Genomic DNA, 144,179 nt, shown 5'->3' on the forward strand with positions numbered 1-144,179 from the left:
ATATAAATATAAATTTTGGATCAGGGTATAAGCTGCTCTGAAAAAGTATGAAATAGGAACAAATATTAGTAGTCTGAGGATAATTCATAAATTGAATACTTAAATTTAAAGGCTCCTGAAAGTTGTAATTACTAAAGATTTAGGACAATCCAGGTCAAGACTCTGTGGGGAAGTAAGTAAGCCCCTGGGCTAGGAGTAGAGCAAGTGAAAGCACCAGAGTGCCATGGTCCCAAGGCCATGAAGGTGATTCAGGTGCTAGACTAAGCATGTGTGCCCTCACCTGTGAAACTTTTCCTACTTTCTCGAGGCTGTGTTCCCTCCTGTACCTAACCATGGCTTGTTAAATGGTGCACACTGCCTGGATCCTCCCCTAACTTCTTGTATATGCTCTCCTCAGTTGTGTTTTCGACGTCTGCTTAGTTACCTGACCCAAATGATGATTGCTTGCTTTATTTGGTGGGTTTACTTTGGATTATACTTTAAGCCCATGAAATCTTTAGTGATGACTCAAGAGGACAGGTTAATTCCTTCCCTGGGTGGTCCAAAGATTGCAGAATTTTTTATTTTGTCATTGAGGATAAAAGGGGTAATTTGAATAAATATGGAATAAGAACAGAGCTATATTCTCTGGGGAAAATTTAGCCAGATAAAATACAATACTTCTTTTTGAGTTACTTAAATTCTCAGTTATATAGAATTTGATTTCTTCTAGGGCTCTGATTGTTGAGCTGTGAAAATTGATGGAAATAAGGTTGTTTTATAACTTTCAGTTTCCTAACAGTGAAAAACAACAGAATATCCTGCCTTCATATTCCTGACACTTCCCAGGATTGGCCTCCTTTCTTGCTTTCCATGATACTTCATGTTCTTAATCTCCCTTTCCCACTCTTCCCTGTCTCTTTCAGGATCCTACTGCCCTCCAAATCTGGTCATTACCCATGGTTCCATTCCCTGTTCTTTCTCTCTGGTTTGTTACCCTTGCTCTCCTTACCTACTCTTTTAGCTTCTACCATCACCCCACTAGTGATGGCTCAAATTTATACTTCCAACTCCTCCATAATTCCAGGCACTTATTTCCACTGCCTGTTGAATATCCTTATGTCTATATCCATCTGTATTTAAAATTCAGCATTTCTTTACAAACTCAACATTGTCTCGCTAAAATAGTCACTATCTTTTCCAGTCATCTTTGACCACACTCTCTCCTTTAGCCCTTCTATCTAAGTAGTTTCTACTAATTTTCATCTCCATAATAATTCATGTATGTCTTCTAATTTTTAAAATCATCATTGTCCTCATTTACTATTTGGTTACTCCTAGTCCAGTTCATATAGGGCACATGTGATAAATGCTTGCTCCTTTACCATTATTTATCACCTTCATTGCCTCTTACCTGGATTATTCTAGTAGAATTCTAACTGACCTTCCTGCTACCTTTCTTTTGCTCCTCTAATTTATACTATATATAGCTGCCAGGTTACTCTTCTTCTTTTTGTTTTGTTTTTGTTTTTGGCCTTGCTGCGCGGCTTGTGGCATCTTAGTTCCCTGGCCAGGTACTGAACCCGGGCCCTTGGCAGTGACAGTGCAGAGTTCTAACCACTGGACCACCAGGGAATTCCCCAGATTACTCTTCTTAATGCACAGGTCTGACCAATTGCTATTACCCAATTATACCAAAGCAGGCAAGGCTTTAACCAAATGTGATCTTACCTTTCAGCTAAAATTCCAAAGTACTTTTAAAATACATTTTCAAAGGCAATTTAAAAATTTTTCCTTCAATTTTTTTTTGATATAAATGATGATAAATAGATGAGTGTACCATATCTTACAATTAAAGCCAAACTCCTAGTGCCCACAGATTGCAAAACCAGTTAACTCCCCTTCTAGAATTAAACCTTAACAAGGCTTCTTTCTTTCTGGGCGTACCATGGATATAATTTATACTGGGTAAGAATGCAAGTTGTTAATTACTGAATGCACTCAAGCATTTTAACAGTCTAGATAATAAATTTTTATTCAGATGGTATTACTTTGCTAGAGTTACTAGCAACAAAAACAACAGTAACGTGATTAAATCAAACAAAATACATCATTGAGTTTTTGGTAGAAAAACTTGTTTTGCTAATAGCTTTTTTTTTTTCTTCTCTTACAGAAGTAATGCTTACTGTAAAAGTTCTAATAATATAGAAGTGTGGAAAGTAAAATGTGAAAGTTTCCTTTCTTCAACCTCACAGCCCACAGTTAATAATTGGACTTTTATCTGTTAACATTTTTTTTCTAAGTACATACAAGCATTTGAAATAAGCATTTATATTATTTCTGGTACAGAACTAGGAACACCCTAGTAAACATACTGCCTGTGCTCCACCCAGATCCCTTTGGAGCCTGTTTGCCAGTTCTGGCCATCCTCTTGCCCTGTGTGTTTGCTGGAGGCTGCCCTTGGGCTACTGGAGGGGCTTTGTGGCACACAGGGATGGAAGTGCTTGGGAGTTGATGACCCACTAGATCAGGGTGTAGCCAAGGACTGACTGGTGAATGAATAATTTACCTCCAGAGCTCCTTCTGGGATCAGACTGAGGTTGAGACTTTGCCTAAAATAACACCCTATTTACCCATTCCAGGACTTGCTTGCTCTACTCCCTGTAAGTTTCTGCTGGAGCCCTTCCTTAATATGTCATTTGTGTGTAAATCCTTGTCTCAGGCACTGTTGTTGAGAACCCAGCCTAAGACAATCAGATACATCAAACCAATCTTTCTGCTTTGTCAATCATGAGTATTAAGCACTTTTTCTTTCAGTAATCTTTCCTAGGCTCTCTGCTAAATGTCTTCATGTAGTTTATGTACTCACTTTCAAATGGGAGAAAAATGCTACTGACCTAGCACCGCTTTCCTTTGTTTTTAGAGAAGCGGTGATAAAATTGCAAATGTGCATCAGCATTCTCTCTCACACATTAACTAAATACTGAGCCAGGAACAGGGGTAAAGTAAACAGAGAACTGAACAAAACTGACCTATGTGAGGGAGAATTTGTGACTCTGTCTCCATGTGCTTCTCTAACCAAATGATCTTAAGCCTTATGTGGGGCAATGAAATTTCACGCTCAGAAATGAGGTTAAAGACTTCTAAGACCCTTAACATTTAAAAAAGAGATTTTAAATTATGATAATTAAGACTACCTCAAACCTAATGTATAGTCTTGTAACTGTTTTGTTCTCTGACTTTTACTAGAGAAACAACTAAACAAACAAAACCACTTCTTGTCAAGGTCCTTCAACTGCTTGCAATCCAGGAGGAGGCAAGTTTATAAAATAAGACAGCTAAAAAAACAACACATGGTGGCCTATAATCAGATTCACATGGTCCACGTTGTAGACATTTAGAGAAGCACATAACTATTCTGTAGAGAAGTTATCAGGAAAAGCTTTACTAAAAAGTTGACATTGGAATTGGGTCTTGAAAGTTGTAGCACTTAGGTAATGAAAGGTCACGCATTCCAAGTAGAAGTTCATGGATAAGTGCTAAGCTTAGAATGAGCATACTTGGTGTGCTTTGAGGAGAGAAGGAAGCATTAAGGGGATCTCTGACCAAAGCAGAAGGTATAGACTCAGGAATCATGTTCAAATTGGGTTTTATATAGTTGGATAGGCAAGGTGAGGTCAGATAATGGAAAATCTCAAATGCTGGGCTGAGGAGTTTCGACTTGATTAGAAAGGCCACAATGATGGAGTATAGATTTTTAAGCAAGTAAATGGCATGATATTAGAGGTTTTATAAAGATTAACTTAGCTTTGGTATATCAGAGAGTTTATTGTAGGGTGTAGTTTATCAGAAAGTTTATTACTAAAAATTTGTTGGAGACTGCAATTTTGTATGAAGATAAAGGCCTAGATTTGAAGAAATGACAAGGTAGGGATAAACACTAGAGACCATAAAAGAAAAAGATGCCAGAACTTGGTAACTGACTATTAGGGGTGGGGTATAGAAAAGATTAGAAGATGAGTCTAAGGTTTAAGCTTTTGAGTACTTTGGAAAACGTGTGTGTGTATGGGGGGTGGGGTGGAGAATGGAGCTGCGCATAAAGAAAGCTTATTAAGGTGGGAGTGTGCCTTAATTGATTTTTAGACACTTGGGGTTAAAGCAGAATGTTCTGGCAGAATGTCTGGCAGAAGGCATTTTATTTCCTGGAAATAAATATGAAACTAAAGCTTGACTGAAAAATTAGTGTTGGAGATATAAAATTTGTGTTCATTAGGGTAAACATGAGAATTTAAGCTTCGGCTAGAACTGGATACATTCCTAACAATGGGAATACATAGAGAAAATAGCTGAAGACGGAAAACTGAAGCCTATTAACCGCCCACTTAAGTTCTGCTTAGAGATATCATTACATCTGAATGGTCATTGGAGGTTATATGCTAATTTAGCAAAAGACATAGCCTATTTTGTTAGCTTAACACTACATGAAGCCAGGAAATATAACCTCCTTCTCCACAGTTCCCTCGTTCTGCTTTCGCTCTTTAGAATTCCCTCATTCCTCCTTTGGGGAATATGGACTAGGAAAGGCAGAGGGGAGAAGGGTAGGGGACATCTGTATTTACTCCTTCTCCCACGTCATCGTCATACTCTGTTCTCTAAACTATTGGATCTGGAATGAATTCTCATTGTAGTCGTATATTAAGAACTGAGGTCCCTCTATATTGGGTTAATACGTGACTTCAGTGCACATACTCGCCAACTTTTGTTTTTTGCTTTCTGTTTTTTTAATCTGATGACTGAAGATAGTGCCCCTGCTTCTGCTTCACAGGGACCTAGTAAGGATTAAGGAGAAAAACTCGGGAGCGCCCAGGGGATGCATATCTATGGATATTTCACAGTATACTCAGTTTATTGTCTTTAGTTCCAGTAAAAATAGACTATTGGGGATAAGTTCAAAGTCTATGGAATCTGGTGTTAATACAACGTGACTCAATGTTGCAAAGGAATATGCTTTTGAAAACCTCTCTAGAACTCAGATGTTTAATGAATATGGTAATGATAATAAAGCTAATAATTATAAATAATATTTCTGTGTTAAAAATGTATCTCCGGGACTTCCCTGGTGGCATAGTGGTTAAGAATCTGCCTGCCAATTCAGGGAACACAGGTTCGATCCCTGGTGCAGGAAGATCCCACATGCTGCGGAGCAACTAAGCCCGTGCACCACAACTACTGAGCCTGCGCTCTAGAGCCCGCAAGTCACAATTACTGAAGCCCGCACACCTAGAGCCCGTGCTCCACTGCAAGAGAAGCCACCGCAGTGAGAAGCTCATGCACCGCAACGAAGAATAGGCCCTGCTCGCCGCAACTAGAGAAAGCCCGCGTGCAGCAATGAAGACCCAACACAGCCAAAAATAAATAAATAAATAAATAAATAAACAAAAATGTATCTCCCTGATGATACAATTGTTCCCATGTTATTCCCCTGAATTTTAATTAGAACATGCTACTTCTTTAAATTGGATAGAGGCAATAGTGTGATAAGACAACATGTATCTAAACTGTCTTCATTTCACACTCTTTTGGTTACAACCACTATGGCATTGACTTTCTTCTGTTCTTGTTCCAAACCAGATTGATTTTCAAGAGAGAAATTTCCCACGTAGCTCTTGGACCCAAAGAGAAACTGACAACTGATCAGACTCCTGTTGCAACTTCCACTGTAATTTCAACACAACCCTCTGAGAAAGGTTTTACCATATGTGAGAATACAGTGACCCACAGGGAAATTTCAAAAAATTAGACCACTCTGATATAACAAGCCTTTTCAATCCTATAGTCAGTGGCTATTTAAAAAGAACAAGTGCACAATTTAGATTGTCACTCAAGGACTAAAATACCAAGAAGGTGATTTTAGATCTGTAATGTTTCCCCATAAATTATATAATAATAATTTTTTAAAATCTGATGCAGAATATATTTTTTACTTCTCTAGAGCAAGAATATAGTGAATCAAGAATTACAGTTGTTAATAAGGTACAGATAAAAACTTACCATATAGAGTAACATTTGTGTTTTGGCTTTTTTATTCAAATATTCTCTATTGACAAAAATATTTTTCATTATGAAGGAGGTACTATGGGAAATTAGAAAGAACCTGAGCTTACAAGTTAGTCCTGGATTCAAATTCCCACTTGGCCACTTTCTGGTTTTGTGGCCTTAAATGAAATATTTAACCTTATTTTCATTCTTGTTATTTCTTAATCTATAAAATGAGGAATAATAATGACTACTTAACAAGACTTATTCCAACTAACTAAATGTGCTTGACACATAGTAGGTGCTTAGTAAAAAAAGAAAGTATTCCTTTGCTTGGATATATGAAAGTTCATACAATATTGTTGTGTGATTTCTTCTCTTAATAACTCCCCATTTTAGAAGGTCAACTAGTAAAACCAACCAAGGATAAAAGAGCTAGGTAGAAAGTCAGTGTTTGTTTTATTTGAATAGCTGTAACATCACACAGCAAATACACTTTTAGTGATTTTTGGTGAGCTGATCTTTAAAAAAAGATAATGAAAAAATACGAACTGCCAAAAAGTCTCACCATATATGGCTATTTAGTTTCCAAGCTGGGTTCTGAGTTATCTAAGTTATCATAAGAAACATTCTGACATTCAGGACTTTTGTAAGAGCCGCACAAATCCCTGGTCAATTTATAGGTAGATACCTGCCCACACTGAGCATACTCAACAGAAGGTTTTCTTCCTCCATAGCCCCTTGCCCCTCCTTTGCATCCTCTCAAACTAATTACAGTTTATGTTCAGGAAAGAACATTCCTCTTTGCAACCCTTCCTTTCTGTTATTACTTAGGTCATATACAGCAAGACATCCAGATGCTCTGTTACTAGTTAAGTAACTGAACTTTACCTCTTTGGGCCTAAATTGCCTCATTGGTATTAGGTCAGTGACTCTCAAGTTCTGGTCCCGGAACTAAGACTTCGTTAGAATCACCTGAGATATATGTTCAAAATACACATTCCTGAACGTAGCCTCAGACTTCTGAATTTCTGGGGGTGGGGTCAAGAGTTAACAAGTTCCACAGGTCATTCTATGTATAGTTGGGTTTAGGAACCAGTATAGACTTTCCCGCTTGCAGACTCCAAGTCCATCCAATTCTTGATTTTCCAACTAGGCTTTAAGTATTACGGGTGTGTTTATTCTCCTCACCTCTGAGAGAGGCTGAGAGGCCTGGTGGACCTCTTCTAGGGGTTGTTTAGGAAAATCTGGGCCACAGGAGAAAACTTTGTGAATCAAGCTGGCATTGCATTCTCTCTGGGTGCCCTCCAACTTTTTCATATATCAATTTTTCCTCAGTTCTTAAGAGAGATGAATTAGCTTTAAAGAATTATGGCTTGAGATTTTCCTGAATACGTAAGTATTGACAGTACATGGAAGTCTTCACACTGACTACATCATTTCTATTAATGATATAGGAACTTTACTTGATTTAGTCCTTGTTCCAGCTATATATACGTATGAAAAATTGCTTTTCAACTGCAATTGGTTGGAAATAAAAGTGTTTATTTGGGGAATAGATTCTGCCCTGTGAACCTTTGATATGCTATGGTATTAATTTTTTCAGTTCTCAATATGAAAGGAACACAGATGCATCGTAGGATATTCAGAAAGTATAGAAAATTATAAGGAGAAAGATTGAAATTACACATAATCCTACTATACAGAAACAACACTCAAGACTTTGATGCAATTTTTCCAGTTGTGTTTGCACACAGACTATGCAAAAATAAATATTTAGGATTTTTGCCAAATACGTAATTTTAATCCTTCTCTTCCTGCTTAATATTTTATATTGAACATTTTCTCCTATTTAATGTTCTTCAAAAACAAACATAATTTAATGGCTATATACTATTTCAACAATATGAAAAACCATAATTTATGCAATAACCTCATTTTTATGTGTAGATTGTTTCTAACTTACTGTTCTTATAATCATTCTACAATGAGCATTTTTTAGCCATACTTTGAATTGCTTACTATTTCCTTAGCATTTTCTCCTAGACAAGAATTACTAAAACAGTCTAAATTTTTAAAGGTTCTAGATATGTATTACAAACTACTTTTCAGAAAAATTCAAAAATCAACACCAGGACTGTATAAGAGTGTCCATTTTTCATAATATCCTTAAGTAGAGTTATTATCATTAAAAAAAAAATTTGCTAATTGAAATCCTTGTTGTTTTAACTTGCTTTTCTTTAAATATTAGCGAATTTGAATTTTTCCATAGGCGTTTTGAGCCAGTTGTTTTTCTTGTACTACAAATTGTCTTATGTTCTTTTCCCTTCTTTTTTTATTAGTGTTAATGCTTTTCTGAAATAATTTCTCTATATTAATTATATTGACTTTCAATGTCTTATTGTTTGCAAATAGTTCCTGGTTGGCTGGAAGATTTTTAATCTATTTGTGATGATGACACAATTTTTAATGGTGTTAGTAATGATGGGTTACCATACCATAAAATGAGAACTTATCCATGGTAAAAATCTAGGTGGAAAATCCAGGTAGTGCAGATCTTTGGTACAATTAAGAAATGTCTGTGTGATGCACGTGGCCTGGATTTTTACAGACATGCATCACAGAGCTAGAAGAGTCTTCAGGAACTATCTCTCCTCCTCCTCCCCATTTGTCTGGTGAGGAGATCAAAGTGAAGTAAGACCATGCCATATCTTTACATGTTAAACATTATGTTGTTTCATTTTCCAGAGGAAAAAAAAAAAGAGACATTATGTCCTTCCTCTGATTATGAGTCTAATAAAACTTCTGATACTTAGGTCCCCTCACAGACCTACTGAATCAGAATCTCTGGAGCTGGAGCTTGAAATCCTCATTTTAACAAGTTCTGCTGGTGATTTGTAAGCATTCCAGAGTCTTAAAACTACTCGCGTTAGGGAGCTCAGATGATCAGTGGCGAATTTTCTCTCATGCTAATAGCTTCTTCAATTTTCTTCCCCTCAGTGTTCAGGTACTCAATTTGCATTATGTTAGATTGTACTCGTTACATGTTGGTTTACAAAAGTTTTTAAGTGTGTGCCAGGAATCTGAAGCTAGGATTTAAACTCATACAAGGCAGGAGATGTAACTCCCCCCCAACTTTTTTCTCTTTTTAGACCACTTTGCATAATGCTGCAAAAGTTATTGACTCATAGGGATTCAAAGCGCCAAGGAAATGGAGACATTCTCATATTTAAAAAAAAAAAAACCCTCTTCTTTATATTAGGAAATGGAGGCAGAGGGTTTTAAATGTCTTCCAAAGTGTGTCAGGTTTCATGGTTTTTGATTTACTGTTTTGTGTGTGTGTGTGTGTGTTTTAGCTTGTGGATGATAAATCTTGACTTATACTACTCCAGTGATATTTTTAAAAGTGTTTTTATAAGACATTTTAGAGGCATCCTTTTGTAGCAGAGAGAGATATGAGATAATAAATTAGAATCTTGATTCTGTTTAGCTCAGCAAGACTTTATTGAGAACAGTACACTTAATCATAGAAAATTTAAAAAAAATATTTTGCTTTATTCTACAGTGTTCCCAGCTCTTTTCTTTGAACTATGGATCTATTGCTGTGGGATGGAGCACAGCCCTGTCCTCGAAGGACTTGCACTTAATTTTTGGTATTGTTTTATTGTATATAATTTCATATAATTTTATTCTCTATAATTATATATAACATAATTATATTATATTAACATAACATAATTATATTTTGGAAGCACTTGCATTGCTCTTGTTTGTTTTAATAATACCATTGCTGATTTACATTTGTATGTAATTTCATGGTCTTTTCAAAGAATATTTACACACATGGTCTTAGGAGAGCTTTAAGAATTTAGTATAATATAACAGGTAATTTTTATTGCGTGTGTACATTTATTGAGTGTATACTACATGCCTGACTCCAAGTTTCCTATGGATTCCTTCACTGGATTGTTACAAGAATGCTATGAGGTGCACTGCATTATCTCCCATTTATCAGGCATGAAAATGGAGCTGAACAAGGTTAAGTAATTTATGTGACGGGACCAGATTTTAGAAACCAGGCAGTCTGACTTAAGAGCCCACAGGCTTAACCATTAAACACACTGATTCACCAGAGCATAGGTAACTGTAAAATAATCTGACAGATAAGGACATTCTTGTCAAACTTCTTATATTGCTCTAATAGAAGGGTGTATACGGCTGAACTTGCTTGCAATGCTTAGTAGAATATTTTCTGTGGGTGAATATAAGCCCTGGATGTTGGTCAGACAGTGACCAGAACCTCTTTTGAAATCTCCAAAACCAGAAAAAATATTTTTATTCAGTTGCATTTTTTTTTTTTTTACTTGAAGGCACCAAACAGCATAGCTACTAAATAAAGCACAAACTATCAAGTAAAAGCGTGGGAGGTTTTAACATACATATTCAAAACTAAATCAAGTAAACAAAAGCAATAATGTAGAAGAAATGAGTAATATAAGTAACAAGACCTGTTAATAGTCCAATACAGAATCTTATATCCTTTAAATACTGTATAATTTTTCTAAATGTCCCTGGAATATTTACAGAAATTGATCATGTGGCTGGCCAAAAAGAAAGCTTAAAACCCAAGGTGCAGACTTTACAATTCATGTTCCCTGATAGCTATACAATAAATTTGGACATTAAGAAACATTTCTTAATAACTCTTGGATCAAAAAAAAAATAAGAACAGAAATTACGAACTATCCCCAAGGCAGTAAAAATGGGACACAGAACTCAAAATTTATGGAACATAGAAGAAGTTATACTCAGACGAAATTTATAGCTTTAAGTGGCATCATTATTAACCGATGATTAAAAACGAAGGTACCTTGTAGTTGTCCTAAGAAATTAAAATATACACAAAATAAACCAGAATATATTAATAAATATAAAATCTAAAATTTATGAAATAGAAAATAAACAAAAAAGCTAGAAAGGCTAAATAAATAAACAGGGACCGCGGCTATTTAAACAGATTAATAAAACAGATAAATCTCTTGTAAACCTGATTAAAGAAAAAAGAGAAGGAGCAAAATATGAAAGATTAGAAAGGAGAAAGGAGTCGTCATAACTACAGCTGTGGAAGAGACTAAAAGACCTAAGAAAATGTGTGGTAACACATTTGATAACTCAGAGGAAACTGATGTTATAACAAAAGTAAATCACTAAAATTGATCTGAAAGTAGACAAACTTTAGTATACTAAATGCTTTAGAAAATACTGGAAAGATGAATAAAAAGAAGCCATTAAAGAAGTTAATAGGACTAGATGCCTTTGTGGTTAAGTTTAATCAAATCCTTAGAAATCATCCATCCAAGTATTTAAACTATTCTAGATCATAGGAAAAGATGTAAATCTTCCCACAGTTCACAAAACCAGCTTAATCTTAACACCTGCTAAAGACAGTACAGATATAACAATTGCAATCCAACCATCTTATAAATACAATAGCAAAAAACCTCAAATGAAAATATAATCAAACTGAACATAGCATTGTAACAAAAAAATACAAATGATAATACACTATTACTGAGTAGAATTAATCCCAAAAATGCAAGAATGGTTCAAAATCATGAAAATTAGTCGTGTAATTTTATATGCTGAAGGAGAAAAATCATGTGATTTTTACTAATAAAGGTAAATTTTATTAGAAGGCAGTTGTTAATATTTGTCAGACATACCCATTAAAAACTCTATGTGAAATAGGAAAAGAAATTACTTACCTATAATTAAAACCTCTAAAAAGCCAACAGCAAGAAATTAAAATTGTTCATGCTAACCATTCCAAAACATAAAAACAACACAGCAATATTTACCCTCACCAAAAAAATGAAATAGTTGGTATAAATTTGTAAAAAAAGAGATAAAATTATATCTTCTTGGAGATATTATTATGTATTTAGAAAACTTAAGAAATTCCAGTAATATCAAATAGAAGTAAGAAGAAAATGTGGTAAATTGATTGGTATATCATATTTCAAAAAATCTAAAATGCCATGGATTTTAAGATATCCCATTACTTTATATACTCCCAAGAAGGAAAAAAGTTGCCACTTATAATTAAGATATTATTATAGGATACATCTCATTTTCAGAGATGTTAAAATGTGTGTTTCAGAATTGATGAGATAAGACAGATATGAAAAAAGCAATAGTTTCAGAATTTCACTTACCTAGAAATGAAAATTTTAAAAATATTACCTTTACTATAGTGACAATCTATGAAATACTTAGGAATGAATTCATCAAAAAAGATATAGGACCCATATGGTAGAAAAAACCGTAAACTGTTGTGTAAAGAGATAAAATTCTCTGAACAAATGGATCAATATGCCATATTTTTGGATGAGAAGAGTTAAAATGGTAAAAACGCCCATGCTCCCAAAATTAATATGTAAATTCAGTACAATGCCAATAAGGGTATTTTGGGGGGAGAATTTGACAAGATGATTTTAAATTCATATTAAATAATAAATATTTAGAATAGCTAATAAAATTAAGAAAACAAGAATAGTAAGGGGGGATTAAGCAGAAGAGATGATAAAGCATTCTATAAAGCTACCATAATCTAAATAAGCAGTTACTAGCATAGAAATTACAAACTGATCGGGGCAGGAAAAAATGACATTGTATTTTAATTCAATGGGAAAAGAAATAGTTTAGTTCATAAATGGTGTTGGTAAAACTGACTCTCCACCTGAGAGAAAATAAAATTTGACCCTCATTTTTTATCATATAAATTCTAGATAAATTAAATCACAACATGTAAAAAATAGAACAAGAAAATGTATGTGGTGATATGTAAAAATCAATAGTTGAAAAAATATTTGCAACACAGATGACAGTTAAAGTGCTATTATCTGAAATATAAAACAAGAGTTTGTACATTGATAACCATAAGACAAAACACACCCCAGGAAAATGGACAAAGGATTTGAATGGATAGTTCATAGAGGAACAAGTCCAGATGGGCAATAAACAAAAAGATATTTAAGTTTTTTTTTACTAGTCAGGAAAATGCTAGTAAAATTTAAAAGAAACAACATTTTACACATCAGTTTGAAAAGTTTTAAAGGAAGATTACACCTACAGTAGGTGGGAATTTGGGGAAGAGGATATTCTCATGTATGATTGGTAGAATGCACTCTTCCGAAAGCGCTCTGGCAATACTTTTTAAGTAAAAAATACACATACCGTTAGACTCAGCAATTTCATTCCTGTGATTCTGCGCCATAGAAGTAAAAGTCCTAGTCTCTAAGGATGACTATTGAAGCTCTGCTTGGAGAGGCACAATACTGAAAAACAAAGTGAATAACTATTAATAGAGGAATGAGTAAATCAACTGTGGTATATTCAAAACATAGAGTATTATAAATCTACTAAAAGAGTAAGGTAGACCTATATCACCTAATTCAAATGGATATTATGCACTGTTAAGCAAGAAAAGGAAGATGTAATTCTTGCATACAATATAATACCATTTTGGTAAAACAAAGAGTGATTCACCTCTCCCCTGTATGTGTCCAAGATATGAACATGGAGAAAGGTGAAAGGAGATGTTTAACACTGGCTATCTAGGTGGGAGGTGCAGAGAGGGAGAAGGAAAGTGGGGGAAGAAAGAGGGGAAAAAAAAGATGCAATATAGTATATAAAGAATCGACTTTGAGCAAGAACATAAGAAAAGAGAGGGAGGAAAAAAAAAAACCCCAAACAACAGGTGAACAACTCTAACAGCTCAGAATTAAATGCCCTGATAGAAGAGTGGATCATTATCTTGGCACAAATAGGGTTGGACTAAGTCTAGAGAGGGACACACAGGCGAGAATTTTGAAAACTAACAGAGCCTTCATTTAGAGATGCTAGTTAAGAGTGAAATCTCCATGAAGATGGAATTAGGGACTGATTTCAGAACCCACAACTATGATCTTTACTTTTAGTTATATGTGTAACTCTGAGTGGATGATAAAATGTTTTGGAGGTCTCAAAGATTTAATTTTACAATGTGGTAATTCCTTTGTTTACCTATACACTCAATATCTGTCTTCCTCTGGTAAAATTAAATAAATGAAAGAACATTTTTCTCTCACCATTTTCATATTTAGATCATGGTGTGTATCATTTTATTTTGGAAACTTCCTGGTGCTCTCCAGAAATAAGAGTAAATATAATCTGTTACTGGTTTTCACGAATGCCTTGCACTTAGTAGGAATTCAATAATAATTTGCTGAACAGGATTATATTCCACTTTTTCTGAGTGCTTTACAGCTGAGATAAATCACCAGTGGCTAATAAACAAGAACTCCTAATCCCAGTTTTCCCAGCATTCCTTCCTTTTTCCTCCTCTTGTAGGAGATGAGGCTTTTTATTTCATTTAAGTGCCAAAGATCTGAAAATGCAGGACATCAGTCACAATGAATAATACCAATTCCACCTTCACTCAAGTGTGTATTTGGACAGTAACAGGTGATTAAAGCTATCACTGTATTACCTTGCTAACTGGAGGCACTTACCACATTCTCCTGGTTTCTACGGCAACTGATTAAAGAATTTAAGAACTGAGGCCTCATTTAGGCTGATGCCCTTGGAAAGGTAGAATTTCTTTTCCAGAGGCTGTACTGGGAGACAAGGCTTATTTGTTTTAATGTTTTCCATTTCCCTGAATTTCACAACACAAGGTGCTCAGATACCTTTTGGTACAACCTACTGGAAAATGTTACCAATATAAATATGTAGAGCTCAGTTTTGCCAATCCAAAAAACTCAGTGGGATTACTGGTAAATAGGAGGAAACTCAATGAAGACTCTGTTTCCTTTTTAGCTTCACTTTTTATTTACCTCTTTGCAGCACAAGCTGTAAACAGTGATATTGATGATATCAGGCCAAGGCCTCAGTGAAGGGCTCTCCCTTACAAAACCCATGGATTTGGATTGGTCCAATACAGACATTTCATGCAATTACGCTGTTCAGCCTTGACACCCTCTATGATAAACTGCCACTGAGATAAATTCAGTGGTTCTCTTGAATGAGTTCATTTGAGTTACAAAATGGTCTCCAGGGAGAGTCAGGGCTTGCTTCCAATGGAAGGTTAAGGGATTTTTTTTTTTTTCCTGTTTAATCAGGAGGCATAGCTAGTCTGAGATCTAAACAGCAAATTGTTCATGTACTTCCATAGTACTCCCAGCCTCGGCCACAGCCTTGTTTTTTCTCTTTGTGAATTAATTACCCAAATCTCTTAAAAGAAGTGATTTTTTTCATTAACTCACTGAGGTATAATATGAGCACTTCACTGCCACATATAAGTTACTACTTTTGTTCTCTTCTCTTGCAAAAGAAATATTAAATCTTAGCTATCAGATGTAAAAGGCAGTGCTTGCTGTTCTTTGATGCAAGAATAATGTTGATTACATTTCCATACATTTTGGGGGTAATGTTATTATGACTCAAAGTCTTGAGATAACTTCAAAGTTGCAATAAATCCACATAACTTATGGAATGACTCTAGCGTGTAAGGAAGGATCACACTAGTACGTAAACTGTGAGATCTTACCTGTTGGGCTCACCACTATATCCCTGTGCCTTTTACAGGTGCCTGGCCTGTGATCCCCTCCACTCAGCAATGGAGAACTTCCCTCATATTAAAGCCCTCTCACCCTTTGAATCTCTCTTGCTTCTTCTGCTACCAACTGGATACAACTCTCTGCTTTGAAAGGGCCCACGTGATTGGAATAAGACCATTGGAACAATCTCCCTATTTCAAGGTAACTTCCCTAAACTTAATTGCACTGCGAAGTCCCCCTTTTTTTTTCCATGTAAAGTAACACAAGCATGGACATGATATCCCATCATATTTACAGTCCTGGGGAACAGAGAAGGAAATCCTGGGGGGCCATATTAGAATCCAGCCCAGCATGCAAGGGAACCATTAAGATCAGAATAAAGGCAACAGTGGGGATGCCAAGATCCAGTGTGTTGAACTCTTGAATTTCTCTCAATTTAGGTCAATTAGAGCAAAATGTGGAGATAGGGTGGCTGTGACCACACCAAATCACCAATCCTGACCCATTCTGAGCCTCTTTCAGCAGACTCACCAGCAAGGTGGTTTCGGGGAGTAGGGAGAAAGCGGCCCCAGCATTTACACATGTGGAGCTCATAAGAGTCTGACATCCTTTAGGAATGGTACAAGAGGCGTGTGAGTACTCTTGACACTGAGAATTTTGCTGGTGGAAGGGAGGTGTATGATAATGATGAGAAAGTCTATGTCATCTCTGACCTTCTCTGAAACTTGTACCTGTTCATGGAAAAATGTTTTTGCCCAAAGGCCTCTTCATCTGTTCCCAGTTGTCATTTTAGTGTTAGGAAATAGGCAGGGGACTCTTGCCTGCAGAGTGACTTTGTAACAGCCCTCACCTAACAATCGGCTCCACAACTAGACATCCCGACACTGAGGAATGATAATTTACAAGGCAATTGCTATTTTTATTTCTTTATGTGGCAGAAAAGAAAACTCCGATTTTTTAGAATAAATTCCCTCCATCTAGGCAGAGGACTTTTGCCAAAGGCAACAACTAAAAATGAAATCTTCTTTTCATGCCTGTATTCCTGGGCTTCCTCACTTAATCAGGAGATTCCACAGGGACAGTGAAATAGACCACGAGCCTAGAATGTTTCAGAATCACTGAATTCCCTGGCTAGTACAGAAACTGCATTGTATTGAGTGCCTGGCTCACCTATTTGTAATATATGGCTTAAAAAAGCAGTTTGAATGAGACAATTTAATATTCTTCACAGTATTAAATGTCAGCATCAAGCGTTGGGCAGAATTCAGATTTCCTTCCTCCCACCTTCAAAACATGCTTTTTTTGTTTTCAGAGAAGAGTTAAGCTCTGTATTTTCACTCATAATCAACTGGAATAGATTTGGCTAGTCAGTTCCTCAGAATAATTGCTAGGCTCTTTAAACAAGCAGCCTCCCCAATTAACCTGTAGGGGATGGATGTCAGACGAAATGCCTGGTTCTCTGGGCAGACAGCAAGTTAATGGAGATAGTTCTTCATATGCTCTATTTGCATCTCTGACAGTGACAATATATATTGCTTTTCTTGGCCCTATTATTTAATTTCCACCAGTGAACTAATGGGAATAAAAAACCTTCTTTTTATTATGCAAGACTATGTTGATAAGAAACCATCAGCAATACCTATGTTGAGGTAATGATTTTGGTTTACAAACCCACTATTTTAATAGTTCATCTTCACGACAACAACACAGGGCAATATTTCGGGAAGGTGTTCTGGCACAAATTCCTTCATGAGGCCCTGGTTTTCCCAAGCAAATGCTACTTTGTAATGAACTTTTAGTCACCGAACTGTCCCATAAAGTATGTGAAGCTTATGGGCCTTAAATACAAAGCTGAGTGCCTTTTAGGTACTAATACCAAATTTGAAATGAATGGGTGCTACAGGTTTTAACACCGTGTTTCATTAGTTTTGCTTTTAATAGATCGGAGAGCTATGCCATCACTGCCAGCCCATCTTTGGCTTGCCCGGTTACCCTCATTGTGATACCACTCCAGGTGCTGGCTTGCCCGGTTACCCTCATTGTGATACCACTCCAGGTGTTGGGACTATACTCAGGGAAGGGTTGATGGTTGATGGGCATCCCTCTCAGCATCAGGACATGCCCCCAAACTGTATCACTGCTATTGTGTCTGCCAAGATGGATGGAAGTTCTCTTTCTTCTCTGATAGGTTGAGAAGAGACATGGCGGTGTTGAGGATATAGGGCACTTCGCTCGCTGCATTAGTTTCCTAGGGCTGCCAATACAAAGTGCTGCGAGGCTCAAAACAACAGAAATAGCTAAAAGACTGATATCAAGGTGTCATCAGGGCCATGCTCGCTCGAGAGTCTGGGTAGAATTCAGTCCTTGCTTCTTCCTAGTGTCTGGTCGTGGCTGTCAATCCTTGGTGTTCCCAGGCTTGCAGCTGCAACATTCCAATCTCTGCTTCTGTCATCACGTGGTTTTCTCCTTCCATGTCAATGTCTTGATAGGACATTCTCCTCTCTGTGCATGTCTGTGTCCAAATTTCTCTCTTCTTATAAGGACACCAGTCATATTGGGTTATGGCCCACACGACTGACCTCATCCTAACTTGATTAAATCAAATGCCCCATTTTCAAATTAGGTCACATTCACAGGTACTGGAAGTTAGGACTTCAACATATCTTTTGGGGGAACACAATTCAACCTACAACAGTCACTCTTTTCCCACTTTAATGTACAATGAGTTGAGCCAGAATGGTGAGAAAATGTAACACAAACCCTCTCTCTAAATAGAGAGCCTCCACTTTCTTCCCCATAGCATCTCTGGAAGACAGGAGCAAGGCAAAGTTGCTTGTTTTTATCTTTCCTTTTTTAATTACATTTTCTATAAAGCGGTGTTTTTACGTAAAGACTTGCTCATTAAGAGGAAAAAGAACTTCTTTCAATTCTACCTTTGCAATGAGAAAATTAGTCTTTAGGGGAGTCATATGAGTGCTCCCATTTTATAGATGAGAAAACTAAGACTCAGACAACTTTAAATATGTAAGTTATGCCTATGTTTAGACATGGTGTTTCTATTTAGTTTATTGAAGGAGTTAGCTAGTAGCCATGTGACTTCCCTGAGTTCATATACCGAGGAGAGAGAAGAATGCAGGTCTCTGGACTTCTCATCTGGTGGTTTGGGCCTACACATGGTTACTTCTGACCCTGTAATAGGAATATATTTCTGAGGCTAAAATCTCTGTTATACCCTTCTCCTCTGAGTTGACTTCTTCAACCCGTCATGGAGTTCTTTCTTTCTGAAAAGACGTACTTTATGGTAAAATAAATACTCACAATTTGACATCTGTCATTGTCTGTCATCTTTTATCTTCATAATCACCTAGGGGGCTTGATGGAGCAGATTCCCAGCTCCTTCCTACCCACTGGAAAATCTAGGCACTTGTTTGGAACCCAAGTCTTTGATTTTTAGGAAGCTTCTCAGCTGTTTTTCTGTGTGTGTTTGTTTTTACCACAGGAGAAAGTATTTTATTTTTTTTAACATGATCAAGAATTTAATGAGTTTGAATTCATTTTTTACAAATAATTATTTTATTTTTTCCCATATATACAATGGAATATTACTCAGCCATAAAAAAGAATGAAACAATGCCATTTGCAGCAACATGGATGGACCTGGGGATTATCATGGTAAGTAAATCAGGCAGAGAGAGACAAATATCATATGATATCACTTATATGTGGAATCTAAAAAAAAAAAAAAAAAAAAAAAAAAAAAAAATGATAGGGACTTCCCTGGTGGCACAGTGGTTAAGAATCCGCCTGCCAATGCAGGGGACACGGGTTCAAGCCCTGGTCCGGGAAGATCCCACATGCAGCAGAGCAACTAGGCCCGTCGTGCACCACAACTGCTGAGCCTGCACTCTAGAGCCCGCATGCTACAACTACTGAAGCCCACATGTATACACTGCTATATTTAAAATAGATAACCAACAAGGACCTACTGTAGAGCACAGGGAAATCTGCTCAATATTCTGTAATAACCTAAATGGGAAAATAATTTGAAAAAGAATAGAAAAAAATTAAAAACAAACAAAAAAACCCAAAATAATTGTTTCAGGTTTTTTTAATATAATTTATATATATATATATATATATATATATATATATATATATATTTTTTTTTTTTATTGCAGTATAGTTGCTTTACAATGTTGTGTTGGTTTCTGCTGTACAGCAAAATGAATCAGCCATACATGTACATATATCCCTTCTTCCTTGGATTTCCTTCCTATTGAGGTCACCACAGAGCATTGAGTAGAGTTCCCTGTGCTATACATTCGGTCAGGTGTTTTTGATGGCAACAGGATTTAGGAACCACTGGACCAGTTGCCTATACCATATCCTCCATCTCTAAGCATTTATAATGTCCTCTCTTTGGATCCTGCTTCTGTTCCCTGGCTAAGGTATAAAGTACTCTAATTTCCAGTGACCACCAGGAAAATGGCGAGCTCCTTCTGGCTCCACAGCCCTGTAAAAATCCTGGTTTAAGCACATCATAGGCACCAGATTAACATAGCCTTAGCTCCCTTCTAACTTCTCCAAATATCACAATTTTTTCATATGACTTCTTTAGTTTTGAACTTTCCTGGGACTCATCTTGTTCTCCAATATTTAAAAATCAGTACACACAAATGCACACATACACACTCCAGACAGAAGCTTTTTGCCCTCTTTGAGACTTTTTGAAGGAGCAGGAGGCTTTTCCTTCCAGAGATGGACCGTACATAGCAGTTTTCCCACCAAGAACCAGAATTCAGACACACTATTATCTATGCAGGAAAATGAGTTTTTTACAATGCTTCCTTGGAAGTGTTTAGTCAAGAATGACATGATAGTTGCAGTAACAAAGATGGCTTTTTTTCTCTCCGTAGAAGGTCTTTGGAATTTTTAGGCAAACGAAATGACATTTTAAGGCATAGTCATTTCAGTTGTATACATCTGGATGTTTGGATGTTTCCATGCATAGTGCCTACTCATTGCCTTGCTTATAGTAAGTGCTTAATAAATATTTGTGAATATAAGATCCAGTATCTAAACAGTGCATTGATAGAAATCCAACTTGTTCCTTGAAAGTCAAACATAGGACTTTGGCTTATTGGCAATCAGCACTTTTTCAAACATTATCTTAGGTCAGAGAGTTTAATGAGGAGATCTTTACAGGCATTAAAATGCCTTCTACTGATAAGCCTCACTGCACCTACCACACCTTCCCTCTGACCTCAACTACACTCTATCTGAAGGGTGGGGAAAAGTAGGGAGTGATTAATGTTATGATACTTAGTCAACATCTTATTAATAAGTAGTCAATTCATATCAATTCATAAGTCTTCATTAAGTTTCCATTCGTTCCTTGCCCTGTCCTACGCAGCGTGAGAGATAAAGAAGTAAAATAACTGGACCCTTCCTTGACAGAATTTACAATGTAGTCAGATATCTTTATAATTAAGGAGTTTATGAGTTCTATGCTTTTTCCTTCTCCTTTCCTGTTTACTCCGTCTTTCCCACGTGTTTCTCTCACTAGTTTCCCTCCCTGTTCCCCATGACTCATCACTTCAGGCTTGCCCAGCAGTATGGCCAGTTTTCACTGAGCTGAAAGACAGTGTGGAGTAGTAGAGAAGATTTTTTTTTTTGGCCACGCCCCACGGCATGTGGGATCTTGACCAGATCAAACCTGAGCCCCCTGCATTGGAAGTGCAGAGTCTTAACCACTGGACTGCCAGGGAAGTCCCAAGTAGAGAAGAAGGTTTTGAAGATGAAGAGGACTGGGTTCAAATGCTATTTCTGCCACTTGTTGAATCTGTGACCTTGGGGAAAATCCATCAAACTCTATAAGCCTGTTTCCTCATCTTTAAGACTGAGATAACAGTACCCACCTTATGTTTACTTCAAGGATTATAAATAATTTACACAGTGTATAGAAAGTGTTATGTGCATGGCAGATGTTTAACGATGTTAACTAGAGGTACAACTACCGTGAATGTTAAATGCTAGCTAAAGAAGCAACTCGTAGAAAATGGCTCAAACGCCAGGAAATATTTTTGAAATGTCATTAGGGTAATGGAACATTTGTGTTTGGTCACAACATGTAGTTTGCTCCTGTCCATACCATTATTTTCATTAACTAATACTATTAGTTATAGTCATTGCTACCTCTCCCTCCCATCCATCATAATTATTCTCAAAAGGAGAATGATAAGAAATAACGGGAATCTGCTCAGAGAAGACACCTATCAGGTCTCTCTTAATAGTCCAGAAAGTTAGTAAGTTAGATTTTGTTTATTCATTCAACAAATATTTACTGAGTCCAACTTCAAGACTAAACATGAAAGACAGCAGGACATGGAGGAACTAGAAGACTTTTGTTATGGCTGAGTTGGGGGCAGAAGATGATGAGAAATAAGGCTGAGGATTTAGACAGGGGCCAGATCATCTGGGGAATTCCAGGTCATGTTCTAAATTTAGACTTTATGCTAGAAGCAAAACATGACATGAAAGGGCTTTAGTAAGGGAGAAGATTTGCATTTTTTAAAAAAATAATGATTATTTTGGCTGCAGGTGGAAAACGGATTTGACGAGGCAAGAGTGAGAACAGGGGTAATAGTTGGGGAACTGTTACTGCAATCCAGCAACAGATGATAGTTGCTTTATCCAAGGGGGATGGAGATGGAGAGAATGAGAGGAGATTAGAGCTATTTGGGAAGTACAAATTCATAATCCCCGGGATTTGCTGAGACCAAAAATTTTTTTGGATTTAAGAAGTTTTTGGATATTTCTTGAAAGGTAATATGATGTATATAAAATATACTACATAGTACACTCAGGGAGGTCTGGGCACTGATCAAGAGATCAATATCTCCACAGTAAAGCATACAAATATTCACAGTAAATGAGATGAATTAAGACTGTTAATAACTCTCCATCAAGTCAGAGCAGGTCTTGCTGCCAAGTAAATTATGGAAAAATCTGCGTTTTTAGAGTCTTTTGTTTTGAAATGCGGGTAATTGGTGATTAATTGTATAAAGTGGATGGAATAAGCAAAAGGGTGAATTAAGGTAAATACTTGGGAACAAGGTGGATGGTGGTATCATTCAGATAGAGAGGGGACAAAGCAGGAAGTGTACATTTGTGGCCATGAGGTTGGGCTCAGTTTGGGGTATGAACAAGCGGTATCTGTGGGTATTTAGGAGGATAGCAATTAGCAGCATTTCAAGAAGAGGAAATGGTTATCAATGTGAAAAGTTAGAGAGAGAACACAAAAAATGAGTACTTATTTGTCTCTTGGATTTAAAAACCAAAGGGCTGTTGATGACCTTTGAAAAAACAATGTCAGTGGTGTGGCAGAAGAAAGAAACCTAAATGTAATGGATTGCAAAATATAAGGAAGGTAAGAAAACAGAATGAGCAAATGCAAATACATTTTTAAGTTTACTGGATATTTATTTGTCTTGCTGATTAAAGTGGGATCCATCTTGCGTGTCAATGGGCATTAGAGTTGGTAACTACTTATAAAGAGTATGAAAAGATAAATAAGTCATATTCTTAAATAAGCCTTTAAGAATCTGGTGCAAAAAACAAGCCAAGAAAAAAATGTTATACCGTACAATTAAGTCTTTCAAAAGAAGCATTTTTTGTTTTTGTTTTGTTTTGTTTCCTTTTAAACAGGAGTTCCATCTAAATTCCTGTGGACTTTTCAGAATACACTCAGGCTCTATCCTCGAGTGTTTTGATTAATTCGGTTTCAGGTGGAGCTAGAGATCTACATACTTAATAAATTCCAAGGTGATTCTGATAAGGGGACCTGGATCAGATGTAGGAATATATATTTAGAAAATAGCCATAAAGAGGTGAAAATTTAAATCATAAGAGAAAGTGAGAACATGGAGAACAGACTGAGGAAAGCTGACAGCAGAACCTATATTTGTCCTGTTTTAGTTAAAAGGGGAACTGGGAGGGGGATATGAGATAAAGACCTCATAAGGCATTGGGAACCATCAAGTGCCATCAAATATGAGGTGACACGATTGTTAAGACAAAAGAAGGACTTTGAAAAATATTGAACTATTTAAAAATATCTTTTTGTTGTTTTTGTTCTGATTACAAAAATGTTACAGAAAAGTACAATTAAGAAAACAAAAATCCCTTGTAGTCCTGCATCCTGTGATATCCACTGTTTATTTTTTAATGACTATCCTCCATGTCTTTTGGCAAACACTTTTAAGACCTTTGATGAAAAGAGTAGATATTTATTTAGGTTGATTTTAGTTTTAGGCCAAAAAAGATACTTTCTAAATAAAAGTTTAGGGTGGATTGGTTGTTTTTGACTATTGCATGTGTTGAGATGGCTTTGGAACTTTTCTAGGTGGAGCTATAGCTCTTCTGAAAGGTTTTAGTGGAAGGTATAGACCACGGGTTGGCAAACTAGGGCCCTTGGGCCAAATCCATTCCTCTGTTTATTTTGTAAGTTGTGTTGGAATACACAGCCACCCATTTGTTTATGTAATGTCTATAGCTACTTTCCTGAACAGTTAAGTACTTTTGACAGAGACTATCTGGCCCATAAAACCTAAAATATTTATGATATGGCCCTTTACATAAAAGGGTTGCCAATGCCTGGTATAGACCAGTATTTCTCAAATTATGTTCCAAGGCACATTAGTTTCCCATGAAATGTTAATAAACATTCTTGAAAAAGGGCTCTGTGTTAAAATAAATTTGGAAAATGCTGGATTAAACAAAGTTAACCAGGTTTCTTTACAGTTGGGAATCTGGTAACATTTAATATGCTCATTGATGCTCAACAAGATGAGGGTATGTTATATATAGCAGTCCCCCAAATTATTTAGTAATAGACCCCTTTATTTTCCAGGAACATCTATGATCATCATACAGTTTGGAAAATCTTAAAGTAGTCTGTTTTAGAGGCTTTGTCAAGGTCATAAAATGGCATAAATGTAAGGTCATGGTGTTTTAATTCTAGAATACATGTACAGAAAGCCTACTTGGTTCCAGAGGTCAGAAAACCACCCTCTACTAGTCAATCACCAGAGCTATCTTTGGGGCTGGATCTCTGCAAAGGGCATTTTAGCCTGAAGCAAAATTCCCAAAAGTGCTATACAGAAATGGAGACAAAAGGTAGATATATAAGGCTTCTGAGGTGGTAACTGGGGCAAATGAAGCATTCAGCTTTCTGTGTTTGGGGTAGTATTTCCAGAACCATACTATGACTCTCATGGGTGTTGGGCACTTTTGTCTTTGCTGGACTCTTTCTCCATTAAAAAATGGTAAAAATGATATTTTATGACTATGTGGTATAAAGACAAACGTAATCCAGACTGGATGTATCCATTTTTTCTTCTGATTTGAAAAGATGTTGAAATTAAAACATTTCATGACCCCTAAAATTATCACAGGCTCTAGACAGCACCTACTATGTCCAGTGTGTAAGTCAGCCCTGAGGTATATTATCTCCCTGCCACGCTACAACCTTCTTGAAGGTGAGACCACAGCTTATGTACTGTACTCCCCTCCTCCTTAGCTACTTAGAATCTCTTGGTGGAATAGTATCAGTTGAATGAATAAATGGGCAATTAATTTCAAGGTTGTCAAATATCTCATTAGAGGATAAAAGTAATAGCTTCACTAAAAGACCTTTAGCTTTCCTCCAAAGAGCTAATCAAATTAATACAAATTACTAAAATATATCTAAATATCACCATGTGATGGAAAGAACTCTTGAAATTATCTCTTGTTGCTAAGTAGCAGTGTAGCTAGTCATTTCATAACTTTGAGCCTCAATTTCTTAATGAGTAAGAGAAAATATTTATCAAAATGAGGGGGTTCTATACACAGTTCTAATCAGAAGCCAGAACAATAGCTAAAATTTTTGTAATAGTCAGGTCATGAAACACCTAACTCTTTAAAAAAGAGGCCCAGTGGTAAGCTCCCCAGTCCACTTGAAAATTAAACTCTCTCAAAAATGTTAATCGGGCTTCCCTGGTGGCGCAGCGGTTGAGAATCTGCCTGCCAATGCAGGGAACACGGGTTCGAGCCCTGGTCTGGGAAGATCCCACATGCCGCGGAGCAACTGGGCCCGTGAGCCACAACTACTGAGCCTGCGCGTCTGGAGCCCGTGCTCCGCAACAAGAGAGGCCGCGATAGTGAGAGGCCCGCGCACCGCGATGAAGAGCGGCCCCCGCTTGCCGCAACTGGAGAGAGCCCTCGCACAGAAACGAAGACCCAACACAGCCACAAATAAATAAATAAATAAATAAATAAATACATAAATTAAGAATTAAATAGCATTCTTAAAGGTTGCCTCATACTGCTCCATGAATATTCATTATAAAAAAAAATGTTAATCATGGAGGATATGGTTACAGACTATATAACATGCTTTCAAAGGACAGTGGATGGGCCCTTCCTAAGAGCAAAACAAATCAGAAAGTTCTTAAAATTCAATAAAAATCCTAATAAGCCTACTAACTCAATTTTCTTCCAATATAGGCCTCTTCTTAGAGAATATTCTTACCTGTTTTTTTGTCACATCCCACTTGAAAACTGCAGTACCCTGGGCCACAACATTTTGTTTTTACCAGGAATTTTGCCCAATTCAACTTACAATCGGTAGAAAAGAGGTGGCGCAGTTAATATATCACACAATCAGCAACACCCACACAAGACTGTAAATTAGAAAGATTTAAAAAACAACTCACTAGATATGTAGACTGCTATCTGTTTGCTATTAAATCAGGGATGAGAAGTACTATTTTATCTGATACTTGTTTCCAAGTGAAAAAGAAAAAAACCCCACCCCCATGAGAAAGGGAAGTTGGACAAGTCACCTCTAAATTCTAGAAATTTCTTAGCAATGCCAGGAAGTCTGCTGATGAGAGACACTTGGGAGACCTGACTCCCACAAAGGCCCTGTGTATCTTCCTGGTAGAGGGTCATAAGAGGGACTGGCTCAAATGACCTTCCCCACTCTGCATCAGGAGTGCAGTGGGGGTAACCGCTGGCCCTAGAAAGATGGCCTGATGCACTGAGCTGACACCGGTCCTCACAGGCCTGGAGTTCCTGGATGTCTGAGTGCAGGTGCGGGGTTAGGTTGGGGGGCGCAAACTGCGCATGCGTTTATCATACTGCTTTGGCCCCCAGGCTCCCTGGGTCAGTATCCGGGGTCTGGGCCCTGCAGGGATAGGTTGCGCCACAGGTGGGGACTTCTGGGGGACACCTCTGGGCATTCCTCTCCTGAACAGAGTTGCTAGTTTCCCTAAAGCCATATCTCCCAGGATCTCAGATACTGTTCCTTGGCCCACCGGGGATACATGGGATGGAGACACCTAGGAATCACATTAGTCAGACAGGTCCCAGGTCCAATAAGGTCAGCAAGACCATACTGACCATACTGACATACTGACAATAAGGTCAGTAAGACAGTAAAAGAAAAATATAGAAGAAATTTCTATTAGTTTCTCCTATGGTCTAATACATAACTCTGGAAAAGTCCAGGCAGCACACTCCTGAAACATAGAAATGGATATGTGTACTAGGACCTTCATCCCAGAGTAGGCAGAAGAAATAGAAATAACTGAAATTTGTTTAGTTTCTTTCACAAATAACCTTTCTTTGCAGTGAGTACTCCTAAAAGAAGAGAAGAGCTTTGCGGGCTGGCAAAGTCCCTTCCCAATACCCTCATCCCTTCTCTGCCATTTCCCTCTATCCTGGATAAAGGAAGAAGGCAGATTTATCAGTGGAAAATGAATATAACTATGGAGGTCATTTTATCCTCTATCCCCCCAAAATCATTTCCTAGAGCCACCCTCTCTGGGGTGGAGATCATATGTTTGAGATATTTCAGGAAAGTATGGATTTTACATATTTTATTCCACTGTCAGGCATGCCTTCTGGTTGTCGGTTAGGGAAAGAAGATCCATTTACCTCGGAACGTCTCTAAGCACCTAGGGCATCTCTGGGTGCTAACAAGCCTTGGCCAGGGAAGATTTGGGAAGAGTGTAGCATTTACCAGAGGTCTAGGACACTTTAAGGAGAAATTTCTCATATATATGATTCTAAACTGCATATTCCTGAACAGATTTGCTTTTCAGTTATCAATGGACTCTGTTGACTTGGTTCATTTCATGAAGGCTCAAGGTGATTTTGTTTTGAAATGCTCAAGGGGAGCTTTAGTGAAATACATTCTTGATGTCTAAAGCAACACTGAATAAGAGCTGCTGCCCTAAATGAATCCTTTACCCTGTAATCAAGATTATCTGGGATTTTTTTTCCCTCTCTTGAGGCAACAGCTTGTATTTTGTCACGGAAAAAAAATGAGAACAATTAGAATGTTTTCTAGATTAGATACCAGGTGTCGGAGTACAGAAGATCTCTGTTCTGGCAGACTGATTTTTTTTCCAATGCCAAGTACAGTCCAAAGTTTCGGGTTTACAATCCCTGCCTTCCCAGGTGCCAGACTGCTTTCCCTGAAAGCTCCCATCCTTAGAACCTGAAGCAAACACCATTTCAATACAGCCACAGTATATGGGCAAAGCTCCATTGCAAAGGTCAGACTATAGTGACACAGGAAGAACCAATATCTAGGAAGGTATAAAGTCCTAAGGTCATATTTGAATGGTTCTCAAACTGATATTCTGAAGGGAAACTTTCATTTACTTCTGTTTCTTCTCCTGAATTTGATTATCCAGGAGGTTAGAGGCCCTGGCCTCAAATTGCAACCCAGCCTGATGGCTTTGGTAACTCCAGAGTAAGTCAGGTACAGGAGATGTAGCTGGCCTGTGAGGTGTCTGGAGGAGGCATCACGATTGTGCCGTTACTTTGTGGCCCAGTTCTGATGACCTGGTGTATTTTCAGAAGAATGCTGAACATGGGGTGAATCATGGAGATATTAATTCAATGGACACCAGAGGTGTGAAATATTTAAAAAGCTGGTGAAATGTTAAGATCCGAAAATAGAAATTGTAGGTGACAAAATAAGAGAAAGAAACCTCAAAATAAGACAATTTCAAAAAGAAGATGATAAACATCCTCTTGCACTTTAAAGAAAGATGATGTATTCAGGATGAGATGTCAATGCATATTAATGTGTCTGATATGATGTAGGACATGATGTCCAGAGTAAGGGGATTTGGGGCCTATGGATCCCTTAGTGTGACCCTGAGCCTGGAGAATATTGAGGGTAGGCAATAGATGCTTCTTGGGTTTAAATAAACACTTTTTTTTTTCCTGCTTAAAAGTTTATTGTTTCTGGTTTTGCCTCCTAGCAAGAGATGCTGGTAATACTAGACGAAAGATAGAAAACTTCAATTTGATGTGATAGCAACTTAACAGTGCCTTCAAACTTCCACCATTGTTAGTCTGGGTATGACAATTCCAGCTGAACCTGCCTCTTTTATGAAAAGGATTGGCCTGTGTGACTTCAAGAGGAATTTTGGCCAAGACAAAAGTGGTGATTCTAATCCTGGTAGCAGTTTCTGGGCTGTCAACAATTCTTTGTGTGGGTTCTCCCCTTCCCCCTTTTAAAACTTGCAAATAACCCTGGTTAAGGAGTCTTTTTATTGAAATTTACTCGAGGGACCCATAATTTAAATGTACATTGGGAAACAACAGAGACAGACACTAGGAGTTTTGCCAGGCACCTGGGAACAGCTCTATATTGTCACAGAATCTTCAAGTTCGAAGGGACGTTAGAAATCTTCCTGCTCAGCCCCCGCACTACACATGAAGGAAGGAAGGCTTAGATGAGAAATGACTTACTCAAGGTCTTGGAGGTAATTTGAGGCAGAGGAGGGATTAGCAAGGAGGCTCCTCACCTTGTCTCTTACTCCATGCTGCCTGAGAGTGGAAGGAAAAATAAAGTGCACTTTGGTGCGGAAATGTTTTCTACTAAGATTAGAGGAGAACGAATCACTGGGATGTTTTTTTTTTTTTTTGAAACAGTGATTCAGAGCAAACTGCAAAGAGTATGCAAGATACAGGGAAACAACAGAATTCTGGGGCCGACTGTTTATATCGTGGCTGTTTACCACGTATGTATATGCACGGAGCCTTTCGGTTCTGCCTGTTTAATAATTGTACTTGATCTTAAGAGCTCCACAGCCATATTCTGCTAGGTTGTGCACCTTATGATTTGTGAAATCTCCATTTATTTGTGTGGGTGGAATCCTATCGTATATAGAGAAGGGCTGGTAAATATTTTGCTAGGGGAATCTGCAGTCATTTATACTCATTGCTAATAGTGATAGCTGATATCATAATGCAAATTCTAAAAATGAAAAGCATTTTGTAGTATGAAATATTATTGATGATGAATGGATAAAGATAATGAGGTATATATGCGTATTGTAGAATTATATATGTATTTAAACAATAGAATGTCATTCAGCCTTAAAAAAGAAGGAAATCCTGCCAAATGCGACAACACGGATGAATCTAGAGGGTATTATGCTAAGTGAAATAAACAGGACACAGAAAGACAAATATTCCATGTTCCCACTTAAATGTGGTATATGTTAAAAAAAAACCAAACAAACAAACTCATGGTAACAGAGACTAGAATTGTGGGTACCAAGGGCTGGGACATGAGGGAAAAGGAGAGACAAACAAAAAAGAAAGAAAGAAAGTAGAATGGCAGTTGCTAGAGGCTGGGGAGAGGGGGTCATGGGGAATTATTGTTTAATGGGTACTGAGTTTCAGTTTTGCTAAATGAAAAGTATTCTGGAGATGGATGGTAGAAATGGTTGTACAACAATATGAATATACATAATACAACTGAACTGTATACTTAAAAATGACTGATAGTTTTATGTTATGTGTATTTTAACACAATAAAAAAGAAATATTATCATATGCAGTTCCCCTATATTTAATTTTTTATTTCAACTTTGTAATAGCAAAACCCAAGAGATGGTAAACCCTTAAAACTCTTCTCTTGAGGATAAAATAGTAATGGAGTAAACTTTAATTTTAGGAATCTCAGTGAAGGATTTTAATATGTAGCTTTCAGCTCACCCGTCTTGAGGCCATTTCACTGTGCAGAAAGTTTGTAATCTAGTGCTTTATCGGCTGTTTTGTTACAGTGGTTCTGCAATTTTCCCATTAAGTGTTAAATTGATGTGGATGCCTCAGTTCTGCCTTTTCCTAAAGCATATCTTTAGATTTCGGTGATGGAAAGCCCAGAAATTCTCTGCAGGGACATCCTCTTGCTTTCAAACCCTACCTGCTGTTTAGGCGAGGAAAATACAATTCAACAGAGGGAGATGTTACTCAGGGCTAACAGTCTGCTTTTCAGAGATGTTCTTCCCAAGACATTGGCAGAATGCCTGCAAACTCCCAAGCAAAGCTTGGGGAGATGGATTTCATAAGAGGCAGAGTGTTTTCTTAAAAAAAGCTCTACAGCAAACCCAAATTATCTTTTACAGACTGGGAGATAACAGTTTAACTAAGATAAAAAGCTATAAATGGTTATTTATCTACAATGGCTATTACTTTTGTACCAGGACATGATTTTCCACTAAGCGCAAACCTGTTCCAGAGAACTTTCTGATTTCTTTCCAATGAATGAAAGTGCAGGGCTGTTTTTGCCAATGTAACCGTGCTTCCTTTGCAACAAATGAGAGAACAAAAGCCCCAGTTTTTTATACTCTTGTCCCTATGTAATTTGCTTTTATGGAACAATGGATGACACTGTTGTCCTCTTCATTGTGTCTTTAAAAGTCACACTTTTTCTAGTTTGCTAAAAACTATCTAAATTTTAATTTACTTCATAAACTCAACTGAAATAATAAAATTATTGTTTTTCTGTTCTTGAGGGATTTAGGATTCTTGTAATAAGCAGTTACTGTCTCTGTGACCTACGATTTCTTCATTCAAAAAATGGAAATAACAATAATATGACTTCAAAGGGTTATTGAGAGTTTTAAATAATATGTGATTGACATAGTATATATTAGTTTCCCATCTCTATAAATGAAAAACAATGGATTTCAGTTGAAATCCATGTTGGCTTAAGTTTAGCCCTTGATTGTGCATTTATGAAAGTCTCATGGATACAGATGTTCAATATCTTTCTCCCTGTACATGCCCACTATCAAGCAGGTCTATGTTTTTAGTCCCGTTCTGTATGTCATTTACAATTATCATCATCAAACACACTTTCAAAATTCCTTTTCACTCCCCATGCAATGGGAAATAAGCTAAAAACTTCAAGAAGTACATTTATGAAGCAATAAAAGAATGTCAGTCTTCAAATAAAATAAAGTGGTAAAATCAAGAGACATTTATTTAAACCGTTTACAGCCATGCAAATAAAGATTAAAATAATTTGATAGAACACCTATATTGAAGCAATAAAACCTTTCAGCTGCCATCTGCACCCCAGACCCCACCTAGAAGTAATTTGGAATAAAGTGAATCAAATTTACCTGTTGACTCATAATCTGGGCAAGAGATTTTCAGTCTTTCCTTTCCTGTAGTTTGCTGATTTCCCTAGAACACTTACTGCCCTTCAGAGCAAGCAGGCTCCTATGGTAACCAGTCAACTAAATGGACCCCGTTGCCAGGAAAGGTACATGAAACAAAACCAAAACAAGGCAGACAGGAAGACAGGGGCTTCCCCAGTGGTTGAATTGAAAGATGTCAGGGGAAACACGAAAATAAGATTATGAAACAGCTCAGTGCAATGTTTTAATATTGATAGTGACAAATATAGTAATAAAATATGTATTAGTATGCGGTAGAGGCTGCAACCTTTTTTTCCCTGTTAGTACTTTGCTTTTGAACATGTAAACACTGGTTTCTATGACACTGTCCAATAACTAGCATCTATTGAGAACCAACTATTTTCCAGGAATTTTACATTAAAAAAATTCCTATAACCACCTTCAAGGTAAATATTGTCATGCTGGTTTTACAGATTCTTTCAAACTCAGTAATTATCAGCTATCCCAGATGACTCTCTCTCCACTTAGGTCCCTCAACCACATGATCCAATAAAATCCCCTTTTTATAGCTCTTAATACGTTTGTAATTATGCAATTAATGATCATGATACTTAAAGTTTAAAGTTCATGCCCCACTGGCTTGTAGAGGGGGACAGGGACCATGCCTTGTTCCCTGGCTCTAGGTTCCCTAGGGCCTAGTGTGATACCTGGCACACAGTGAATGCTCAGTGGACACCCACGGCATGACTGACATGAGAAGACCAAGGCTTAGGGAAGTGGCTCAATTGTACACAACTACTGAAACCACAGCCAGAGGCCTTTCCACTAAGTACTCTGCCTGGGATGTTCTTCTTGCCCTAAGAACTTAGAACTTGCCAGAAGAGTACATAGATGTTCTCTACTATTAAGTATTAATCACATTTCAGTAATCTAAAAGGAGGGAATACTACCTTTTCTCCATTTTAAGACAGTATCTTGCCACACGTTCCATAGTAATAAATAGGCTGATGATAATAATAGTAACAGTAATGAATTACAAACACATGAGAGGGCTTCACTCCTACCTTCCAGTTGCATACTCTTCAGACAAAGATTTCTCCAAACTTTTCCTCACCATATTTGAATGATTAAAAAAAAAAAAAAAAAGAGGTTTTCTAGTCAACGTCTATCATAATTGGATATCTGTCAACTATTTTTTTTTCATTAGACAACAAGCATTTTGAGGGCAGTGACTTTATTGTCTTTTCTCTATATTCCCAGCATAGATTCTGGCACTTACATAGCAGCAACTCGATAAATACTTGTTAAATGAGTGAATTATGTTGCCAACATTCTTATGACTATGTGTGCTGGTTATAATCGCTTTTCTCTTCTATCTATATCTGTCAGAATAATCCAAGTTATGCTGTGATAACAACCCTCAAATTTCAAGTGATTTCTCATTCACAGTGTCAGGGAGAGCTTTGCTTATCATGTCACAAAGGGACTAAAGCTAAAGTAAACTCCACCGTCTATGACACTGTCATTTAATCACCAAGCTTCAGGGGTTACCACAGTAGGAGATGAGAAAGAGCTGGTGAGTCAAACACAAGCCATACAAAGCCTAATTCAGACTGTAATTCACATTCCTTTGGCCGGAACTATCACATGGCCACACTTATCTTCAGGGGAGCATGGAAATGACTAGCCAAAAATAGAGAAGAATTTGACATTGGTGAACATTAATAACTCCCATCACACAACCACACGCTATGGCCTCAGGCTTTGTGAAAGAAGGGAAGAAGATGGCAGATAAGAGGTCAAAGGAAAGAGAATGTCCAGAAAAAAAAAAAGACGGATGGATGGTAAAGAAGAGAGAGAAAAATCTCAGCTGTAGGGCTATTCTGGCAAGGTCAGTTCCTGTTCTGAAGTAGAATTTAAGCCCTCAAAAAAACCCAAAGTCTTACCTTCTCAATACCTCTCTATTGCTCATCCACATGACTCATTAGCAAGTTGAATGTTTTTTTTTAATGTACATTTTTAATTTATTTAATTTATTTTTATTTTTGGCTGTGTTGGGTCTTTGTTGCTGTGTGCGGGCTTTCTCTAGTTGCGGCGAGCGGGGGCTGCTCTTCACTGCAGTGTGTGAGCTTCTCATCGCGATGGCTTCTCTTGTTGTGGGGCATGGGCTCTAAGGAGCGCAGGCCTAAGTAGTTGTGGCAGGCGGGCTCAGTAGTTGTGGCTCACGGGCTTAGTTGCTCTGCGGCATGTGGGATCTTCCCTGACCAGGGCTCGAACCCATGTCCCCTGCATTGGCAGGCAGATTCTTAACCACTGCGCCACCAGGGAAGCCCAAGTTGATTGTTCTTATACCATTACGGATCATGTTTCATTGGGAAAGATAATCACTAAGGTTTCCTGGATTATCTCTCATGCACAAGGCATAGAAGTATAAAGATGTTTGCCTTCAACTTAAGGGAGGTGTGACAAATAGAAAATAAGAAACAGAGATGTCTCTGACACTGAAATACATTATTATTCTCTTCCTCATCTTTCTCTGTCACTATTTAAAGTTTCTTACTATTTTCCTTCCCTGCTGGGGTAAACACCACAAAGGAAAGAATTATGGGTGTCTTATTTATGGTTTCATTCCCACAGTCTACAAACACAAGGCACATAGTTAGTGCTCAATAAATATTTGTTCATTGATGGTTTGAAAGGGACAACTTAGGGAGGCAAATGACAACATTTAAACTAAAGGTTAATTTCCTGAACTGGGCCCTTTGAAAAATTACAGAAATACTGAAGTTGCCACTCATCTGACTAGTTGTGTTGTAGGCAAGTTAAGTAGGAAAATTGTTTTTAATCTTTGGGTTGGTCATTGGCAAGATATGCTCAGTCATTTTTTTCCAGTTGGTAGTTTGGAAGTCCCAGCAGGATAGCTTATGGCTGGCAGTCAATTAGTTGTGAATTTATTTTTAATCTTTAGCAAATGTCCCTTGTGAACAAGCACAGGATGCATCATAATTACCATCAACTATTTATTATCTCTTCAACTCCCCTGTGTGCCTGGCAAAGTACTGTGCAAAACAGAGACAAAAATATAGTACTAGTCTAAAGAAGCTGACAGAGCAAATAAAGATCATTAATTTTTTGCTATATTAAAAATAATTATTTTGTGCAGGGCAGTGATTTTCATATTCTCTGATAAAATGCTTCACAGAGGGCTAGAGTTTTAAAGAAGATTATAAAAGAAAAAGGAATGATGATAGAGCGTACAAATGACAAAAGGGGTTCTTTGATAACTGTACAAATTGAATAATGAGTAAATAATCTGATTACCAGGTTGGTGATGATAGTTTGTTGAGGAGAAGATGAGAGGAACATTTTTGGTAACATACTAGTATTTCTGTATGATCATTTAACTGTCTAATTGCTTTAGAATCGATCTCAAAAATGTATTTGATAGTCAATATATAGTTCATTATGCAGCTCTTTGATTAAAAGAATTAGAAAAAGAATAGTATCTATGTCTGTTATATACAGAAACCGTTTCCTCATTCCCCAATCAGGAACAAACCTCCACCTGGACTGTAAATAAACTTTTGAAAATATACCTCTACCTGATACAAAATAACATTTTGGTGGCATTGACCTCTATCTATGAATAGACATTTTCCAATTTAAAATTTTAGTGAAACTCATTTACTTGAGAGCAAATGGGTATTTGATTTTTAACTAATTTCTAATCTTTGAATAGAGGATTATTTTTGCTTCCTTCAGGGCACTTGTTTGGTGTGTGTGTAGACATCAACTAATTTACTGGTTGATGAGAATGATAAACTCTGGGTATCATGATACCGTATCTGCCTTCATAGTCCAAAAAATATTTCTTGGTTAAAAATATCTGGGAAACATTAATAATTAGTAAAAAGCAAGTGGTTTAAAAATACTCACTAATAAAGGACTATCATCATTTCTTTCCTTTTTTTTAAACCCCTTGAAAATAAAAGCTCACTTCTGCTAAGTGCATGGGAAATACCTATACTTTTTTTTCTGCCCCTGAAAAAGAATCAAATTGAACCTAACTGTATGTATCCTATGAAGAACTGGCAATCCTGAGGCTGACTCCATGTACAATTTGAAACTCCAGAAAAGCCATGAAGGTAAGAATGAACAGAGTTACCATGTTTAACAGCCCTAGGAAAAGAAAGAGATGAATAAATTGTTTCTCCCAACCTGAGGACATAATAAAGAAATATTTAGACTCACTGGAATATTGTATTTCCATATCTTTTTAAATAAGAAACTTTGAGGTGCACTTTTTTATGTGCAGCTGTGATATACAGAACACAACATTCTGTTATTTCAGAAATGTGACTAAAAAGAGAAAAAGATCTGTTTAGAATGAAATAAAGAACACAGCCCAAAGCCACACAATGGCAAATGTGTGTGAACGTGAGCACATTTTAACTTTTTCCTTAAAGTTAGACTAGTGATGGCTGAGAGACAGCTGCTCTGCTCGAGGTGGGTAGTGCCCTTGCTCTGGTATGTGACTCTGAGGTCACCATCTCCAGTTTATAAAGGGAGGATCTTCCCACAAGCTTACATTTTTCTTCACTCTTAGGCAGACAGTGTAATGCTCAGAGGCAGGAGGCTGGGGTGGTAGCAAGACAGAGTTCTGGAATCTGATAGGTCGAGGTTGAATTCCTAACTCCACCATTTCCTAACCATGTCATCTTGGGTCTGTCCCTTAGGCTCTCTGAGCTCCAATTTCCTTATCTGTAAAATAATATCTTCCTTGTAGGAGTTTTGTGAGAATTAAATGAGACAAAATATGGACTGTTTTTAGTAGAATGACTTGACATTGTGTTTTGGTATGATGTGATCATTTGTGAGTTATATTTCCTCATTTATTCATTCACTTATTTATTAACTCATTTGACAAATATGAACTGAGCCCCTGCTATGTGCAAGGTTCAGTCTACATGGGTACATTAGATAGACATTGTCCCTGTTCTTACTTAGTTGCAGAATTATGGAGGCCAATGACATATAGGTAAACAGTAATTACAATGCAGCGAGATGCACTAGGTTTCAAGTAACTTGTAAGAAGTATGGTACTGAAGTTTGAGAACAATTTACTTTTTATCTAAATTGGGATGTATTGAAGGTTATACTTATTTTACTTTTACTTTGATTTATTTACAGTCCACTATGCTTTTTTTTCTCCTCAAAAGAAGGAGAGGCAGAAACACTGTGCAAAAATATATTTCCCCAGGAACACCATATGGTGACCTAGCATATAGTTAGTGTTAAGGGAACAGTGATTATGATGATGAAGATGACGATGATGGTGATGATGATGAAGTGACTTGAAACAATGCTACTGAGAATGCAATTCAGTGTTTTATTGAGACTGAATGTTATAAAAGTTAATTATAGGACAACCCAAATATTCTGTGTTTTTCTGGTCTGTAAACTCTAGTTACAGAAACACAAAGATTTATGTCCCCTTAAGAATATCATTGTATGTATTATAAAAGAAACTTTGGAAACAGAACCAAAATTTAGTAAAGGTATCCTTTTTAAAGAGATCGTTCTGATAAATATTTTATAAAGATGAATACATGTTTTGGGGGCCTCAGGAAGGAATTTCTGGGCTTTCAGCATACCTGTCTGAGAGGGGCAGGCCAGGTGATACTGTTGGACTTCCTGTCTGCAGCTCTATATTGGGGCATTTGGTACATCACTGACCTCCAGATCATGGCAAACAAGCAGCAGAGATACCATGAGGCTTACTGAGAGTACCCATCTGGCCTGGCATGAACACCACCTACTTACCCACAGTAAGGAAACACTGGACTTAAACTACATGTTAGACCATATGGACCTAACAGACATACAGAAATTCTATCCAACAGCACCAGAATACACATTCTTCTCATATGAACATGGACCATTCTCCAAGATAGATCATTCCACAAAACAAGTATGAATAAATTAAAAAAAATTGAAAATGTGGTCAGCATTTTTTTCTGACCACAATGGCATGAAACTAAAACTCAATTACAAGAAGAAAACTGGAAAATTCACAAACATGTGGAGATTAAACCACATGTTCCTGAACAATCAATGGATCAAAGAAGAACTCAAAAGAGCAATTTAAAAAAATCTTGAGACAAATAAAAATGGAAATATACCAAAATCTATGAGATACAGCAAAAGCAGTTCTAAGAGGAAAGTTTATAGTGATAACTGCCTATATTAAGAAAAAAGAAAGATCACATATAAACAACCTAAATTTACATCTCAAGAAACTAGAAAAAGAAGAGACAAAGCTAAGCCTATGACAAGCCCACAGCTAACATCACACCCAATGGTGAAAAGCTAAAAGCTTTTCCTTTAAGATCAGTAACAAGACAAGGATGGCCACTCTTACCACTTTTATTCAACTCAGTACTGGAAGTCCTAGCCAGAGCAATTAGGCAAGAAAAAGCAATAAAAGACATTCAAATCAGAAAGAAAGAAATAAAACTGTTTCTATCTGCATATGGCATGATATATAAAGAAAACCCCCACAGCCCCACCAAAAAACTATTAGAACTAATCAATGAATTCAGAATTCAGTGAAGTTGCAGGGTCCAAAATCACTATACAAAAATTAGTTGCATTTATATATACTAACAATGAAAATCAGAAAGAGAAATTAAGAAAACAATCCTATTTACAAAGCATCAAAAAGAATAAAATACTTAGAAACAAATTTAATCAAGGAGGTGATACATCTGTATGCCGAAAACTATAAGACATTGATAAAAGAAACTGAAGAAGATGCAGATGAATGGAAAGATATACTGTGTTTATGGATTGAGAGAATTAATGTTGCCAAAATGTTCTTACTATGCAAAGTAGTCTACAGATTCAATGCAATCCCTATAAAAATTTCAATAGCCTTTTTTCACAGAGGTACAATAGAATATTTAATCCTCAAATTTGTATGGAACCACAAAAGACCCTGGTTGGCCAAAGTAATCTGGAGAAAGAAAAACAAAGCTGGAGGTGTCACACTTTTGGATTTTAAACTATATTACAAAGCTACAGTAATCAAAACAGCATGGGATTGGGATAAAAACAGACCCATAGATCAATGGAATAAATAGAGAGCCTCAAAATAAACTCACACATATACGGTCCATTAATTTTTGACAAAAGAGCCAAGAATATATGACTGGGAAAGGATAGTTTTTTCAATAAAGGTTTTAGAAAAACTAAACAGCCTCATGCTAAAGAATAAAGTTGGATTCCTATCTTACACCATACACAATAATCAACTCAAAGTGGATTAAAGACTTGAATGTAAGACCTGAAACCATAAAACTCCTCCAAGAAAATGTAAAGTATAAGCTCCTTGACATTGGTTTTGACACTGATTTTTTTGAATTTGACACCAAAAACAAAGACAATAAAAGCACAAATAACCACATGTGATGGTACCACGTCAAACTGAAAAACTTCTACACAGCAAAGGAAACCATCAAACAAAACAAAAATCAACCTATGGAATGAGAGAAAATATTTGCAAACCACACAGCTGATAAGGGGTTAATATTCAAAATATACAAGGAACTCATACAACTCAACAGCAAACAAAGCAAAACCAAGACAACCCAATTAAAAAATAGGCAAAGGACTTGAACAGACATTTTTCCAAAGAAGACATACAATGGCCAATAGGTACATGAAAAGATGCTCAGTGTCACTAATCATCAGGTAAATGCAAATCAAAAATCACAATGAGATATTGCCTCACATCTGTTAGGATGGCCATTATAAAAAAAGACAAGACATAATAAATGCTGTTGAGGGTGTGGAGAATAGGAACTCCTGTACACGGTTAGTGGTAATATAATCTGGTACAGCTACTATGGAAAACAGCATGGAGGTTGCTCAAGAAATGAAAAGTAAAACTACCATATGATCCAGCAATCTGGCTTCGGAGTATATATCCAAAGGAAATGAAATCATTATCTCAAAGAGATATCTGTACTCCCACATTTATTGCAGCATTAATCACAATAGCCAAAGTATGGAAAAATCCTAAATGTTTGTTGATGGATGAATGAAGAAAATATGATTATCTATCTATCTATCTATCTACCTATCTATCTATCTACCAATAAACATAATGGAATATTATTCAACCTTTAGAAAGTTGGAAATCCTTCCATTTAGGACAACAAGGATGAACCTGGACGGCATTATGCTAAGTAAAATAAGCCAGACAGAAAAAGACAAATACTGCATGGTATCACTTATATGTGGAATTTTTTAAAAAGTCAAACTCATAGAAACAGAGAGTAGAAATGTGGTTGCTAAGAGCTGGGGGTTGGGGGAAATAGGGAGAGGCTGGTATTGATAAAATGTACAAACTTTCAGTTATAAGATGAATAAGGTCTAAGGGACTAATGTATAGCATGGTGACTACAGTTGATGACAGTGTATTGTATAATTGAAATTTGCTGAAAGAGTAGAACTTAAATGTTCTATTCCTCCCACCCCATCCAAAAAAAGGTAAGTACGTAAGGTGAGGTGATGGATGTGTTAATTAACTCAATGTGCAGGGGGGCAGGGGGGAATCCTTCTACAATGTATAGGTACATCAAATCACAATGTTGTACACTTTAAATCTCTTATAGTTTTGTCAATTATACCTCAATAAAACTGAAAAAAATATCCATTTCTCTCTCCCCCCCCCATACTTAGACTGTCTGTCTAGTCCCTACTGTGACATGTATCAATATCAGCTAGTATTGTGCATCCTCCAATAGCATTAGATTTGATTTAATCTTTTGCTCCCAATTAATAATTGTAAGATACTTAGCAAGCTTATCCTAATTTTCAGATATCTCCCAAATTCCCCCCTTGTTTTTTGATGTTGTATTGTGTCTATGTTACCTCGATTCTGTGCTATGTTTTCTCTCTTAGAGCCTTTATTTTATCATAGGACTACAAATATATAGGGTGGTTTGTCCTCTTCTGTTTGGATTTCAGGATTCAGGGGATAATTTGTCACTTAGTTTTGTTGTAGATGTTTTGGTATCATAGTTGCTATGTCTATTTTTAAGGAAGAGATTCAAAAACTATGCCACTACCACCATCTTCTCAGAATTCTCAATGTCGCTTGAGTATTTAGTGGTTTTCCCTTAAATGTTTATTTTACATATACTCTATGTAGAATAGTTCATGCTTTTTAGTTCATGCTTTTACAGAATGTGTTGTTTTTTAGGAATGCATATATGACATGACACCAGAAATGCCTATCATAACAGTGTCTTATACTCAGATTTGAACAGAGAATTTTGGAAGAAATAATATTATAAAGTACTTTGAGCATTTATCTCTAAATAAAGTATTATTTCTGTATTGTTTCCAATTTGCATTTCCAGAAAATGATATATTCTTTTGGTATATAAATGTTAAAAATGTAATTAGATATAAGAAGAAAGAGGAGGAAGAGAAGGAAAAGGAAAAAATGTAATATTATACCAATAACCTGTGCTTTACTCATGACTTTAAACTTTGCTCAGATAATTTATCAGTTCTCAGTGGAGCAATAAAGCACTGGATTTAGGCTCACTGGTACTTATAATGAGATTTCTTCCTTTAAGCAAATCCCTTATTTTAGAAGAAAAGTAAAACGTTAACTCTTAGGAATCATTATGCAATAACAAAGGGAGCGGTAAAATTTTATAGGAGTTGGACCAAGTCCAGTGACTTTCTGGTTGTGAAAAGTCCAGTGAAAACTGGGTAAATGGCTCATGTAATAGGAAGTTTAAGTAATAAAATGGGGGCGGTGGAGGGATGAAGGTTTCCCCAGTCCCAACCCACTCCAAGTACATAGAGTTTTTGGTGATTGTTGCCTTATAATGTTGTGCTCATTATAGTCATAGGCAGAATATCATAAGGATGCACTTCTGGTGTTAAAAAAAATAATCCACGGTGGTAGGGTCTTGGGGCTTAAATGGAACTTGGGAGATATTATTATAAATATTGTTTTCCAATTATCCTCATCTCTGCTCCCTTGGTGCTTAGAAAGAAAACTTCAAATAGAGTAATGTGAACTACTATGTGTTAGGTTCTTACCATATAGCTAAGAGCTAGGGATGTTACACACATGGGTCTTATTTGGTCCTTCCACCTATGAGAGACATAGGCGAGGAAAGAGATACACAGAGAAGTTAGGTGACTTGCTTAAGGTCACAGAGCTAGTAAATTGTGGAGCCTCGGTTTTAACTCAAATTAGTCTGACTCTTGACCTGTGCTCTTAGCCCACTGTTTTGAGTGTGTTTAAAAAGCCACATAGTTTAATGTGGAAAGGTGAATCTTTTAAAGGGTTTCTATTACTATCCAAGCTAAGTTTCACTTAGAGAGCCTGGGGGTGCATCCACTGTGCAGAAAATACAGTTCTTGACTGAGGATATCATAGTCCCCCTTCAGTACTTATTCAGCAGAGGGTCAATTCAGTTGCTCAGCTGACTCAATTCTTCTCAGTGCTACACAATGTACCAGGCTTCAGGAACATGAAAATGGATGAGACACAGTCTCAGCCCTTGGGTCCTTTGGAGGGGTAGCTTTCATAAAAAGGTATATATGTATATAAGCCAAAGTAGAAGCTCAATTCTAGAGAATTGCCGAGGCAGTCTTCAAGCTGCAAGTCTGAGGGAGGCAAGTAGGGGAGTGATGAGTGGTGGTTACCTAAGGGTAACCAACTCCTCTTGGTTTGCCTAGGACCTTCCCACTTTTAATACTGAAGGTCCCACATTCCAAGAAATGTCTCAGTTGGGCAGACTGAAATGGCTGGTCACATAGGTTTCTGCTGGTTTGGAACACTATCAATTTCCCATCAGGGAACTAGTGAATCCCTAGTCAGTACTATGAGGGAAATCAACGTTCCTGATCATCACCCTAAAAATCATGGTCTAATTTTCTATGAGCAAGATTTTAATAAAGCAAACTTGATTTGCTGCCTTAGTCAAATTGTAAGTTCAATGAGTTTCCTTTGCTCTTATCTGGTAGGAATCCATGTTGTCATCAAAGACTTTACAACCTAACTGTGAAGACAGAGGCAATCTTATGTGGGCCCAGACAAGATAACAGGTACACATAGACTGCTTATGAGGGAGCCGACTGTTTAGTGAATAAGGAACTACATTAGAGAGGCTCTGAGTTCAAAAGTCAACTGGCAGGGTTTCAACAACAACATCAGCCCTAGAACCGCCCTGGGTGTGCAATCACATACCGCGTCAGCAGGATCATCACCAAGTTCAATGTACCCATTTACAGCTCACAGGGCATGGGGCTTGTTATATGATTCACCAAAGGCGTTCTTTTATTGTTTTGAACTTATGGTGTTACTTTACTGTTTTACAACAAGGCTTGTCTTGTCATATTCCCACTATAAAGATGTCCAGAAACTTGGAGAATTGCGTTTTAAGGTATTATATCACATAATTAAAATTTTGTTTTTCTCTCTCCTTTTTTCCTTTCTCCCCTCCCTTGAGACCCCTTCTCATTCCATCTTTTCCTTTTTTCCTTCTTTTTCTCTCCTCTCATCTTCTTTTCTACCCCTCTCTCTTCTCTCTTTTGCCATCCCTTTCTCCCTCCCCCCATTCCTTCTCTCCTCCCTCCTTTATCTCCTTTTCCACCCATCCTCTGAAGGAACAGGGGATTTTGGTTCTCTTCAGAGGCAGGGCTCATTTCCTCTCAGGTGCTTCTTATCACAGAACAACTAGGAGGGTGACTTGCTGAGAACTTAACTAGAATTTTGTTTTCATTGCTGTAGCAAGAAGTCTCCCTGAATATTTCACAGCACAGAATGTATGGGGCTGACTTTCTAAAGCCTGAGTGCCTTCTGCAAGTTCCTTAAGTTCTAATACTGGTGAAAAGAAATAGTGCAAACTCTTTTGGATTAGAGTAAAAAGAGAAGGAGGTAGATGCTGAGGGGAAATGAAATGTTTTGTTTATTGGTTTTTTGAGGAAGTGGGAGAGTTGGGGGACAAGGAAAAGAAGAAGAGCAAAGCTCAGGAACTGGGACAATTCTAATACTTGAGGCCCATTCTTAAGTTAATTCTCAAATTGTTGGTGGTTCCAGAAGTGCTAGGGCCATTGTACCCAGGAATAGGACAGCACTGAGGGTCCTCTTATGAATTCTCTAGTGCAATCTGATTAGAAAACCCATGCCAGGACCACATCTTGGAGACCAGCTAGCATCTTTGGCTACCCAATATAGCAGCAGATGCCTTGTCTGACTGTTCCCAGAAGCCCCCTGTGAATCACCCTGCCACCTCGTGAAGACAAACTCTAGCAATATCCCAGAGACAACATTCAGTGGCAACTGGAAAACAAAAAGCCTAAAGAAGGTGCTTGGTTACCTGTAATCCAGGGAAACAAATGGTGCACCTTCCTGCATCTTGAGAGAGCTCTGGAGAGAGGGATGTGTCCACCTCTGTTACACACCAAACACTCACAAGATCAAGACAGATGAGCCTTTATACAGATTGTCTATGTTAGGAGTATATGAGAGAGTGGAACCTAGTAATGGAAAGGAAGAGTTGACATTTTAATTTTAGCTCTACTGTCCTCCAGTGGCTATTTACTTGCTCTGTGAAGTTGGCAATTAACTAAAACTCTCTAGTCTTTTTTTCATTTGTGACATGATCTCTTTGAGTCTCTCATAGTCATTTTTTCATTAATTTAGGAGGCTGGTGCACTTCCGGTGAGGAGAAAGATTCTTTAAAATAAAAATTATATTGAATTTTAACCTATTTGACTTTTTAGACAAAATTTTAAACCTCCCACTTCATGTACATCTCTAACCAACCCTTGGGATCTGAACTGATTGAATTCAGATGACTCAGTGTGTCCCTTGGATAATGTACTGAGCTTGGGAGAGCAAGTCTGAGCAAGAAGAGCTTTTCTCTGCTCGATGTATCACGTGAGCCACGATACTTCGCTATCTTCTCAACTCATTTGACTTCATAAAAAATATATTGCCTAACATGTTTAACCAGGCAGCCCTCCAGGAAGTGACTTTTTTTCTTTTTTTCTGTTTTAAACCATAGATTCTTGACTAAATTTTAAAAGAAGAAAACCAGTTCCTTGCCAAGGGACTTTATGACTGTGTTACTAGCCAATAAACCAAGGAGCTATGAAAAATAGTTGCTCCATACCTTTACTGGGAGAGTAACGGAATGCCCAGCCAACACAGTCATTATTGTACACTCACAATTTTAACTCTAGCGACAATGGAAAAGTTTCTCCTCTGCCACAGGAACATTATTACATTTTACTTAATTTCTCTGTAGGATGCTCGAGAAAAATACCACCTCAAACTACTGTATAGCACAGGGAACTCTATTCAATACTCTGTAATGACTTATATGGGAATAGAATCTAAAATTTTTCTTTCAGATAGTCTATCTAGAAACACAAAACAAATTAAACATACAAATATGCTGTTAAAAACTGTACAAAAATATTGAATATTCACCCATCTTATTTAAAAAGCTCTAACATTCTTTGCTGATAACATATTGACATACTTATTCTATATATCCAATGCTATTTAAAGAGCAGGGATTAGGCTACGGAAAGCTAAATAATGATTAAAAGTTTAGAAATTTTTTCTTAAAGAATGTAATAAAAATCAGTTTTTGAAGGGATACAAATTCCAAAAACATAAGAAGTAGGTAAATTACAGTGTTCAGGATTTTTATCCTTTCTTCCTTGTTTTTCAGCACTGGACAGCACAGTGACCCTAATTTTTGCAGGCAGACGGAATGCAATTCTTTCCAAGCCTTGAAAACTTTTGAAAATGCTTTGCGTGGCACCACTTCTGTTTATGCACATATACCAAGAATAGAAATTAAATTCATTCAATGGCATCTCATTATGTCGCAATATATACAAAATATCTTGCAAAATAATCAAAGGTAGTTTATGACGGAAAAATAAAAGTCTTTATAGTGGCAATATATAGATAAGCAGAAGCAATTTGGAAAAGGCAAGTCAAACTAAGTGCAAAAAAAAAAGGTCTTGGCTTTGCTGACTCCACAAAAGCTTATCCTACCTTATACTCCTTGAGGAAAATGAAAACCCTTTAATGTCTTTGATGAAGGGAGTGGGGAATGAAAGTGGAGAAAGGTGAAATAGCATGTCTTCTTTTCTTTCTTCCTCCCTCCTTCCCTCCTCCTTTTCCTCCTTCCTTCCTTTATTCCCTTCCTTCCTCCCTCTCTCCCTCCCTCCTTTCCTATCTTTCTTCTTTCCTTCTTTTCTCCCAGCCTGCCTTCTTTTCGTCATTTATTTTCAACAACCATTTATCAAGCATCTGTACATTTTATGCATCATGTTAGGTCCACTGTGAATGAAGATGGCTGGAGAACAAGATGTGTGCAAAGTTAGAAAGGAGAGCTGTCTGGAAAGATAGATTGAGTTTACGCTGTTGAGGAAACTGAATGTCAGATTAAATTATGGTAAAAGCTAATATTCATTTAGTGCATGGCTCTTCTAAATGTTTTACATATTTTGACAATTAATTCTTTCAAGTATCTTATGAGGTAAGTGCTATTATTATTCTCTTTTTAAAGGTAAGGAAGCTAAGGCACAAAGAGTTTAAATAACTTGCTCAAGGTCACACAGAGGTACATGGCAGAGCTAGAATTTGAATTTTAGGCAGTCTGGTTTTACAGTTTGTGCTTTTAACCATGATGCTACCCTGTGAGTTGATTGCAACTTTATTTTGCAGGCAATCAGGACCCATTTTGTTCTTGGGCTTAGTTTTATTCAGTTAGTCCCCTCACCTGTAAAGTAAAGATAATAACAAATATACCTACCTCAGAGGGTTGTAGTGAGGATTAAATAATATATCAGAAATTGTTTTGAAAAGTTATAATGTGCCATATACCATTACTGATATTCTAGTAGTAAACATAAAACAAGTATTCAAATAAATAAAATCTTGGGTAGTCGCTATTTACCAATGGGCACAACGCTTACTGATATTAACTAAGTATTGACCTTGATTAAATGAATGAAAAAAAAATCCTAGAAGGAAGGGCAAATTGAGAGGGGATAATGATGGTCATCATAGTGACACTGCTGGCGAAACTATGGTCCATGTGACAAATATTGTTGTGTGCTTACTGATAACGGGGCACTTGACCAGATTCTAAACAAGGTCCCGGCCATCATGTGCTTGCAGTGATCATTAAGATGTGCACCACACTTCATGGCTTGTGAAAGGTTCTCAAAACCTCTACTGCATTTGATCCTATCATCCCTTGAAAAACCTGCATGAGAGATGAAACTATTCCCATTTTCTAGATGAGGAGTTGAGGCTCAGAGAACTTGAGTGACTTTTCCAATGTCACACAGGGAGAATGAAGAAGATTCAGGACTCAACTCTAGGTCTCTTGCTTTCCAGAACACCATTCTTTCTGCAAGACCAGGCTGTCTTATGCCATAATAATAATACTTGAGCACTCACTGTATGCCAGGCATTGTTCTAAGGGCTTCACATAAATTAGCTCATTCAACCCTGACAACAACCCCTTGCAGGATATATCCCATGTTGCTTCTGGGAAATACCAGACTGTTCGTTAAGGTAAAGTAATGTCTTTTGACACACACTGATAGACTACTCTTAGCCTGACAGTGCCTCTGTGAGGGCATTCAATTCTATGATTAATGAGTCTGCACACTTGAGATGAGGGAGCTAGCCTCGAGCAGGAAATTCTCTCCAAGCTGGTCTGAAAGTAACAGTGGGAGAAAATGTTCCTTCCTGTTAAGGGAGAAGAAAGATTAGTGTTGTTGGAATCTTCTTCTGAAAACCATAGCTCTGTGTTTCTTCCATGGCAGTAGTAACCTGTCTAGAGTCCTACAGAATGAATCTCATGACTAAGTCTGCCTCTTTAGTCTGCCTCTTTCACAACTGAGATGTGAGAAAGTTGAGATGACTCCCTCCCCTGATATACTAGCCTGGGTCAAGGCTAGAACATAAATAGCAGAAAATGGAATGAGTGAGTGATAGCACCCAGATGGAAACCAGAAACCTGGCACCCTTTGACCTTGTTATTAGTAAATGTTCTTTTTTAGAAACAGAAAGACTGTTCAAGGGGAACAGCGAGAACTGATCATTGATAACAATTCAACAGTCATAAGGAGAATAAAACTTTAAAAAATAAAGTCTAGGGCATTTATATGAGGTCTTCATGGGGGTGAAGGTCACAGACTGTATATAATAGCAGTGATTTTCCAAAGGCATTTAATAGGAAAGAGAAATTATGGAGATATTTGATCTCTTCCTCACTCTAACTCCCCAACGTTGTAACCCTAGGACTTCAGCCGTGGAATTGCACACCTCAAATCAGGTGGCTCAAACTAGCCTGATGTTTCACTTATCTTTTTCTGCTGATGAAGCACTGAGAATTGTATACTCATACACCCAGCAAAATGCCATGTTTTGAGTTTAGAGAATCAATACTTTGTTTCTAATAGAATATTCTATTCTTATTCCTAGAGGTTTTGCGTGTGCATGCATGTGTGCATGTGTGTGTGAATGCACACATATGTGCTTTTTTGGTGGTGGGGAAGGTAAGGGGGGGTTTGAATTGGGGTAGGGAAAAGGCTAGTTCTCCACATCAGGGGTAAATTTTCATTTTTTGATCCTATCATTTAATTTCTCCAAGGGTACAGTTTTCCTTCTCACTAGCAGTGTTCCTGAGAAATCAAAGCAACAGATTAATCACATTTTAAAAATGTTCAAATTTATTGACATGAGAGACGAGAAGGATGAAAAAGAAAGAGAGCACTTTCCTCACTAAATAGAAAATTAAAAAAAAAAAGTTTTTGGTAAAGCACTTCCAGTGAATAAGCTGTAATGGCTGGGTGGGACACTGAGATATTTATTTTTTTAATTAAGATAGCTAATGCAGACATTTGACAATTAATAAAGAGATAACTCTGGAGCCAAAATGATGTGGGGCACTCAAAGTGGATTTTAGTTTAAAAAAGGAAAAAGAAAATCTCCACATACTCTGAAAATGTATTTTATGGGAAGGAAGAAACCCTGAGCAAATTAATCAAGTAAAAGAACTTATAAATGCCTTCAGTTTCCTCTGTAATAAATAACCAGTAATAAACTGTTAAAACACAGTTGTCTTCCTGGGCCTCTATGTATGCTAAAGATTTCACCAGCCTTTTCTCTTCTCTCCTTGATTGTAATGTAGTAGGTGGATGTTGCCTTTGACACCTTTTCCATTCTCTCCCAATACGTGGCATCAGTGCAATTTGAATTTAGTTCCAAGGTGGACTCTGATTGGCTGAATTCCATGCCCTTTGCTAGTGATTGCTTTGAAAGCCCAGAGCTAAGCCAATCTTTTCATAACTTTCGTCTGGTGCCATTAGTGAGCTCCTTTGAACAATAAGATTGAGGAAGGACTTTTGTTCCATGACTGGGAAAGAGGCACACTTTATTTCCCTTTGCATGTGAAAAAGGGAGTATGTAGCCTTGTTTATCATTGGCAATTCCCTTGCAATCATGAGGTTGGGGAGAAGAAAAGAATCTAGGTCCTTGATGACATTGTTGACTTGTTTGATTAACCTACTGTGATGTCTGCTCTTTACTGGACATCCATATACTTGAACCAGTAAGTGTCCTTACTGGCTTTCAGGCACTTGTTTCTAAAACCGTTTTGATCTATACATATAGTGCAAGTCTTTCCTCTTGGTGATGAACATAGGGGATATAAAAAGAAACTTAAAATTCATGCAACATTTACACTACTTTCTGTGAAAAAACAAATAAGTACAAATGAAAATTTTATTTTAATTTAAAATTTAAATATTTGCCCATTTAAGATTTCACTCTCAACATCAGAGAATAGGGACAATATCTAAGTTACCTTTGTGTTCCCAGTACCTAAAATGGAAATTGAATAAATGAATAGTCCCATCTAAATAGCATCTCTACCACATGTAGTTTAACTAATATACTATTTATTTTTATTTATTTATATCGCCTGTATTAGCTCAGTGGTTTGCAATCTCTTTAGAATTATGACATTTGATTGCTTGATTTTGGGTACGTGGAACACTCGGTGAGCTCACTGCGTAGTGGGGGAGACAGACTGTAAATAACCATTTATGGTATAAAGTAATACACTTAGGAATAAAATGCTCCCAAGGCCTGTAGGAAGGAGCACCTGTATCCGACTGCAGTGTGGTCTTATCGAGAAAATATTTCCAGATAACTACATTCTTACGAGTTGTGTAATAGTTTGTCTGGCAAGCATGAGGGCTGGGGTGGTGAAGAGGGTGCATTCTAGGCCAAAGGAATAGCATGTGCAAAAACAGTTATGTGGATAATAAATCACGGCATATTTAAGAAAATCTAAATAATGGAACATTTCTGGAGAGGAACAGAAAGGAATCAATATTTGTTAAGCAACTAAGTTGTGCTAGGGCCTAAGCTAGGTTAATGTATATGATCTTATTTAATTCTCACAACAAACACTTCATAGATTAGGAACAGGAGGCTCAAATAACTTTGGTGACTTGGTTGTTTCCACACATCTAGTAAACAGTGGAGCTAGGATTTGAATCTGGATTAGTTTGGAGCTGATATTCAGGCTTTTGTCACTAAAATGTGATGCCTATCTGAATCTTAGGGCACATAGAGGCCACAGCAGGAGATAAAGCTTCAAATTTAGGGAAGTCAGATATGAGGAGACCTGTGTTCCTTACTGAGAAGTTTGGATCTTATACAGTATGGAGATGTCCAGTAGGGAGTTGGAAGCACAAGGTTGAGATGATTTAGCTGGTGACAAAAAAAATTGTCAGTTACCATCCTATTGGTTGTATTCATCACATATGCATAGTCAGCATCATTCAGTGATAACTTTAGGGTGTGAAGGGAGATGGCCAAGACAGAGCTTTGGGATATAATATTTAAGGGGTATTTATGAAAAAAGAGCCAGAGAAGGAGACTAAAAAGAGTGTCCTAGGAGTTAGGAAGGAAACCAGGAAAGGGCAGTGAGGTGGAAGCCAAAAGAGTTCAGAATTTCAACCCAGAGGTGGTAGTTAAGGATATCAAATATTTCAGAAGAAAGTAACAGTTAATTAAGCTTCAATAATGTAGGTTACCCCATCCCTATCCCTGTTGTAATCTAGTAAATGATGGGTGGGTATAATTAAAAAGCAGCTTCTTGGCACTTCCCTGGCGGTCCAGTGGTTAGAATTCCACTGCAGGGGGCATGGGTTCCATCTCTGGCCAGGGAACTAAGATCCCGCATGCTGTACAGCATGGCTCATCGGGGAAAAAAAAAAAAAAAAAGCAGCTTCTCACTCATATTCATAAAAACATTCCTACAAGAGTGGTCCCACAATGGGAACAATATATTTCGGGAAACACTGATACTGGAATCTGAGTTGGAAAAGATGTCAGAATTCACCTAGTCTCTATCTTATATAATGGATGAACTAGTTGTATCCTTATGTCAACACTTGCCCATCCAAGTATACAAGAGGCTTATTCCTGATATCACTGAGGTTAGAGGTCTATAAGACACCTGACTTTTCTTGTTTATGTCAATCATTTCCTCTTCATAATGTATCACTTAAAACAACAATGATAATTCACGTGTTTGTATCATCTTTATGATATCTTACAGGTTTCAAAGCACTTTCACACTATTTATGATTTTGTCTCCACAAGCCTGTGAATTAGGCAGAGAAATAAGTAGATGAATTATAGATGGGCAAACAGAGACTTACTGTGGTTAATGGAAATTAACCCAAGTTTCCTTAGAGATAGATTAATGAGGTCAGAGGAAAAAAATCAGCTCTGATTCCTAGTCTTCCTTCAGTCACAGTACCATTAGTGGATGATTATATAATCTTGGATTCTAGTATCTCCCTCTTTTTCATTTTTTCCTGTAAATCTTGTTTCTTCAACTCTGCAGTAATCCTCAAAGAATGCATTCCAGATTTACATTTCTTCTGGCTGAATCTTCTAGTAAAGATGGCCCATGGGGCTGAATCTTCTAGTAGAGATGGCCCATGAGCAATGGTTCTTCCCATGTCAGTTACCTGGCATTTAGACCACATTCCCAGACTTGCAGTGAAGATTAAGAAACAAGTGCTGCTTATTTAAGTGCGTGAGCTCCCCTTTATAGCTGGATAAAATGGTGCCATGGTTCTATTTTCATAGCATTTAGACGAGGGATTAGAGAGTCATCTGGGTAATTGAACCACTGTAGAAAGTCAGTCTGGTTATTTCAGACCTGTTGAATAGGTTTTCCTTTTGCTTGAGTTCTCCATACAGTTCTCTGTTCTGGTTAATTGTTGGGAAAGCTGCTGAGCTGGCTCTTTACTGTGTGCAGAGAAGGTGCTGCAGAGCATGGACGTTTCATGCCCTACAAATCAAAAAATTCATACCCAAAGATAGACATGACTTCTTATTTTTCTGACTTTTTTTCTATAATATAAGAGCAGTGTTGGACCTAGCTTTCAAGTTTTGACATTTAGAGGCCTAGAGATACATAGAATTCATAACTTAGAAAAGTGTGCAGAAATGTAACTTCTATGGATAGGAGTCTTCTAATGAACCTATCTCAACAGATGTACTTGTGGTTTACAAGTTGTTTCTCGTGGTTTTCACTGTGGATCCTCTGCTGCTACTCTGTCTATGCTTTTTCTCTTTAGAGGCACTGTTCAGAGGAAAAAGGAATACGTCTGTGACGAGTTTGTGATGTATCTATCTTATACCTAAAGACATTTGATCTCTCTCCCAAGGTCATGCTATCATGATCTTATCCAATTGATCCACCTCACACACACACACACACACACACACACAGAGAGAGAGAGAGAGAGAGACTGAATGAGATTCCCATGTAAACTATTAATAAAAGAAAGGAATTGCTAAGACCTCTTCTAATTCTCATTGCCTCTACCTGCCCTTTAATGGATATGCATGACAAAAGTCCCAGCCTTTAGATAGGAACAAACTGCTTTCCTCCCATTCTATTTTATCTTGGATTAACTCATTGTCCTTTCTTTGACTCCCCTCTTCCCTCTTCTTGTAAACTCAGGATCAACAAATGGGATCTGCATAAGATCCCATTCAAGTTAACCTCTTTTAGTGCCTACCCAACAATTTGGTTTCTCTGAGTAGTTAATCTGAATGAGGAAATATCTACAAGGCCACTTGGCAAGACATGAGATTTTCCATTCTTTTTGAAAACTAATGAAAAGGCAATTATTGCCTCACACTATTCTGAGTATTCCACAAAGAACTGCTCTCCACTTCCTGAACAGAATCCGCAGCTACTGCCTTTTATCCTCAGCCACTCCCTCACTTCTTGGCTTGATGTTGTCTGACCAACACTGAGACAAACATATCTTTGGGTCTGGGGAAGTGAATGCATTTTTCAGTTGGCAACAGTTATCGTAGAAGCAGAGAACACTTGTTGAGTGTGTACTATGTACCAGGAATGGAAGGATATGCAGGTAGATGAGACAATCATGCTCTTTGCAAAGAGCTCCCTGTCTAGTAGCCAAGACCACCACGTAAACAAATTTGGTAATTTCAATTTGTGAGATTCTCAAATCCAAAGAAGCTCATGCTATTTATAGAGATAGAGGAGAAGAATCTGTAACTAGCTTTGGCAGTGGTGGATAGGGAAGACTTTCTGGAAGAATTAAGCTCTGAGCTAGATTTTGAAAGATGAGTAGGAATTGTGAGATGGATAATAGGGAAAGTGGAGGTGGGGTGGTAGGGAAGGGCATGGAAAAAAATGAGATTAGTAATAAAGATAAGGGTCACTTCATTATAAGTATTTGGGGAACATGACCAGATTTGCAGTTAGAAACATCATTTTGACTCTACCTAGATGATGGATTTGAATGCAAGTGCTGGGAACAATTATGTATCTATTTAAATTTGGGGTTGCCAAACTACTGCCAGGCAATTCAGGCCTAGAAACTGTCTTGTTTTTGTAAATAAAGTTTTATTGGAACACAGACACACCCATTTGTTTATGTATTGTCTACAGCTGCTTTCATTCAAGGGCAGAGTTGAATAGTTGCTACACAGACTGTAGCACAGAGCCCAAACTGTCTACCATCTGGCTATTGACAGTAAAAGTTTGCTGATTTAAGTAGTGCCAGAGTTAAGGTAATAGAGGATAATGGGTTGAACTAAAGCTGGAGTAGTGGGAATAGAAAGGAGTGGGTGGTACAAGAGCTCTTCAGGAGGAAGCGAGGATAGGATTCCATGAGTGACTGTACTGGAGGGAAGGGCAGAGACATGAGAGACAGAGGAATCTGGGAATATTCTGGGTCTCCATTTAGCACAGTTTTAGCAATGTGTCTTTCATAAAGATGCACAAGAAGCTGTCTTTTTCCTCAAGGAGCTGCAAATCCAGTAGAAGAGATAATACGTGTACATAAAAATCTTTAATACAAAAGTGAAAGAAATGAGGTCATGGAATTTCAGAAGAGAGAGATGATGTTTAGATGAAAATTTAGTGAAGGCTTAAAAGAAGAGTAACAGTTTGAATTTCAAAAATGAGGGAGGATTTGGGCACGTGGATGAAAAGGAGCAAGGGCCTCCTGGAGAAAGAGGATGCAGGAGCACAGGTAAGGATCTGGACACCAGGTTAGGAAAAGACAGCAAAGCCAATTTGAGGAGTGTGGACTTTATTGGATAAGCAATGAAAATCTGAGGGTTTTAAGCAGGAGAATAATATCAGAGCTGCACTTTGTTTTTTCTGGCAATGAGATTAGTTATTGAATAGGGAAAGACCCAAAAAAGGAAAGGAAACTAACATTTGCCTTTCAAAGCTTAGCTTTGTTGACCTCTCCGTAAATATTTGTCCTTCCTTCATGTTCCCATCACACCCCAGGACTCCTAGAATTAGAGCATTTAATATGCTATGTTGTAGTTGTTTACTTGTCTATAGAACGTGAGAGGCCAGGTACTGCGACATTCTTAGAGAAAGTACGTGTAGTGGTTAAGACTTGTCTGGGCTTGACTTTGACTTGTCTTTACCCTCTCCATACCTTGATATCCTCATCTGAACATAATAATAACTGTAACTGCTTCTACAATTACTAATAATTGTAATGATTTCTTGTGATTATTAAATGAGTTAATATGTGAAAAGCACTAAGAACAGTGGCTGGCTAATAGGGAGGGCTAATAAATGCTATTGATTATTAGTTCTAGTGCCCAGCTCAGTGTTTGGAAACTAATAAGGATCTTGTTCAATGAGCGAATGTAAGTGCCTACAATAAGCCAGATGCTTTGTATTGGTTGTTTGGGTTTATCCTCACCACACCCCTATGAGGAAGATATTATTTCTAATTTTAGGCAAGATGAAAGAGCTCTGATGGTAAATGACAGAGCCAGGATGCAGACAGACATACCAAGCCCAATTTAATAGGGAGCTGGTAGGAAAGAGAGAATTTAAAGAGATGAGGGTAATGGATGGACACAAGCCCTGGAGGAGGTGGGAGAGGAGTTGGGTCAAAAGCACAGGTGAAGGTCCTCGAGAGCTTTCCTAAGACAACACAGAGGAGATGCTCTGGATGGTAAGGAGAGGGAAGCAAAATCATTAGCTGAGAGTGGAGGTGGGTAGGGCTGGGAAGTCTGCTAAAGGGGGAATCAAAGAATATTCCACATTCTTGAGCTTAGGTGACTAGAGGAATGATGTTGCCATTTGTAGAGATAGAAATACACAGATTTGTTTTTTTGGGTATGAATTTGAGGGTTTAGTTTAGATATAAAGAGCTTGGTGCTCACACAACATTGAGCAATGAGTTGAAAACGTGGCCCCAGAGCTTGAGTGAGAGGTAGGAACAGGAGAGAAACTTGTGGACGTCATCTGCCTGGAGGTGAGGGCTAAGTCATACGCATGGCATCTATGAGCATATTCACAGGGTCAGTCTCACAGGCTAGTTCTTGATTCAGCCTGGATCCCACACCCATCCCTGGTACATGTTCTGAAGCTGATTTGTGATACTGGGTGTCCTCATTGGCCGATAGAGACACAGCAAGTGACCAGTGTGCAAAGAGTCCTTTTTCAGGTTCTTCCTGCAGGAATGAGAAGCCGTGGCTGGGAGACAGATAAACTCTCTAACCAGGGGAAGAGGAGATGGGAGGGGCGAAGGTGGGCCTTAAAGTGTCAACTTCGTCTTAGCCTTTGGTGCTGGCAACAGAGCCCAACCTCTCCTGATGTAATCAGGCACAGAGCTTCAGAAATGAATTGAATCTGCTTAAAACTACTCTCCCTCCTCAATCCAATGCAAATGAACTTATTTGGCCAGAGAGGGTCATAAACACATCATAAAATCTGACCTTTCCAAGAGGGGATTATCTGTAAATAACTGTGGTTATCCCCCGGGGTACTAGGCATAAGCCTGGTGGAGGGGCTGAGAGGAGAGCGATTTCCTCCTCTCCCTGGGCATCACACTGAGAGGCAAATGGCAGAAGGGCTTTGCAGAGGCTCAAGTATAAGCCCCTACAGTCCTACACCCAGTTCCCTCTGGCATGGCTGCTGCTGCTTTGACGGGGCTCCCTCTGCTTTGCTAAGCAATGGAATGTGGCTACCGGGAAAAGAATATTAAGATTTCTGTTTCTAAATATGTCACTGGTGAAGCTCCTTTTAAAATATTAATTGTGGCAATGTTGGAAATGCATAAAAGAACTGAAAATGATGCTTGTTCAGACCACAGAAGGTTTAATTTCAAAATGTGGTTTTGAATTTTTTTTATTTCTGCCTGTAAGCAATGGATTCATCAAAATCCTTTCTTCTGAATAAAAGAAGAGTCCTTAATGGTACCCATTCAGTGTCATTAATGTGGAGGAGGTGAGTGATATGAGAGGGGTCTATATTATTTATGATAAGCCTATTTGTGAGCCAAATGATTTCAACAAGGCCTTCCAGCTGATAGTGAGGATATAAAAGATACAGGGAAGAGGCAGTGGAAACCCACTGGAGTGGTTGCTAACAGATCCAGTCCCTTCGATTTCCAAGATAAGAAAGCATGTATCCTGTTTGTTTAAAATTTGGGTGCAGTGATCACCACATAGTTACTCAGTAACCAATGCCAATGAAACCTTTTGTTGTTTGCTAAATTGGTAGTTCATTTCCTCTTAATAATTTCCATCTAGTAATCCTAAATATATCAAGAATCAGAATCCTGGGATCTTGTGGCTGGGAGTTTCGTAAACCTAATGGTGTGAGCGAGATTGTAATTTCATTGAGAGTAGGGACCATGTCCCATGGTTTTTTCCCTGTAATTGATTTCTAATCTCATAGCGTTTTTATTTTCAACTCCAATACTCATAGGCCCTGGAAAAGCTTTGGTGCCTATAAAGATATAAAGAATGTGGTGTAGAGCATTCATTCAACAGGAGGACTATCACACTCAACTGGGTGAAAATTAGTTTTTGTGGGTACCGGTGAAAATATCTTAGATATTAACAACCTAAACTCTCCAAGGCTCAGACCAATGTGACAAATTAGTATTTATTTCATGGGTGTGGGGGAAGCAGTTAGGGGAAAAAAAATGTCTAGAAAGGCTCTGTGGGGAAGGGAGATTTTCATCATTATTTTAAAAAGGTTGAGAAGCACTGGCGGCTGGAGAGGAAGGAGCCCAGTTTTTTGGAATCAAAAGCAGTTTTTTGGAGTCTCCACCCACTAACTACCAGCATAGTTCCTCATGTCCCTAAGCTTCAAGTCTTCATCTGTGAAATCGTGATCAGGTACAAGGAAGGGACCAACCTGCTCACTTCGCTAACATATACCCTCCACCTAACAGTGACTAGCATGAAATAAGCTCTTAATAAGAATTTATTGAATGAATGCTAAAGGAATGAATGATTCTCCCCCAAAAGGTTGTTTGATGATTAATTGATTGAGATGATGAGTGCAAAGCTCTTAACTTAGTACTGGGCACATTTTAGGTGCGTAGTCATTGCGAGTTGCCTTTCTTCATCCCCTCCTCCCTGACTGCCCTGCACACACAGATTTCACAGATGCAGACATGAGACCTAGACAGGGCATATAACTTTCCTGATGTCATAGAGCAAGTCTGTAATCCTGCTGAGAATTGAAGCTGCTTCTCTCAGCTCCAATTGAGCCTTATTTGATTAATTATTATTATAATTATTTTCCTAGAACATTCAATGAGTTCTCTATATTCTTGGAAAGACAGTTCTTGTACCACTGAAGTATAATCAAACCATATCTAAATTGATTTCAGTGGGGCGCCATCTGGATGCACGAAGCACAAATTTACACGCCTGGAGCAATAACGTAAGTGCTTTGTCCTGCCAATAAGAGGGTCTTGAAAGGGCTTTGGGGAAGTATTGTGAGGGGCAAACTGACACATGGCACTCTCTCCAGTGTAACGTGCAGACAATTTGAGAGGAGGGCTGGTAGGTACAACACAAGGGTTTGGAAAAGCTAGGCATTCAGGTGGCAAGGAGCTGGGTAAATGAAGATGTACCATCCACACTCCAAGTGTTGAGTTTATAAACCCTGCATCGTACAGCAACATATTCTTCCAAGTATCATAAACTCACAACATTAGGGAAGGTAGAATCTGCTCTAAGAATTTTCGAGCCATCAACTTCAGCAACAATTCAAGTAGTAAGATGTGAGTGTTCCTTTACCCGCCTGAAGATCCTGCTTCCTTCTCATTCCATTTTAGTATTTAGTAGCACTTTATGCTTTTACATTTTTTAGTAAAGCAATTTGAAGGGGAGAGGCTACAACTTAGGTCCTTCACATACTCACCCTGTTTTCCTACATTGCATATAGAAGATCTTCAAAAATGCATGTTGAACCAATGAATGTATTTATGGTTAAAGGGAAAAGAGGGTAGGTCTAACACTGATCACGTTATGTTCTAGGCACTGTATGATGCACATTACAGGTGTTATTTCATTTAACCTTTACAACTAACTAATAAGTAATTTGCCCAATGTCACAAAATTATTAAGTGGCTGAGACTGGAGTCAACTAAGGTTATTTTGGACTCCAAGGACTATGCTCATTAAGAAAAAAGAAATCTTTCAGCAGCCATGAGAATGCCCCCTAAAAGACCTTCCACTACAGGGAGTGTAATAGACCAAAGAGCCCAGCAGCAGTGACCAAAGACCCAGCTGCTGTTGTCAGTTGTACTCTGACAACTATCTCCACTTTTACACAGAGGCCATGTTTCCCATCGGCTGCTCTCCAGCCAGTAGCTGCGGGCAGCAGGGATGATAATGCAGGCCGATTTGGCTTAAGGACAAAAATTCCTTAGACTGCATGGTTCCACCCAACCCACCATCCAGTCCATCTTTCTTCCACTGGGGTCACACTTGCATCGTGATCTGATGGTTCTTTCAGCCTCCTCCTACTTGCTTCTGGTTTTCACCTCATAGGCATTTGCCTTAATAAAGTGCTTGCACATTTAATACATTCTTGATGACTGCTTTTTAGAGGACCTGATTAACACAGTTCTAAATACTTTCTCCATCCCAAGCTACAGAGTTTCACAGCTTAAGTTAGTTTTCTTTTTTTTTGCTTTTAGTTTTACTGATCTTTGGTATTGTTTTCTTTGTTTCTGTTTCATTAATTTCTGCTCTGATTTTTATGATTTCTTTCCTTCTACTAACTTTGGATTTTGTTTGTTCTTCTTTCTCTAGTTCCTTTAGGTGTAAGGTTAGATTGTTTATTTGAGATTTTTCTTGTTTCTTGAGGTAGGATTGTATTGCTATAAACTTCCCTCTTAGAACTGCTTTTGCTGCATCCCATAGGATTGGGATTGTCATGTTTTTGTTGTCATTCGTCTCTAGGTATTTTCTGATTTCCTGTTTGATTTCTTCAGTGATCTCTTGGTTATTTAGTAACGTATTTTTTAGCCTCCATGTGTTTGTGTTTTTTAAGTTTTTTTCCCTGTAATTGATTTCTAATCTCATAGCGTTGTGGTTGGAAAAGATGCTTGACATTATTTCCATTTTCTTAAATTTACCAAGGCTTGATTTGTGACCCAAGATGTGATCTAACCTGGAGAATGTTCTGTGTATACTTGAGAAGAAAGTGTAATCTGCTGTTTTTGGATGGAATGTCCTATAAATATCAATTAAATCTATCTGGTCTATTGTGTCATTTAAAGCTTTTGTTTCCTTATTAATTTTCTGTCTGGATGATCTGTCCATTGGTGTAACTGAGGTGTTAAAGTTCCCCACTATTATTGTGTTACTGTCGATTTCCTCTTTTTTTTTTTTAATTATTAATTTTTTATTTATTTGGCGACCAATGAATTTGGAGTTTTTTCATGTGCTTCTTGATAATTTGTATTTCTTTTTTAAAATAACAGCTTTATTGAGATATAATTTGCATACAGTACAATTTAAAGTATATAATTCAATGATTTTAACTATCTTCATATGGTTGCACAATCATCACCGCAATCAATTTTAAAACATTTTCATCACTCCAAAAAGAAACCTCTGATTTCCTCTTTTACAGCTGTTAGCAGTTGCCTTATGTATTGAGGTGCTCCTATGTTGGGTGCATATGTATTTATAATAGTTATATCTTCTTCTTGGATTGATCCCTTGATCATTATGTAGTGTCCTTCCTTGTCTCTTGTAACATTCTTTATTTTAAAGTCTATTTTATCTGATGTGAGTATTGCTACTCCAGCTTTCTTTTGATTTCCATTTGCATGGAATATCTTTTTCCATCCCCTCAATTTCAGTCTGTATGTGTCCCTAGGTCTGAAGTGTGTCCCTTGTAGACAGCATATATATGGGTCTTGTTTTTGTGTATCCATTCAGTGAGCCTGTGTCTTTTGGTTGGAGCATTTAATCCATTTACATTTTTTGGTAATTATTGATATGTATGTTCCTATTACCATTTTCTTAATTGTTTTGGGTTTGTTATCGTAGGTCCTTTTCTTCTCTTGTGTTTCCCACTTAGAGAAGTTCCTTTAGCATTTGTTGTAAAGCTGGTTTGGTGGTGCTGAATTCTCTTAGCTTTTGCTTGTCTGTAAAGGTTTTAATTTCTCTGTCAAATATGAATGAGATCCTTGCTGGTTAGAGTAATCTTGGTTGTAGGTTCTTCCCTTTCATCACTTTAAATATATCATGCCACTCCCTTCTGGCTTGCAGAGTTTCTGCTGAGAAATTAGCTGTTAGCATTATGGGAGTTCCCTTGTATGTTACTTGTCATTTTTCCCTTGTTGCTTTTAATAATTTTTCCTTGTCTTTAATTTTTGTCAATTTGATTACTATGTGTCTCAGCATGTTCCTCCTTGGGTTTATCCTGCCTGGGACTCTCTGCGCTTCCTGGACTTGGGTGGCTATTTTCTTTCCCATGTTAGGGAAGTTTTTGACTCTAATCTCTTCAAATATTTTCTCGGGTCCTTTCTCTCTCTCTTCTCCTTCTGGGACTCCTATAATGCAAATGTTGATGTGTTTAATGTTGTCCCAGAGGTCTCTTAGGCTGTCTTCATTTCTTTTCATTCTTTTTTCTTTATTTTGTTCCATGGCAGTGAATTCCACCACTCTGTCTTCCAGGTCACTTATCCGTTCTTCTGCCTCAGTTATTCTGCTATTGATTCCTTCTAGTGTATTGTTCATTTCCGTTATTGTATTGTTCATCTGTTTGTTTGTTCTTTAATTCTTCTAGGTGTTTGTTCTTTAATTCTTCTAGGTCTTTGTTAAACATTTCTTGCATCTTCTTGATCTTTGCCTCCATTGTTTTTCCAAGGTCCTGGATCATCTTCACTATCATTGTTTTGAGTTCTTTTTCTGGAAGGTTGCCTATCTTCACTTCATTTAGTTGTTTTTCTGAGGTTTTATCTTGTTCCTCCTTCATCCGGTACATAGTCCTCTGCCTTTTCATTTTGTCTATCTTTCTGTGAATGTGGTTTTTGTTCCACAGGCTGCAGGACTGTAGTTCTTCCTGCTTCTGCTCCATAGCTTAAGTTAGTTTTCATCAGACATTTCCCCAATACACTCCTAATTTAGAAGAGAATCAACGTGTGATTTTCATCCCTGGTGGTTTGGGGCCTGCCACAAGTATGAGATTTATGGGAAGCTTATGCTTCATTCTGTAATTACTTGTCCAGTGTCTGTCCTCACTATAAGATAAGAAGCCCTGTGAAGTCAGGGTCTGCAGCTGTCTTGTTAACTGCTATACCTATTGCCTAGAATAGTGACTGGTGCATAGCAGGTGCTCAATAAATAAAGCCTGAATAAATGGGAAAAACACCTATTTATTTTTATACTACATTATGTAATCATATTTGTTTGATTTTTTAAAAAGGAAAACTTATCCTTAGCCAAATTGAGGTTTAAATGACATTTTAAATATAATATTTAACCTTTACTCTTAGCACATTAGCACATATCCTGGGGGTAAAAAATATCCCTGTTTGAAAGTTATGAGTGAACTAATTTGCCCAAAGGTCAACATTAGGAAAAGAACCCAGAGCCTTCTAACTACTAGTTCAAGGTGATTTCCTTTCTAGGCACAATGTTCTTTTGTGTTTATACCTCGCTATTACATTCCAGTTTGAGAAGTTTTTCTCCCACTTTGCCATTGTAGGCATTCCTATTGTAATTAACTTCACCCAATTTGTTATTTTTCTTTGTATACATTCTGTTCCCTGCTAACTTTATTTAAGCTATGCCTATTCTGATTCTTACTTTTTAGTTTGGAGTATTTGGAAATTTGGGCAGGGAGGATTAGTGCAATCATTGACATCATTGGGCATTTTCTCATTTGTCTCTGAATCACTGAGCATAGATCTTTCACTCTGTCTTTGCTGAGGATGGAGTTTTGTTCTCATTAAATTGTGGAGAAATGCCTCTTTGTGGTGCAAGTGGGTCATGCTGAACAGTGGTGTTTAATTACCCACCCTCTTCCACACAGACCCTAACACGTAGAGATGCTCAAAATGTTCTTGTCCTCTTTTAGCTGACGTGAGCTGGATAGTGCCAACTCTATCCTTCTAGTTCTGGCTAAAATTCTCCTCGGAGACATACCTGACTCCCTTCCTCTCATAACACTTATCCAATCTATCAACAACTCCTGTTGGTTCTATCTTGAAAATGTATCCAGAAACTGATCAGTTCTCACCACCTTCATGCTGCCTTCCTGGAACTAGACCCATCTCCAGCTCGTGTTATTGCAGTAGCCTCCCAGCTGGTTCCCCTACTTTCATCCATGTCCCCTTATAGTCTGTTTTCAATACTTTCAGGATGGAAGGCAAGGGTACCACTCTTGCAATCCCCCACTGGCTTCCTAAAGAATCCAGAGCAAAAGCCTGAGTCCTTAGAGTAACCTCCAAGGTGCTACTTGACTCTCAGATCTCACTTTACTCTTCTCCAGCCACACTGGCTTCCTTTATATTTATAAAAAATGGCAGCCATGTCCAGCCTCAGGGACTTTTTTCACATACAGTTCTCTGCTTGAAAGGCTCTTTCCCCAGATATCTGCATGGCTCATTCCTTTACTTCCTTCAGGGTTCTGTTCAGATGTCGTTATCTCAGGGAAGGTTTCTTTGGCCACGCTATTTAAAATAGTAACCTCTCCTACTCGTGACACTCTTGATACCTTCCCTTTGTTTGTTTTCATAAGTGTAAGCCTTATAATCACCTGAAAAACCACATATTTTACCTATTTATTATTATTTTTAAATTACTGTCCTCTCACTATAATAAAAGATATATGAGGGCAGGAATTTTTTGATTGACCACTGCTGTATCCCCAGCACCTGGCATGCAGTAGTCATTCAGTAAATATTTGTTGAATGAAACAATGAATGTTCTGCCTCCTCATTTATCCTTCCATTCCCACCTCGAATATGAAACTGTTACCTGCTCTGTGAAGCCTTCCCAGTAATCATGACCAACTGCTTGTCCCCTCCTTTTAAATGGAGCACTTTGGATACACATTTTATAGCACTGATCTGTGCTATAAATGTGCATGGCATTATTTTTTGTCCTAAACTACGAGTAACTCAAAGGAAGGGATGGTAATTTATTAATCTCTGTGCCCCTAGCATTTAGAACAATACCTGGCACATAATAGTCATTCAAGAAATACTTGTTGGTTGAATAAATTAATGAATGGCTGGTCCAAGAGAAACACAGCTATCAGCAAACATGTTTACTATTTCAAAGTGGTAGCTGGTGCACAATTATCATCACTGTTAGTGATAACAGCAATGATGATACCAGAGTCTTCCTTGAGACTGAAATGGGACATCTGCAAAATTTTCTTGAAATAAAATTTCCTTGATTGGGTTTTAGTTTCTTGGCTTCCATCTCATTATGGCAGATGATTAGAGGGCTGAAAATCAGTTCCACTGTCTAAGACAGTTTCCCATTAAATTAGAGAGCATGTCCTGTGAGGCAAGACTAGGAACCTTGATAAAATAGTCAAGATAAATCAGCATTATCAAGATTGAGCAAACATAAAGGCATTAACCATATTCCTAAGATTACTCAGATCTCACAAGAAAGGCAATTAGGTTAGTATGATCAGATTATTCTAGCCAGATTTTTCTTTTATTTTGTTATTTTATTTTAAAGAGAGGCATTTCTCTGAAGAAACAAAGCTTTGGAGAACTTTTTCTGGTATTTTTCTATTCATAAAACAAATCTATAGGACTAGAAAACATATGCAGTGACATATATATTTAATGAGTGTTCAGAGTTGCTACTGCATAATAAAGGCCGGGGAGATGAAGCGTCATGTCACGAAGTGTTATGATACCACCAAGAACCTTAGAAGATTTAGTAGAGTTGCTACTGTCTATGTGGCAATGGAAATGTCACATGTTTATCTGCCAAAGGTCGGCAAATGGCTGGTGCAGTATTTTAGCAGAAGTGTTTTTTTTTTTCACAGTACTGTACTGTATTTATTGATACCTCAAGTTTACATCAACTGTTTTCAAGATGAATCATCTAGCTATCGGTACAGAAGTGAGCTTTTTAAGAGAGGGTAAAAAGTGCCATTTTGATTTTTGTGTTTCAACAGGATCACATATTTATTTGGCTTTTGCAACTCTGGTAGTTGCTAAATTTCCCCCAAGAGAAACCAAAATCTTTTCCTTTGCAAAAGACGATTCCTAAGATGGGGTGAGGAAACACCAAAGCCCAATCAGGAAAAGAATTCTGTATTTTTTAATGGTGCTCTACTTTTCCAATTTCTCTTTATTAAAAATTCAGCTTCTGTTGAGTACAGAAAGTAAAAACATGCCACCCCACTGATGTATGTAATGAAGTGGTCCTGAAAACAAAAGAATACACTGTGATCTGAAAATATTCCACCAAGTTATGAAAGCAAGTGAGTCCTTGACAAGGGAATCAGCTATAAATTCAAGAAAAAATGCTTTGCAGACTTCAGTGGAGGGGCATTAAATCTGTATTTTGCAAAGCACAATTTGTGGTGTGTGTGTATGTATGTGTGTTTATATATCTATATGTAGACTATATATAGATCTTTGTTTCTCATATTAAAAAAAAAAAAAGCCAAAGCAATACAGTGACAGTAAAAATGCCACCACAGATGGTGTGTCCATTCATGTGGATAAGTGTCACTGAGAAGACTGAAGCGCACCCTGTGCTCTGTGTCACCCCTGCTGAGTGCCCAGCCCTCGAGTGACTCTCTGCTGTTCCTGGTTGTACCTCCTGCATGTGACACTGCCTGTTCACCTCATGGTCTGCAGGCTTCATTTGCTCCAAAGATGCTCTTCTTTTTCTGCTTGCTGCAAACCAGGTTGGACGGTACGGCTGTCGCTTCTCAGCAGTGATGTCCTATACTTTGGGTAGCTGCACGCCCTTGTCACAGTTCCTCGGCCCCTTCTGCTTGCCATTTGGCCACCCTTTGACACCGGGGCTAGTTAGTTCCCTGACTAATGAGAAGTATGGCACGTAGGGAGGCTAATGAAGTGGCTCAGTAAGTTGCATGTGAATTCTGAATGAAATTCTGGCACCACAGTCACAAGCTGCACTAAGGGCTGGTTTCTCTAGAGAAATAAAACAAGAGATTCTTTTAAAAGCTTCTCTTCTGATCTCTCAGCCTTCATGCCACTTCTCTATTCTCACCATTCCTATCTTTCTGCCTACTATTGCTAATCTTGCTAAAAACTCAGTCAAAAGAATATAATCCTCTGTTAAAAACAAGCAAAACAAGACAAAAAACTATCTATTATGATTGGACACAATCTAACCCCCTAAACCTGGCATTCAAGGCTCTGTACTAATGTGAATTATACAAATAGACCCAGCAGCTTTTAATCTCTGTGTCAATAAATGATGACAATGAGAACAACACTAATATGTGGTTTTATTGGGCCCTATTTATTATAAAGAGCATTCACTTTGATGGTAATAAGTTCATTATTCTCATCTATCACATGAGGAAACTAAGCTTTCAGATGCTTACAAACAGAGCACTTTGCCTGAAGATTTCTGGGGAGCACCATTTTGACATTCGTTTGCAACATTTAAGGATTTTGAATAGTAACCCAGAGACCTGAATTATATTATACTAAGCCAAGTTTCTCTATTCTTTGTCCATTCTTGCTGAGTAGATCGGATACTCTCAATCGATTACTTGGGCTTGTCTCACTCCCATGGAAATGCAGACAGACTCCGGGATATTCTCTAAGGGATGTCCTCATGTAGACATCCGAAGAAGATCATATCTATTGCACATAGAGGTCCCTGGAGGCCGTGGCATGGCTCTTATGATTTGATGTTTATAGCCAAAAGTAATTGTTTCAATATAATCCCAACCAGGAAGTGGTATTATTATTTTTATCATTATCTTGCTAGAGCCATAAAAGGAGAAAGAGATGCTGTGGAAATGGATACAGATGCTGTTGTCACCTTTTCTCGAGAAGAAAACAAGCAGTGATACTATTCTTAAAACTACGGCATAATTCTGAGCCCATCCTATGCACTCCATAATTATCTGTGGAAGCATGGGAACATTTTCTCTATGTATTTAATGGTGACGAGCAGGTATCACTGCTGTCTGGAAAGCCATTATCATCTTACCCCAGCAACAATGTTCTCAGATTCAGAGGTTTGACACTTCCTGGATCCAGACCATGGTATAAGTTTGGGTATTCTCATTTTGTCAGTTTCCCTAAACTGCTCAGTGTCACATGAACAAAAGCGGATGAAATAACCTGGGGACAGCTGAACTGCTGCCTTCATGACTTCAGAATTTCTATCCCAACCAAGTGGCAAATGGAATCATGTTACTGGCCATAAAGAAGTTACTTTCATTGAGCATCTTCTACATGGCAGGCAGAGAGTAAACTTCTTACTTCTTTAGCTCTGATTCTCCCACAAACCCAAGTGGGTAGGAATGATTATCCCCAATCTACAGACAAGAATACCAAGGTCCAGGGAGGTTAGGTAAATTGTTCAAGTTTATAGAAATAGTAAGTGACAGAACTAGGATTCTAATCAGCTCTTCCTGACCACAGTGCCTGTGAGTTCTCTAACACATCACTCTGTTTCACTCTGTTTTGTAGTATGGGCACGAAGAGGTGGAGACGAATTGAGTGTCATGTGCTACACACACTTGATCTTCTTGACTTCTCTCAACAGCTCTAAGAGGTTAGTGTTACTATACCCATTTATAGATGAATAAACTGAGGCTTAGAAATCATGAATAAGTTGTATCCTAACTTTCTATACTAAGGTTTTTACTTGGTAATAGTTTCTAAATAGCTGTACATTTCCACAGCATCCTGTCTGTGTTTTCACAACTTGGTTTGTGTGCATACATGTGGATGTTTTTGATTCTTTGAATCCCACAGAAAGGCAATCTTCCCAGGGTGGGTAAAGAGTTTATGAAATAGGAGAAAATATGTAATTGGAGGGTAGTTGGCAGGGCCCCTTCTAAAGTATTCCTTGGGGGCTCAAAATTTGAATGTGCATTACAGAATATAAATCAAGTAGTCCTTTATTTTTTGCTTACTTATTTTTAATATGCCTTAGGTCTTCTGTATGAGGGAAAAAATAGAATGAGACAATAAATGCATGCCTCTTTGGAAATAGATTGTCAGCATCTAGGTTTGAGTAATGAATAAGCTGGTTCCTGAAAGCCTGTTTTCCATAGAATGGAAGTCTACCCTCCTCAAATCGGTACTTGAAAAAGGGACCTTCTCATCTGAGAGGCTGGTTTGTACTGTTGTTGTCAAGCAGCTTTTTACAGATGCTTCCACCCAACAGGAACTTCACCCTGAGTCATTAAGTTAATAGCTTGTCACATTGTGATTTATCAGTGATATTGCTCCTCTGAGTGCAGAGCATATAAAAGCATGCTGTTGCATAGCGGCAATGATCATGGATAAGACGGACCCTTCAGAAACCAAGATTGTTAGTAAAATAATAACGCTTTCTCTTCTTTACATGCCATGATGCAGTCTCATGGATAGTGTGGCATAAACTATTCGAATACAGTTTAGCCTTTGTAAACAGCAAATGTGTTAGTGGAAATCCTGAGAGATTATTTGGGATGTTGGATTTTGCTTTATAGCATCTCACAGTCCTTATGCTCTGCATGAATTACTAGGTTGGGGGTTTAAAAAGATCAGGCCTTTTCTCTTTGCAGTGACACTGGATTATAGGCTGACCTCTGAATGTGCCTGAATAAAAAGCAACTCCAAATTTGGGAGGATGATTGGATTATGATAAAGCTTTCAGGATAACTCCAAGCACCTCTACAGCAGCCAAAGGATTTTCAGGGCCACACGGACACACAGTAACTGGCTCTAATTCTTTTCTCTCTGGCTTAAAGCCTCTGAAGAAACTTAATAATTAAAGAGGTACACCATCAGAGAGTTTTTAAGGACTTGCATGTAACTGCTTGTTTTGGCCCCATCTAAATACCCGACGGGTTCCAGACAGAATGAAAAGGAGCAATGATCTAAAACGATTTTAAGACTAGGGTGTATATAATAATATCCTGGTTGCTTGTTTGGAATGCAGGAATTAGACTACAGAGCTGTAGATGGATCCATTAGCATGTACTTGCTGGTCAAGATTGTGGCACACCCATCCCTTGAAAGAGACCCACCCATTTTTAAGCCACCCACAAATAGTTTTCTTGGTTTATTCAGGACTTCTGCCTACATGTACATGTTTTTCTCTTACAGACCACACAGCATGTCCTGTGGGTCAGGAGAAATATGGAGGATGTAACACACTTGCTTCCTACTGGAATGTGTGTCTTCTGTCCAGATTTCCTTCAGTTACTAAAGTCTGACCATTTCAATTTCTCAGATGCAGTAGAAAAGGTTTGCTTGAGATACAAGTCAGGTTTGTTATAACCACTTCCAAAGGATACCTTTAAGTCAGGTGGCATTTGAGTGTATAATAAATGCTTTAACATACATTTGCCAAATAGATTTATTATTGCCATACTGAGTAATTTTCCCTATTGTGGAGAGGGATACAATAGTCTGAATTAGCCCAGTTCTATTGAACAGGAGATGTTTTGGCCAACTCCTCTTATTTGGATTCCTTGCTTAAGTGTGCTAAGTAGCTTTCTAAGATGGTCCTCAATTATTCCCCAGTCCTGGTATGCATGTCCTTATGTAACCCCCCTCTTCTCTAGTGTGGGCTGGGCTTAATGACTGGCTTCTAACAAATAGAATATAGCAACAGTAATGGGATATCACTTCTGAGACTAGATTATAAAGCCTGTGACTTCCATCTAACTGCTGCTCTCTGGCTATCTCATTCACTCTGATGAAGCCAGCTGCCATGTTGTGAGCTGCCCCATGGAGGGGCCCGTGTGGCAAGGAGGTAAGGGTGGGCAGCTTCTGGCCAATAGCCAACTAGTCATAGAGGCCCTCAGTCAAACAACCTGCAAGGAAGCAATCCTGCCAACAACCACTGAATAAGCTTGGAGGTAGATCCAGCCCCAGTTGAACCTTGATATGACTGATACTTTGACTGTGGTCTTGTGAGAGACCCTGAGCAGGAGGACTTAGCCATATCCACATTTGTAACTCATAGAAACTGTGAGATAATAAATGTGTGTTGTTTTAAGCTGCTAATTTTGGGGTGATTTGGTATACAGCTACAAAAAACTAATATATGAGGCAAAGAACCAACCTTTCCTTCCCCTCTCTCTTCTTTTCTCCCCTCCCGCTACCTCTGCTTTTTCCAATGTTGATTAAGCATCTTCTATGTGCCAGGCACCATGGTAGGCGTTTTGAATGCAGTACTGGACACGAAAAATGTGATGGCTGCATTCACGGGGCTTATCTCTTGTTGAGGAGATAAACCCTGGACAAATGATCTAGTGAGTGACTTGATAATAAAAGTAGAGTACTTTGGAAACATGGCAGGGGGTCTTGAATTATTCTGGGAGAGATTGGTCATCAGTGAAGACTTCTTAAGCCATGAAATGTGAATGGGGTGATTTTAATTTGATTTCCCATGGAATATGCTCACTGGAAGAGAATTCTCTTCCCAGAAGGCATCCAGCCACACAGACACACCTATATTTCCATAATGTGATAATACGGCATTTGAGAATAGAAATACAGTTGGCCCTCAGTATCCACAAGGAATTGGTTCCAGGATCCCCCGCAGATACCAAAATTTGCGTATGCTCAAGCTCCTTATATAAAAAGGCATAGTACTGCATATAAGCTACACACATTCTCCTGTATACTTTAAATCATCTCTAGATTACTTATAATGCATGATATAATGTAAATACTTGCCAATACAATGTAAATGCTATGTTAAAGTTTTGCTTTAGGGAACTTTCTGGAATTCTTTTTTTCCGAATATTTTTGATTTGTTGTTGGTTGAATCCATGGATGTGGAAGCCATGGATATGGAGGTCGACTGTACATGTATATATGAAAAATACATGGGCCATCTGCCAATGCTCAAAAGTTTTTCTTGGATAAATAATTCTTGTTTGCGTGTCATCTGACCTATTTTTTAAATTAAATTTATTGCTTGAGGGCTGGTGCCCTTGCACTGCCCCCACCTACTCCAGGTAGTGTGTCTCTGCATTTTAGTAGGAAATTTCTATAACTATTTGTTAAATTACAAATAGCTAGGAACGTGAGAGTGTTGCTTGAGAGTGTTGCAAGAGCAGACATGACTGTTGATTATTTCTATGCTTTTTTTTTTAAAAAGGAAAAAGAAATCCCCAAAGTTCAACTGATAGTGATTATGAAGGCCACTTCTATCAAAACACATAGTTGAATGACATGAGGATGGCAACTTGTATGTGTTTATTTTCATAGCATCAAACTCAATGTACAATATCCTTATTGGCTCTCCAAACATTCCTAGGCCCTGGCACTCCACAAAAAGGTCAGTGTAAAAGGACACCAAAATTTAACTTAAATTTGGTAATCCTTAGAATTGTTATGATAAAAGGGCTTAGAGTAACATAGATGGATGTGTCCAATGCCATAGGTGATAAATGACTGTGATGAAGGTGATAAAAAAATGAAAAAGATGGGAGTTTATTCAACTGGGGGACAAAGGGATGTTTTTTATAATGAGGGAAAAGGACAGAAATTAGTTGGTAATGTAGAAATCATTGCTGAAGACCAAGGCTGTGCGTGATCAGAGTTGGATATAATAATAAAAGTTGCAATGCTTCCTCAAAGTGATCTGGGAGGCAAGCGTGGAGGAGACACTAGGGCTGGTTCTTACAGTCATCTCTGGGTTAAGCAAATAAAAAAACAAGATGGGATCCACAGTTTCAGATTAGGATGGTTTCCTTGGCAGACTTGTGTGCAGTGTTTCTGACAGTAGAGGAAAAGGGTGTGCAAGAGGAGAGGGAAAGTAGAATCAGGAAAGACAGAGATGCCAGTATAGGCAGACCTCTTCCCCATGTTTCTGCCTAGTAGCTGATAAGATCTCCTCTGAATGCTGGCAGGTTATTTTTCATAGAGAGGACTGAAATATGAATATAATTAGCCTATAACCATATGAGGACAATAGAAAGCAAGATGGTGTTTTTAGAATACCGAAAATTCTGAAGTTCCTTAATAAGCTTCTTAGTATAGTTCATTTTATTTGCTTCTGGAACCCAGGGAAGAACAAGCAACAGTTTATGATTAAGGGATTATATATGATCCATACCGAATATATGATTTATATGAATCATAAAATGTACGACTTTTTATACTTAGCATGATTTAATTTAGTTGCTGCTTAATTCCTGAATTCTCTTAAGTTAAAAAACCCAAAAGTTATAATTAACTATTAATGTTAATGAATTTAAACCTTCCAGAAAGCATGAATCCAAAAGGAAATGTCCAACAGATGATATGAGCCAGATATTTTATATGGCCTTTCTTATTTTAGTTTCAAATAGTCTAAACATCAATGGAAAAAAAATCTCTAGAGTTTTTCTGTTTTATCCTTCTAGAGCACAATTTTCTGGCCTGATACTGAGTATGGTCTTCCAACAGGTACACAATTATCTCACATTGGCAGTATTTGGCATCTGCCAGATGAGCTGGGCAAAGAATCCTCTATAAAAGGCAAGGAGAATTCAACAGATGAGGAAAGTACATAGTGAGATTTCTTTCTTTTTCTTTTTTTTAAAGTAAATTTATTAATTTATTTTTGGCTGTGCTGGGTCTTTGTTGCTGCTTATGGGCTTTCTCTAGCTGTGGCGAGAGGGGCCTACTCTTCGTTGAAGTGCATGGGCTTCTCATTGCGGTGGTTTCTCTTTCTTGCCGAGCATAGGCTCTAGGTGCGTGGGCTTCAGTAGGTGTGGTATGCAGGTTCAGCAGTTGTGGCTTGCGGGCTGTAGAGCGCAGGCTCAGTTGTTGTGGCACACAGGCTTAGTTGCTCCACGGCACGTGGAATCTTCCTGGACCAGGGCTCGAACCCGTGTCCCCTGCATTGGTAGGTGGATTCTTAACCACTGCGCCACCAGGGAAGTCCCCATAGTGAGATTTCATAATGCAGCATGGTGGCATGGTTATTGCTTAATTGTGGTCAAGGTTATGGATGTATCTTTTTGTTGTAAATGACAGAGAACATGACTCAACAGCTAAGGTAACAAAGAATTACTGGCTTCTGGGACTGTAAAGGCACAAATATTGAATAGATAAGGCTGGATCTAGCAGTTCAACCATAGCTGGCTTCTCGCAATGCCAGATGGCTGTCAGTGCTTCTGGAGGTCATAAGTGTCCTTATTTATATCCATCAAGAAAAGTGTGTCAGTGGATGAGCAAGGGGTCTTTTTTTAGAGGCCTCCATCAAACATCTCCTTACATGTTATTGATCTGCACTGAGTCACAGTCTCATGTCTAATCAATCAGTATGGACATGGGAATAGGATCTCTTGATTGGCTGAAGCCATTCTAGGCCTATCCGTGAAGCAAGGGAGGGATCAATTTCCTCTTGAAGTACACTGATTGAATGAGAGAGGATCTTACACTTGAACAAAACTCAGAGTACCATTGTCAAATGGAAAGAAAATGGATGTAGGGCATCAAACCCCAGCAAAATGCTCTGAAATGGGCAAAAAGCTCTTTCACATTGGGATGGGAAGGTGTCTACAGTTCCCTCAGTTTATTATATTAGATGCAACTAGAATGAAATGTATGGCCTTTCGCTATAGGCTAATAAAGGAAATGGCTGTTTCTCCTGTGGAAAAGCCAACAAGTTTAGTGTAGAAAGGGGGAGGCAGTATGAGGCCATTGGAATGGTATTTAGGAAGGCTCTGGTTCCCAAACAAATACAACCACAAGTTGGATATGTGACTCTGAGCCTTTTAACTCTTCTGGGCCTCTGATGTCAGGTGGCTTGTGACTTTAAACACTGTGCCTTCCTCTGAGATGAGTGGGTGTACACAGCATAGGTACGGATTATCTATTTACAAGCCTCTGAATATGTAAGAACTTAGAATTTTTGTATCATTTTCTTAAGCTATGAATAACGCAATGGCTGGTAAAAGGAACCATAGGCTATTAGTTCTTCCATGAATGATTGAGACAGGGCCATAATTAATCAACAGTCATACAAATGCCAAAAACTGGTAAAGTGGTTTAAATAGAAGGAAAAAAATCCTCCATACCAACCCACAGGTGACCTTCAACAGAGACAATGGGTTTTATGCCATAAATAAACATAATAAGTTAATGAACAGGAAGTGGCTCATTGTTTAAAAAAAAAAAAAAGATCATCTGATTATCTCTTGCTGATTATATAAATGCCAGAGAGCAATTTTAAGTTTTCTAAAGATAACTAACATAATTTACAAATGCCTTTATACAGAGTAGCAAAGGAGGAGTGTGCATGTTAAAAAAGTATGCTGACCTTGCCAAAAGACCTTTATAAATTAAGGTGTGAAAGAGAACACAGATTCTGTTATACCAATCTGTCACTGACCAACACTTTAAGCAAGAGTTGGTAGCTAATTCTTGATTTCTGAATAAAAAGATAAAGAATCCTTTTAGAGGAAACAGATGCAATTAAAACAGACAAATCTCATCAGAGTATTACAACCAGTCTTGGGTTTTTCACCAGGAGTTCAGACTCTGGAATTAGGGATTCTGAGATCAGATCCCAGTTCCAGGACCTGCGGCTTTGGCAAGTCACTGAATGTCACTAAGCCATGGTTTACACATCTATAAAATAGGGAGTGAACAGTACCCACTTGAGAGACTTGTTGTGGGTATTAAATGAGGGAATGGACATACAGCCCTGAGGATAATGCCTGCACATAATAAATGCTCAAAACCTGTCATCTCTTAGGGAGGGAGTATATTCTCCTTCCTAGCTTCTGTGTAAGAAATTGCATGAATGTCATACTTCAGAGATCAATGTCATAGGTTAACCAGTTTTTCATGACTCATCCCCACCCACTCAATGAACAGAAACTCATATCACCCCAGGCCTATTCGGCCTGGTTTGGTTCACCATGATTCTGCATTGTCCAGCACAGTGCCTGACCTAGTAGCAGGCATGCAATGAATATACATTAGTGCTGTAGCCTGGGTAAGCAGGTAGCTGCTCTGGCCTGCTGGGTGGTGCTGATGAGGGAGCTGGTCCCACTCTGGCCAAGGGGGGGAATGTGTTGTTTTAACTTGTTGCACATTTTCCCTTTCACTGTCCAGAGCACTGACCAGGCCTGCCTGTTCCCCTCAGTCTTCTCGCCTAAGCCAACCCCACCCACCTAACTCCCTTATCCATTAACACGCACTCTTACTGCTTTCAACATGATGTTTCAATACGGTCTCAGCATATCTGAAAACAAGTGTCCTTCTTCAACCATTGCTAGAAAATATTTTTATGACTATAGAAAAGATTTCCTGATCTTTCATTTCTTTCTCACCTTTCAAACCAGAGATCTTTACTTGCAAGTGACAATACTGGACAACTATATTCTTTTGCCAGTTTCTGCAGTGAAGGAAAAAAGCTGACATTTCTGAGTACCAAAAACGAAGCAGCATTGTGCTAAGTGCTTTTACATAAATTACATAATTTAGTAACCTAATAACCTGAGATGTAGCAAGTGTTAATATTTTTATTTTATAATCCAGGAAACTGTGGCTCAGAGAGCCTAAATAAATGGTTCACAGACTAGCAAGAGCCAAAACTGGGATTTAAATAGAATTTAAAAGTCATGCTATTTCTATTTGATTCCCGGCCTCCTCTATATTATATGCTTTTGATAATTTTCATCACATAGTCTAGTCATCTTTAAAGCACAGGTCAAATGTTGCGTATTCTTTTATGCCCAACATTGACTTTGTTAAAAATGTTTCTCTTTTTTTTTGAGTGAAGATTTAAACAGTATTCTAGAAGTAAAATGAATCACACAAGTCCTTAGAGAGAAATTGTAGCACAGAATGTAAGAGCATAGAATTTGGAATCAGGTAGACATGATTCCTGGGAAACATAATTAATCATCTTTCTGAGCCTTAGTTTCTTCATCTGTAAAATGGGGATTTTAATACCTAACACAGAGGGGTTTTGAAATGAAGTGAGGTAATATCTATAAAGCACTTAGCACCAGACCTTAAACAGTATGCTCCCTTCAAGACCAATGGTTCTTTCCAAGAGGTACCCAACTAGGTTGAGAATTCTCTGAACCCACATGATCCTCATGTCTCAACTCTGAGAAATAAGAAAATAGGTACGGTAAGGTGTGAAAAGAGGAGAAAAAGTACTCATTTCCAAAAGGGTGGGTTTTGGTACCTAAGTTTTTCAGTAGCTTCTGGATTGCAGCTGCCTTCAAAAACTTGGACTTTGCAGTTGCGAATACACAAAGAATTAATACAAAGTGGAAACAAATGTCCGTAAACATTCTAGCAACCTATGAGGCCAACTAGTTTTTCCCGCTTCCAGTTTTCTTCATCTGCCAGGTTACCTACTACTGAATATGAGCTATAAACTAGCTTACCTACTTTAGTAAAAGATGTTTTGTATGTTTGACCTTTAAAATCACAAATGTCAGTAGAAAAATTTTTCCCCTTCCATAGTAAACAGCAAAATGCTTCTATACCTCCAATTAAGAATACTGGGAATTGTTTTTGAACAAAGATAAATCAAGCAATCTCCTTTATTTAACAATTGTTTAGAGCAAGATAAGAAAGAGAGCATGCACATTTTTGTTTTTTAACAGTCTGTCCAGTTGTCACATGGATTTCTTTCTCTTAGCCACTTATAGGTCACAAAGTTGGAGGCAAAGTGAGAGTTTAGGCAACCAACAAAGAAGTTTTTACCACAAAGAAGAATATACTTTCTTTTATCTGTCTAACTCTGGAAAATGATGAAACTCTTAGCAGGTGGTACTCACAGACCCAATATGTGTAGTTCAGGCTTTAAGAAGCTTAAACTTCCTGCACAAATGAAACTGATTCCCTGGAATATACCTCCCTTCTCAGCCACACATCCTGGCTTGGGAAACTCCTACTCAGCTTTCAAAAGAGCTCTGAAGTATCACCTCCTCTTTGGCTCTTCCCTGGAGGGTAATTGCTTGGTAGGTCCACAGCACCAGGACTGTGCCTCTAATGCAGCTCTTCTCACTCCCTGCCAGTGGTTTGTTTAGGTGAGTGTCACTGCCACTGGATGTGGGTACTTTGAAGGCAGGCATTCTATTCAGTCCTTTGTTCCCAGCCAACATCCCAAGGATTGGGATATAGTTGTTTACTACACTTCACTGAATGAACAACTGGAATATTGACCGACTTTTTTATCTACTGTTTTAGCTTTTATTTCTTTGTTTTAGTTATTGGTTATTTCAATTATTTGCTCATGATTCTGCTATTTGAGCAGGGCTTTGTGGGGCAGCTCTTTCTGTTTCATGTGATTTGGCTGGGATGGCTCTGCTGGGGCTGGAAGATCCCAGGTGGCTTTAGCTGAAGCAGAAGAAAAGGCTGAGGTCTAGATGGTCCTCTTTCCCTTACATCCTCCAGGGCCCCTCTCCATGAGGCCTCTTTCTAGTGGGACAATTGACTTCTTACTTGGTAGCTCAGGATTCAAGAGGGGGAAAGTGGAAGCTGTCAGGCTTCTTAAGGCCAGAACTCTCACTTTTATCCCATTCTACTGTTCAGACAAGTCGCAAGCCACCGCAGATTCAAAGAGAGGGGGAAATCAATTGAAGGAATGGAAGGAATTGTTGCTAGCCATCTTTGCAGACAATCTACCACGTTCTACGCTTGACACCTCAGATCTAAGAGCTCTGCTGAGGACTGGAAACTACTCTCTTGTCGTAAATTATTTCCCTGTTATATACCGAGTTTTTGTGGAAGATTTTAGACATACTATTTTGCATTAGATTCTTACATTTTTTTGTGGGGGGTGAGTGTGGGTGGGTGTAATTGTGGTTATTTGACTTTTCTCTGAAAATCTTCTATGACAAGATTTCTGGGTTAAGCTTGTTTCTGAAAAGAGGAAATAATAACTGCCTTAATTTTATGACTATTCTCTTACATGTGTATCTTCGGACTTTGGGGGGTAGTCAAATTGAGAGAAGTCACATGAAATAAAGTATCCTTTAAATTGAGGTCCAAAGAGAAGGTTCTCTTTAATAATAGATAACGGGGAGTATCTATAATACTAATTATAGGTATGGCATTATATTCACCTATATTTCATTTTTGCCATTATGTACAACAATCTCCCCTCCGTCCAAAGTAGTTACAATAACCTTTTCTTTTAAAGAAAATCTGTTTTGTAGTTTTCTCTTCTTCTTCTTCTTTTTTTTTTTAAACAAAATGAAAGCTACATAAAATTAAGATGAAAGATAGAAAACAATTGCACACTTACTCAAGTGCCTACTTAAGCTGTTTGCTCTCCAGACCCTTTTAAAAATATGATTTTTTTTTAAAGTAGAAGAAGTACAGGATACATATAATATTGGAGTTGGGAGAGAGAGGCCCCTATTATCATCTTGCCCAACACCTCCATTCTGTAGATGAGAGTGACTCTGGAAGTTACATAATGCAATATATGAAAAGTCAAGAAAAACTATTACTTAGAGAAATGTGTTAAGAATGAAAAGTCACAGAAATTCATTTTTGAAATGTTATTTAACTTTGTATATAACCAGAACTCTGGAGAAAAACGGGAAGAGATATATATGAAGGCAATTAAAATACTCATTGTTCAGTAAATACCTTTAGCAAGAGAGACTTAAAATTCTAGTTCTCTTTACCCTTGAATTATAGCTAGATAAGGATTCACTGTTTTAATTACAAATCCTAATTTGGAAATGTTCATACTTTGTAAAAGTTAGTCCATGTTTGGAACCCAGAATGTCATGTATTGTCTTCAAATATACTGTTCACATACAGAACAGAACATGTATGCATGTGTAACTGGCCAGTCATTAGCTTCATACAGAACTTATTCTTTCATTCATTCATGAGACAAATACTTATTGAGATCCACTGATGTACCAGGTAACATTCTAGTCACTGGGGACACAGTAATGAACAAAACAGACAATCCCTTTGCTTATAATGAGAGTTTACAATCTAATGGGAGACAGTATTTTCTTACTTTGGAATGAAGCCTAAGCGAATGCTAAACATTCACTGACGTCGACATCTCTGAGTGTAGGGAAATGGGAAAATACTTCTCAACCACTCTGAATTTGTCTTATCCTTTCCTCATCAAACTGTAACACTTCCCACTTACTAGCACATTTTTTCCCCCCAACAATAATAATACAAAAATAATGATACTAATAATACAAAAAGTTTGTTGGATTAATTCAAAATGTTGTTATTATCATCAATATTTATCATTATTCCAGCAGAATTAATCTGAATATTAGCATGGTATAGAGAACTGTAATGTAATACCAGAAAGAACTTGCAAATTCATGATGGGCATCTCTGACCCCCTTTTTAAAATGTGTTCATCCTTCAGGGTTCCTTCAGTAGCTTACTTCTATTTTAGCAAAACGTTCATTCATTTAATTGTTGTCTGTATATTTGCATTCATCATTAGACAGTGGTCTCCTTGAAAGTAGGACTATACCCTATTCATTCCTTTATATCTATAGCATCAACCTGATTCATTCAGCAAGTGTTTATGCAATCAGTACCTTATTTAAGACTTGATTTGATCCAGGATCATTGGACCTTGCAAATGCCTTGTGAGGCAGGTAGTACAGGTGTTATTTGCATTTATAGGGAAGAACCTGAAATCTCTGGAGGTTATTTATTTTATGCTCAAAGCCACAGTGCTTATGAAGACTGGACAAAGAATTTGAATTTACATCCTATGACTCCAAGTCCAGTGCTCTTTCTCTGAAACCTCAGCCCCTCCTTGCATTTATCTATCTATCTCATTGTCAGGGGCATGTCCTCATCACCACTCTCTGTATTCCTGTTTTGTTTTGTTTTGTTTATATCTCTTCTACTTGCTTAACCTTGAATTGAACCTTTAACTTTTACGCTGATTTAGTAGCCATAGGGGAAGGGAGGCTAGAATAAATAAACTGTTCTATTATTCATTAAAAGATTAGTCACCACTTTTTCTTTGGCTCCCATACCTTTGATAAGTCTTAAGCAACAGAGTCACCTAAAAGAGTTCTAAGGCTAAGAGTATCTTATTCTGACTTGAGCTTTGTAGTATTTTTCATTATATAAAGATTGAGAAAATTTGAGTGAGGGGATGATACACTTAGAAGACCACAAGGCTGGCAACATGGAGGAAGAGAAAAATAGTTATAGAGAGATTAATTAGGGGACAATTATAAGAGAGTAACAAACACACACACAAGTTCTGACATGCTAGATTGCCTTACATTAAAAAGTGAAGAGGAAAAGATAATCCAGATGGAAGGAGACTGAGAAAAAACAGTGCAGGGTGAGATAATGAGATCTTTAGTTTTCACATACTAAGATCAAAGTGTGGTCCTTAGACCATCTGAGCTTTTGGTTATCAAACCGTAGTGGTACCCAAATATCTGACTTACTGATTCAGACTCTTGAAGTTAAGGCCCAAGAATCTGCACCGCAATAGCATCTTTAGGTAATTCTTACACACACTAAAGTGTGAGAACCAATAGACAAAAGCAATGTTTTTTGAAGTATTGTGTGCATATAAACCACCTAGGGTCTCGTTAATATACAGATTCTGATTCAATAGGTCTGAAGTGGGTTTTTAAACAAGAGCGTGTGTTTGTAAACAAGCTCCCAGGTGATGCCAATGCTGCTGGTGTGCCAATGCACACTCTGAGTAGCAAGTTATTAGATACTGGGGTAGCTGCAGTGACATGTGTGCTGTGGAAGATTAGATGGAAAAAGTAGATTTTAAGAAGCTTCACTGTGATTTATGACAGAATTCTTCTTTGGCAACTCATCAGGAAAATTTGCTAGAGATTTCAAATTACTCTGCAGTGTTTTTGTGGGTGGGACTCTCATGTGGACTGGCCAAGAGGCAGCTTGGCTCTATGCAATTTCAGCTGTAAAATTCTGGATGGGAGACCAAAGGACTCCATGTATTTCTGATGGAGGCTCCTGCCCTGCCTTTTCTAGTTTCAAATAGTTGGAAAAAAATGTAAATGGATTCTTTGTGTAGCATATCACTCAGGCTAGTTTATTATTGCTCATCTGTTTTATTCCTGCCAATTAAGACCAACAGCTGTCTTGCAGGGATGGTGGTCGTTAGGAAGTGACACAGCTGTGGGATTTAGATGAGATAACAGTTGTACAGCCAAGACAAGGCATCATTGGAATGCAAAATGCCATAAGCCTGATTTATAGCACATATCCAAGGGGGAAAAACTTAAACCAAAATCAACTAAAATAACAACTCACCCAATAGGCAAAACAAAACAAAATATCAACTCAGAGATGTTTAGCCCCAAAGTCAAGTTTTCTCAGACTATTTTAAAAACAAGATTTGGACTAAAAATTGACCTAGAGAGATTCCAATTACCTCAGTTGCCTACAGTGCCCAGAGTTATGAATTTGTGTCTGAGATTTAAATATTTATGCAAAATTCATCCTCTTGTTGCTCAATACAATTTGACATTTCCACATCCCTAGGCCTTAGTGTGTGACAAAGAGGGTGGACTTGCTGAACACAAAAACGATGATCAGTGACTAATATTTAGAAAGTGGTATTATCAAAGTAAAAATATCACTTCACCAATGTAGTGACTCACAACCCAGTGGACTCTAGATAAATAATTATTTTCTTCTTTTTAAAAGTGAGGGGACTTCCCTGGTGGCACAGTGGTTAAGAATCCGCCTGCCAATGCAGGGGACACGGGTTCGAGCCCTGGTCCGGGAAGATCCCACATGCTGCGGAGAAACTAAGCCTGTGCACTGCAACTACTGAGCCTGCGCTCTAGAGCCCGCGAGCCACAACTACTGTGCCCATGTGCCACAACTACTGAAGCTTGCGCACCTACAGCCCATGCTCTGCACCAAGAGAAGCCACCACAATGAGAAGCCCGCACACCACAACGAAGAGTAGCCCCCGCTCACTGCAACTAGAGAAAGCCCGCGCAGCAACAAAGACCCAATGCAGCCAAAAATAAATAAATAAATAAATTTATTTAAAAAAAAAAGTGAGAATAGAACCATCATTATAATTGCATATTTCAAAAGAAATGTAGCATGAATAATACAATTAGTTATTACAATTAAACTCTGCTACCTAATGTTCCTTACATACATCCCAAGGTTTTTCAGATGTCCACATCTTTGTCTTCCTCTTGGAACGCATCCTTTTTCTCATCCCTGAACACCAAAATCTTACTCATCTTTCAGAAACCATATCATATACAAGTCCTCTGTAAAGTCTTCTGGAATCCTCTCAACTGAAATTAATATATTCCTACCTTGAATTTCCATCACCATTTAGCTGTCTATGTCTTATGTCACCTATACCTTTCTCCTTGGAATTACAGTTACCTAAGCATTAGCTTTATCATCTTTAATCTTTAAGTCCTTTGAAGCCAAGATTTGTGTCTGATTCACGTTGGGAGCTATATTGCTCTATTGAGTAAGTTCTGAATTAAAAAAGAAATGTTGGTTGAACAAGCTCCCTTCAAGGTTCTGGGAAGGGAGCACACTTATTAATTCAGCTTTGGTCAAGGAAGAGGGACTAGCATTTGAGAGATGCACAAGGGAAGGGACAGAGGATGGGAAAGCTTGCCCAGTCAGGAAGATCAGATAAATTAACCCAGACAATGAATGGGCTGGCTGTTGTAACCTGGTCATATGCTTGGATTGAATGTTAAGGTTATTACTTCAGAGTTGCTTAAGTTTCTTGAGGGAGGGCATCAGGAGAAAGATTTCCACAAAATACTGGGTTTATATACGGAGGCACAGTATTTGTATTGTTACTGTTCCTGTGCCACTGCATAGTACCATATTCCTAGTGTTCAATTTTGCCAGGTTTGTTTGTGCTGAACCTGAAATATTCCAGCACAGATCCTTAGTAGGAACAGAAGTCATCTAGCTAGAACTGATTTGTTGCCGTTCATCATATTTAACACAGGGATAGTAATTATAATATATAATATGCTAAGGGACATGAGGAATTGGTATGTGATTTCAGAGAAAAAAAAGAGTACTTTCTTGGCTGTGATGGTCAAAGAGGGCTTCATTCATTCATTCATTCAATTAGTAGATAGTACTTGAGTGCCTGTTTTTCAAGTCCTTGTCCTTATGGAGTTTATGGTCTGGTTGGAGAGATATATTGTCAATACAATCACACAAACAACTGTAAAATCACATCTATGATAATAGTTAATGAGATATTTGGTGTATAGTGTTTGACATATTACCTTGGACCTATTAAGCAAATGTTTAATAAATACTAGCTATTCTAGTGATTAGTTCTTAATCTAAAAGAAATGGTGTTATAAAAGGTGTTTGAGCAAGGAAATGAAAATGATCAGAGATATGTTTTCTGTGTAATTTAGGGTTGTCAGAGAACTTTAAGTGGAAAGCAACTAGAATTGGGGACTCTTGTCCTCTTTCAAATTTATATTACACGTGTCATGAAATAGGGCATCTGTAGAGGGAAGAGAGAGGTGGAAACATACTAGAAAGGTATGAGAATTGACATAGAATAACTAATTTGAAAGACAGCAGGTGGATGCAGAGATTTGGATCATGGATGACCACAAAGGTGGGGGTGATATTGAAAGAACTTGGGGGACATAGTATTAGGAACAGGCTCATGAGGGGGATAATGAATTACAATTGGACTCATGCTGAGATTCACGGATGGAGGATTTCAGAGAGTGGGTAGGGCTAGAGATTTAGATTTGGGAGTCACTTGCATGGACTTATTGTTAAAACTGCTGGGATATACAAAATTATTTTTGAAGGATCACAGAAGAATAAGGAAAATTTAGGAACCCCCTAAATTTGGGGGGTTGAGAGGAAAAAAATTCTGAGAAAGAGAAGGGAGGCCAGAAAGACAGAAGAACCATGATTGTGCAGGGTTAATGCAGCTGTGGAGGGCGGGGATTCTAGACGACAGGAGCTTCAAATTTTTGGGAAAGCTTGAAGTAAATGGCAGCTGAAAAGGGCTGCTGGGTTTGGCCATAGGAGATCACTGATGATCATCCAAGGACAAATTTAGAAAAGCTGTATGGGGTGGCCAGATTATTTGAGGAACACTCAGGAACTGAAAGCCGTGAGCACAGACTGCTTTGAAGAGAAGTTGGGTGGCAAAATTAAAGAGCAAGGTAATAAAATCATTTAGGCTGAGGGAGTAGCAAAGGTGAAGAAAATTTTCTTAGACCTGAGCCAGGATCTATATTTGAAATATGCAGGTATTTTCCATCCTATGGCCTATATTTGGCTAGATCAAACAATCTGGGTGAGCTAATGAGATGAAACTGGAGCAGATGCATTCTAATCTGCACCGAACCTGGCGCTATTCTGATTTGTTATAGAAAAATGATGTAATTCCATTTCTAAATTATTGAAACTGGCTATGGAATGGCAGACTAGACCTCCATTCTACCTGCTAGAGATAGTACACGTTGGTCAGACAGATAATGTTCATGCTAGGCTCTTGGTAGTGGTAATGAACAGGATAATAAACAATTTTAATGTTACACTGGTTTACTAGAGTGTCAGTCTGATCATACCACTATGAATGGAACCACAGCTACATGCATTTCTAATTTTGATTTAATGACATGAGAATTACTGAGTCCGATTTCTGGTTAGAGCTGGAGGCAATATTCTATAAGGCTGGTAGAGTGTGTATTACATATGAGTGCATGTATATGTGTGTGTGTATATGTATATATATATACACATATAATAACTATAAGTTATTGAATGCTACTAGATTGAAGGAATGATGAATGATGGATGAGAAATACTAACTATAATCATCATTCCTACCCTACAAGATAGAGAATATTATCCTGCTTTTAAAAATGAAGAAACTGGAATTTTAAAAGTTGTCCAAGGTCACACAGCTAGTAGAGAATTGCAGTTAGAATATATGAACCCAGCTCTTCCTTTCAAACTCTTTCTCCTTTTTGGATGTATAAACAGGGGAGAAACATAGGGATGAGGCATATTTTATAAGGGATAGGAGGAAACTATTATTGGAACTTATGTCTTGAATTGCATTGAATTCATGAAGTGACCTAGTTTTTCTTCATCTTTTATGGAACTTGTTGTTGTAGAAATTTGGAGTCACAGGAGACCTTAGGGAACCTCATTTTTGGAAACTGAGGCTAGAGATTTTCTTAGCATCATCCAGACTCTTCATGGCTGAGCCAGGACCACAACCAGACCTTCTGCCTCCAAGTCCTCAGTCTACTCATCTAGGTCTTAAAATATATGAAGAAAGGTGAATTTATGGATTTCTCAGTGACTTGCTTCTATCATTTAAAGGCTTTTCAGTATTCTGGGCAGACTCTCCTTGTAAACCTTGGGTGCCTTGAACTCATGTGGATATTGTTATGTTAAAAACTTTTCTCAGTAGAGTTCTGTCTATTATGTTTTGACTGATATTTAATTTTTCTTTTACAAGTTGAATGATATAAGGGCTCTAAGGTGTATGGTGTAAAAGTTGTTAAAATAAGGAATAATGGCATGTCAAAGCGATTTATATTGACAATTTAATTGGAAATGCTGCCATTAGCATAAAACATTCCACTTGGTATGGGTTTTACATTCCTATTAAATAAGAAAGAGTGAACCTCTACACATTATTATCAGCATTATACAAATGATGATTGATACTGCAACTTTTTATGCTGTGATATTCCATTAAAGTAGCATGAGTGTGATGATCCTTAAGGTCGTTTATGTTTATACAGAATAAAGCTTCAAAGCTTCTTAAAGAAGTTTTGGCTTCTTTGAAAAAATGGCATTGGTCTATTATATAAGGCACAATTGCTCCTTTCATTGTGGCTAAACTTTAGAAATAGTTGCTACAGAGATAAAATACCACCTGGGATATTTCTCCCTTAAAGCAGGACAGTAATTGTAACAGGCTTGGTGCTTTGTGGGTTTATTTTAAACATTCCTAAAAAAGTAGAGTTTGTAATTTTCCTTCAGATTACAAGCTGACATTTTGAAAAAAAAAAAAAAAAAAAAAGAGTAGCAGGGAATGCAGCACTTCTGTGTGGTGGCAGCTGATAATTACCATAGTGTGAGTGGGGCTACATATAACCCAGGAGTTTTAAGAAGCATGGCTGATCACAGTGCTTTAAGAGTAACTCAATTCGGGAATTTTGCTTTGTTAGGCAAATTGAACTGTCTTGCTTCATGGATCTCATCTCACTTTCTTCTTTTGCTTTCCAACCAAGAACTACCTTTCCGTCTTCAATTCCAAGGTTGTTGCCAGGAAGAGCTACATGCAAAACTCAAAATGAATTGTAGAAACTTTTCTAAAGGGAACAGTACGAAAACAGTTCTCACCACATGTAATGGCTCTGGAAAGGTCCACTGGGCAGTGGCATTTTGCATCATTTAAGATGTTTACACTTTTTTTTTCAGAGAAAGTAAAGAAATTGTTTTATCACCAATGTCAAAATAAGGAAATGTCACACGGGCTGGGCTTTGATATGTGCCCACCTGGGGAATTTACAGGGAATTGTTAATCCAACTGTATGAGAAGAAATGAGAGAAGGATGGCTCCCCGTGAAAGGAAAATGGAAAGACTTCAAACATATAATTTCAACTGCAGTTATTAGACATGCACAATTTACTTTTAAAATTAATTATGCAGTATAGTTGCCCAAATTGGGTTGCTGACACAAAAACAAATGTGTGTATGGTGTGTGTGTGTGTGTGTGTGCATGTTAGAGAGAGAGAGAGAGAGAGAGTGAGAGTGAGACAGAGACAGAGACAGACAGAGACAGAGATACAGAGAGACAGAATAGTACATGACCAGGACATTTCTGAGTATCTGTGACCCAAAAGTCAGTTGAAGGTTCAAGTTCCCAAGAATGCAGATTGTAGTAACTGCTATTGCAACGAAATACTATTACTCAAGAGTCATATTCTATATGATACGAGTTATTTGTTATAAGTAAATACCCATTTCTAAGCGTTTAACCCAGGAAACACCCCAAATGTCTCCCTCTGAAAATGCTGAAAGTATTTGCAATCAGGAACAGATCCAGATTATCTGGAGTCCAAGATCCTCTTAAAGAAAATAATACAAAGTTGTGAATATAAAATTAGATTCATTGCCCTGGAAAGAGCCTTGAGGGGCACTGAAGTTGAACTTCATTAGTTCTGTGGTAATTCCATTTGTACTTGGGAAATGGTCTAGTTTATATATAACAAAGGTGGAAACCTATCCACATTTGGTGATCCAGTGTTCCTTCAGGGAACACTGTGGTATTTAAGGCAGAGCTAACTTTGCCCTTATTGGTCACTTTCTTCCAACACTCATTTTTCATCCTATCATGTCTGCCTTCATTGATTCTATTCTCTCTCCTACCTAAATCATGCAGATATGACTCTGCTTTGTACCTCTATCACTGCTTCTCCAAGCTTACATCTTCAATAAATACTTTATATCATCCTGTGTTAATACAGCATCATGTTAGTGTTATGAACTGAATTGTGTCCCTCCCGGCTCCACAATTCATATGTTGAAGTCCTAACACCCAGTACCTCAGAATGTGACTGTATTTGGAGATAGGGCTTTAAAAGGGGTGATTACATTAAAATGTGGCTATTAAGGTGGGCCCTAATTCAATTTGACTGGTAAACTTATAAGAAGGGGAAATTTGGACACATAAAAGAGACACGAGGGATACACATGTACACAGGGATGACCACTGAAGAGGCAGCAAGAGGGTGGCCATTTGTAAGCCAAAAAGAGAGGCCTCAGAGGAAACCAACCCTGCTGGCACCTTGATCATGGACTTCCAGCCTCCAGAGCTGTGAGACAAAAATGTTCTGTTTGTTTAAGCCACCATGTCTGTGATATTTTGTTATGATAGCCCTAGCAAACTAATACAGTTAGCTAGAATTTATCAAATAAACTGTCATTAACCAACATTCTCCTCACCTCAGTATGCTTAATAATATAGCAGAAGCTAACTAAGTGTCCATAGGCCGTCAAATATAGTGGCTGAATGAAAGAATAAATGTTTGCATGCATGCGTGCATGTATACAATTAGGGTAGATTTCAACAGGAATTTATAATGGAAAAAAACCCAACATTCTCCTATTTTTTTCCCTAGGACAATGTCAACTTCAAGGAAAGATTGTAGTGATGAAGACTGTAGTAAAATCCATGTTTTAACAGGTCTTACTGATGATCAAATGTATATTCACTGAGTCCTTGTACGGTGGAAATTTAGGAAAATAAGACTTGACTAAAGTTCCCTAAATGTATCAGGACACTGAATTATGACAGACATTCTTTTCCTGATGAAAGTGGTGTCCACAAGGTACAGATTACATTTTTTTATGATATTGTACAGTGGGCTGGCTATTTACCTTAGGGCTTACAGGTTGCTGCCTGAAACTGTGCAATTTCCTTGAGTGTAAAAACCTACATGGTCAGCTTTCTGAAGAAACCCTACGAAGACCTGTTCACACAACCTACAACTCATGGGATATGGAACTAATCTATGTCAGAAAGCCAATTTATTACCTTGTAATCAGTTATAAATTACTATCCCTTTGAGCATGGTAATTCAGGAGAACTAATTACAGTCTATGTGGTTCCTTGGTGAAAGCATATTAAGAGCAAAGGGAAATATTTGTTCTTAAAGGAGAGTTTCACCTCGCTAGAAGTGCCTTCTGACAAATTGGTCTTCTGTTTTCTGGGGATATTTTATTTGGATTTGGAAGACTGTTTCTTCATCAATTATTCTATTCAATTATTTTATAAACATTATTTATTGAGCCTCTACAATGGGCAAAACATTGTGCTAGGCATTAGAAATACAATAATGAACAATACTGACATTATCTCTGTCTGCATGGAACTTATATTTTAATTGTCTTAGCTTAGCTAGTAAATTGCATTTACTTTTCCCATTGATTAACAACATTTCTTTTTACTTTAGCTCAGGAGTGCTGCTATTTACATTCTGTAATGTTTATTTCCATAAATGTTTTCAAAATATTGTATATATCTAATAAAATCCTTTTTCAAAGAATGGTTCAAGTTTTCCATAGAGGCTTAAGGCATCCAAATTCAAGGCCTCCCATGGCCCATACTTTAAAGCCCTAGGCATTATAACACAAGTCGAAGTGACAGGAAAATGAATCTTCAAATAAACACTTTTATTTCATAGTTGTTCAAGGCAAGGTTAAATATTTCGATCTATGTATTTTCCCCCCTGTGTTGGAAGGACTCTACTGGGCTAATTCTCTAAAAGCAGAAAAAATTTCTAGGGGTTTATAGGTCAATACTTGATTTTATGCTTTCTCTTTCTGTTGACAACAAATCAAGTGAAATTTTGACTTCCCTGGATTTTCTTCGTGCATGTCAGTACCACTTGTTCCTCTTCTTATGACTTTCTTGCCTACCTAGCAACTCAGATTACATTGTCTGACCTTGACGAGCCATGCCATAGTTCTTGATGTTCGCACACATACAAAATCATTGTCCGGTTTATGATGTTAGAAGAAAAGAAAAGAAGAAAACATCTAATTTCAAGGCATTTTATATTTTCTGAGTTGCTTCTGTAGATTTTTATCCAAGGAGTGAGCTTGTAAAAGAACTGCCTGACATGGAAATGTAGGAAGGCAAAGATCTACAGAAGCGGCCCTTTATCTAACCACATCACCTCTCCGAAGCCATGATCCCTGTGAATTGGATAAAGTGAGCTGAATGGCACAACAGCCTGAAGGGTACAAAAACTAGACATCTGAAGAGACTTTCTTGTTTCAAGGATATGCCTAACCTACTTCAAAAATATTCTTTTAATGGGGAGTTGAAAGGAAGTTCCTTCCTATTATGAGGTCGATGACTCCCTAGTTAGACTTTCCCTTTGTCATTTTGGGTGACTTTAAATGGAATATTGTGATATTGTCTCTAAAGAGAAGCTTTTTCCTTTGGCTTACAAATAAATTAGATATTTCAAGAACACCAATTCTCTGCTTTTAAACACTACTTATTTATAATTTCTTATTAGAGTCTCAACTAACATTTAAAAAATGTTACCATGATGCACATAAATACTACTGGCAAAGCTTTTATGGCTACTGATGACACTATAAAAATATGCCTTCATTTTAAGAACTCTAGAGGATTTGTACATCTGCATAGCTCTAGAGTCCCTTGCTTTGTGGGGGAAGAACTGATGGGGAAGATGAGATCATTACCCACTCCTATCCTGTTTTCAATTTGTGAGAAGCCTGAATAAAAAGTACTTTCCCTCACTGTAGGTCTGCTATACTTAGCTTTATTACCCTCATATGTTTATTAGACACATAAGTGTCCTTATAAAGGAATTTTAAAATTAATCCTTGTTTAATCATATATATGTGGTGCAATGTTCCTATCTTCACATCCTTATGGGGATAAACATTTTGTTTTGGTTCTAAATCTTTCCATACTGGTTTGGTATAGACTGAAGACATGCTCAAATAGAATCATTGCAAGGGCCTTTGGTCTCTTGATTTCTAAAGTTTTTTAATCATACAGTTGTTAGAGCCTGGCCCAGGGAGGTGGGGGCCTTGGTTCTACATCTCACTCCAGCCACTTGCTGGCTGTGCCCTCTGATTATGACCAAGACACTGGACTTCTGAGAACCTTAGTCTTCCTGTCTGCAAAGTGATAGTATTGCACTTATCTCTGTGCTCTTTAGAGTTCTTCCAACTCTACAAGTCTATGGGTTTCTTTGAGAGGTTACCAAGACATACAATTACATACTGTATGTGTGATTTTATTTGTCCTTCAGCACAATTAAGCACCTCCTGGACAGTGACTTCACTGTATTCTTTTCTGATGATTCTTAGTATTTTCAAAGGGTATAACCAGAGTTTCATATGGTTTCATCCACCTTTGCTGAAAGAGATCAGACTCAAGAGAACATAGTCTTTGGCTCACCATCATTTACTGAATTAGTTTAATGAAATGTAAACGAATGAGCTTCCACTCAGGTACAGTTTTGTGTGAAGCTACCTATAGAGGGACAAAAATTCATTCAACATTTGGTCAGACTTACTCTCAATCCACGTCAAGACTTAACCTTAATCTATCTCTTGAGGGTGGAAAAGGGAGCAGGACTGTTTGGTTTTAATATAGCTATTTACTTCTACCTATCTTTTTTTTTTTTTTTGAATTTAAAAATTTTTTTACTTTATATTATAGTTGATGAACAATGTTGTGTTAGTTTCAGGTATACAGCGAAGTGATTCAGTTATTGGGAGTTTGGGATTGACATGCACATACTGCTATATTTAAAATAGATAACCAACAAGGACCTACTGTATAGAAAAGAAATGAATTTTTACAAAGAAAGATCCAATGAAATTGAAAGTAATCTTTGCTAATAATAATAAAATCTACCTATCTTTATAAACAAAATTCAACATGCTATTTATGAGAGGATTTGAATACTGCACTTAAGATGATTATTTCCCTCTATTTGTTTATGCATTTTGTTTTGTTCTATTTCTAGGCACTAGAATATACCAAAAAACAAACAAACAAAAACAACCATACACAACAAAGATCATTTCCTTGGAGCTTATATTCTAGTAAGGAAGTAGGGGAGGCTGACAATTAACAATAGACATAATAATTAAATAATGAAGTATGCAACCCTATATCATATATGATATAGTATGGGTTAAATACAATGGGAGAAAGAAAAAAGTAGAAGAGAGTTAAGGGGATTAGGATGCTGGGGGAGGTGGTTTGTAATTGTAAATAGGCTTTTAGGTTTATAGCATGGAGAAGGTGGCATTTGAGCTTGAAGTAAGTGAGGGTATAAGCTGTGTAGATAACAGAGAAAAGGTGTTCCAAGAGAGGGAATAGCAAATACAAAAACTCTATAAAGTTGAACAGTGCCTGGAGTGTTGAGATATATCAAGGCAGCTAGAATGACTGCAGCAGGAGGGACAAAGAAGAGGCAAGGGGCAGATCACATAGGGCATTAGCTGAACATTTTCCATTTGCTTCTCCAGATCCATTCTTTTCTCTTTTACACCCTGTTCTGTGCCCTGAAAGGCAGACATGTATGGACTATATCAACAAACTCCTTGGCCTATCACCTCCCAGTGGGGTTTAGCCAATATGAGTTACAAATAGAAGATGTGAAGGCTGGAGAATACTGAGGTCAGGAAATTACTCCCCTGGCTTCTTCCCTGCTGGGTTGCTGCTTAGTGACTTTACCCTTTTACCAAAGGCCACAGCTCCTGTCAGGCAGCCCTCTCCATGAAGCTACTCTCCTGGGCTCATGTAATTGGTAACTGCTTTCTCCTCTTGCCCCATTAGGACTACAGGTGGTTATAGCTCTCCACTGCTCCTAGCCTCAGGGTAGTGCACCATCTATAACTGATCTTTTTAAACCTCACCCTCACCTTTGTAAGTAGTCCCTTTATTAAACTCCCTTCAATCACCAGTTTAATTTTGCTACCTATTCTCCTTACAGGCCCCTGACTGACAAAGGTGTCAGAAACTATTATAAGGATATTGGCATTTATTCTGAGAGAGATGGGGAGAGATGCAAAAGAGTGACTTATATTCTAAAAGAATCTGTCCAGCTGCTGTGTTGAAAATTTTAACAGGGCAAGGTGGAAGAAAGCAGAACAGTTGGGAGGCTACAGCTGTAATCCAGGTGAGACACATTTTATTTGTATCCAGCTATAGAGACCAGTTATTTTGAGTCAATACCCAATCAATCTCAAATGCATCTCACAAGCCATGATACAAAACCATAGACTTTTACCACAGCCTAAAGTCCTAGATGGCTTGTAAGAAGCATTTCTCTGTGGCAGTTCTGGTACTATTGAGACAAATTCTGTGTATTACTAGTAGGGTAATTAGTGATTATAAATAGAATTTTAAAAATCGAATTAAGTGCTCATCACTTATTAAATATCATTCCATTTTTCTTCATAGGTCATTTGCTCTCTGTTTCAAGAATGAGATGTATTTTTAAACACATTTTTATTGCTGCTTTTTAAATTTTTTATTTTATTGTGGTAAAAACACTTAATATGGGACCTATACTTTAACAAAATTTTAAGTGTAAAATACACCATTATTGAATATAGGTACAATGTTGTACAGCAGATCTCTAGAGTTTATTCTAATCTTGCTAACTGAAACTTTATGCCTGTTGATTAGTAACTCTCCATTTCCTTTTCTCCAAGCCCCTGGCAACCACCATTCCACTCTTAGAGTCTATGAATTTGACTATTTTAGATGACTCATATGAGTGGAATCAAGTAGTATTTGTCTTTCTGTGACTAGTTTGTTTCACTTAGCATAATGTCCTCAAGTGTCATCCATGTTGCTGCATATTACAGACTTTCCTTTTTTTTTTAAAGGCTGAATAGTATTCCATTGCATGTATATACCACAATTTCTTCATCCATTCATCTGTTTCTAGATATTTAGTTTTTTGTTTCTACTTCTTGGCTATTGTGAATACTGCTGCAATAAACATGGGAGGGCTAATTCATTTTTCCAACGTATATTTATGAATGCTTACTATATTTTTTCCTAGGCAAATGTTTCAAAGTTAAGAAGGGTGGGATGGCAGTTGGGGGGACAAATGTGAATCAAATATATACATACCAAATTTCAAACCGACAAGAGCTGTGCTAGAAAGATACAGGAGTGTTGAGAGGCTCTAACAAGGTGAGCTAACCCAGCTTGGGGGAGGTCCATGGAAGACTTCTCTTGCAAAGCAATATTTGAGTTTTATAATAAATAGAACTGTGTTCTACTTACAGTAGTAACAGAAAATTTCACCAAGAATAGGAGTTCCCTCATACTTGGTAAAACCAGAATTCCTTTAGTAATTCTTCAACTTGGTTTATTTGAACCCAGGTAGAGGCTACTTACTAGTTTGATCAAAGCAACTGAGGTAGAATATCGTCTACTTGCTCATGGTTGGGTTGTGGCCATGAGGTTAGACTAATGTTGGGGCTCCTCTTAGGGACTCTGTGTGTGATTAGTTATGTACGTGACTTGTTTCCCCTAAGTAAGGAGCAGATTTTCTGCGTATTGAGTACAAACTCTGTGCCAGGCACTGTTCCAGGGATTTAAGTGCATTCACTCTTCCCTTTTCCTCACAGTCCACATCTAATCTAGTCTGTCAGCACTACCATGAAAAATATATCTCCAATATGACAACCTCTACTGTTTCCACCTTAGTTTAACCTACCATCATCTCAAATTTAGGCTTGTACGATCTTCTCATTGGACTTCCTGTTTCTACTCATTTGTCTCCATAATCAGTTCTCCACAGAGAGGCCAGAATGAGGTTAAAAAGCTAATCAGAGTATGACACCTCCACCCCCACTCAAAGTTCTCCAGTGGTTTTCCTTTCTCTGGCTATGAAAATGGGAACTTTGTACACTGCTGCCAAAGTCCTGGATAATCTGTCCTTCGACTTCCCACCCATCTCCTAATGCTCTCAGTCTCGCTCATTGTGATCTGGTCCATTGCCATTCCTGGTACCCTCTAAATGTGTTCCTGCCTTGGAGCCTTTGCACTCACTGTTGCTTCTGCCTAGCCATGCATACTCTTCACACAGATGATCACATAACTCATTTCTTCTCTTTATTCAGGTTTCTTCTCCAATCCTCAGAGAAACTTTACTGAGCAGTTAATTCAAAATGTCAAATTTTCCCCTCAGTTGCTCACCTTGCCCTCGGCCCCTTGCTCAACTTGATTTTTCTTCATAGCCCTTACCATCTTCAATACAATGTGTGCTTACTTGCATATTTTCCAGAATATAAATTCCAGGAAGACAGAGACACTTTCTTTTTTTTAAGATCACTCCATATTCTCAGAAGCAAGCATGGTGCCTGGTAAAAAACAGGATTCTGCAAATATTTCCAGAATATTCAGATTGACTGAATGATCTCATTCAAAACTCTTTGCCTATGATGATCTTCAAAGGCAAGTACCAGAGGTCCAGAACCACCCCATAGTACTGTTTTGTTCCTTTTAGTGCCTTGAACATAGTAGAAATTTAGCAATTGATTCTTGAATAATAAATGAATATAATCATGAACATTAAACTCTGCAAATTGCTGTTGAGAGGCAATACAATTTTATAAGTAAGTGCGTGGTCTTTGTGGTTAGACTGAGCTGTTTGAATTTTATATCTGCCACTTGCTTTGTCAGATTGAGCAAGCCACTTAACCTCTCTGAGCCTGGGTTTCCCGACCTGAAAAATTAGTTTAGTAGTAGGACTAGCCTCATGGGCAGGGTTGTTATGAGGATTAAATAAAATGAGGAATGTACACAGCACTGGGTTTGCACATGTTATTAATAAAGTAATCCTCCAGCTTGGGTTAAGTGACCTCTTCGGCTCCTTGTGTTTTTTTCTGTGGCAGAGCAGTTATCTCAGATAATATTTTCTGTTTGCCTGTTCCCCTACTAGGTTTTAAAGCTTTGGAGGGCAAGGACTGAATTTTATTAATCTTTAAATTCCCAGAACCAGTACACTGAAGGTCCTCAGTGAATCTGTTTTGAATTGGATAAGACTGAATTAGAAGTGACAGCCCTCATTCCAGAAAAAGAAGGGCACTGAGATATTGATCAGTGTCAATTTCAATGAGTCCTTAATAAGCACTGATAAGGCACAGGCACCTACCTATAGGCATGTTTGCAAAAAGTTAGTGGCAATATCCATCGACAAGCTGTAGACATGGGGTCTTAGTTGTGGTGGTGCAGGAGAATGAACGAGGAGGAGGAGAGCAGTGCCCGCTGGAGGAGAAATTCCCTTGGTGATGACTTTGTCCCCTTCCCTGCCACTACTGCCTTTTGCCAAAGCTGGCTTTCTAAAGGCTCCAACTGGATCTCTCTTATCAGTTGCTAGGTAGAGCCACTTGTGTCAGCTGAAGTAGTGGAAATTTCTATTCAACTTATAAATAGTTGAAGAGCCTGTCTTGGCGAAACGTGAACTGAGCAAGTATTCCATTTTCTCCTGAGAGGAGGATCAGGATTCAGTGTATGATGCTGTCACGTCAGCCCTGTGAGGGCCTCTGTTCATGAGCCCACACAGCTATAAGTTATTCATGGGAACATAACAAAGACTTAGCCCTAGTGAATAATGAGCATTCTTCTCCTGAAGCTGGCTCTCCAGCTAGAAGCCGAGGCGTGCAGGGTCACCCTGTCAGAAAGAGAAATGGACCTCACATCCTTTTAGGGTTGGCATACTTTGCAAATATATACAGTGATGCCCTGAGCAACTCAAGGAAGCTCCAGGGAACTTTGTGCTCTCCCTGGGGACATGGGGGTGGGGATTATTCTTCCTTTTTCAGCAGAAGCAGAGAAGATACTTTCAGTGGTGATCAAGTTTCTATCCTGGCTGGATTATCAGGTGTTTTTGTTGTTGTTGTTGTTTCTTCTTTTGCTTATATTTTCAGGTCTTTATTCTCTGATGCTTGTAATTAAAAGATGTGAAATTTCTCAGAGTGATACTTAGTTCTTTTATGTACAACTATTATTTTTCTTTAAAGAGGATATCATATCACAGGATGAATACGGGTTTGTGCGAAGGAACCCTTTCTCTTTTTGGGTCTTTGACTTGTAGAATCTCTGGGGGGCTTCATAATGGATAGTGAGAAAAAAAGGTATTGGTTTTGAAATCAGACATATTTCAAATTCTAGGTCTTTCCACAGGTTACCTAACTTTTCGGAACTCTATAATGGGGGAAATTAAACCTTGAAAAGTTCTTACTGAATGACAAATCAATGCCCAAAGCATCAGGCTCCTTCGTACATTAGGTGTTCAACAAATGTTAATTCCCTTTCTCCTCCAAGTTTTCTCAGAAACACTTTCTTCCTCATTATTGACTTATCTGAATGTTGTTATCTAAGTTTTCTGATTACCCTTCAGGTTATACCCACTACTCCTAGGATAAAGTTTAAACTCTTTAGTATGGCCCTTCTTTGGTCTCTTGTACCCTGCTATATCCCTCACTCACTGGCCACGGTTACTTCCTTTTGGTACTATCTTCTTCTTTCTACCTACCTACGTCATTCTTCAAAATGTACCTTAGCTGTTACTTATCTATGTGCCTTTCCTGATCCCCACGTTCGACTTCTGTGCTCCAGTGGCACCTGTCACCTCCTTTGTTATAGCTCTTACTACATTGTGTTGGATTTTTTCTGTATCTCCCACTAGACTGTAAGCTTTGGGCACCCACCACAGTGACTAGCACATGTGAGGGATCAATGAATATGTGTTTAATGAACAGATAAATGAATGACTAAATGTGAATGAGGGATCCCTTGGTTTACAAACAGGTAAAAATGGAGAAATTTTGACAGTGCCTAAGGTATGTCTGAATCAATCATTGAAGTTTTACTTCTTGTTTGGTGAAGAAAGTTGACAGTTTATGTGTAATTCTGTGATGTTATAAGTAAGAATATAGACTCTGGAACGTGAATGTCTAGATTCAAATCCAGCTCTGTCACTGACTGCTGTGTGATCTTGGGTTAGTTACTCAATCTCTCTGTGGCTCAGTTTTCTCCCCTGTAAAGTTAGAATAATATAATTCCTATTTCAGGGGTTGTTATGAAAATTAAATGAGTTTTTGCCTGTAATGAGCTTATAACACCTGTAATGAGATTATAGCAGCACATGGCATATTGTAAACACTGAAAATTAAAAAATCAAAAAAACAACCTTACAATTAAATGCAAAGGACCAGGTATGGACTCAGAATGGGGCAGGGTGCCCACAGATAAGAGGCATAAGATTGAAAGCATCTTATTACCCTTCAAAAGCTGACAAAACTGAAGAATTAATGTCTCTATAAAAAGTAATATCACTGCAACTTGTCCTTCTTCTCCCCCTCCTATGTAGAGTGGGTGAGTTTAGTGACAGACTGTTTTGGAAGGAGCTAGAAATATCAGTTTAAAAAATGCTTGGCAACCACTTTAGAATGATTATCTGACTTTGGGAGAAAGGGAGAATACTGAGGTATTCCTCTTACCCAAATTTAGAAATGTCACAGAGGCATAATGAATCATATCTCAGAGGCTTTAAAAATATTTTTCCCATACTAAGTGTTGCCTATTGCCTATACTGCTGGCAGTTCTGAACTTCAAGATAACCCACCAAACCCCAAGCAACCTACAGGAGTTTTGGGAATGACAGGATCTGCTTCGGGTCTAATTCCTTTGCTGCACCTGGGTGCCTATGGCCTTTGGCTCCCCACCCTCTCTTCTACCCTAAGGATTAGCCTAAGTCAATCAAGGTAACCCTATCCCTCTTATCAGGCCTGAGCTCGAACATGAGCCAATACAATACTAGGAAAGGGATTTTGGAGAAAGAACCCAGCCTTTCTCTCCTGCTGGATGTGAAAAAAGAAGCATGTTGCTCTGACTGCTGCTGGCAGTCATTTTCCAGCAAGGCCACGAGCCTTAGGATGAACCAATGCTGTGACTGGCACCTTGAGAGAGATGGGAGGAAGTGCATCCCAGATGACACAGGTGAACCCCTGCAGCCTGCCTGAACTCTGTACTTTGTCTTTTGCCTTACACCACATTTCCTTCTCGTTAAGCTAGTTTAATTTAGCTTTCTATTATTTGCAGTCAAAAACCGTTCTAACGAAATGCACTCGTCACTCTTCCTCCACTCTGCCTTGTAAGGCAGTTATTTATGTCAGTGTGGATGTCCCGATTAGGTTGTACATTACTTGAAGGCAGTTGCCATGTCCCACTCATTTTTTACTTCTTTCAGAACTCTTAACATAGTGTCCTACAAATAGTCACAAATTCACTACTTGTTGATAGATAACAATGTCGAAAGCAATACACACTGACAGCCTTTGGTCCCGTTTAACAGCAGTGAAGCCCCCATTAAAGAAAAGAGTTTGCTTTTTTGATTCACAATCATAAAAGCCAATGCTTGGTAAAAGTGAACAAAAGCATGGTCGTTCAGTATTTTTTTTCTGTTTCTTGTGCAATAGTTGGATGTAAAAATCTTATTACAAATTAAACCACTGGGAGACCTTCAAGATGGCGGAGGAGTAAGATGTGGAGATCACCTTCCTCCCCACAAGTACATCAGAAATACATCTACCTGTGGAACAACTCCTACAGAACACCTACTGAATGCTGGCAGAAGACCTCAGACTTCCCAAAAGGCAAGAAACTCCCCACGTACCTGAGTAGGGCAAAAGAATAAAGAAAAAACAGAGACAAAAGAATAGGGACGGGACCTGCACCTCTGGGAGGGAGCTGTGAAGGAGGAAAAGTTTCCACACACTAAGAAGCCCCTTCACTGGTGGAGACGGAGGGATGGCGGGGGAGAAGCTTCAGAGCCGTGGAGAAGAGAGCAGCAACAGGGGTGCAGAGGGCAAAGCGGAGAGATTCCCGCACAGAGGATCGGTGCTGACCAGCACTCACCAGCCCGAGAGGCTTGTCTGCTCACCCGCTGGGGCAGGCGGGGGCTGGGAGCTGAGGCTCAGGCTTAGGAGGTCAGATCCCAGGGAGAGGACTGGGGTTGGCTGCATGAACACAGCCTGAAGGGGGCTAGTACGCCACAGCTAGCCGGGAGGGAGTCCTGGAAAAAGTCTGGACCTGCCTAAGAGGCAAGAGACCATTGTTTAGGGGTGCGCAAGGAGAGGGGATGCAGAGCACCGCCTAAACGAGCTCCAGAGATGGGCGCGAGCCGTGGCTATCAGGGGTGACACCAGAGACGGGCATGAAATGCTAAGGCTGCTGCTGCAGCCAAGAAGCCTGTGTGCAAGCACAGGTGACTATCCACACCTCCCTTCCTGGGACACTGTGCAGCCTGCCACTGCCATTCCCATGATCCAGGGACAACTTCCCCAGGAGAACACATGACGCACCTCAGGCTGTTACAACATTACGCTGGCCTCTGAAACCGCAGGCTTGCCCCGCATTCCGTATCCCTCCCTCCCCCCGGCCTCAGTGAGCCAGAGCTCCCTAATCAGCTGCTCCTTTAACCACATCCTGTCTGGGCGAAGAACAGATGCCCTCAGGCGACCTACATGCCAAGTCCAAAGCTGAACCCCAGGAGCTGTGCGAACAAAGAAGAGAAAGGGAAATTTCTCTCAGCAGCCTCAGGAGCAGTGGATTAAATCTCCCCAATCAACTTGATGTACCCTGCATCTGTGGAATACCTGAATAGACAACGAATCATCCCAAAATTGAGGTGGTGGACTTTGGGAGCAACTGTAGACTTGGGGTTTGCTTTCTGCATCTAATTTGTTTCTGCTTTTATGTTTATCTTAGTCTAGTTTTTAGTGCTTGTTATCATTGGTGGATTTGTTTATTGGTTTGGTTGCTCTCTTCCTCCTTTTTTTTTAATACATATATATATATATATTTTTTTTTTCCTTTATCTCTTTTTGTTAAAGTGTATGCGTATGCTTCTTTGTGTGATTTTGTCTGTATAGCTTTGCTTTTACCATTTGTCCTAGGGTTCTGTCTGTGCGGGGTTTTTTTTGTACAGTTTTTAGTGCTTGTTCTCATTGGTGGATTTATTTTTTGGTTTCGTTGCTCTCTTCTTTCTTTCTTTCGTTTTTAAAATTACTTTTAAATTTCTTTTTCTTTTTAATAATTATTTTTTATTTTAAAAACTTTATTTTATTTTACTTTTTTCTTTCTTTTTTTCTCCCTTTTCCTCTGAGCCATGTGGCTGACAGAGTCTTGGTGCTCCGGCCAGGAGTCAGGACTGTGCCTCTGAGGTGGGAGAGCTGAGTTCAGGAAATTGGTCCACCAGAGACCTCCCGGCTCCATGTAATATCAAACGGCAAACTCTCTACCAAACATCTCCATCTCAACGCTAAGACCCAGCTCCACTCAATGACCAGCAAGCTACAGTGCTGGACACCCTATGCCAAACAACTAGCAAGACAGGAACACAACGCCACCCATTAGCAGAGAGGCTGTCTAAAATCATAAGGTCACAGACACAACAAAACACACCACCTGACGTGGTCCTGCCCACTTGAAAGACAAAATCCAGCCACATCCACCAGAACACAGGCACTAGTCCCCTCCACCAGAAAGGCTACACAACCCACTGAACCAACCATACCCACTGGGGGCAGACACTAAAAACAACGGGAACTATAAACCTGCAGCCTGCAAAAAGGAGACCCCAAACACAGTAAGTTAAGCAAAAGGAGAAGACAGAGAAACACACAGCAGATGAAGGAGCAAGGTAAAAACCACCAGACCAAACAAATGAAGAGGAAATAGGCAGTCTACCTGAAAAAGAATTCAGAGTAATGGCAGTAAAGAAGATCCAAAATCTTGAAAATAGAATGGGGAAAATACAAGAAACGTTTAACAAATACCTAGAATAACTAAAGAGCAAACAAACAATGATGAACAACACAATAAATGAAATAAAAAATTCTTTAGAAGGAATCAATAGCAGAATAACTGAGGCAGAAGAATGGATAAGTGACCTGGAAGATAAAATAGTGGAAATAACTACTGCAGAGCAGAATAAAGAAAAAAGAATGAAAAGAATTGAGGACAGTCTTAGAGACCTCTGGGACAACATTAAATGCACCAACATTCGAATTATAGGGTCCCAGGAGAAGAAGAGAAAACGAAAGGGACTGAGAAAATATTTGAAGAAATTATAGCTGAAAACTTCCCTAATATGGGAAAGGAAATAGTCAATCAAGTCCAGGAAGCACAGAGAGTCCCATACACGATAAATCCAAGGAGAAACATGCCAAGACACATATTAATCAAACTATCAAAAATTAAATACAAAGAAAAAATATTAAAAGCAGCAAGGGAAAAACAATAAATAACATACAAGGGAATCCCCATAAGGTTAACAGCTGATCTTTCAGCAGAAACTCTGCAAGCCAGAAGGGAGTGGCATTATATATTTAAAGTGATGAAAGGGAAGAACCTACAACCATCATTGCTCTACCCAGGAAGAGTCTCATTCAGATTCGATGGGGAAATTAAAACTTTTACAGACAAGCAAAAGCTAAGAGAATTCAGCACCACCAAACCAGCTTTACAGCAAATGCTAAAGGAAGTTCTCTAGGCAGGAAACACAAGAGAAGGAAAAGACCTACAATAACAAACCCAAAACAATTAAGAAAATGGTCATAGGAACATACATATCAATAATTACCTTAAATGAAAATGGATTAAATGCTCTAACCAAAAGACATAGACTGGCTGAATGGATACAAAAACAAGACCCAATATATGCTGACTACAAGTACCCACTTCGGAACTAGGGACACATACAGACTGAAAGTGAGGGGATGGAAAAAGATATTCCATGCAAATAGAAATCAAAAGAAAGCTGGAGTAGCAATTCTCATATCAGACAAAATAGACTTTAAAATAAACACTATTACAAGAGACAAAGAAGGACACTACATAATGATCAAGGGATCAATCCAAGAAGAAGATAGAAAAATTGTAAATATTTATGCACCCAACATAGGAGCACCTCAATATATAAGGCAAAAGCTAACAGCCATAAAAGGGGAAATGGACAGTAACAAAATCATAGTACTGGACTTTAACACCCCACTTTCACAAATGGACAGATCATCTACAATTAAAAATAAGGAAACAAAAGCTTTAAATGATACACTAAACAAGATGGACTTAATTGATATTTATAAGACATTCCATTCTAAAACAACAGAATACACTTTCTTCTCAAATGTTCATGGAACATTCTCCAGGATAGATCATATCCTGGGTCACAAATCAAGCCTCAGTAAATTTAAGAAAACTGAAATCGTATCAAGTATCTTTTCCGACTACAACACTATGAGACTAGATAACAGTTACAGGAAAAAACCTGTAAAAAATACAAACACATGGAGACTAAACAATACGCTACTAAATAACCAAGAGATCACTGAAGAAATCAAAGAGGAAATCAAAAAATACCTAGAAACAAATGACAATGAAAACAGGACAACCCAAAACCTATGGGATGCAGCAAAAGCAGTTCTAAGGGGGAAGTTTATAGCAATACAATCCTACCTCAAGAAACAAGAAACATCTCCAATAAACAACCTAACCTTATACCTAAAGCAATTAGAGAAACAAGAAAAAAAAAAACCCAAAGTTAGCAGAAGGAAAGAAATCATAAAGATCAGATCGGAAATAAATGAAAAAGAAATGAAGGAAACGATAGCAAAGATCAATAACACTAAAAGCTGGTTCTTTGAGAAGATAAACAAAATTAATAAACCATTAGCCAGACTTATCAAGAAAAAAAGGGAGAAGACTCAAATCAATAGAACTAGAAATGAAAAAGGAGAAGTAAGAACTGACACTGCAGGAATACAAAGGATCCTGAGAAATTACTACAGTCAACTATATGCCAATGAAATAGACAACCTGGAAGAAATGGACAAATTCTTAGAAAAGCACAACCTTCTGAGACTGAACCAGGAGGAAATAGAAAATGTAAACAGACCAATTACAAGCACTGAAATTGAAACTGTGATTAAAAATCTTCCAAAAAACAAAAGCCCAGGACCAGATGGATTCACAGGCGAATTCTATCAAACACTTAGAGAAGAGCTAACACCCATCCTTCTCAAACTCTTCCAAAATATTGCAGAGGGAGGAACACTCCCAAACTCATTCTACGTGGCCACCATTACCCTGATACCAAAACCAGACAAAGACGTCACAAAAAAAGAAAACTACATGCCAATATCACTGATAAACATAGATGCAAAAATCCTCAACAAAATACTAGCAAACAGAATCCAACAGCACATTAAAAGGATCATACACCATGAACAAGTGGGGTTTATCCCAGGAATGCAAGGATTCTTCAATATATGCAAATCAATCAATGTGTTACACCATATTAACAAATTGAAGGATAAAAACCATATGAAAATCTCAATAGATGCAGAAAAAGCTTGTGACAAAATTCAACACCCATTTATGATAAAAACTCTCCAGAAAGTGGTCAAAGAGGGGACCTACCTCAACATAATAAAGGTTATATATGACAAACCCACAGCCAGCATCATCCTCAATGTTGAAAAACTGAAAGCATTTCCTCTAAGATCAGGAACAAGACAAGGTTGTCCACTCTCACCACTGTTATTCAACATAGTTTTGGAAATTTTAGCCATGGCAATCAGAGAAGAGAAAGAAATAAAAGGAATCCAAATTGGAAAAGAAGAAATAAAACTGTCACTGTTTGCAGATGACATGATACTATACATAGAGTATCCTAAAAATGCTACCAGAAAACTACTAGAGCTAATCAATGAATTTGGTAGAGTAGCAGGATACAAAATTAATGCACAGAAATCTCTTGCATTCCTATTCACTAATGATGAAAAATCTGAACGAGAAATTAAGGAAACACACCCATTTACCATTGCAACAAAAAGAATAAAATACCTAGGAATAAACCTACCTAAGGAGACACAAGACCTGTATGCAGAAAACTATAAGACACTGATGAATTAAAGATGATACAAACAGATGGAGAGATATACCATGTTCTTGGGTTGGAAGAATCAACATTGTGAAAATGACTATTCTACCCAAAGCAATCTACAGATTCAGTGCAATCCCTATCAAACTACCAATGTCATTTTTCTCAGAACTAGAACAAAAAATTTCACAATTTGTATGGAAACACAAAAGACCCCGAATAGTCAAGGCAATCTTGAGAAAGAAAAACAGAGTTGGAGGAACCAGGCTCCCAGACTTCAGACTATGCTACAAAGCTACAGTAATCAAGACAGTATGGTAATGGCAAAAAGCAGAAATATAGATCACTGGAAGAGGATAGAAAGCCCAGAGATAATCCCACGCACCTATGGTCACCTTATTTTTGATAAAGAAGGCAAGACTATACAAAGCAGAAAAGACAGCCTCTTCAATAAGTGGTGCTGGGAAAACTGGACAGCTACATGTAAAAGAATGAAATTAGAACACTCCCGAACACCATACACAAAAATAAATTCAAAATGGATTAAAGACCTAAATGTAAGGCCAGACACTATAAAACTCTTAGAGGAAAACACAGGAAGAACACTCTGTGACGTAAATCACAGCAAGATCCTTTTTGACCCACCTCCTAGAGAAATGGAAATAAAAACAAAAATAAACAAATGGGACCTAATGAAACTTAAAAGCTTTTGCAGAGCAAAGGAAATCATAAACAAGACGAAAAGAACCCTCAGAATGGGAGAAAATATTTGCAAATGAAGTAACTGATAAAGGATTAGTCTCCAAAATTTAGAAACAGCTCATGTAGCTCAATAATAAAAAAACAAACAACCCAATCCAAAAATGGGCAGAACACCTAAATAGACATTTCTCCAAAGAAGATACACAGATTACCAACAAACACATGAAAGAATGCTCAACGTCACTAATCATTAGAAAAATGCAAATCAAAACTACATTGAGGTATCACCTCACACCAGTCAGAATGGTCATCATCAAAAAATCTACAAATAATAAATGCTCGAGAGGGTGTGGAGAAAAGGGAACTCTCTTGTACTGCTGGTGGGAATGTAAATTGATACAGCCCCTATGGAGAACAGTAGGGAGGTTCCTTAAAAAACTAAAAAGAGAACTACCATATGACACAGCAATCCCACTACTGGGCATATACCCTTAGAAAACCATAATTCACAAAGAGTCATGAACCACAATGTTCATTGCAGCTCTATTTACAATAGGCAGGACATGGAAGCAACTTAAGTGTCTGTCGACAGATCAGTGGATAAAGAAGATGTGGCACATATATACAGTGGAATATTACTCAGCCATAAAAAGAAATGAAATTGAGTTATCTGTAGTGAGGTGGATGGACCTAGAGTCTGTCCTACAGAGTGAAGTAAGTCAGAAAGAGAAAAACAAATACCCTATGCTAACACATATATATGGAATCAAAAAAAAAAAAAAAGTTCTGAAGAACCTAGGCGCAGGACAGGAATAAAGACGCAGATGTAGAGAATGGACTTGAGGACATGGGGAGGGGGAAAGGCAAGCTGAGACGAAGTGAGAGAGTGGCATGGAGTTATATATACTACCAAAGTAAAATAGATAGCTAGTTGGAAGCAGCCCCATAGCACAGGGAGATCAGCTTCGTGCTTTGTGATCACCTAGAGGGGTGGGATATGGAGGGTGGGAGAGAGATGCAAGAGGGAGGAGATATGGTGATATATGTATATGTATAGCTGATTCACTTTGTTATAAAGCAGAAACTAACACACCATTGTAAAGCAATTATACTCCAATAAAGATGTAAAAAAACCCCTAAAACAAATTAAACTACTGAATTATGTTTTCAAAGCATGCAACCAAATATACTCCCCCTAGCTTTCCCTCTATCAGGACTAATTTCAGGCAGTCTGTTTATAGAGTGAAGATGAATTTTTTTGGTGACAAATGCACTCCTGCATTAACAAATTAAGTACACTCTCAAAGGAGAAAAAAGAGAAAATTGGATTGTCTGTTTTTGAAGTTGAAAAAAGGACTTGTTTCCTCAGGGGATATTCAGTATTTTTGTAATCACATGGAAAGGAAAACATGTGCCTCTGGGGTATAACATTAAAATAAATTAATTTTGCTGCCTTATTCATGATGGCTAATGGCAAACTGGGAGCATTTATTTCTTGACTCTTCTTGTTCATAAAACTATGTTTTTCTATGACCTTCATTTCACTAAAGATGAACAGCTGTGTCAACTTATAGCAGATGAAGAATGCAGTCTCTGTTTCTCTATTTTTGGTATTTTATTAATAGATGAGTGGTCATGGGGCAAAACAGGACCCTCAAGCATTAGGATCTTGACTTCATGTCACTAGAATATTATGTTTTGCCTTTTTCTCTGTTCTTCTTGGGATGTACAATGTCTTCTATTCCTTGGAAATATGCTGCCTTATGATCAGACCCTGCTGACAGCTATTATCATTCTCCTCTGTTCAGCCCAAATTATGGTTAGTTTTTCCCCTGTTTTCTTATAACACACACCAGATTTTCCTTCATCTGTTCTTCCACAACTAGCCTCTGTCTGTATACCCATTCTCCTGCAATACTATATAATTTATTCAGTCATGTATATTTCTTTGGCATTCTCCAAGTCTAGTGTGGAGAAGAAACAATTCATTGCAGATATAGGTTACTATACACAATAGCTTCTAGTAAGATGATAGTCCCATTGTTTTTTTTTACTGCAGAGTATTATAATTTTAAATGATTGACTTTCATGATGTTCAAAGTGTTGGCGAGGTATGAATGAGGTCTGCAATTGACACAGGAGCCACTGAAAGATTCAGAAAAACAGCAGACCTTCCAGGAGTTTCCCCAGCTGACAATGTTGTAGTCATTAATGGGAACCCTAATATTTCCTCGGAAAATAGATAAGCTTTTGTAAATCAATAGTTGCCATGTCATCACAAGTAGATTTGCAGGGACTTCCCTGGTTGCACAATGGTTAAGACTCTTCACTCCCAATGCAGGGGGCCTGGGTTCGATCCCTGGTCAGGAAACTAGATCCCACATGCATGCTGCAACTAAGAGTTTGCATGCTGCAACTAAGGAGCCCATGAGCTGCAACTAAGGAGCTCACTGGCTGCAACTAAGGAGCACATGTGCCACAACCAAGGAGCAGATGAACCAAAACTAAGGAGCCCGCCAGCTGCAACTAAGACCCGGGGTGACTAAATAAATAAATAAAATATTAAAAAAATCAACAACAACAACAACAAAAACAAGTAGATTCACACAAGTCTGGGAATATTTTGAGGGCCCATAAATGTGACCGTTAGTTTTGTGCCCTCTTTGATTTTTTTTCCTAAAGTTATTAACAGTGACGACATTTAGCTAAAAAGCAATACTATCCGAGCCTGTTTTATAAATAGCTACATGCCCACTTACTCAGGGTAAATAAATCTTCCTAATAGGTTGATTGCAGAATACACATTTTTTTTAAAGTACTTAATTTCATTGGACTTATTTGAAGGAATAGTTCTTATTCACAAGGCAGAGTTAAGCCTGGGCAAAACCAGAATAATTACCCTTTACTGGAGAGACTGGGAACAAAATGCTAAGCTGAGCTTCCTTTTGGAAATGAATCTCCCTAATTTCTTGTCAGCTAGAAATTGGCTGAGCTGCAGCACAAATGTTGGATTCTTTTGCCTTGTCCTACCAAGGGGCAGAGGTAAGTGGCCAAATATGGGAGATGAGAAGCACAGGGAAGAGACTGCTATCTGCAGGGATACCTAAGCAAGTGTAGGGGGATGTGTCATCTAATCCAAAAGAATTCTTCATGTTAAAAGAGAACCTATTCTTCGGTAAAAATGCCAACATGTTTCTTGAAGCCATTTTTCTGACCTTCAGATTACGTTTTAAGTCAAGATTAAGAGGAAGTTGTCTTTTCACAGTATATTTCTGGCCTCTAACCTATTACTGTTAGTTTTAAACATGATTAACCATTTGACATGACTACTCAAATGATAGACTGTTTGTATTAAACACATATTACAATTTATTTTCCCATATATAATTAGGAATAATCATTGCTGCCAGAACGTAAAATGACACATCAACGATAAGTAGAGATAATAGCAGCTACATGCAAGAAAAGGCGTACAAAACACCTGAAGCTTATAATTACCTTTCTCTCCCCACCTCATGTGTTTGCGTCATGATGCATCTTAGGTAGCATAGACCTTAGGTAGTCATTAAAATCATGTGAATATGCTACTGGGATTACTGCAAATAAAATATCCCATGTGTACATGGATATTTAATATTAAAAAAGGTTAATAATTTGGAGTGCATTTTACCAAAACAAGATTTCTTTTCAGGAAGCTTGAATTTATACACTTAACAGGGTACCCACTCTGTGCTAGTCACTTTGAAGGATACACAGAACAAAGAGACACTGACTCTCTTCAAGAAACTTATGATCCGCCCCCACCCCCCCAAGTGTGGAGCAAGGCAGAACAGATGAAGCAAGAAGAAATAATATCATACCCATCGATTTTTTCTTGGTTGTATAGTCTGGAGGGCATAAGCATTATAGGAATTTTGAGAGAGATCAGGAGAGATGTGTAGAGCATGTAGTTGGAGCTAAATTTTGATGGTGAAGAAGATTTATATAGATGTAGATAAAGTTAGGTGTCAGAGATGTTGTCCACGATTCACAGGTGTTTCCTGACTTAGTCTTTTTTTTTAAAATTTTATTTATTTATGTATTTATTTATTTTTGGCTGTGTTGGGTCTTCATTGCTGCATGCGGGCTTTCTCTAGTTGCGGTGAGCGGGGGCTACTCTTCGTTGCAGTGCGTGGGCTTCTCATTGCAGAAGCACCAGCTCTAGGTGTGTGGGCTTCAGGAGTTCCAGCACGTGGGCTCAGTAGTTGTGGCATGCGGGCTCTAGAGAGCAGGCTCAGTAGTTGTGGTGCATGGGCTTAGTTGCTCCACGGTATGTGGGATCTTCCCGGACCAGGGCTCGAACCCGTGTTCCCTGCAGTGGCAGGCGGATTCTTAACCACTGCGCCACCAGGGAAGTCCCCTGACTTAGTCTTAATTAGATTCTCTTCCTATTATCTGAGCTTTACTACATTCTTCCATTTAACCAGCATTATCTAACATACACAGATAATTGCATTTAGTTTGAGAGAGAGAGATTCCAAAGCAATAAGAGACTCCCCAATCTGATCTAGCTGAGCAACAAAATACACATTCATCAAGCTACTAGGCAACAAATACAAAGTAAAGGTCTTTGGTTTTATCTCTGTTTTAACTCCATGGGTATGTGAACCATATGGCTCTAACCTTCCTAACATTTTCTCTATTCATAAGTCAGGAAGTCCTGCACAGTAGGCCAAACAAGTTTTGGACAACCCAAAAATGTTCATTACTTTCATTTTGGGGCAGTTTGGCAGGTATGTTTGTCAGAGTTTTGCTTTCATTTGACTTGCTGAAAGTGAAACTTAAACATAAAACAACATATAACCAAAGTGGTTTAAATAAGACCTTATAAAGCCATAGTTGACTCACTTAAAATGTCCTGTAGGTTATGTTTTAATCTATGTAAAGACAGAGATTTTTGCAAAGATCTGTGAAAGTTACATTTTATATTTGATATTAAATATTATTTTGTTCTTCTTGGCTGATTATATACTTCTATCTGCAAAACACGGATTTGGCATTTTAAGTCAATGACTTCACTGAGTTATTTATGCAAAATATCTTAATCCAATCTTGCCTAACATTATAGCTAAAGGCAGGCTTAATTTTAGCAACTTAAAATGCTTTATAACTGATGTATGCTAACTTGTGTAAGAATAACAAACTCCCTGGAGAGGTGCGATTAGAAAACTGTGACCCTGATTTTATCTTTAAGCTATCTGTGGTCTTAAAGGTCTTTTTCAGGCTTTTCACAAAAAGTTGCCTCCAAAGTCCCTGCTCATCCAGATGTTACAGAGTAGTAATGCCTAAGAAAGGTAGACCCCGCAGTTCAGGGTAGACACAATTGTTTCTGTGAGAGAAGCAAATGCAGGCGTATGCTCTTTTTTAACCTGGTAGAGCTATGACATAAGCCTACTTGTGATTTTGCAAGGGGACAATCTGAGAGCAGCACACAGTATAATCTCTTGGAGAGGCCTGTCACAGGATCATCTTTGTGCATTGGTACGAGTGTTTTCATGGTTCCCATGACTTCAGAACCACAGCTATGTCATCCAGATGTACCATGAGAATCAAATAAAAAACATGTATTTTATTTTAGGCTCCTGTGTAATTGCATCACTTAGACCTGTTGGGGTAGCTTGGTATCACTACTCACTCATATAAATACTCTTGTAGGAAATAACATAATGTTGAACTAATTAATTAGATTAACATTGATTCAACTCAGCAAGTAGCATAATGCTTACTGCTAAGATATTAAGTATTATGAGCAATATGCAGATGATAAAAGAAAATCCTAACCTCATAAAGAATTTAAAATTTGGTAGGAGACATTAGGACAATTACTTACCTAGTGCTAATTAAAAAGAGGAAAGCTAAGTGCTTTGAAGTTATGATAAGGTCCATGAAGGAGGTAGAATTATAGAAGAGAGATACTGAAAAGAAGGAGAGAGAAAGAGATAATTCTGAGTTGGAAACATCAGAAAAGGCTTCACAAGGAGGCAGAACCAGAAATAAAACAGAAAGGGTGAGCAAAGCAAATGATGTGATCTTATGATTTTGTATTCAACTTTTCATTCTTCTTCTTCCTCTTCCTCTTCTCCTCCCTCTCCCTCTCCTTCTTCTCCTTCTTCTTCTTCTTTCTATAAAGCTCCATTCCTGGAAATGGTTTGAAAAAACAGTCCTAGAGGCCCATAACTTAATGACTGTGCTGTGTAGTAATAGCATCCACTATCTTGCAGATCACTAAGCACAAAAACATGATACAGACTTTAATACTATGAATATCTGGCTACCCCTGACATTGCCTACACCTTAATAAAAAGATGTCTGTGTATATTGCTCATTTGGTTTATAATTATAATTACAACTTATTATATTGGTTATTGTCACTGAATCTTTTCATGATAGAGCTGTGCTGTTGTTGATGCCCTTTCCACAGAATGACAGCACTACAGGTCTTGAACAGGTCTTAGAAGTCATCTTGTACACCCTTTTCTCTTTTATTGCAGATGTCCAAACCAAAGCCCAAAGAGAGGCAAGGTCTCATCTTCAGTAGCAGAACTCAGATGCTAATTCAATTTTGTAGAGTTCCATTTCCTAGAACTCATTTCACTGGACATAAAATAAGATACTTCCTTTACTTGGTTTAGCTTAATTGAGCATCTCTCAGCTACACAAATGTATATTATCTGCAGTAACTGCAGTAATTTAATAACTTTCTATTTTGACTAATTTGTTCTTCATAAAAGCACTACAAACCCACAAATACATTTCTGAAATAAAAATGTCTGTGTCCTTGTGACACTGGTCTTCCTGTTAATGGGTTAGACATATATGGAAATAGTTTTGCATAGTGCAGTTAAGATTAAATACATTCTGAAAAGTTCTAGAAAAGCCTAGTGTTGACAAAAAGGCTACATTTCAAATTTCTAAGAAGCCTATATATTTGAAGACACACACACATATACAGACACAGAACTTATCAGTACTTCCCCTGGTTATTCAGGTCTAATATGTAATACACCCCAAATAGCCAAAGCAATCTTGAGAAAAAAAAAAAAAAACGGAGCTGGAGGAATCAGGCTCCCTGACTTCAGACTACACTACAAAGTTACAGTAATCAAGACAGTATGGTACTGGCACAGAAACAGAAATATAGATCAATGCAACAGGACAGAAAGCCCAGAGATAAACCCACACACCTATGGTCAACTAATCTATGACAAAGGAGGCAAGAATATACAATGGAGAAAGACAGTCTCTTCAATAAGTGGTGCTGGGAAAACTGGACAGCTACATGTAAAAGAATGAAATTAGAACACTCCCTAACACCATACACAAAAATAAACTCAAAATGGATTGAAGTCCTAAACATAAGACCAGACACTATAAAACTCCTAGAGGAAAACATAGGAAGAACACACTTTGACACAAATCACAGCTAGATCTTTTTTGACCCACCTTCTAGAGTAATGGAAATAAAAACAAAAATAAACAAATGGGACCCAATGAAACTTAAAAGCTTCTGGATAGCAAAGGAAACCATACAGAAGATGAAAAGACAACCCTCAGAATAGGAAAAAAATAATTGCAAATGAATCAACAGACAAAGGATTAACCTCCAAAATATACAAACAGCTCATGCAGCTCAATATCAAAAAAACAAACAACCCAATCAAAAAATGGGCAGAAGACCTAAATAGACATTTCTCCAAAGACGACATAGAGATGGCCAAGAAGCACATGAAAAGCTCCTCAACATCACTAATCATTAGAGAAGTGCAAATCAAAACTACAATGAGGTATCACCTCACACTGGTCAGAATGGCCATTATCACAAAATCTACAAACAACAAATGCTGGAGAGGGTGCACTGTTGGCGGGAATGTAAATTGATACAGCCACTATGGAGAACAGTATGGAGTTCCTTAAAAAACTAAAAATACAATTACCATATGACCCAGCAATTCCACTACTGGGCATATACCCAGAGAAAACCATAACTCAAAAAGACACATGCACCCCAATGTTCATTGCAGCACTATTTACAATAGGTCATGGAAGCAACCTAGATGCCCATTGACAGACGAATGGATAAAGAAGATGTGGTACATATATACAATGGAATATTACTCAGCCATAAAAAGGAATGAAATTGAGTCATTTGTAGAGACATGGATGGACCTAGAGACTGTCATACAGAGTGAAGTAAGTCAGAAAGAGAAAAACAAATATCGTATATTAACCCATATATGTGGAATCTAGAAAAACGGTACAGATGAACCCATTTGCAAGGCAGAAATAGAGACACAGATGTACAGAACAAATGTATGGACACCAAGGCAGGGGAAGGGGCGATGGGATGAATTGTGAGAGTGGGATTGACATATATACACTAACCAATACATATAAAATAGATAACTAATGAGAACCTGCTAGCCCAGGGAACTCTACTTCACTTTGCTGTACAGTAGGAACTAACACAACATTGTAAAACAACTATACCCCAATTAAAAAATATATATATACATGCAAAATAAAGTACTACAGTGATACAAGTTAAATAGAATAAATTATAGAAGTAATCTCATTTTATAATTTTACTATTTATTTTAAGGTATACTTAGTCTCATTTAGTGTTTTACCTACATGAAAGGACACATAAAACTTGTCTTAATTCTCAGTTTGACTCATATTATGTGGCACTAAGTTAATTTGAACCCTGAAACTGTTAGAAAAAATGATTGTAGATAGCATGGGTTACTGGGTTTAAACCCATTCAACTTCTGAGGCTGTTTTATAATATATTGTGTAAACAGAAAAAAAAGTAGAAGGTCACTTTCTTGTAAAAAAAAAAAAACGAATGCCTTCTTTTATAAAAACATTTTTTTTATTGCAGTTATCTTAACTTCATAAAAAAGCTCAGAGGCAGTATTACAGGGCACTGAGTTTAGCAAGGGAAGGCACAGGGATAACCTCTGTATCTTGTGGAGACACATTAATTGGAGCCAATTCTACCCTTTGACTCAATAATCAAAAACTTGGTATTTGATCACAAATAAGTAATCTAATAAAGAAAACATACGTATGCAAAGCTATTCATTATGTCATCATCCATAGCCAGGCATAATTAGAAAAAACCACTGGTTTAGTTTAGTAACTTATAGCACACCCCTTAGCCACATAAGATGGTGAAGCTAACAGTGACTCTAAATTTTTTTATTAAATATTGCTATTATACTATTTCAACAAGAAATGTGACAAAATGTAAAAATAATAAAGTAATCTGCAAAATACACATGCCTTTTTTGAACAGTATTATTAGTTGTGATATTCTACATTACAGCAGACTTTAAATGTTTGACTCTGAAATCAAAATGAATAAACAAGTGTATTATTTTGATTTCAAAACTAAACAAAATAAAGAAATTTAAGCACTATCTTTTTCAAGAAATGTCCAAATAGCACCATTATAATAATGGTATTATATAAAGTTATAAACCATATCATAAGCCTAGATTACAATATTTACATAATGTTGCAAAACACAGTGTCTTTAAAATGTTAACTGATGCTTCTTTCATTTCTAGTAATTCCTAATTATGGTTCAAGGACCCCCGTCCATTGAAACAGTGGCATTTGTTTCTTCCAAAGGAAGGCTGACACAACTACTGGGGACAAAGTTGTCCTCACTTGGCTCCAGATTTTGTCTCTTTTTTGAAGTCCACAGCAGACAGAATACTCTAAAAGCCACAATACCTTTATAAGCCACTTTGGAGAAAAAAGATTTCATTGAAATTCAAAAATATGACTTGGTAAACTAAGAGCAAAAGCTAGCGATGGAGAAGTTGAGTTTATATCCTCAATCAGTGACCGTGGAGGAATCATAATGCCTTAGCGGCAGCTTTCCTTCCCCACTTGGACATGGAGGACATTTGGACCCTTCTTAGTCTTAATGAAGGGAGGAACTTAGGGAGGATTTTCAAGAAAGAACATGAGTGTGGATGTTGCTTATCTCATTATATTGTGAGGTAAGAGGGTCTTGCTCTTGTCTCCCTGCAATGAAAGCCTGGAGTAGGAGACTGAGACCCCTAGATGGCTGAAGTTTCTGAAAGGAGGAGGGGCTGGTGTCTCACTTCCTATCTGGAATTCTGGAAGGGACACCTCTCAGGCTCCATATCTGTGTGTGGGCTGCCTTAGTAGATAGAGATGGTAGTACAATGCTTCAAACAGAGAATGTCTGAGTCACCCCCTTCCACTGCCCCACCTTCAAATCCCCTCCTCCTTCGGTGCATTTAAGAATTCCAAAACATTGTCCATGTTTGCGGGAATATAAGATGTAGTTGAGAACTGTGAACGTTCTGTTTGATGGGGTCAGCACGGTGCTAAGAGGGTGGGCCCCACAGTAGAGGCTCAGGTGAGAGAGCTTCAGAGAATCAACAGCTGTAGCAAGTGCTGAGGGGGCAGCAAGACAGCAGAGCTCCCTGAACAGAGCCCCATCACCATCTGGAAACACCAATGCTGGATGTGGCAGAAAGAGGCTAAAACCTAAGACAGTAAGATGAGGTATACAGACTAGGACAGAGGAGGGGTCTCAGACCAGAAGCCCCTGCCCTACAAGCCAGGATCATATCAATACATAAGCCCTGAGAATTTCCATCTCTCCTAGAAGAGGAGAACTGGGGATGAGGGCAGGGAGAAATTGCTAAGAGACTAAGTTTGAAAATAGAAGAATGCCTTTTCCACCATCAGCAGAAATGAAGGCTTAAGGCCTAGGTTACTTTTAACTATAAGAAATAAGGAAGTTTCTATTTCTGCACACTTGTGTTTTTGTGATTCAAGAAATATTCAATAAATACTTGTAAAAGTTTGTGTGTGTGTGCATGTGTGTGTGCATATATAAATCTTAAAGAGAATAAGATTTTGTTAGGGATCCCTGACCTCAGGAAACACATTGAGACCTAAGTTACAGTGAATCAAATCTGGACAGACCAGTGGTAAAGATGCAGCAGGAGAAGATGCAGAGGCGGGAGAGAGAGCTTTGTAGGATGAATAAGACATGGCCAGTAATGTCAGATTCATTTTTCACCTGGATGAGGTTGTAGCTCTGGAAACCAGGGAATTGCTGGAAATGTCTAATCTGAAGTAAATCACGGTTAGTTTGGTATGGAGGAGAAACCAACCTGTTTTGGTAGCTTTGGGCTAGGATCTAGGAATTCAGAAGATTAAAAAAAGATCACACACCATGGTATTTGAGGCATACTGCCTTATGGATTATTTTTATGTTTACTTCCTACAGAAGCCAGGAACACAATTGGTTGACCCCTGGGTATATGGAGGGAAATTTTGCACCTGGTTAAGAGCAAAAAAAAAAAAAAAAAAAAATGTCTACAATATGCTCTGCAATTGGATGGGGAGGCTAGAGGGCGAAGTACAGGTGGCAGTAGAGTCTTGCATCTGGAAAATTTGGAGATGAATGCATCTAGGTTTAAATCCTGGGAATTCTGTTTACTTACACTGTTATGACCTTGGGTGAGTCAGTTTCTTCATCTGCAAAATGGAGACAATCACATTTCCATTGTATAGGTTTTTGGAAGTGTTAGGATGATGTACATAAAGCATGTAACTCCTTTTCTGGCACCTATCTGGTGGTGGTTAGGGAATGGTACGTATCAATAGGAAGAGATATAGTCGGCGCTCTGTATTCATGGGTTCTGCATCCATGGATTCAACCAACCACAGATCAAAAATATTAGGAAAATAATTCCAGAAAGTTCCAAAAAGCAGAAATTGAAATTTCTGTGCACCAGCAACTATCTTAATAGCATTTACGTTGCACTTACAACTATTTACATAGTGTTTATATTGTATTAGGTATTATAAGTAATCTGGAGATGATTTAAAGCATATGAGAGGATATGGGCAGGTTACATTCAAATACTACACCATTTTGTATAGGACTTGAGTATCTATGGATTTTGGTATCTGTGGCGTGGTCCTGGAACCAAACCCCTGTGGATACCAATGGAGGACTATATTCATTTTGGGGGGAACTTTTTTTTTTAATCTCGTCTCTTTTTGTTTCCTATGTTTTCACCCATTGTATAGGTACCTGTGACTGCTGTAACAAATTACCACAAATTTAGTGGCTTAACAAATCAAATTTATTCTCTCACAATTCTAAAATCAAGATGTAGGCTCCCTGAAGAGGCTCTAGGGGGAGAATCCATTCCTTACCTTTTTCAGTTTCTGGTGGCTGTTGGCATTTCTTGGTTTTCGGCCACATTTCTCTCTGCTCCATCTTCATATAACCTTCTCCAGTGTCTAATCTCCCTCTGCTTCTCTTTTATAAGGGTCCGTGTGATTGAATTTGCGGCTAACCCAGATAATCATGGATAAACTCCTCCTCTGAAGGTCCTTAATTTAATCACATCTATTGCCATATAAGGTAATGTTAACAGGTTCCCAGGATTAGGAAGTGAATACATATTTATGGAGCTATTTTTTTCTGCCAACCACACCTACCTGTCTAAATCTTGTGCTATTGTCTGAATGTCTGTATCTCTGTTGAACTTCTAATGCCTAATGTGTTGGTATTGGGAGGTGGGGCCTTTGGGAGGTGCTTAGATCATGAGGGTGGAGCTCTCATGGATGGCATTAGTATTCTTATAACAGATACCTCATTGAAATTCCTCTCATCTTCTGCAATGTGCAGATACGAGAAGTCTGTGACCTGGAAGACTGCCTTCACCTGACCATCCTAGCACTCTGATCTAAAACTTCCAGACTCCAGAAATGTGAGAAATAAATTTCTCTTGTTTCTAAGCCACCCAGTCTATGGTATTTTGCTATAGCAATTGGTATGGACTAATACATCTTGTAAGAAATTTTTATGAAAGCTAAAGCTTAACAACTGTGACTTCAGAAATAATTTTGACTTTGCTTTAAAGTGGGCTGAAGGAAGAGTATGAATGGGAACAGGGGACCTAGTTGCCGTAATTAGATAGAAAACCCCAAAGATGAGTGAGTACCTGAAATAAAACACCACCATTTAGAAAAGTGAGAAGATTTGGAATAAAGATAATATCTTAAAAAATGCAATATCACTTACTTTCTAAGTTATTCCAACACATTTAGCTCTAAAGTAAATCCCTAGAAATCAAATCCTATTTTGCTACTGATTTCTGCTATATAATTGGAACTACGCATCTGTGGAAAAATCTCTGTCATCTGAACTGAAACTTTTTTCAAAGAAATTTACAGCCATGTCCATTCTCATAGCATTGTGTCTGTTTATATGCTGGCATTCTAATGTTGCAGTGCTTTCCTTACTCTCTGCCTCTAAAATTTCCCCTGAATTATGAGTATTTCTTGACTGGGGAATCGCTAAACTGTGTATTTGTAGCTTCTTTGAGGATCATCTATATCTAGTATTTAAATATGACCTTGGAACTTAAGTGACTTAAAAATATATATCCCCCGTTTATTATTGTTTTGTAATTCTATATTTAAAGCTATATTTAAAGTGAAGGACATTGATGCAACTAGTATCAAACTAGTATCAAAATAAAACTAATATTTTATTTTGTGTGTTGTCAGATTTTTGCCTGTAAAGAAATACAGGCATACTTTGGAGGTATCGCAGGTTTGGTTCCAGATCATCGCAAATAAGTGAATGCCACAATAAAACGAGTCACATGAATTTGGGGGGATAAAAACAAAGTACTTACCTAATTAAAAAATACTTTGTTGCTAAAAAATGCTAACCTTCATCTGAGCCTTCAGTGAGTTGCAGTAGTAACATCAAAGATCACTGATCACAGATCACCATAACAAATATAATAATAATGCAAAAGCTTGAAGTATTGCAAGAATTACCAAAATGTGACACACAGACACAGAGAGCAAATGCTTTTGGAAAAATAGTGCCGATAGACTTAATGCTGAGTTGCCACAAACCTTCAATTTATAAAAAAAAAAAAAAATAAGTGCAATATCTGCGAAAAGTAATAAAGTGAAGCACAATAAACCAGGTATGTTTGTAATCTTACACATATTCTTTAATTAGAGATTTATTTCTTTCTGGTCTTGGTATTAGCAATACTTGTGCTTTTCCATAGCACTAATTGTTTTTTTTAATCTCATGGACACCATGCATTGTGTAAATAATCAGATTTCCCTTTTTATGTTGATAACTAAGTTTACTGCCTATCTATAAGAGTAGAAGAAAATTTTGACATATTTTTTGCAATAATTTTCTTTGGCTGCATATTATATCACTACCCTCATTTTTCGTTTGTGTTTGTCTTCCGTAGGTTGAATTAAGTCCCCTCAAAAGATATGTTAAAGTCCCAATCCCTGATACCTATGAACATGACCTTGTTTAGAAATAGGGTCTTTGCAGATATAATCAAGTTGATAAGAAGTCATGTTGGATTCGGGTGGGCCCTAATCCAATGACTAGTGTCCTTATAAGTAAAGGAAAATTTGGACATACAGACATAAATGCAGACAGAATGCCACGTGATGATGGAAGCAGAGATTGGAGTGCTATGTTTACGAGACAGGGAACCCATGGAGAGTGGGACAGCCATTCTGGAGGGCCCAAAGGATAGTGCACTGAGCCACAGAGGGTCATTCCCAAGCCTTGAAAACCTAATGGAATTTGCCCTGCTGTGTTTGGAACTTGTTTTAGACCAGAAATCCCTTTATTCCTTCCACTTTTTCCCCCTCTCAGAATGAGAATATCTATCTAATACCTGTCCTATCATTGTATTTTTTTAAAAAAATATTTATTTATTTATTTGGCTGCGTCAGGTCTTAGCTGCAGCATGCACGATCTTCGTTGCGGCCCGCAGGCTTCTCTCTAGTTGTGGCACGCAGGCTCTAGAGCGCACAGGCTTAGTTGTCCCATGGCATGTGGGATCTTAGAACCCACGTCCCCTGCATTGGAAGGCGGGTTCTGAACCACTGGACAACCAGGGAAGTCCCCTATCATTGTATTTTGGAAGCAGATAACTTCTTTTCTAGTTTCATGGGTTTGTGGACAGAGAGAGACTTTGCCCCAGGATGGACCATACCCAGAGTCTCACCCATACCTGATTTAGATAATGAGATTTGAAACTTCTGACTTGGTGGCATTTAGATGAGATTTTGGGATTTAGAGTTAACGTGAGAATGGACTAAGACTTTGGGGGATGTTGGGATGGACTGAATCTATTTTGCACATGGAAAAGACATGAATTTTGAGGGAAAGAGGCAGACTGTACTGGTGTGAACAGCGTCTCTCAAAAATTCATGTCCACTTGTAACCTGTGATCTTATTTAGAAACCAGCTCTTTGCAGATATAATCAAGTTAAGATAAGCTTATACTGGATTAGAGTAGGCCCTAAATTCAATATGACTGCTGTTCTTATAAGAAGAGGAAAGGACAGATAGACACAGAGACACACGGAGGAAAGACCACCGTGTGAAGATGGAGGCAGAGATTGTAGTGATGCATCTATATGCCAAAGAATGCCAAAGATTGCATCGACTATCAGAAGGTAGGAAGGATCAAGGAAGGATTATTTCCTAGCATCTTCAGAGGAATCATGACTCTAAGACAGTCTGATTTTGAACTTCCAACTTCTCATATCTGTGAGAGAATAAATGTTTTTTTTTTTAAGCTACCTGGTCTGTAGTATGTTCCTACTGTAACCCTATGAAATGAATAGTTTCCATGTATTTGAGTGTGTGTCTGTGTGTAAAACGTGCATGTATGTGTGGTTAAACATGTGAGAGAAGTTGTCATTTACTTCAGACGAGATCGGGCACATTCAGGGTGGTATGGCCACAGACTGTCATTTACTTCAAATACTTGAAATTCCTGATATCTAATTTAATTTTTTAAAGTGAAATTACTGAATAAATAAATATTCGTCTCATTTACTAAGTTTATACCTCCTTGTTCAAGGTAGTTATTAGGATATATCCTCTTTGGATAAAAATGTAAGTAGTTATATTGCTTCTAGGAAAATGACCCAGAATAGATTTTCTTAACCTATGCATTTTCCTGACTCTGCTAACAGTAAACTTGATGGCATTTTGCAGGAATCTGCCTCAAAATTCCCAAGAAGACAACATGATTAGGGAGCAAGAGAGTTCTGGGCTTGAAAAACCCAAGATTCCCTTTGTGTGGGTGTTTCATTAAGGTGAAATGTATCTGGAATTTGCTAAGAGATGGGTCAAGCTAGCACACATCCAGGTTTGTCCCTCCATGGCATCTGCCCTATTTAATGTGGTCACATAAGGACTGTGGGTAAGAGAGCAAGCAGAAGCATTGGAGATATTTCCTAAGACAGAAACAGAGGTGTGGCAAAGGCATTTCCCTTCTCATTTCCGTTTTATGCATATCAGGGTTTGGCAGGGGTGAGGCTCTGTATTCGTGTGGATGATAATGCAATGCCGTAAAGGAATCGAATCAAGCAAGATTCTCTCTGAGCTGTTGACTGGCTTCCTGTTATTTGCTTGAATGTTTTCTTTTACCTTTGAAAATAGACAACAGCGAACCTTAAAAGCAGGGAAGCAGCTTTTAAGCTTGCTATCTTCTACAGATCAATTTGGAACCAAGTCCCACTTCCCATCTCTCTAATTTTGATGTACATTCTCCACTGGCCACTGGCCAGAGCAGAATTCAGGAAATGATAAATACTTATTCCCAGACTCAGTAGTTTGTGCTGAGATAGAAGACATTTACAGTCCTTAAACCTATTGTATTATTTGTGTGTGTGTGTGTGTGTGTGTGTGTGTGTGTGTGTGTCTATTAATATCAGCTGGGGTTAATCTTGGTGTCATCTGCATTAGGGATGGTTAACTTTTGCTAGCTTTGGAAACAGGTTTGTCATTCTTAGTGGCTTTCCTGCTCAATAGTTCACACTTGCTTTCTTCAACCTTCAGCAACGATTTATAATATGAATGTCAAATTAAGTTTAACTCATGTGGTTTAACACCAAATGGCCAGGTATTACACAGCTGAGATAACAGAGAAACCTAGCAAATCCTAAAGAAAATAACTTTGGAAAAGGAGAAAACCTTGTTTGTTCTAGTGCTCAGGAAAGAAGTGTCTCTGATTCTTAAAATTCTGAATGTCTCTTGACAAACAGGTCAATTAAATAGCACAGTGCTATTTTTTCCTTTTTTAAAAAAAGGTAATGACAACTCAAAATTTCTTTCTTAGCCTATCACTGGACGATTGAGTTGGCCATCAAACTGAAGTTGGTGGAAGAAATACAAACCTCAGAGTTCTCAATATCTATGTTTTGGTACATCTGATACTCTGAACTGGCCTCAACCAGATACCACATAGCTGAGAAACACATTCTTGTATTTGACAAGCACCGAGAGCTTCCGAGGCAGTGAGTTGGCACAAATATAGCATGCCTAGGCAAAAGCATGGCCAGACTAGATATGGTGTCCACATGTCCAGCACCTGCCCCTGAAATCAGGCCCACCACTCTTCAAAGGGCAGCTCCTCCCCCACAAATATGTCCTTTTATTTGTTAGTTTTTAAACTGACGACTGACTAAAGAAAAGAGAAAGCACAATTACTTTGGTTTGAACAAACATGCAGCCATGCAATTTAACTTGAAATTACACAGGTAAAAAGCACACTGACTAAATTATCATTTAATGGCTTATAATGAAGGGAGATGCTTGCTTGCTTTCAAAACAGAATCAAGAAACGGGAATGCAAGGTATGTGAGCGTAACATGAAAGCACAGAGTTGATATTTTGCTGGATTAAGCAAGACAAAGCACTTGAAAAATTAGAGAGGTGATTCCAAGTAATGTGTAAATATACACCTTATACATTGAAACCAGTCCCTGTACCTGGAAACATAAAACATCTTTAAACTAGCAAATTTGCGTTTACTAAAAAGAAGATTGAATCCTGTTTCCCCACCATATTTTTTCCCTTCTGAAAATTATGCAGACTTTTTTTTTTATTCTTTCATGTACTGTAAGCTCAGTGACACTATTAATAAGGGGAGATATTCATCTAAATCCGAAGAATGGAAAGAATCAAACCTTTAGGTAGTAATGATGGAAACAGAAAAAGAAGATACTTCATGGTCAAATTATTATAAACTTGCACTTTTTTTTCCTTCTAGGCAGTTGCTTATTACAGTATTTCCAAATAGCATCAGATGATTGCTAAGATACAACATAGTCCTAAAAATACTTCAGAATGTTGATTCTAAGACATACTTGATGCTTTCAGGCATCTGATACCAAGCATGGTACTCAGAAGCAGAAACAATGCATAAAATATTGTATGTTTTTAAGGTAGAATATTTTAGTGAGGTAAGTGCAGCAGCTTTGGAGTCAGACTACTTGAGTTTGAAACATGCTGCTATTCAATAGCTGTGATCTGGGGCATTTTACTTAACTATATAAACTGTTTCCTCATCTGTGAAATTAGGATAATAGTAAACCTATCACATGAAATTGTTGGGAAGACTAAATGAAGTAATGCATGTAAAGGTTAAAACAATACCTAACACATTATAATGGCTTGATAAATATTAGCCAAAATTAGCGTTGGTGTGCTTGCTTAAACACTAGTTTTCAAATGAGCCACACAAAGCTTCAACATCATTTGGGAACTGAGCCATGATGCTGATGAAATCACCAAGGATTTGTTTTTGTTATTTGCAAGAAAAGGAAAAATGGCATCTAACATTAGTGTGTCTGTATTGTGAGCAAGACAGAATCTGTGTTGGCCCTTGACACACTTGACACCTCCTCCTTTGCTTTACCCGGTATTACAAGGGCTGGAAGTCTAAGAACCATACATTTCTCTCTCTTCTTTGCCAACAGGTTCTGAATTTGTATTAAGTTCCATCAATGAGATACATTTTGTAATATTTGTAAGGCAGAAAAAAGGCAGAGGTGTGCTGACCTGACTCATAAAGCTCAAAGAAGCCAGTCGTGTGCATCTCTACCCAACTCTGCATTTGGTAGCTTTAAATCAGCCATAGTGGGAGTATTTACACCAGGGAAGTTGGTTAGTAGTACAAATTAGCACTTTACTCCTATCTAGTGTGCCAGTTGTTAGATATTTTTAGCATACCACTGGGTAGATACCATACTATTATTTTACTATTACTGGCAGGCAAATAACTAGGCAATGATAGAAGTGAGGTTTTGCAGTGATTTCTGGATGTTCCATTGTATCATCACCTGTCTCAGTGCTGCAGACATCTGTGACCACTGAGAGCAGTTAAGTGGAAATCCTAACCTGGGTCACAGAAGCAATTTTCTGATTGAATCCAGTGGTAAAGCTGTGCAAGTGGAGCCTTCTCTGGCCTTTGCCCTTCCATCAGCTTTGTAAGCACTAAATTCTGGTTAAGTTTCTTCCTGCCTAAAATACCTAGAATACTTTCTGTTTTCCTGATGAAACTCTGATAATACATTATGATGTAAATATGTCAACATAGATATAGTTATCTTAGCAGGACTTACGTCTACATGAAAAAAATTAATAAAGATTTTGAAAAAATTAGTGATAACAAACATTGAGTATATATATATTTATGAGGATGACATCACTGAATTTACCTGAATGTGAAGACAGATTCAATGGAACAAAGGAAACAAGTGAACCTATAAAAAGTACTCGTAGGACATTTAAACTTGAAGATTTTGGCATTTATAGGTTTTAGAAAATTTTAAATCATAGAAATACCTGTTAGTACTTTGAGTAAGAAAGTTTTCTTTTTGCTTTTCTGAAGTAAAAAAGAATAAAGCTAACTCTTTTGAATTTGAATAAACCTCTTTCTAATAGAGCGGAACATATAAATCAGTAAATAATCCAGATTTACACATTAAATGAATATTTAATGAAAATCTATGTTGAGTTTTGTGGTTGCCTTCTAGGGGGATATAAAGGTAAAAAGATATAATTCTTGTTCTTAAAGAAATTATAAAAGAAATAGTCAAGTATAATATAAGCTAGAAAGATACAAATTTCTTACTAAAAATCAGGTAAAGAGCTATGTGAATAGTAATATAAGAAGGGATTTCTTCCAGATGAGTGATTCAATATTCCTTATTTAGTTTTCAGGCTGAAGCATGAATCAATTTTCAAGGACTAAGTGGAAGTGAGCACGGAGGTTGTTGTATGAAATGATAATGAGAGAAAATCTTGGTAAAAATTGAGAGGAAGGAAAGTATTCACTCCAAAGTTATTTCTTAAGTGTATACTATGTGCCAAGCTGACTCGGCAGTGATGGCCAATGTGGATATAATTCCTGCCTTCACAGAGTTTATAATCCAGTGAATAAAACTGAAAAGTGATTTGGGTTGAATAGTATCCACCCAAAATTCATGTCCACCAGGAACCTCAGAATGTGACCTTATTTGGGAATAGTGTCCTTGCAGATATAATTATTTAAGGATCTTGAGATTAAATCCTCCTGGGTTTAGAATGTCTTTATAAGAAGAGGAGAAAACACAGAAAAAAAGGCCACGTGAAGACTGAGACAGAGATTAGAGTTATGCTGCTATAAACCAAGGAACACCAAGAACCACCAGAAGCTGAAAGAGGCAAGAAAGGATACTCCCCCGGAGATTTTGGAGGGAGTGTGGCCCTGCTGAAACCTTGATTTCGGTCTTCGGCGTCCAGAACTGTGACAGAATAAATTTCTGTGTTTTAAAGTCACTAGGTTTGTGGTACTTTGTTGCAGCAGTCCTAGAAACTAATAATATCAAATAAATAAATATGTAGAATGCTGTATGATAAATGCTATGATAGAAGAGTAAGTTACTCTATAAGAATGGGTAGGAAAGTTGCTAACCTAAAGTAGGCAGGGTAAAACTTAACTAAAGTTTCCTCAAAAAAAGACAGATAAAATGAGATCTGAAATATGATTCAGAGTTAATAAGGCCAAGTGAGTACACAAAGTATTCCAGGTAGAAAAATTGCTTGTGTGTAGCTGAACTGGTGGTGTCATTTGATAAGACAAGGAACAAAGATGAAGGAACAGGTCTGTGAGGGAAAATCATGCATTTGGTTTTAACATGTTGATTTTGAGGTATGGAGAAAGAGAGAGAAAGAGTGTATGTATGTGCCTGCGAGAGAGAGAGAATGAGTAGGGCTGGCAATATAGACTTGGGAGTCATCAGTATGAAAATATGAATTAAAAACCATGAGATTCAATGAGATGGGTCAGGGAAATGGGAAAAATGAATTACCCAGGACAGATTCCCAGGAATGTTGAAATTTAAGGGCTTGGCAAAGGCAAAGGAGCCGAGAAAGGGGCTAATGAGGAGCTGTCAGACGATGAAGATGCCTGAATATATATTTAAATGCTTATGGGAAGATGACAGTGGGAACAGCAATGGTGGAAATTTGAGAAAGAGGGAAAACAACAGAACATATACCTTGGGAGTCCTGGAGAACATGTGATCCAAACATGAACATAAGGATTAGACTTAAATACGAAATACCTCATCCATTTTAATAGGAGGTGCAAACAACAGCAGAGGAGTAAGTGTGAAGGTTTGATGGCTAGATGTTGGATTACTTGTATTTTTCTCTGGGAAGTAAGATGCTAGGTTGCCCAGCAAGTAGGTTTGAGAAGAGTGAAGAAAGTTTGGAATTGCTGCTGTGCTGAACATGAGTGCTCACTATGAAAGGTCAGCACTCATGGAAATAAGGAACTCTGGAACTCTGGAATGACGTCTGGGCAGCATCAATATGCCAGATAAAGGAGATGCACTAAAATTAAAGTGGCGGCAATTTTCCCAACTGAATTATTTTTTCCAACAATACTCAGCAGATTAGTCATTGGATTAACCACAACTCTGGTGGTTTGCTAGGTAGTTACAACGAAAAGGACAAGGCAACAGACAAGAGAGCTGGGAATGCTGGCAAGGGAGTGAGCGAAGTAAAAGCCAGAGTAATGGGGAAATGAATGGAGAAGTGAGTAAAAAGAATAGATGATTCAAATCTTAGGTTCTGTCCCAGGTTTTCCATTAACTAATTGGGTCATATTGGGAACATCGCTTAAACTTTGTGGGCTTCAGCTTTCCTTTTCTGTAAAGTGAAGAACTGGACTCCATGACCAATTTCTAAGGTTTATTTCAGCTTGAAAATTGTGTGAATCAGTGACTACTACAGGAAGGAGTGAAGGCAGAAAGAAGGGAGGTGAAGGGTCAAAGTGGGCTGTGAATTCACACAAAGGATTTGAGACTCTCAACTGAATGCATTTATTCCAACAGATGTCCATAAGCCAAAATACATTTTTTTGCTAAGTTTCAGCAAAAACTCAGTATTTTAATCAGAATTTTACTTGAAAATAAAGAAACCTTGGCAACTCTTTGTTCCCTTTAGTAAAATAATCTTTATGTTCGGGAGTTTAAAGTGAGATTTATGAAGACAGTGGGATAAGGACATGTCCATGATGGGGGAAGATATTAAATAAAGGATAAAACTGAAACTGTGAAACCCCTCCCTAACTCAGCTACATCCGCACAGGAAATGATACCACCCAACACCTCACTTTACAAGTGGATAGTGAATAATTTGGTAGAATGCTAGTAACACCATATTGGCTATGTAATTTACAATTCCTTTTTTTTTTTAAGCTGCTCAGATCCTAATTTAAACTGGTTAAGATGAGAGAAAAGGCTTTTAAAAGCTAATTCTGGAGGTTTAGACCATTTTTCTGTGACTACCACTTACCATTATCAAATTAAGTGAATTCTAATAAAGAGTAGAGATAAGGATCAGAGCCTAAGATTATAAGCCATTTGTCCATCTCCTTTTGTCCTAAATGGGAACAGCATTTTGGAGAAGACTCTGAGCCCAGTCATTCTTCAGTTTGGATCCTTAGTGACCCCATTTCAATACTGATACACATATCTAGGGGTGCATTTTGGAATGAAACATCCTTCTGTGTAACCTCAATATGTTGTGATTCACTCCAGGAAGACTCTATAAGGAAATAAAATGTAAAATAAATACAATTCTCAAGTTGCAGTTAAAGAAATATTTTTTTTCTCTGTGAAAGACAGATGATTGTATTATTAATAGTGAAGGGTAAGATCTGAAACATTTGAATGTTCAGCTAAACATCCCTAAATTTCTCATCTCAGTGTGGATAGAAATAACCACTCTTGAGGTATTTCTGTAATCTCAGTTTCAACTCCAGCCAGGAATCAAGAGGAAAAAAATCCCTTCTCGAGCAGTTTATAAACTAAAAATAAAGATGACAAAAAGTCAGATTCAGATTAAATTGGAAAAGCTGGTGGTTCAGAGCAGTAGTTTTATCTCCCTAAGACAGAAATACATAGGCTACAGTAAGAACCATAAGTATTTACTGATATATATAGAGAGAAATAACTAGTGCCCAGCTTTATTCAATACACACTGACACACGATCAATTAAACTTTGGCAATCGACACTGATTATTAATGAGTCCAAAATGGCCACATTTCCTGATCACTGATAGCTAGAATCTAAAGGAAATGATGTATGCCACTTGTTATACAATCTCTTCTTGAATATCTTCCAGGGCTTTGGTGAGCTAAGACAGAAAAATATAGCTCCAGTTCTGCTGAGTTGTTACCAAGGACTATAATTACATTTTATAGTATTTAGCTCAACCACATCATTTTTTCATTTTAAGTATAATGTTGCAACAATAGCTTGAAACCTTTAAAATTTTCCTCAAATATTACTGTTTTGTCATATATGTCCTAAAGCCCCACCCGTACCACAAAAGAACCCCAATAATATGCTCTTCCCGTAATGTAACGCTGAGAAGGGGCTGTCCTGGTAGAATTCCAACCTTAGAAATTATATTTTTGTCTTTACTAAGGAAGGCAACATTTTGGACTAGAAAGAACATTGAATCTTTAAGTTATCTGGCTTCCAGTTTTGGTTTGATCTATATCTGCTGTGTGATCTTGGGGAACTCATACAACTTCTCTGGACCTTACTGGCTCCTATGTAAGATGAAGGATTTTCTATGATTCCCTGAATACATAGGCAACTTATGAATGTAGACGATATTTACCAGCATACACTGTGCTTTCCTGTTAAACAGATCTATGAGAAGTGGTAGAAATCAGAACTATTGGCTTCTGCTTTTGATTTGATTTGATTATTAAAAAAAATCTCTGACAGAGTTTTGGGTGATTTATTTCAAGAAAGTGTAGAGAGTTAAGAGCAAATAACTCTGAATAGAGGAATGAGAGTCATTAAAAACAAAATTTAGACTTGGGGAAAAGCATTTACGTGATCAAGATAAACTTTGAAATGCTACAATAAAACTATAAAGAAAGATGTAGGGCTTACAAATTTGGTGAAAGTAGTAAGAAGATTAAAAATATCATTTAGGAAGATGCTATTTTCAACTTTGGGTGTGTGTGTGTATATATATATATATATAAATATATATATCAACATGTATATATATATAATCTATGTGTATATATACATTAATAATATATGTATCTATACATAAATATATAAATACAGTCTCTTTAATATATACACATACTGTAACCATGGAAAATAAGGAGAGGGAATCAAAAACTCCTTTGTTCTCTGTCACCTGAAGTTGAATTGCCCATGGTAGGCGATAACTGGCTTATTCAGTCTAACCTACAGTTGACATCAGAGATAGGGCATAGGGTTGGGTGCTAAGGTATGATCATACTAATTATGCTCATTTGCTTTCCACTGTCCTAGACTTATTGAGAAGGTGTGCCGGTGTGCCATCTTACACAGCAAGAAACAAATCTTACTGGCAGAATTTCAGTGACTCAGGTGAGTATGGCCTATTTAGCAGAAGAGAAGTGTGAATTGGAGATCCTTAGGAGCTTGTGATGCATTACTATTTGTTCTGGAGCAAAAGAAGAGAGCGATCAGACCTGGTGATCCCTGGACCTGGTGACTACCAGTCACAGCAATAAGAATATAATGAATGCCTTAAATGTACAGAGTACATTTTACAAACTGTACGATATGGCTGTATTTTAAGCTTCGCAATAGCAAGATTAAAAGAACTTGAGATGGAGTAGTGATACTGGAAGAATGATAATTCCAGACAGCAATATGGTGGGCAAAGGGTGACATGGTTGACCAGGCATCCAGATTAAGACTGACTCAAAACCATAAATGACTTTGACCAGTTTGATTTTTAGGTGAGGACCCAGGGTTTCTGGACAACTGTATTTTGTATTGTTCAGATGAGACTTATAGCTTCCACTGGGGACTTTGCTGATGGTGTCTGCAAGGAGTAGTACAAAAACATTCTATTCATTCTTTCATTCACTTATTCATTAACTCATTTATCTAACTTTGTACCAGTCATGACACTAAGGCACTTGATGGCCTAAAAATTTAGGTCATCAGGAGTTTATAATTTAACAATGTATGTAACCTAATGTCAATTAAATGAGATAAATGCTAATATATACATACACACACATATAATGTACTATTTATAATATGTATATGTTACGTATTATATTTATAGATTACATACTCATGCCCACATATACACAAAGAGTATATATATGTGTATATATATATATATATATTTTTTTTTTTTTTAATATCTTTATTGGAGTATAATTGCTTTACAATGGTGTGTTAGTTTCTGCTTTATAACAAAGTGAATCAGTTATACATATACATATGTCCCCATATAAGAGTATATTCTTAAATGTATTCTCTGATCCTCAGTCTCTCTTCTCTCAGACCCCAGAGAACAAGGGCAGCAATCAATTAAATATTCCTTGAAGTGTTCTCTTATGAGGAAAAAATGAAATAGTCGACTAAAATGAAATTGTTAAAGGAAACAAGTAGATGTGGCAAATTGGTCTTGGGTGAATTGGTTTTCAGTGAAATGGCCAGTTGGTGGATTGGTCATTTGGCAAACTGGCTTAAAGCAAATGTGTCTTTGGTAATTTGACCTAGAACCAAATGATTAATAGACACTCTGTATTAGAACCATGACAAATGTCATCCAGCCTCAGCTGTGATAACCAATAATAAGAAACATATTGCTATACAAGACAATCCAAAACAACTAAAGACACTTGTTTTTAAATACTTGCATTATATATGTCTCCTTATTTTGCAGTAGATTTTGTCCTCCTGGCCTTATCTGGCCCTCAGGAACAACACAGAATTTTTTCTAGTCTGTTCTCCATATACAAGTCTATTTACAGAGGTTAAATGAGCTATTGTGTCTTGCCTAAATTTTCTCCAGCCCAAACAGCTTGAGTTCCTTGAGTTGTCCCTTCTGTGATTTGATTTTTGTATCCCTTCACCATCTTGGTCACTCTGTCAACATGCCTCTTAGGGAACAACATCAGAATAGAACCTAATCCTGGTCTGAGTGCTGCTTAAAACATTATCATGACTTTTATTCTAAAAAGTACTGTCCCTGGTATTTCGAACAGGCAAACCTTTGGGATAATCAAAGTACAAGGTTTTCTTTTCTTTCTTTCTTTTTTTTTAAATCTCCTAATGTCCCTTTAAACTGTTTAGGTAGTGGAAGTTCCTCTCTCCCCTCTGAACGAAAACTCTCTCAGGTTCCTGAATTTTCTATTCACTCTTGGGTACTATAGAGTTCTTTAGCCACTGTAATTCACCAAGTACTATCTTAATTCGGTAGTTAAAATATCAACCTTTAGATTTTCATCCGAAGTTAAGACTTGTTTCTCTTCCTCCCCCGAACTAGGGCTTGACTATAGGCAAGCAGGCTGCTTTCTGGGAAGTAGTATGGTTGGCCATTTGTCTCCAGCTCACCTCCTTCTCCATCAACCCACTAGCTGATGTTTTTGATTTCTTCAGGGTCTACTAGATGGGGGCAGGTGGGGAGGGAGGAGATAAATAGGTAAGATGTTAGGATATTTCTTACTTGATAGTTACTCCCATAATGGATGCTTTCTGGGTATGAAAGATGGTGAAACTTTCTTTTTGCCTCCTGGACACTTTGGTGGGCTCTTCAGAGACCTCCCTGCTGGCCCATTAGAATACTCGTGATTAAAGTGATGCAATAAGTTTTTTCAGCGGCTGCCCCAGACTCCAGCTTCAGGCTTTGGTTTTCCTAGAGTTCATTCTATACAAACACTCAGTGGAGATCTCTTACCCTCTGAGTGATACCCTCTTGGGCAAAATCTCATTTAAAATGGCTCACATTTGGTCCCCAAGAGACTTTTATTCTTTATCATTTATTTTTTATCTTGACGAAACTCAAGTTGTGCAGGCAAAGCCCAGTGCAGCAGCATCTCTTTCCTGGCTCTGCCCTCAGACCTCTCACCTCTAGATCCCCAGGCTCCTCTGGCAGCAGCACAGTGTGCTTCCCAACTCTAGGGAACACACATGAAGCTCCCTGTAGGACCCACTGATGCCCTGCTCCCTTGGCTTGTGGCTAAGAGGGAAGGAAGTACCCCACTTCCTGCCATGTAGGTGAGAGGGGGACACTCATAATGCTAAAGCAGCTCTCTCTTAAATATCCCTTCACAAATCTATTTACTACTCCTATACCTTTTTTTTTTTTTTTTTGAGATTTTTTTTTTTTTTAAATTTATTTATTTTTATTTATTTATTTTTGGCTGTGTTGGGTCTTCGTTTCTGTGCGAGGGCTTTCTCTAGTTGTGGCAAGCGGGGGCCACTCTTCATCGCGGTGCGCGGGCCTCTCACTGTCGTGGCCTCTCTTGTTGCGGAGCACAGGCTCCAGACGCGCAGGCTCAGTACTTGTGGCTCACGGGCCCAGCCGCTCCACGGCATGTGGGATCTTCCCAGACCAGGGCTCGAACCCGTGCCCCCTGCATTGGCAGGCAGATTCTCAACCACTGCGCCACCAGGGAAGCCCCCCTATACCTTTTTATATATCTTCCTTGCAGAGGTTAGTCTTCAAACCTGTCCTAGGTCACTAAGTTAGAAACTTCCACTCAGTGGTCTAACAGCTGATTTTGGAATCTAACATCTTTCCTATGGGGTGACCACCGTTGAAACTTCCAGTTTAACCTCCTCTCTGGGCTTCTTTTAAATGCAGTCCAAGATCAAATTACATTTTGTTAGCATCCTTATGACTCTATACTTCCTCGACGAAATTGCTTCACTTTTTAGTCTTGTTGTAACTAAGAGTATTCAGAAGAAATGATAATAAAAAATTGGGAATAACAATATGAGTTAATATGCTATATATTCATTAACTATATCCTAAAATCTCCTTTGAAGGGTTTGTAGGCTTACATATCACATACAGTCTTAAAAATCATGGCTTTTTGTACATCTTGCCAGCTTTGCAGAGGTAGAAAGAGAAGGAGGAGAGGGAACTAAAGGCAATGAAGGGAATGACTACTGCAGCCCATGCACCAAGAGAATAAACAATCCAGGAAAGCATCACCTCCAATCCTGAGAACACAATTTCAAAGGCTATATTTATATTCCTGGGACACCAGTCGTTTTCCAAATAAGGTCTATGCATGATGAAGGACAGAGTGGCACTAGTTCTTAGGAAGTTCGTTCAAATGGAAAATGAATTCTTGGATTTAATCCCATATAAATTATCTTTCTAATCACATGAGGGTATATTCCTATATCCATATACAATAAAAAAATCCTGAACTGAAATAACTCATACCGAGAAGAGAACAAATCCTAAGGAGCCATTTTCCACCAACCTGTTTTTATCTCCTGGAATTCATTCCCCTCCTTTACTAAGAGATTCCTGTGAAAGTATGACTCAATTCCTCCAGCAGCTCTTGACAAATATCTCTGAGACAAATTTCGAAACTGATTTTACACATTTAAAGACCACTTATTCACACAGCATTTTCTGACATAATTTTCAGTGTTCTGGAAAGTCAACAGCTTCTTCATCCCATTCCCCACTCCTCAGATCCTCTTCCTTTTTCTTTTAGCCCCTCATTATAAAAGCATTAGATATTCATTAAAAAATAAAATGCAGACAAGAAATATAAAGTACACTCATGATTCAGCCAGAGATATCCATTATGAATGTTTTTCAGAATATTTTCCTAATGTTCTTTTTAAATGCATATGTTATTAATCTATACATAGGAAACACATTTTAAATGCTATTTTAACCAACTATAACAGTTTTTGGCCATTTGGATTGTTGCAGATTTCCTTACCATGAATATGGAAGAAAGGAATAATTAGATTTAAATGAATTACATATAAATAGCAAATACATATGAAACTTTGAATACTCATTTTGAACAAATTTTCAGTTTCACCAGATTATTTTGTTCTCTCCCATACTTCTAGCCCCTTTCCTACGTTGAGTTTGGTTTGTATTTTTCCACATTTATGCTCATTCTTATACACACATGCACACACAACTTTTTTTTCTAAACACATACGTGTAATACCTCAGGAACTTGCTTTTTTCACTGAACAATATCTCTTGGACATTATTTCAGATCAATAAATATAGACCTAAGAAATCTTTTGAATAACGGATTGTAAGCTTTTATTCTATAAACAATGAAGAACTTAACATTTATTTGTTAAGCCAGTATACCAGTGGACAAATAGACTCATTGATTGTGTATGGTAAGTAGTCTCATAGGAATAACACTTGTAGATAGAGACACTGCAAATTAACTCACTGTGGCTGACAATTATTCAAAGGCAAGATGTGTAACATCATTTTATATACCAATGTTGCTTTCTACTTCACAAATACCCAAGACATAAAAATGACAAATACTTATATAAATTATTTTTATAAGTTAAATTTTGAAGAGTATATTAATAAATAGTTTTTTAAAAAGGTATGTATCATTCTTTTTGTAATGAGGCAAAGAACAAAATTAAATTAATCATAGGATTTAAATAACTCTAAACTCAAAAATTTTTTAGCTTGGATCTTGTGTGTGTGTGCGATTTGTGATTTTTTTTGTGGGTAAAAAGGCAAAATTGCTGTAGTAATTTACCATTGTTTTTTACAAATCAAAAAGTGAAAACTAAAGAAATATTTTGTACTGTTAGACTTTTCCTTCCTTGAGGCTTTATCCAAAAAAGCTGATAATAAAACCCCTGTAATCTATTCAAGCAAGATGGCAGAATGTCTTGTATATTAGCATGTGACATAGGAAAAAAAGAACGCCAAGAAACTTTTGAGCAGCACAGGCCTTTTAAAATAGTCATAACCAGCAATTTGCTTAAATCAATGGTTCTTATCCTGGGGTGATTTTGCCTCCCCAAAAAACATTTGGCAATGTCTGGAGACATTTAAAAGTACCCTAAAAAGTATTATTTCCCCATCTTATAGACTGGGGAACTGAGACTTATGAAACTACAGTAGTAATAGATACAGCAGATAGTGCAGTATGCTTATGGTTGTACATACTCCAGGAGAGAGTATAGATAAGTCCAGTCACAGCAATGCTATAGGGTGAATCAATTTGGAAAAATTGAAGGTGGAGGTTGCAAAGGCTTAATTTAACTTTGGCATCATATCCCTCTTCTTGTACTTCCATAAATTATTCTTAAATAAAAATAAATTCAAGTTAATTATTCTATATCTGCTGAAGAAAAAATAAACTACATTGACATCATGCAGTCTTCTATAACAGGCCATAAGAAAGACTTGTAACACATACAAATTATGAAAGTATTATAGAAGTCACTGCTTCATGATTAATTTCATCTATGGCAATTCGATATGTCTCTAACAGATTTACTCCTTTGTCTTGGGACATGTGCATTGACTTCCCCATTTTATGACTGCTAAAATCAAAAGTTAACAACCTCAATTTTTTGCTGCTAAAACAAGAATAGATTAGTTTCATCAGAATATGACAGTAATAATAAAAACATTGTGTTTTATTTGTAGATAGAATAGTAATAAGAAGAATACCAAATTTTATTTGTAGACAGGGCATTTCCAAGCATCTATTTTGACCTTGCTAGGCATCCATGCTCTGTGGCTATTGATACTGAGTTACCTGTGTTGTCTCTAGACAAGGGGTCAATGATTGGCTTGCACTGGTCGGGGAACGAGTAGAATTTTTTTCTTACATACAGGTGACCACAATGTAAAAACCTTGCATGTTTTATAGTTTCTGTGCCTGCCAGTTAAAATGTTTCCAACTTTCAGACTTGGGTTGGTCTGAGTATGGGATATAGTAACTACAGTTTCTAATAAGCAAGTTGGACCATAGAAAGAAATAGGTACTACTGGCTAGTCTTCTGGCATCATCATAAAGTGAAAAAAATATGGGGTTGGCTACTGCCTGAAGTTGGCAGAAACAGAAATGAGAAACATGTTAAAGAGGCAGATGTTTTTAGAAACTGTACTAAATTAAAGGTTTTTCTTCATGTAGCTTTTGTGACTTGTTTTACCAAGTTAGGTTTCAAGTAAGGCCACTTCCTCTTTATTTCCCTTATGAGCTTCTTGAGCACTGGTAAGGGAGATTTGGAGGAAATTCTCCCATAAGGGCCTGAACCCCTTGATGCTTTGCCAAACAATGATTTTAATTTTGGGGGCAGGAATAGAAAATATTAAAGTTAAAACTGTTCCTCAAACCAGGTAAGCCAAAGATTACTGTCATCTTCCTGTAGGATGTTAGTAGAACCACACTGAGGGGGAGATTTTCTTTTAAGTAATCCTGGTTGTTCTCTGTACCATTTGCCTTCTTGAAGTTTGAGAGGTCTGTGTCCGTTTAAGGATTTCTCTGAAACTTTCTCCTCTGCAAGATCTAATGGATTAAGCTTGTGGATATTGCATCAATAAACTAAAACCTCTGTCCTCTCAGCTTTGACAGAGGTTAAAAAACAAGAAAACAGAACATTCCTTCTAGCTGCTGAAGTAATAGCTCAGAATTCCTGCTAAAGTTTAGTCATAGGCTGCTGTGGAAGGTGAAATCGTGGCCCCAGAGGTGTCTATGTCCCAGTCCCTGGAAACTGTGACTATGTTACACAGCAAAAAGATTTTTCAGATGTGATTAAGTTAAATATCTTGAAATGGGGAGATTATCCTGAATTACTCCGGTGGACCCAATGTAATCAGAAGGGTCCTTATAAGGGAGAGAGGGAGGTATGAGAGTGAGAGAAGATGTGAGAATGGAAGCAGAGGTTGGAGTGTTGAGACTGTTCGAAGGTGGCCACAAGCCAAGGAGAGTGGGTAGCCTATAAAAGCTGGAACAGGCAAGGAAAGGCATTCTCTCCCAGAGCCTCCAGAAGGGACGCAGCTCTGCTGACATCTTGATTGTATCCTCCTGAGACCCACTTCAGACATCTGACCTCCAGAACTATAAGACAATAAATTTGTGTTGTTTTAAGCCACCAAGCTTATGGTAATTTGTTACAGCAGCAATGGGAAACGAATTCAGCTGTGGATGCCCTTTCCTGTTCCTCTGCCCCTAAAAGCAAGATACAGAGGCTTGGGACTCAGGACTTTTAGAACCCTTAAAGTTTTCCAATTTCAGGCACAGATCTCAAAGTAGTGTAGGTAATATTAAATATGATTGGGCATTGCCTTAATAAAAAAACACGTGTGTGAAAGTGCTTAACTGATCTCTGCTTCTTTCTGTTGGTTAGAGAGGGAAGCCTCCTCTAATGTTGGATAGACAAGCACCTACCTATCCTTAATAACAGAACCACAGTAACTCTCCATTGATCACCACCCAATTCCAATTGTCCAGGAATCCCAGAGACTAGACAGTGAAAGAAGGCATGGCAATCATTCATACTGCTGAAGGTAGAGATGACAAAAAATAGAGAGGAGGATCATTGCCTTCTGCTTTTGCTGCTTGCTGTCTGCCACATGATGTCCTGTTGAAGACTCAGCCACACAGGTGAATTGATGTTCCCTTCATCTTGGTTACGCCCTTGTTGGTCCATATCCCTGCACATGTCAAACTGGTATGCCCTGCTTGGATGCCAAGGTGGTTGCACACATGTTCATTAATTATTCTTTAAACATAACCTCCAGTAAACTACAGCTCAAACAGCTCTCAGCCTCAGCCACATATTGTGCTACAAATAGCTCTTCCCCACAAACATCCTATGTGCTGAGCTTAATGCAATAAATGGTTCCCTCCTGTCCTCCTGATAAGCTCTCCCTTTGGGGGTCAAAGTCACCTCAGCCTGCACTTAAAGTTTTCTCTAAATTCAAATCTTGGGACACACAGACCAGGATCTGAGTTCCTTCTTCTGGGAACTTCTGGGAAGCTTCTTGTGCTAGTAGATCAATTTCCTTCCATAGGGATTGTTTAGTGGCTTTTGTTTGGGGGACTGTTAGGGCAATTGGGTAATGGATGCCCACCCTACCTACATTTCATATGAGAGACCACTCAAGTCATTCTTTCTAGGAGCAAATGATGTCTTCCACGGTCCTCTGACTTTCTTTATGTCAGGAAAGTATCATCTTACTAAAATGTTTGATCACTGCTTTCCATGGCACTGCATTTAATCTCTGCAATACCAGGAATTCTTACATTTATATTGTGTTGACATCTGACTCACAGAAGTTTTCCATTAATTCCCATTTTTCCCTTTAAAACTCTCTGGATGATAGAAGGATATGTAATGAATTCTTCTCACACACCCATGGTGAAAGTCTTTACTTCTCTCATCAAACATAGTGGTCATCTTTCTCTAATCTAGCTATTACAAGATTAAATTCCTCATTATCACGGCCAGTCTCCTCTGCGTCTGTGTCACTTTGTTAATTTAGTCCATATAGGGTTAAAAATGATAATTTCCTCCCTTTTCCTGAACTTCCTACTGCTGTTAATGCAGCCCAGGGATGAGTTTACTCTTTTAGAAGCAACTTCTCACTGTTAATTCCTTGAGCTCACAGTCAAGTGAAATTCTCCTTAAGGTGCCTGTGCTGTGTGTAGCCTGTGTCTGAGAATTCATTTTATCGCTAATGTATTTCTTCTTGTTGTCTTCAGTATAGATTCCAATTCTTTCAACAAATTCTTTCTTACATATATTTCTGAATTATTTTCAGATTTGCTCTCTCTATTGTCATTCAAATTTCTGAAGGTTGAAGAGGTCAAAGATATTTCAGACCTTTTCCTCAGCTTCCTCTTTCAGTTAGCTTTTCTACGGTGCACATAGATACCCATGGTTGACAAAGAATATTAGTTTAAGAATCAGAAAATTTTAGATTCATATACATATTTTGCTGTTACTAGTGTGTGACCTTGGACAAATTGCTTCACTCCAATTTTCTCCAATAGGGATTTTTTTTTTTAATTAATTAATTAATTAATTAATTAATCTATTTTTGGCTGTGTTGGGTCTTCATTTCTGTGAGGGCTTTCTCTAGTTGCGGCAAGCGGGGGCCACTCTTCATCGCGGTGCACGGGCCTCTCACTATCGTGGCCTCTCTTGCTGCGGAGCACAGGCTCCAGACGCGCAGGCTCAGTAGTTGTGGCTCACGGGCCTAGTTGCTCCGCGAAATGTGGGATCTTCCCAGACCAGGGCTCGAACCCGTGTCCCCTGCATTAGCAGGCAGATTCTCAACCACTGCGCCATCAGGGAAGCCCCCAATAGGGATTTTTATTGCCCACATTAGATTTTTATACTGGTGTGTGTGCATGTGTGTATATATATGTGTGTATGTTCATATACATGGGTATGTGTATGCTGTATGTACTTATATGTGTACATGTGTTTTTGTAGGTGTGTACATGTGCATGTATTGTGTGTATATGTGACATATTTATGTGCATGTGTCTGTGTATGCCCGTGCATGTGCGTTTGTGCACATGCATATGTGTTTATATATATATATATATATATATATATATATATATATATATATGCACGCCTGTGCATATTATGTGTGCATGCATGTGTGTATGTGTACTGTGCAGTATGTATGTGTGTGTATTTTGGAACATGTTAGGTTGTCAACACACAGTAGCATTATTATACTTAAGTAGGCAAACCAATTATGACTACAACCATCACACATAATACTCTACTATATCAGCACAGTGCCTCACACAGTACCTGGCATAATGAATAATCCCTTCAACGTCTCTGGGATATGCAGTTCAAAAAGGAAATTATATAATCCCAGCAGGAGTTGAACTTCATGAATCTGTACTGGTCCCTAATGATTACCTCTCTGCTTTATAAGTATTTACCCACATTTTATACTCTAACATTTTGCTAGGGATCTAGCTAATCTCTTTGGCATGTAGTTTAAAGAATTTAACTTCTTTCACCTTTTTGAAAATGGAAGCATTTATTTGCCCTTTTTCCACCTGCCAGCAAGACTTCTGTTCCCATAATTCTTCAAAGATGACTATTTACAGTTCACTGATGTCATCTGAGCCTTCTTTTGGTTTTATGGAATGGAACCAAAGTCCTTTGAAAGGTGTATTTTTCAACCCCTTTCCTTGCTTGGGCTTTAATTTCCTCCTCCCAGTATTTGCTTTCTCCTTTTTAATCTGACAGTTAACCTTCTCAACCAATGTATTAGTCAGGCCTCTTTTGATTACAAGAAACCCAACTTAAACTCTTACTATAAAAAGGAACACCTTAGCTCACATAGCTGGGGAATTCAGGGGTAGGGCTTGCTTCAATCATGGCTGGATTCAGGGATTCATAAGATGTCATCAGAAGCCTAGATTTCTTGCCATATTTGAGTTCTGATTCCTTTTGTAGATGGGCTCTCTACATGGTAGGGAAGATAGCTCATGGGCGTGGTTCAAATCCAAAAGGAAGAGAAACACATTCTCAGTATCCATGTATCAGATCTCATAGGGAGCATCTGACATCCCTGTTTGAGCACGTGTTCATGACCATGGCCAGGGCAGGCTGGGCACTGTGGCCAACAGGCACATTACAACCTCATGAGATGTGGGACAAAGAAAGAAAGGTCTTCTACAACAAGAGAAAAGACCTGAAACGTTTTGCTTTTTGACTCTTTTCTGTAGATTTCATGGTATTTTCCCATATCTGTTTCTTGCTCCCTTTAGGAAACCTATTTTCATCTTCTGTGGCAATTTTCACAAGCTTTACTTTACTCCCTTGGTATTAGTTTTCATTTCTTTGTGGTTACACGTTGGTCCTTCCATTCTTTATAAATGACATCTTTAAAATGTCTCCATTTATCTGAGAGCTGGTTGAGCAGTTTCCTTAGCTACCTCTCCCTCACCTTCATAATTAGATTCTCGGAACTGGGTGTTTAAAAGCATAGAGTCCTTCTTTGTGTGCCCAGTCTCTGGCTGTGAGATCATTCCTATCTTTTTTCTGAACCTTTGGAAATCTGTCTTCTTTTAGTTCAGGCCAAATATCTAGCTTTGCTCAGGGTTCAAAGCTTTTGCTATCACAGACCATAAGTTGCTATTACTGGTTTTCCCCTCCTCCTCAAGGATTCTATCATTTCCACTCTGCCAACAAGTACTTTCTCTGCTTGTCAGGATTAGGTCCTATGCGGAAATCCCCTTCATTACCTTTCCTGCCTTCTAAAAGATGAAGTTGTCAGTGAGATGTATCCAATGCTATACTTTTAGCTGACTGACTTCCTGGAGATGTCTAGATAAGCACAATTCTTCATCACTTCTGTTCTTGCCTCTGTATCTGTGCCAGGTGTGTGATCAGTGTCAGGAGGTGATCATCCATTCTCTCCTTCTGCCTGGAATGGCTATTTTACCAACCATCACTCCTATCCTATCCTCTCCAACAGTAGTATCATTTTGATGTTCCTTCTTTTTATCTCTACCCAGATGTTGTTTATCATTCTGCCATCTCTGATTTTGGGACTTTTCACAAAGGTATATATCTTCCTGACACAGAGCGATACTCCCTTTAAACACTGTGGTGCTTTCCGTAAGAGCTGCCACTTGTGAATCTTATTTTGCCAAGATGCAATAATGTCTATGGGGGGGGGGTGTTGGTTTTCTTGCATGAATATCACATTATATATTTGGTAATTGGTATTCAGGCAACCAGGAACCTAAGTGCTATGTCCTACTGACTCTTTAATTATTTTCTCGTGTGGATTACTAGGTACATTCAACACTGGTTTCATACTTAAGAGTTTTACCCTGACCCCTTCCCTTCCTTTTTTTTTCAATTTTAAGTCCTCTATAACAGACTGACAAATTCACCAGTGAGCATTTTCTTCTCTTTATAAAAATTGATCAAATCTTATTACAACAGATGCAAAGGAAAAATTCTTATTTTTTTCTTGTTCTATTGGGAATGTGTGGTATCAAATAAAACTTAAAAAAGTGGGCCCATAGATTTGGTTTGCAGAATTCCTTCTTTGATAATGATTCTTGTAGTGAAGACCCACAGTATGTTTGAGTTGTGGCCGGTGTTTGGTTTGACTCGAAACACTACAACACACTCAAAGCTATTCACAGCTACAGAACATACTTCATGTGGAGCTTTTAAGGACTCTCCCATCCCCCAGGGATGAAGCAGGATAATTGGAGAAGTGAGAACTGGCTCATCAGTAAAAAGGGCAGATCTTTTTGAAGCATGTCCAGTATCTACTAGGTCTGAGGGCTCACAGATAGAGCAGCTGCAAAAACCCAGGAAGGAAGGCCTCTATCTCTGCCTTATTTTGCCTCTGTCTCTGTCGTTTCTCCTGCCTTTTCCCTGCCCTTACTTTTACTCCAGTCCCAGACATTTCCTTTGCTCTTACCCCATTTTCTGTCCTTTTTTTGTGAATCCTGGATTTACCCTGGTTTATGCCTGCTTTTGGCCCTGCCCCAGACACTTCTATCTCAATATCAGCACTTTCCTTGCAGACAAGGGGCCTGGGGCCAAGGGCATTCTGAATTTGATGTAAGAGTTTTAGAGCAGCATGCCTGAGGACAGTCAGTGTTAACTGTATACCAGTTTCCATTGCACTTCTTGAGGTGAAGGTGGAGAAAAGGAATATCTGGCACCAAACATTTGGAAAATAATTACAGGGACCTCAAGCTGCTTTAGTTGAATGCATCTTCTACAGATAAAATCCATTCCAAGGATCTGACAGGCCAGAGAGATCAAAGTCCCATGGTAGAGGAACTAAGATTTATAATAAGTAGGACTCAGCTCATGACTTGGCCAAGCTGCCTAACCTAGGGCAAGTCACTCCCCTTTGTTTCCTTATCTATAAGACAAAGATGACAGTGTCTATTGTGCCAGGCTGGGGAGACTTTTGGGGTCAACTCCTATGAAAACAAGGGATATAAGATCAGAATTAGGTAGAGGGCAAAATCAAGCTTGAGCTTGTCCTGCACTGATCTGAAGTGCCTGGACCTTTATACTTGTCTTAGTCAGTCTGGGCTGCCATAACAAAAATACCATAGACTTGGTGACTTAAAAAACAAAGATTTATTTCTCACAGTTCTGGAGGCTAGGAAGTCCAAGATCAAGGTGCCAGCTGATTCAGTGTCTGGTGAGGGCTCATTTCCTGGTTCAAAGACAGCTGTTTTCTTGCTGTGTCCTCACATGACAGAAGGGCTAGGGAGTTCTGTGGGGTCTCTTTTATGAGGGTACTAATCCCATTAATGAGAGCTCCAACTTCACGACCTAAGCACCTCCCAAAGGCCCCACTGCCAAATATGATCACACAGAGGGTTAGGTTTCACCATAGGAATTTTGGGGGATAAAAACATTTAGTCTGTAGCAATACCTCTGCCTCCATGTGTCACTGGATGTGGGCCATTTTTCAAAAGGCATCACTGATGTGATTCCTGAAGGGGTTGCTGATAGCACTCCCAGCAGTGGGGACAAAAAAGTCATTCCTC

The sequence above is a fragment of the Eschrichtius robustus genome, chromosome 13 (genome assembly GCF_028021215.1).
Source record: "Eschrichtius robustus isolate mEscRob2 chromosome 13, mEscRob2.pri, whole genome shotgun sequence".
Lineage (NCBI taxonomy): Eukaryota > Metazoa > Chordata > Mammalia > Artiodactyla > Eschrichtiidae > Eschrichtius > Eschrichtius robustus.